The 144179-nt window shown below is 42.8% G+C and overlaps 1 protein-coding gene across 1 annotated transcript; it reads right to left on the minus strand.

The window, feature by feature from the left end:
- Positions 1–33746: 33746 nt before the first annotated feature.
- Positions 33747–99824, minus strand: LOC124795833 (facilitated trehalose transporter Tret1-like). Its single transcript, XM_047259916.1, has 5 exons — positions 99752–99824; positions 89258–89574; positions 52130–52531; positions 48923–49249; positions 33747–34100 (listed from the first exon to the last, which is right to left on the minus strand). Exons 1-5 carry the CDS (start codon positions 99822–99824, stop codon positions 33747–33749), a joined length of 1473 nt encoding a protein of 490 aa, XP_047115872.1.
- Between the last annotated feature and the right edge of the window lie 44355 nt (positions 99825–144179).

Consider the following 144179-nt stretch of genomic DNA (forward strand, 5'->3'; position numbering starts at 1 on the left):
ATTCCAAAGACACCCATCCTTGGTAATGGGAGGCACCGACAGGAAGCTACCATGATGAAGCTAGCTACATCTACATCATCTACATTTACATTTATACACCGCAAGCCACCCAACGGTGTGTGGCGGAGGGCACTTTACGTGCCACTGTCATTACCTCCCTTTCCTGTTCCAGTCGCGTATGGTTCGCGGGAAGAACGACTGTCTGAAAGCCTCCGTGCGCGCTCTAATCTCTAATTTTACATTCGTGATCTCCTCGGGAGGTATAAGTAGGGGGAAGCAATATATTCGATACCTCATCCAGAAACGCACCCTCTCGAAACCTGGCGAGCAAGCTACACCGCGATGCAGAGCGCCTCTCTTGCAGAGTCTGCCACTTGAGTTTGTTAAACATCTCCGTAACGCTATCACGGTTACCAAATAGCCCTGTGACGAAACGCGCCGCTCTTCTTTGGATCTCCTCTATCTCCTCCGTCAACCCGATCTGGTAGCATCTTGTCAAACCAACCAACATCAGACTAGAATAAAGCCAGTTTTTAAAAAATAAAGAAGAATCACTAGCCGCCCGGGGTGGCCGAGTGATTCTAGGCGCTTCAGTCTGGAATCGCGCGACCGCTACGGTCGCAGGTTCGAATCCTGCCTAGGGCATGGATGTGTGTGATATCCTTAGGATAGTTAGGTCTTAGTTCCAAGTACTAGGGAACTGATCACCTCAGAAATTAGGTTGCATAGTGTTCAGAGCCATCTGAACCATTTGAAGAAACACTATCTCACTATGAAATGATAATTAAATCGAAAGCCTTAGCTGACGACAGGTGTTGTTGTTATACATTAATGCGGACAGCTGAAAATGTGTGTCCCGACCGAAACTCGAACCTGGGATCTCCTACTTAAATGACAGACACTATGTCCATATTTTAAAATCTGAGTTTGTTCTGTATTATTCGTTGAATTCGTTCGGGGCGGACGTCCGATGACACCCATTCAGGTTGTTCGCTGATCCCGAACACGCTGAACTACCGTGTCGGCAATCTAGCTGAGCCACCGAGGGCACAGAGGATTGTGCGACTGCAGGGATTTATCCCTAGCGCTCTTCCCGTGAGACCCACATTCCCAACTGTCCACAACCTACATTCGTAGTGTTCCTAATAGATACTAGCCCATTCACTCATTACTCGCGCCAGACTAAGCTGACGAGTCCCATAAGAACTTAGTCTGGCGCGAGTAACGAGTGAATGGGCAGATATCTTTTAGGAATACTACGAATGTAGGTTGTGGTCATTTGGGAATGTGGGTCTCAGGGGAAGTGCGCTAGGGCTAAGTCCCTGCAGTCGCACAGTCCTCTGTGCCCTCGGGTGGCTCAGATGGATAGAGCGGCTGCCATGTCGGGGTCGAGTCCCGGTCGGGGCACACATTTTCAGCTGTCACCATTGTTGTATATCAACAACACCTCTCGACAGCTAAGGGTTTCGATTTAATTATCATTTCATTCTAGAGAAGATGCACGGTCATCAGTTTTGGCTATAGGTTCTTTCGGGAACAGATACCATATTCATACCACCTCATTATTTTTGTTACATGTCTCTAATTATCTTCAGTATTCTGGGCAGAGCTCTGCTGTATAGTAAACATTTTGTTTTAAATCGACTGTCCTAAGAAAAAACTCATCCAGCCAGCAGACTTCGTCTCATACACTGTGGTAACACTAGCTAGATGTATTACAAATCTTCTTAGATGCACGAAGATGCAACCTCGGCCTTATTTTTCACTTGGCAGTAGACATACGTGGAGGCGTGCACGTAGATAATCTACGTATGAAAGTGATCATGTCTTGAAGGCTAAAAATGTTTCGACGTGAGTATACAATCATTTATAAATCAGTGCTGTCAAATGGCTAAAAGTGCCTTGAAGCAGAAAACAGGAAGAGGAAGGAGAAGAAGACATGCTAACACCTAGGGTACTACCAATTTCTACGGCGTCTTGTACAATAGTCTCATTCTAATTACTGTACTTCTAGGGTTATCAGATATTGGCTTGTTAGCAGGAGAGGCAGCTGCCGTCGACCGTAAATTAAAGACTGTGCAGAATGCATAGGAGTATCCTTTCCTGTTTTTTTTTTTATGTATTGTTAAGGAGTAAGGCCTCCGCCACGGGGATGAAGGTGACATCACGAACCAACCAATCAGGGAATGCGGTTTTACCAGTAATGTCAATATGTGTTGTAACTTTAGGAATCACATCATAAAGTGACGTGATCACGTGACCATTTTAGAAGCATAAAGAATCCAGTATAACACTCGGAAGCTAATCCTCACATAAAATGTACCAGTGTAATGAACTATGAGCTGCAATTCCATGTTACCAGCCGGCCGGAGTGGCCGAGTGGTTCTAGGCGCTACGGTCTGGAACCGCGCGACCGCTACGTTCGCAGGTTCGAATCCTGCCTCGGGCACAGATGTGTGTGATGTCCTTAGGTTAGTTAGGTTTAAATAGTTCTAAGTTCTAGGCGACTGATGACCTAAGCAGTTAAGTCCCATAGTGCTCAGAGCGATACGAAGACAAAAAGAGCAACAACGCGTGCTCCCGAGAATGCGACTCTTTCAACTTCAACATCTGTGACTTGAAAGTCCGGACCAATCGTTCAGCGGCACCGTTTGACTGAGGCGAAAACGGCGCGGATGTCAGATGTTGAATACCATTGGCCTGGCAGAATGACTGAAATTCTGCCGACATGAATTGTGGGCCATTGTCGGAAACAATAATCTGCGGAAGACCTTCAATGCAAAAGATAGCAGACATCGCTTGGATGGTGGCAGAGGACGTCGTGGAAGACATCTGGACAACAAAAGGAAAATTACTGAAGGCATCTACCAGAACCAACCATCGAGCATTCCAGAATGAACCAGCAAAATCGATGTGCAAGCGTTGCCAAGGGGAAGTGGCTTTTGGCCATGCAAAGACTTTCCGCGGCGGTGCGGATTGTTGTTCGGCACACGCCATGCAAGAAGAACACATATTCGTAATCGCAGCATCGATTCCGAACCAAGTACAGTGCTGACGAGCAAGTTGTTTCGTTCGCACTATACCCCAATGTCCTTGGTGAAGAAGCAGTAAGACAGAGGACTGTAACGAACGTGGGACCACGACTCTGGACTGATCATTATCAGAACGCAACAACAAAACACCACGTCGAACAAAAAGTCTCTCCTTGTGAGCAAAAAATCGGCGAACCAACGGATCCTCGATCCGAGACTTTGACAAAGGCCATTGCGTAGCAACAAAACGCAAAACGGTAGCAAGGACAGGGTCAGCAGCTGTGGCTGTAGCTACACGACGAAAATCAATCGGAAACGATTCGACCACTTCATCGGTTTCCGAATCAATGAACATGCAAGCAAGTTCGGAGGAATCGAATGCTTTATCCTCAGCAACAGGCAAACGGGACAACGCATCGGCGTTTCCGTGCTTAGCAGTGGACCGATACAAGATATCGTAGCGGTACTGCGAGAGGAAAATAGACCAGCGAATGAATTTCTGCGCTGTACGCGGAGGTACAGGCTTGTTCGGATGAAAAAGCGACGTCAAAGGTTTGTGGTCTGTGATGATGGTAAAGTGACGACCATACAAGAAATCATGGAACTTAGCAACGCCGAACACGAGAGCCAAAGCTTCTTTCTCTATCTGTGAATAATTTCTTTCCGCAGACGAGAGCAATTTGGACGCAAAGGCAATAGGGCGATCATGCGAGCCAACTTTGTGCGCAAGCACAGCACCGATCCCGAAATCCGATGCATCTACCATTAACAAAAGGGGTTTCTGGGGATCGAATGGCGTAAGGCAAGTATTAGAAAGCAACGCCGATTTCAACTGGCGAAAGTCGTGTTCGCATTCCGTCGTCCAGACGAACGGAACACCTGTACGGCGTAAGCGATGAAGCGGAGCTGAAATCGAAAAGGCATTGCGCACATTCACTCACATCTTGTGATGCTAAATCGTGTAATGTTCTTGCGAACTTATCACGCAATGCGTGGGGAACATTGCGCGCTCGGAAAAATTTCGGTTGCACGTTTACTTTCAGTTCCAAACGTGCTTCATAGTTTTTAGCGCAACCAAGGCCCGGTGCAAAAATGACTGCAAATTCTTCACACAGACGAGAAACACTGTCTGAAGGCACAGTCTGGTTCACAGATAGGACCTGATTTACTATAGACATGTTAAACAACTGAAATAAATCTAAGCCAAACAAGTTCACTGCAGTAGAAGAACGAAGAACATAAAATGACACAAGTTTTGTTTGTCCCTTGTATGTTGCAAGAAGAGTGCACTGTCCTAACACAGGGATCTGGTGACCTGAATAACTTTTTAACTGAACATCTGCGGCACGCAACGGAGGTTTGCCCAGTTGTTTGTACGTGTCGTGATTGAGCAATGAAACTGCAGCTCTGGTATCGAGCTGGAATGGGATGACCTTGCCATTAAAGTCCAAATCTACAAAAAGTTTATCGTCCTGCTGACGACAAGAGCGACTGTTTTGTGCAATTTGAACAGACACTGGTACAGAATCACTTGCCAATTGACGTGATTTCCGGCGACGTTGGCGCACACATTTTGTGGGACGAACACAGTCACTGTTAGAGAAAGTGGCACTGGGCGGAGTGGAATTAACTACATGAATGTCCATGGGTGAAGGTCCACGAACCTGAGTATTCTTGGTTTGATTCCGGCGCGAAGCAAAGGGCCTGGAATGATTAAGAGTGTCTGATCTGAGCTTTTTCTGGCAAACACTTTGAACATGTCCTTTCTCAGTACAGAAAAAGCAAATAGCTTGGCGTGACGGGCAATTTTCACGCGAATGTCTAGTTGCACACCGCGGGCATGATTTCACTGCATTTGTGTGCTGGCGCGGCACACCTGGTTTATAGCGTGGCGGCAGCTGCACGGACGTGTGCGGGGGCAATTTACCGGGCCGCGCAGCGCGCCCGGCGGGCTGGTGAATGTTACACACCGCTGGCGAAGTTTCAAATGATTCCTGAGCAAAGTCAAGTGTGTCTTGTCTATCCAATATGTCTATCACTTGTTGAAGGGAGGGATTAGCTAGTTTCAAAATCTGTTCCCGTATGCGAACATCAGAAACGTTCTGTGCAATTGCATCGCGTACCATAGTATCTGAATAAGGAAGGCCACAGTCACATTCAAACGCACAATCCCTAGTAAGGCCTTGCAAAGTTGCAACCCACTCCCTATTAGTTTGACCGGCCGTACGTTTTGTACGAAAGAAAGTATACCTTTTTGCAACTACATTAACTGTTTCTTTGAAGTAGGCGTCCAATGCCGACAAAATTTCTTCGTAGGACAGAGTTGCTACGTCACGTCAGGGAAACAATTTCACTATCACACGGTAGGTGGACACACCTACACACGAAAGCAAAAACGGCTGCCGCTCATTACCTCGAATTCTGTAGGCGGCGAGATGGAATCCAAACTGGCGGGACCACTCAGTCCATGATTCGTGCGCTGGATCGTAGTGCCTAAAAGGCGGTGCAACTGCATGTTGTGGCTGCGGTAACGGTGTAGCGGCGGCTGCGGCATCGGTTTGAATGGCACGTTGATCCTGGACGAGCTGTCCAAGGGCATCCAATAACGCCTGCGTCTGCTGATTCTGCAAGCGATAAAATTCGGACAGTACATCTGGCGAAGCCATGACAAGTAAATGTAAGCAATTAGAAAGAACAAGACCCTTTCCGTGCCAACACCTTGTAGATAGAGGAGGCCGAAATGGAAGCTATCTAACGCAGACGGGCGTGAATTCTGGAACAGGATAAGTATTGAAGTCTAATAAGAAAAGTATGCAGCTCCTCGAATACGTAACTTTATTCGATCCTTGTGGTACATCGCTCTTGATAATACAAATAAGACTATCTTCAGATACGGTTAACGGCGCCTTGCTAGGTCGTAGCCATGGACTTAGCTGAAGGCTATTCTAACTGTCTCTCGGCAAATGAGAGAAGGCTTCGTCAGTGTAGTCGCTAGCAAAGTCGTCGTACAACTGGGCGAGTGCTAGTCCGTATGTCGAGACCTGCCTTGTGGTGGCGCTCGGTCTGCGATCACACAGTGGCGACACGCGGGTCCGACATGTACTAAATGGACCGCGGCCGATTTAAGCTACCACCTAGCAAGTGTGGTGTCTGGCGGTGACACCACAGCAAATATGTAGGATAGGCCAATTGACTTTTGTAATAATAGTGTAACGCGTACCACAATTTTCCTGGGGTTTTCTCCTGCCAGCTTAATCTGACTGCTAAAACTGCTCTAAATAACCATTTTCTGAAATAACAAATTTTTTATTTCTTATTCCTACTTACCGTAACAAACGTATAAATCAAATAAAGACTGGAAAACGTTGGCTCTCGCAGTGTCAAGAAACATAGAATAAAAATATCAAATGGGCAAACAAAAGAAAACTTAGTGTGTCCAATGTTCGACGCTTTTCTCGAAAAGTTACAACTGCGTGAACATTACGAAAAATAACAAATATTCTACTGATTCTAATTTTGTAAAACTCTCTTTAAAAATCTTGTAATCGTGTATCATGCCACTATTTGGGTGTTACGAAGAGTCAGTGTTAAGGGTGGAAGCTATAAGTTTGAAGAACTGTGTTCTTCGTGTTAATTTGTCTGTTTTCAAGGGTTACAAGCACATAAAGGCATTTTATGTAGACACAGGCTACAGATCAGCTTTCCATTTTTATTGTATAGTATGGATGAATTGCAGTTAATTTTTTAATTTATTACTGTTACCATAATTTCGTTCCTCTATATTATTACACAGAAATGGCAGGCTAATCTTTAATCTTTTAAAGAAAATCAAGCATTATACTTCACTGCTACGTCACTTGGTATAAATATTTCCGTACTAGGATTGGAGCCATTCTGTAATGAATGGATGTTCGGCGAGAAGCTACTATATAGATCAGTAGGAGGCAAGACCTGCACACTGGAGGTACAAGCTAACCTTTAGCCACAAAATAGGGCACAGGGTGATTATTGTCTCAGAAATGCTATAGTAGGTCTTATGCCATGTATCTTTCGCTCGTTTCCGTTGGCATCTTTATTAAATTAGCAATAATCGCTTTTCCCATTTTCTATAATAACGCAATATTTCATACCAATTCAAATTTTACGAAAAATTTACTCCTTCTTTAAAAAAGGTTTACTTAAACAAATTTTAGAACTGCTGCTATTGCTAATTGTTATTTCGATTTTTTACTCGGTTATTTGTAAAACTAGAAAAACGCCTGTTATAAATATGACCAAACAAATACCGAAAAACGTCGTTTATATAGAACTAAAATACCGGTATCGGTTTTAACCGGACGGCTTTTCCGATACCTACTCCTTTGGAACTACCAAACGTGCGCGTCCCAGCTAAGTCTTGTTTGGAGACAGTGAGCTCTCCCTTCACCCACCTACCTGTCCAATTGTTCGAGCCGGCCGCTATGGCCGAGCGGTTCTAGGCGCTTCAGTCTGGAACCGCGCGACCGCTACAGTCACAGGTTCGAATCCTGCCTCGGGCATGGATGTGTGTGATGTTCTTAGGTTAGTTGGGTTCAAGTAGTTCTGAGTTCTAGGGGACTGATGACTTCAGATGTTAAGTCCCATAATGCTCAGAGCCATTTGAACCATTTTTTGAACCAATTGTGGCCCCCCTCCCACCAACAACACAGGGAAACGCAAGTCTCTTGGCAGCTACAGAGATGTTCTTCAAGCTCTGCAGCAATGTAATTAGAAAAAAATTATTGGACAATGTGCTTACAATTTAGCGTTATGCAGACCGCATAGACTAGATATGATCAATGGTATCTCGACAATAATATAATATTGTCTACTGGTCGAATGGGATGCCGCATGTATACCAGTAAATGCCAATGGCATTGCACTAGCATACTACATGCAGCTAACCAGGGTACCACGGCGCAAAAACTACCCTCATTACCGCCATTTCTAGCCGGCCGGCGTGGCTGAGCGGTTAAAGGCGCTACAGTCTGGAACCGCACGACCGCTACGGTCGCGGGTTCGAATCCTGCCTCGGCCATGAATGTGTGTGATGTCCTTAGGTTGGTTAGATTTAAGTAGTTCTAAGTTCTAGGGGACTTATGACCACAGCAGTTGAGTCCCATAGTGCACAGAGCCATTTTGAACCGCTATTTCTTCTTGTCGTTTAATTTTGGTTAAGTGCTTACAAAGATCTGCGGTCAATGTAGCTCATTGATTATGGTAGCTGATACATAAACACAGGTTTATACACTGGAACGCCAAAGATACAGGTATACACATGCGTATTCAAACACAGAGATACGTAAACAGGCAGAATACGGCTTTACGATCGGCAACACCTATGTAAGACAACAAGTGTCTGGCGCAGTTGTTACATCGGTTACTGCTGATACAATCGCAGGCTGTCAAAGTTTATGTGAGTTTAATCGTGGTGTTATAGTCGGCGAACGAGCAATGGGACACAGCATCTCCGAGGTAGCGATGAAGTAGGCACTTTCCCCTACGACCATTTCACGATTGTACCGTGAACATCAGGAATCCGGTAAAACATCAAATATCCAACATCGCTGCGGCTGGAAAAACATCCTGCAAGAACGGGATCAACGACGACTGAAGAGAAACGCCGACCAGTGTGACCGAGCGGTTCTACGCGCTTCAGTCTGGAAACGCGACCGCTACGCTCGCAAGTTCGAATCCTGCATCGGGCATGGATGTGTGTGATGTCCTTAGGCTAGTTCGCTTTAGGTAGTTCTAAGTTCTAGGGGACTGATGACCTCAGATGTTAAGTCCCATAGTGCTCAAAGCTATTTGAATCATTTTTTGAAGAGACACGTTCAACGTGACGGAAGCGCAACCCTTCTGCAGATTGCTGCACATTTCAATGCTGGGGCATCTACAAGTGTCACTGTGCGAATCATTGAATGGAATATCAACTATATGAGCTTTCGGAGCCGAAGACCCGTTTGTTAACGCTTGATGACTGCACGACACAAAGCATTACGCCTCGCCTAGTCCGTCAAAACCGACATTCGTTTCTTGATGACTGTAAATATGTTGTCTGGTCGGATGAGACTCGTTTCAAATTGTATCGAGCTGACGGACGTGTATGGGCATACAGACAACCTCATAAATCCATGGACACTGCATGTCAGCAGGGAGTGTTCAAACTGATGAAGGCTCTGTAGTGGTTTGGGTAGTATGCAGTTAGAGTGATATGGGAACCCGTGATACGTCAAGACACGACTCTGACAGTTGACGCGTACGCAAGAATCCTGTCTGATAACCTGCATCCATTCATGTTCATTGTGCATTCCGACGGAGCTGGGCAATTCCAGCAGGCCAATGCGACACCCCACACATCCAGAATTACTACATAGTGGCTACAGGAACACTCTTCCGAGTTGATACACTTCTGCTGGTCACCAAACGGACGTGAACATTATTGAGCACATCTGGAATGCCTTGCATCGTGCTGTTCAGAAGAGATCTCCACCCTCTCGTATCCTTGCTGATTTATGTACAGCCCTACAGAATTCATGGCGTCAATTCCATCCAGCACTTCTTCAGGCATTAATTCAGTCCATGCCACGTCGTGTTGCAGCACTTTTGCGTGCCCGCGGGGGTTCTCCACGATATTTGGAGGGTGCAGCAGTTTCTTTGGCTCTTCAGTGTCTCTTCAGTGTACATGCACGAAGCAGTTGCGCTAGCTTTAGCCCACTGACTGGCTGTGCTACATGGACTACACATTTTTGTAACAACAAAACATGTAAATTACAAAGTGACTACTACCCGTTAATCAGTCGTCAAAAAAGGATGTGTTATGTTCCTATGCTTTTCACAAACATTGACATACGTTCATTAGGAAATACCGTGTGGATTTGTGTCGGGTTTCTCACTGCGAGGCTTAAGGTCTGCAAGCAATATTCTTCCTTTAGAACACAAACTATGATAAAATTGAGAGTTCAGATTACCTGACTATATACATGCATTATCGATGCAATAGTAATTAATCAAAAAAGACTAAAAGCAACTAACCACTGAGAAAACAATATTCTATCAATTCATCAATTAATTCACAATTTTACTACACTTTTTGGCGAAGTTGTTTCTTTCTCAGTACTTCACAAATTTTGCAAATGCCAGTTCCTTGCGCTATGAGGTTTCCTAAAACAGACAAAGCACCAATAATTTGCATGTATGCATCTGTAAGAGAAATGGTGAATCACTCCTATTTATGTTTGCCTCAATATTACCTGATGCAATGGGCATGAAGTTTTATTACTAACACGCTTTTTTATTTTGCATAATTGCCTTTCGTTCTTTATAATAGTACTGAGGCTAAGTTGCAGTGAACTGACAAGGAAATTTTCTTCTCTTTATCGAAGCACACACTGAACAAGCTAGCATTTTGTACCAGACGGGAACTGTAGCCTGTATATCTGCTTTTTGAAAGTTGGAGTTGATCCGTGAAACATGTAGTTGGTTGTGCACTATCCATGAAACGCACACAACATGCCGCATTTGGAACGTCGACTACAGTTGAAACGATCATACTTTTGTTATCCCCATATATCTTATTATAAGACTGACATTCAACGAATCCTCTCAGTAGCTTTGCTGGTTGGTTGGTTGATTTGGGTAGAGACCAAACAGTGAGGTTATCGGTCCCATCGGATTAGGGAAGGAAGGGGAAGGAAATCGGTCGTGCACTTGCTTGCGCGAAGCTATTTAGGGAAATCATGAAAATCCTAAATCAGGATGGCCGGTATTGGGTTTGAACCGTCGTCCTCCAGAACGCGAGTCCAATGTGCTAATCACTGCGCCACCTCGTTCAGTGAAAAATCTGGGCAGTTTCCTCCCAGACAACACGTTGTTTCATTTAGTTTGTTCACGGCTATTGATTAGATAGATGTCCCACTGAGGCATTACTGGAAACGGATAACACGTCTCTTATCCAGCGTTATCGATTAACAAACACAGGAAAAGCTGCTGGCAAATAACATGAGGAATGGGAACTGTCTATTAACACCTACCATACACGTGGCAGCTATGAGTTAAAACCCACCAGTCCATACTGGAACGACGTGCTACTCGTACCGACGTAACACCGATGCCGTGCGGGATTAGCCGAGCGGTCTAAGGCGCTGCAGTCATGGACTGTGCGGCTGGTCTCGGTGGAGGTTCGAGTCCTCCCTCGGGCATGGGTGTGTGTGTTTGTCCTTAGGATAATTTAGGTTAAACAGTGTGTAAGCTTAGGGACTGATGACCTTGGCAGTTGAGTCCCATAAGATTTCACACAAATTTGAACATTTTTTTGTAACACCGATGCAAAAAAGTGTTTACATATTTATCCTTAGAAATTACACAAAACTCAGTGCTGAAACTACGACCAACTTAGATGACGCATTTCTTAACACTACGGGTTAGTTCTTCCACCGAAAATTGTGTTGTAGGCTTCCCGTGATTTCTGTAAGTCGTTTAATATTAATGCCTGCCAATATCGTTCCTCTGAAAAGTAAACGGTCGGCTTTGCACTCGTTTTGCGACCAGTTCGAGGTTAGACTTTCTCTCTGTAATGACCACCTCCCCTTGTCCCATTAACATACTCCTCTTTCCAGGGCTCCTTATAGAAGAATTATCGTTACTCAGATAAAATGATAACCAGAGAAACTACAAGTAACACTTTTACATGTGCAATGGACTGCTAAAATCATTTCCTGTAATAACGGGTGGATGAAATAAAAGTGCAGCAGTTGACGGAGATCGAGAGTGGGTTTCAATTGTCGTAAGGCAGCGATACTTGGTAGATAGTCTAATGCTTTAACGTGAAATAGAATTATGGTGGAAAAAATGTAGTTCCAATTTTGACCACTGCGTGAAGATCTGGCGCTGTGAATGCAAGGAAGACGTAGAGAAATGTTTCCATATGTAATGCATTAGGAATGGAACGTAGGTAGAAAAGGTCAGACAAGCGAGACTGCATAATTAGATTTTATTACCTGCAGCTGACACAACTAGTCCAATGTCAGCGCCACAGAGGTCGAGGAGACGCTGTGCGGCACCAGATTTGCACCTGGTGGTCAAAAATGGAATTTTTTTTTCAGTTTAAAGCATTAAGACATTAGCATCTACCAAGTTTAATGCCCATACGATAATTGCAGCCCACACTGGACCCTGTCAATAGCAGCACTTTTTATAACCACCTGGTACTTTTTTCGTGCTGAAGGTGCTTGTACCGTGGTGTTGTTATGTTGTGGTCTTCAGTCCAGAGACTGGTTTGATGCAGCTCTCCATGTTACTCTATCTTGTGCAAGCTTCTTAATCTCCCAGTACCAACTGCAATCTACATCCTTCTGAATCTGTTTAGTGTATTCATCTCTTGGTCTCTCTCTACGATTTTTACCCTCCACGCTTCCTCCAATACTAAATTGGTGATCCCTTGATGTCTCAGAATATGCCCTACCAAATGATCTATTCTTCTAGTCAAGTTGTGCCACAAATTCCTCTCCAATTCAGTTCAACACCTCCTCACTAGTTATGTGATCTACCCATCTAACCTTCAGCATTCTTCTGTAACACCACATTTCGAAATCTTCTATTCTCTTCTTGTCCAAACTTCACTTCCATACAAGGCTACACTCCATACAAATACTTTTAGAAACGACTTTCTGACACTTAAATCTATACTCGATATTAACAAATTTCTTTTCTTCAGAAACGCTTTCCTTTCCATTGCCAGTCTACATTTTATATTTTCTCCACTTCGACCATCAGCTATTTTGCTCCCCAAGTAGCAAAACTCATTTACTACTTTAAGCGTCTCATTTCCTAATCTAATTCCCGCAGCATCACCCGATTTAATTCGACTACATTCCATTATTCTCATTTTCCTTTTGTTGATATTCATTTTATATCCTCCTTTCAAGACACTGTCCATTCCGTTCAGCTGCTCTGGTCCTTTGCTATCTCTGACATAATTACAATGTCATCGGCGAACCTCAAAGTTTTTACTTCTTCTCCATGGATTTTAATTCCTACTCCAATTTTTCTTTTGTTTGCTTCACTGCTTGCTCAGTATACAGATTGAATAACATCAGGCATAGGCTACTACCCTGTCTCACTCTCTACCCAACCATTGCTTCCCTTTCATACCCCTCGTCTTATAACTGCCATCTGGTTTCTGTACAAATTGTAAATAGCCTTTCGTTCCCTGTATTTTACCCCTGCCACCTTCAGAATTTGAAAGAGAATAGTCCAGTCAACGTTGTCAAAACCTTTCTCTAAGTCTACAAATGCTAGAAACGTAGGTTTGCCTTTCCTTAATCTATTTTCTAAGATACGTCTTAGGGTCAGTATTGCCTCACGTGTTCCAACACTTCTACGCAATCCAAACTGATCTTCCCCGACGTCGGCTTCTACCAGTTTTTTCATTCGTCTGTAAAGAATTCGTGTTAGTATTTTGCAGCCGTGGCTTATTAAACTGATAGCTCGGTAATTTTCACATCTGTCAACACCTGCTTTCTTTGGGATTGGAATTATTATACTATTCTTGAAGTCTTTTGGTATTTTGCCTGTCTCATACATCTTGTTCACCAGATGGTAGAGTTTTGACAGTGCTGGCTCTCCCAAGGCCGTCAGTAGTTCCAATGGAATGTTGTCTACTCCGGGGGCCTTGTTTCGACTCAGGTCTTTCAGTGCTCTGTCGAACTCTTCACGCAGTATCGTATCTCCCATTTTATCTTCATCTACATCCTCTTCCATTTCCATAATATTGTCCTCAAGTACATCGCCCTTGTATAGACCCTCTATATACTCCTTCCACCTTTCTGCTTTCCCTTTTTTGCTTATAACTGGGTTTCCTTCTGAGCTCTTGATATTCATGCAAGTGCTTCTCTTTTCTCCAAAGGTCGCCTTCATTTTCCTTTCAACGCTGGACGTCACGGTTCTACCTCATATTGCAGAGGAGTCATAATAAGGGGTGAAATGTGGTAAGAGGGGCTGTGACACGTCCTCCGTGACGTCGGGCAAAACTGTGGTGAAGTGTGATACCTTCATTAACCCACCTTACACATCACATGAAATTATGAGCCGTGGCCTTTCTTACGTGTGAACAGACGCTTTGCTGTTCGAAGCGTCGTCGAGCCCGAGGCTGACATAGCACGGCGTCACGTTTTTGCAACTTTAGATAGGATGTCTGTACGCACCTTGAGCCAGGTTCATAACTTATGTTTCACAGTGGGTGCAATTAGGGCGTTTCCGAAAAGTGATCTGTTAATTCTGTTGCGCAATTATACAGTATATGATCTGAAGTATCGAGACAGTAGTATGATATTTGTCTTCTGATCGAATGGGGTGCCGTGTAAACCAGTAAATGCCGAGAACGCCAATGTCACTGCTCCAACATAGAGCACGCACAAAGCGAGTGCTCTGGTTCACCGTGTGAACCGTAGATCGCATCACTGGTAGGCGAGTTACGTATCTGATTGTACTGCAGCGGTCACTCCAGCGCGCACCAGGTATTAACAGTGGTGCACCTTGACGTGTGCATGCACCATGGCCAGCGGATACCTCAGATCCTATCAGTCACTATGTTCCGGCGTAACGACAAGCGCCGGCGTGAAGGTGATGAACACAAGAGCGGAGAAGGCTGTGAGACGACGTCAGTCTATAGACCGCTGACTATCACACTATGACTGATCGCATCACGACACGAGCGGCCTCTATACCGAGAGAATACAAGCGCCGTTACTGCCAGCTTCGTGGAGAGTACAGACACAGTAGGGGACGCTAGTAGAGAGGCCTAGAAGAGCAGTGATATTAACTATAGCAGTGACTTATGAGAGAGTGTGAATGCTTACATGGACATTGTATATAGTGAAGGACTCCGACTGTTTGCATGTCGCCCATCGATTGCGACAACTCGCTGTAAATCCAAAGTTAAGTATTGTCAAACTCCTTTATTGTAATAAAAACTATTAATGTGATTTGCTTGAATTGTTGTGTAGCTATCCGAGATAGCAGCATCCTTAGACACCCTATAAGAGACGAGTGGGTTGAACTCCACACTCTATGCGGACCAGGTTCCACGTAATTGCACCCTGACAGTTCCATCATCATTTTTTTCCAACTGCCTCAGATCTGTTGGCGTAAAAGTATATTCTTACTAGCTAACCCGGCATTACTTCGCGTTCGCTAAATATGTGTAGGAATTGGATATACGTCATAACCTCGCTCTCTTCCCTCTCTCATCACATCTCCTACTCCCCTCTCTCTTTGATGGTCTCCTCCTCCTTCTCCTCCCTCTCTCAATGCATCAGTTCCTACCCCTCTCACTGTTTATCTTCTCCTCCCTCCTATATCTCTCTGCTTCTCATTTCCCACCCCTCTGTCCACCTCTTCCTACCCCCTCTCTAAAAGAAACTTCAATGGCAGTATTTTTTATAGTTCTAATCTGCAAACGGGCAGTACTCCAAAGTTTCGAACAATTCAGTTTTCGGAGTCGTAAAAGAGTATATATGGGACAAACTCTTTCTCGAATAGTTAATAGTTTTCATGCAACGCTGTCGTAGTTAAAACTGACTGCGGGAAGAGAACAAAAGGGCACACTTCTACAGTATAGCGTTTCACAGCTTATTCTTTCTAGTAGGAAATCTGTACATTGCCGTTTGGTAAATATAGAGCCAATGTCCGTCAGAATGTTTGTCACAGTATAGTGTAAAAATCTGAAGCAAATCGGTCAAGAACTTACTGAGATTTTTCACAATGATTCAACCATTCTTCTACAGCTCTTTAATAAGAGCAATCATGTTGATCCTAGCCACTGTGACATAACTATGGCAACACTTTCTCTGGAAACATTAAATTTTGTGGAAAAAATTGCCATGGGAAGTAAACATTACCGTCATATGAGAGGTATCAGAGAGTTCTTTGCAAAATGTTGGGTTTCACTTTTTAAAAAGGAGTATGTTACTGTCCTGATTGTTCCACCTTCGTCATTATTTTATTTTATTACTTGAAATTTAGTTTCACTGAATCACAAGTAAACTAAATTCTTTAAATTTTCTGAGAAGCTTGTTAAATATGGTTCTACAAGAACGGCTTATTAAAAATACTTACAGTTTTATTATAACAGAAAAGAAGAGTTTCTCGAAAATGTTAGCAGGTTGCTTTCTATTGCAGAACAGCCTAACGAACAGTATTTATAGTGAAGGAGAGAATGTAAGTTGCCTCTTTCTGTGTTACAACCTTAGGTTTAGACTACGGTCACGGTGCATTTCCATCCTGTCCGTGCCAGGGATGGTCCTCACCGGCCAACCTAGTAAATACACTATGTGATCAAAAGTATCCGAACACCACGAAAAACATACTTTTTTCGTATTAGGAGCAGCACTGTGCTGCCACCTACTGCCAGGTACTCCGTATTAGTAGTCGTTAGATATAGTCATAGAGCAGAATGAGGTGCTCCGGGAAACTCCCAGACTTCGAACGAGGTGATTGCGTGTCACTTGTGTGATACGTCTGTAAGCGAGATTTCCACATTCCTAAACATCCCTAGGACCACTGTTTTCGATGTGATTGTGAAGTGGAAACCTGAAGGGACACGTACAGCACGAAAGCGTACAAGCCGTCGTCGTCTATTGACTGACAGAGACCACCGACAGTAGAAGAGGGTCGTAATATGTAACATGCAGACATATATCCAGGTCATCACACAGGAATTCCAAACTGCATCAGGATCCACTGCAACTACTAGACAGGCGAGAATTGAGAAAACCTGGATTTCATCGTCGAGCGGCTGCTCATAAGCCACACATCACGCCGGTAAATGTCAAACGACACCTCGCTTGTGTAAGGAACCTAAACATTGGAAGAGCGAACAGTGGAAAAACGTTGTGTGGAGTGACGAATCACGGTACAGAATGTTGTGATCCGATGGCAAGGTGGTGGTACGGCGAATGACTGGTGAACTTCATCTGCCAGCGTATGTAGTCGCAACACTAAAATTCGAAGGTGGTGGTGTTATGGTGTGGTCGTGTTTTTTTCATGGAAGGGGCTTGCAGCTCTTGATTTTTTGCGTTGCACTATCACAGCACAGGCCTACATTGATATTTTAAGCAAATTCTTGGGTCCCATTGTTGAAGAGCAATTCTGGGATGGCAACTGCATCTTTCTATACGATCTAGCACCTGTTCACATTGCACGGCCTGTGGCGGAGTGGTTACACCACAACAGCATCCCTGTAATGCTCTGGTCTGCACAGAGTCCTGATCTGATTCCTATAGAACACCTTTGGGATGTTTTAGAACACCTACGTTGTGCCAGGATGGACTGACCGACATCCTCAGTGCAGCACTTCGTGAAGAATGGGCTGCCATTCCTCAAGAAACCTTCCAGCACCTGACTGAACGTATGCCTGCGAGAGTAGGATCTGTCATTACGCTAAGGGTGGCCCAGCACCATACTGAGTTCCAGCATTACCGATGGAAGGCATCACGTACTTGTAAGTCATTTTCAGCCATGTGTCCGGATACTTTTGATCACATAGTGTAGGTGTGCCGGAAGAAGTTCTGGTGTGAGCAGCAGATTTCTCTCAAAAGAAATCCACTTTTCCCGTCAGTGGTAAAATGCCGTATTGCCATTTTGTCAGTTCTTTGTAATGCGTTTCGCGTTATAGGCAACGCGTGACGAGACTGAAAAGCAAACGCCGAATTCAAACAGTCCGCTTTCGTTGTTCGTTCGCTGCTCGTGAATTGCCCGTGGCCTGGACGTTGCAGGCGCATCATCATTTACTTCTAAGCCAGTACTGAATCTCTAAATCCTCCGTATAGCACACACACACTCACACACACACACACACACACACACACACACACACACACAGACGTGAAGGGCGCGCGCGCGCCCTTATGAATTCAAGGGCTACATAACCTATTGAAGAATTCTGTGAAGAATCAGTTATGAAGTGAAGATAATTTCAATTAATTTTCAAGGTTGGTGTTCTCGTATTTATCGGTAGCTGTGAGGCAGCAGGAATATTTTAAAATAGCTATGCGTGAGACAGTTCAAGCCCAAGTTATTAACGAACAATGAAGGTTTTGTGACAGCTGCCAGTGACAGTGCTCGAAATTGCCCACTATTTGTTTCGTTATTCATTAACAAGAAAATAAGAAATTTAGAAAATCAGAGAGTGTTTTTGTTTTAGATCTCTAAACATGGCAATGAACAGACCCAAAATACTAACGGCAAGAAGACTTCAGTTTTCTAGTTAAAAAATGAAAAATATGGAAGGAAGCAGAAGTAATCATTATAATTAATAATATAACACTGTCATTCTACATCAGACTTCATTAGGCAGTTCAATCACTTCGTGATGTGTCCTCTTTGAACAGTATGCAACATAGGATGGCTGCAGGTTCTTCCATTTCTGCCTATTATATGTTTCCTGCTGCCAGTTCAATCCAGCTGGTTTCCTTAATTCTGTGTTCCATCTGTCCTGTGGTCTTTGTGGTCTTACCCTTGCTCTTTTTTGGAAAATTTTGCTACAATCTATTACTTGTTTTGACCATTTGCCATCCTTTCTTCAAGCGGTATGACTAGCCCTCTGCCATTTCATGATGTTCACTCTTTCCATTATGTCACTGGCCTTTGTTGACAGCCTGATATGAACAACTTTCCTTCTGTTTCTTTTTTGTGTATCCCATCATTGATCTTTCTATTCCTCTTTTAGTTTTCTTAACAATGAATTTGTTTATAGTCCTTGTCTCATAGCGACAAGGTATTATTGGCAGTGTTCATTGGTCAAAAACTGTTTTCTTCAGCTCTCCCGACATCTTAGACTTCAGAACTGAATAGTGTCTTCCATAAACTTACCAGCCTAATTTAATATAACTAAATATTTTTGACCTTAGGTTTTCTTTAATATTTACAAGTTGACACTGATAGACATACGTATTCTGTGACCCTCTGCAGATGCGTAATTCAAGAGATATATTTCCTTCGAGTGTCTATTTATTCTTCATTATGCTGGTTTTCACATAGTTCATTTTTAGAACTATGATAACACAAGATCATGATGACTGAATAGACATCTGAGGGGAATATATGTGTTGAAAGTACGCATCTGAACACGGTTTATCAAATCTGAAGCGATGTGCTACTATCGAATCTTACTTACTCGGAAAAATATATTTTTAAGCAACTGCTTTCTTTGGTACTATTTAGAAAAATACCGCGAACTGGACAATCATCATGTGTGGGAAATTTTTTAAAGGATCACCTTACCTGATAATATACTTCTGAAATCCTATACCAAGCTGATAGCTTATAATCCGGAATCTCTCTTTTTTATATTGTTTTATTATTGAAGCACAGAACCATAAATTAATTTGAGATAAGTACTGCTGTATTGCTTTCAACACTCCCTTGATAATTTATTAATCACATCACAAGTGATCGCATGAGTCTCTCTGGAGCGCTGTAAAGGATACACAGGGTGCTGTGGGAGAATAAATGCAGATACTCTTAGTGGTGACTGGGCTCTGTGTGCTGAACAACATTACATCAATAGTAACTTCATTTGCAGACCTATGGTCATAGCTATTGGGAGTAATATGTTTTTATGTTCGTTACTACCTACAAGTACATGTGCAAGAGCAAGCCATTAATGCTTATTTTCGTCTGAGCAGCAGTATGGGCACGTGCACACAAAACGGTTAGTCTATACCGACAGGTGTAGTCTACTTAGTGGTTAAGTTACGACGGTGTAGAAAACATCAGCTAGTAAGTTATGTGGCGTGTTTGCGGGAAAACGGTTAGACGTAGAGAAAAAGGAACTGACACACTGACGAGGGAATGTGTTAAGATACTATGATGACAACATCTGTACTTGCACCCTTAACGCCTTGTATAACTGATTTGTTGATGAGTTTAGAATAATAATTACGATGGAAATTAGCTGGCGTTGCACAAAGGGCGCTACAATAGTGAGTTCACTCGGGAGCGTGTGTCTGAGCTAATTTACGCACAGGAACGCACACTCAAGACAGTCGGGATTATGAGTTTTCGTACACACAAAAATATGTAACGTATTATATTGTATTATTAGTTGATAGTTGTTCGAGCCTTGAAGTTATCTACCTCCACTTCTTCTTTGAAGACCATTTATGGCGTCCAGCTTCCTTTGTTTAAATTTGTCACTTCTCTGATGTATTAAAGGCACCGATAACGCAGATAGATAGAGCAGGTGAAACAGAGAACTAATGAGTGATACTGACCTCGTACGATAAGAATGAATATATGTCACATTGTTAGTGAACTAAACAGAAATCCAAGTCCTTTCTCTATCGTAGACGGGAAAAGGCAGACAGTACAGAATCGATGAAACATCTTCTTCATCTTTTCTCACTAACTTTACAGGCTTCATTGCTGTGGGTGTACAGTGTTTTAATCTTTGGTGTAAACTACTTAGGCGAACGAATGGATAAAAATGGACATAAAAATAAAACATATACCCGCATAGTTAAACCAGCATAAATCCCAATACAACTGGCACGAGATGACCATTAGACCCACAACTGCTACGTCAGTTATGGCACTGGAATTACGCGCGCGTGTGTGTGTGTGTGTGTGTGTGTGTGTGTGTGTGTGTGTGTGTGTGTGTGTGTGTGAGTGTGAGTGTGAGTGTGAGTGGGTGAGTGAGTGTGTGCGAATCGGTTGTATGGAATCCGTGCAGTAAGATGGGCCGACGCGGAGACGTGGCAGTATGGCAGAAAACAGCTATCGTATTTGGACATGCCATGACCATAATGTGAACGAAATTGCTCAATTTGTTGGTGTGTCACATCGGTCTGTCAGAGATCTCTGCAAGGAATGATGTATCACTCGCGGTCATCTAACACGACTTGGGTGCAGTGGTTGTAAAGAGACCGACAGATACTCGTACCTAGGAGAACTGCCACACCCTTTCGATAACGGTCTATTTCGAATCCGACAGGAACTGCTGCTGTCAGTAAATAAATGTCCATGTCAATCAATTCCCGAGAGAAAATTAGGGAGGAAATTTCCTGCAATGAATATTACCTCACAAAAGTCCCTTACTCCTATACGTAAAATAAATTACACGTCTTCAATGGGCCAAACAACGCTAAAAGTGGACAGCAGCTGACTAGAGACGAATAGTGTAGTCCTATGAGGAGCTGTATATACTCCCGTCTGCAATTACATTTCAGTCTGAAAACATCCCCCAGGCTGTGGCTATGCCATGTCTCCGCAACGCCCTTTCTTGCAGGAGTGCTGGTAACGCTAGTCTGTGCCGTCGGGAAGGTAAGAGACGAGGTATTGGCAGAAGTTAAGACGTGAGGACAGGTTGTGAGTCGAGCTCAGTTAGTAGAGAACTTGCCAGCGAAAGGCAAAACTTCGAAGTTCAACTCTTGGTCCGGCAACCAGTTTCAATCTGCACAGGAAGCTTCGGATTGTTTATGTCTGATTGCTGTACATTTTCTCACCTTCACGTATCCGTCATTAACACCAAAGATGCAGCAGCATCAAAACTAAGGACAAACGCTGCTGTGAGCGCACTGAAAATGGATGGTTGTTCTCAAATCTGGTAAGTTTATGTCAGATTTATCGTTCACCAGGGCTCAATCTATGTAAGTTACTTGTAAGAAGCGAAATTGTAAATGTAAACTTTACGCTTTGTTATTGCATAATTTCAAACACGAGTTGAACGAAAAGCGATCAAGATTAGTTGGGAATAAAAGCTTTATAATCAAACTGCTGGACCATACCACACTATATAATAGCGATGTATATAAATATGACTTAGAATCGATTCCATATCAAACCTATTCTCCAATTTTAGCTTCAGATTTTTTCTTACTGTTGTAAAACTTGAAATTTTATCTCGATAAGAAGGAAATTGCTTCATGTAAAAGTTGCCAAAGTTTTGAGAGACCTGATTTTTTTGACGAATCGAACAAGAAACAGAATTAGTAATTTGGCTAGCCTAATGTGTTGTTGTGATTGGAGGATATATTAAGAAGTGGAGTATTTTTGATAAAAAAGATAATGTATGTCTGCTAGCTTGCAGCATAGTTAAAAACTACCATCCTGGACTCCACTCAAGTGTCATAATTAAAATTCAGTACAGTACATTCTACTGTGTTATGTAACTAGGGAAAAGTGCACGTTAGCTTGAGTTCAAGAATATAGCGGTCTTCAGCAACGCCTAAGGGAAATGTAAATTCTTCGTAAGAACTAGCACTTCCTGGCCAAATTTCGAAACTGAGGATTTGTGGAAATAGGCAGCAGACGCGGAAAAGCTCAAGAGATGTGAAAAACTCCTGAGATGTAGTTTGGTGAATTGTGCTTAAGAATGAGCAGATAGAGGTCCACCAGGCGACCTCAACGGCTCTGGGCGACTCCCACAGGTACAGCAGAAAGTTTTAATTGGCTGTTTGTGGAGTAGGCCATGGACGACGGGCGTGGTGACGTCGCAGGCTATATGCGCCGGCGCGAAGGCTCCGGCGAATAATTCAAGAGGACTGTTTAGCGGTATGAGTATCAGTAAAGCACTGACGCACGTCTTCAACTAGCAAGTAAACTCAGAAATTCTGCTATTCGAACTGGAAATAGGAAAGAATTTCAGATAATGTTACGATTGCAAAAGCTTTTAAGAACATTGTTCTTTACGTCCCTTCTGTAGAGCGGACTTTTCTAATATTTGGTGTTGCACCATTTGTCTTCCTGCTTACAAAGTGCCCTGCTTCAAGTTGTTAACAGGGATACTCTTTTTCTGTATTTTCAAGATTTTTTCCTTTTCGTCTATTCCTTGGAGTTATTTCCTCGCTTTACGAGCTTTTACATTCTTTCTCTGTGATTTATTCTGTTTACATCTCTGCTGTATCGATTTCTTCTCATGTTACTCTTCTTTTCCATGACATGGAACACCTTTACATTAGATGAAATTTTGAAATGAAACATTGTGTTCTATTGCCTTTTTACATATATTTCCGCCATATTTTCCTTTTGACCCAAGAACCACTGTTTTTGTTTATTACTCCTATAAGTATGAATTAAAATTAGTTTTCTTGAGTCTACTAATGCTCGTTTCCACATACCTCCCCCTGCAACAATGGCAAGAACTGATAACTCATCTTTTTCTTATTATATCAAATATTTTCACTTCATTATTTCTCGTGAATGTATTACCTTTTCCATACTTCAGCTCGCCTTTCACTGACGCACGGATACTTGTCGTAAAATGATCTATTATGTTCTGTACTTTTGTTCTTCATTCAGTCTGCAGCATAAAAGTTTTCCCGTTTACCTACTGTGAAGAGTAAATGTAATTGTTACCCAACATCTAACGTGGACGGAACTTCATAATTTTTCAAGCACTTAATTCGCGTAATTGTAATGCCTAATTGGTCCTTTCTTTGGATATCTTGCCACCTATCACTCAGCTAAGAAATGTTACAGACAGTGTGGCGTAAGTTATTAGATAACTCTTACTACTAATCTATCCAAGGTTGTGTCGTCACGTAAGAGATCTGTGTTCATAATAATTTCCGTGAATTTGGGTCGAGTCACGACGTAAACTGCATCTGCTTTGCAAATTCGTTATAGAAAAAATAGTTCTCTTTCATCAACTTTTTTTAATTGACCATTTGATTTACTGACACACCTACGATTTGAGTCAAACGGTTCTAAAAAGAAAAAAAAACTGAGGATGACTTTACTCAATTCATTCAACAAAAAATTTCGATTACCCCATTCAGTTTTACTCATAAGGAATTTAATCCTATAATTTCGTAAATACACGAAGGATGGGACTAGATTCTAATGGATACATTTTAAACATTCAATCCGAACGATTATTTGATAAAGCAAGTTAGATACGCATCAAATATGAAAATAAGCATGCTCCTCTCTTTAGAAGAAAATGTAACATTAAATATATTACCGTACCAGTACTGAGTAGTGATAGGGGATGACAGGGATATGGTCACAAAATACACGTGAAAAGGAAAGTAAATCTCCACTACTAATAATGATTACGATGCCTAACGCGTACGTAGCACAGAAGCAACTGGCACACCGTGAAAAATTCATTATCCACAATACGAAATAAAGACAAATAATTTACACATATTCGTATAAGTTTAATTCCGCTGTAGCTTCGGATTTTGGTGAAGTGGGTTCGTACCATGGGTTGTGCGGACACTTGGAGCACATTTTGGAAATTATTTCATTAAACATCAAACTTCCCGTAACAGAATAGTAATACACTTAACAATCATTAACTCTGTTGGCTTCTGTGTGAAGTGTCGAACCCGATCTCACTACCTGCCTCCAGTTCTTCCTGTCTTGTGCCGCTTCCTTCGTTTCAGTGATACCCAGCACTCTGCTGTCAGACATCACCTTGTCTTCCCGTTTGCTTGTTGGTCTTCCTGGTAGTCTGGAGCCTTCTGTCTTCGTTTCATATATCTGACGGACTAATCTGCCATGGTACATCCTAATAGCAGGCCTGCTCTTTGTAAACGTCACGCTTTGGCGCTGTTCACTACCAAGATCTGGTCGGCTAGCTTAACTAGTTATTCGTTGTGTCTTCAAATCCATCTCTGTGTTGCTTGGCCAAATTTTGACCCAGAGATTTTTCTGTAAATTTTATTTTAGAAGACTGAGAGTTCATGCACTTCTGTTTTGGTCATCCTTCATGTTTCGTCTCCGTATAGTAGTACGGATCTGGTTCTGTGTTGTAGACTTAAGCTTGGTTTTCTGGTCAAGAGTTTGAAGGACAGAAGTTTTTGGAAGGAAAAGTAAACTCTGTTTGTTTCCGTGGACTAGTTTGGTAATCGAATTATATTCTACTGCAGGAGTCATTTATATTTACACCAAGATATTTGGAGTTGGAAGTGCTGTTGAAAAAGTAGTTTTCTATGTGAAGGTTTGTCACTTCTCACAATAAAACAACATAAAGTTCAACTAAGCCATCAGTTACCAACAAATCTACCCATACTTATATCTCAATAACATCTTATACAATACGTAACAACAGAACAACATCTTAATGTAACAGAAGTTAAACATTTGTTCAATGGCATCAAATACGAAATATAATAAATACGAGAAACAAATCAATTTCTCCTTAGTACCTAATCTTAATCACAAACACAGTGTATAAATACAATTATGTCAGCTCTGCCTTACAGCGTGCACTGCCATACGCCACGTGTGCCATAAACAACAAACAACTATTTACACTGCACCCTTATACTTACGTCCAGGAAGTTGTTTAGAAGTTGTTACACTCAGTGTGCGGTTCATAAACACTTCTTAAGCGTTTTAATGCGATTCATGGAATATACATTTATGATTCAATGGCAATATAAGCGTTGAATGTAAGAGTGGCTGCTTTTCTTTTTATTATTATTTTTACTGAGCCATCGGTCTTCTGACTGGTTTGACGCGACCCGCCACGCCACAAATTCCTCACCTGTGCCAACCTCTTCACCTGAGAGTAGCACTTGCAACCCATGTCCCCAGTTATAATATCATCGAAGTTATTCCGTGATGTATTAACACATGTCCTATCATTCTGTCCCTTCTGCTTCTGAGTGTTTTCCATATATTTCTTTCCTCGCCGATTCTGTAGAGAACCTTGTCATTACTTACCTAATTTCGTCTGTAGCATCGCATCTGTTCCGGTTTTCCCACAGTCAGTCTTTAACTACCACACAATGTGGTGCCCCAAACGTACATCCATAGAAATTTCTTCTTCAAACTGAGATGTCTGTTTGACATTGGTAGATGTGACTTGTCCAGGAAAGCCCTTTCCGCCAATTCTAGTCTGCTTTATATGTCATCCTTTCTCCGTCCGACAAGGGTATTTTGCTGCCTACGTATCAGAATTGCTTAGCTTCATCTGTTCCGTGATCGTAAATTCTAACGTTAAGTCTCTGTTGTTCTTATTCCTACTACTTCTCATAATTTTGGTCTTTCTTGCATTTACTCTCAATCCATATCTTGTGTTCATTAGACTATTCATTCCATTAAGCGCCTCCTGTAATTCATCTTCACTTTCACTGAGAATAGCAATGTCACCAGCTAATCTTATCATTGATATCCTACCCGCCTGGATTTTAATTCTACTCTTGAACCTCACTTTTATTTCCTGCGAACCAGACCTTCGGTAAAGTTTGGAACGTAGGAGACAAGGTACTAGCATAAGTAAAGCCGTGAGGACGGGGTGTGAGTCATGCTCGGGGAGGTCAGCAGGATGAGTACTTGCCTGCGAAAGGCAAAGGTCCCGAGTTCGAGTCTCGGTCCGGCACACAGTTTTAATCTGCCAGGAAGTTTCATATAAAGCGCACACTCCGCTACAAGGTGAAAATCTCATTCTCGAAACATCCCCTTGGCTGTGGCTAAGCCATGGCAACGCAATATCCATTCTTTCAGAAGTGCTAGTTCTGCAGGTTCGCAGGAGAGCTTCTGTAAAGTTCGGAATGTAGGAGACGAGGTACTGGCAGAAATAAAGCTGTGAGGACGGGGCGTGAGTCGTGCTCAGGTATCTCAGTTTGTAGAGCATTTGCCCGCGAAAGGCAAAGGTCCCGAGTTCGGGTCTCTGTCCGGCACACAGTTTTAATCTGCCAGGAAGTTTCATATCAGCGCACACTCTGCTGCAGAGTGAAAATCTCATTCTGGAAACATGCCCCGGGCTGTGGCTAAGCCATGTCACCGCAATATCCTATCTTTCAGGAGTGCTAGTACTACAAGGTTCGCAGGAGAGATTCTGGAAAGTTCGGAAGGTAGGAGACGAGGTACTGGCAGAAGTAAAGTTGTGCAGACGGGGCGTAAGTCATGCTCGGGGAGCTCAGTTGGTAGAGCACTTGCCCGCGAAATGCAAAGAACCCGAGTTCGGGCCTCTGCCCGGCACACAGTTTTCATCTGCCAGGAAGTTTCATATGAGCACACACTCCGCTGCAGAGTGAAAATCTCATTCTGGAAATATCCCCCAGGCTGTGGATAAGCCATGACACCGCAATATCCATTCTTTCAGGAGTGCTAGTTATGGAACTTTCGCAGGAGAGCTTCTGTAAAATTCGGAAGGTATGAGATGAGGTACTGGCAGAAGTAAAGCTGTGAGGACGGGGCGTGAGTCGTGCTCAGGTAGCTCAGTTTGTAGAGCACATGCCCGCAAAAGGCAAAGGTCCCGAGTTCGGGTCTGTGCCCAGCACAGAGTTTTAATCTGCCAGGAAGTTTCATATCAGCGCACATTCCGCTGCAATGTGAAAATCTCATTCTGGAAACATCCCCCTGGCTGCGGCTAAGCCATGACACCGCAATATCCATTCTTTCAGGAGTGCTAGTTCTGCAAGTTTCGCAGGGCAGGTTCTGTAAAGTTCGGAAGGTAGGACTCGAGGTACTGGCAGAAGTAGGGCTGTGAGGACGGGGCGTGAGTCGTGCTCGGGTAGCTCAGCTTGTAAAGCACTTGCACGTGAAAGGCATAGGTAACGAGTTCGGGTCTGCGCCCGGCACACAGTTTTAATCTGTCAGGAAGTTTCATATCAGCGCACACTCCGCTGCAGAGTGAAAATCTCATTCTGGAAACATCCCCCAGGCTGTGGCTAAGCAACTTCTCCACAATATCCTATCTTTCAGGAGTGCTAGTTATACTGGGTTCGCAGGAGAGCTTCTGTAAAGTTCGGAAGGTAGGAGGTGAGGTACTAGCAGAAGTAAAGCTGTGAGGACGGGGCATAAGTCATGCTCGGGGACCTCAGTTTGTAGAGCACTTCCACGCGAAAGGCAAAGGTCCCGAGTTCGGGTCTCTGTCCTTCACACAGTTTTAATCTGCCAGGAAGTTTCATATCAGCGCACACTCCGCTGCAGAGTGAAAATCTCATTCTGGAAACATGTCCCGGCTGTGGCTGAGCCATCTCTCCGCAATTTCCTATCTTTCAGGAGTGCTAGTACTGCAAGGTTCGCAGGAGAGATTCTGGAAAGTTCGGAAGGTAGGAGACGAGGTACTGGCCAAAGTAAAGCTGTGAGGACGGGGCGTGAGTCGTGCTTGGGTGGCTCAGTTGGTAGAGCACTTGCCCGTGAAGGGCAAAGTACCCGAGTTCGAGTCTCGGAACGGCACCTAGTTTTAATCTGCCAGGACATTTCATATCAGTGTACACTCCGCTGCAGAGTGAAAATCTCACTCTGGATACATGCCCCAGGCTGTGGCTAAGCCACGTCTCCGCAATATCCTGTCTTTCAGGAGTGCTAGTTCTGCAAGATTAGCAGGGGAGCATCTGAAAAGTTCGGAAAGTACGAGATGGGGTACAGGCAGAATTAAAGCGTGAGTCGTGATCAGGTAGCTCAGTTTGTAGGGCACTAGCCCACAGAAGGCAAATGACCTGAGTTCGGGTCTCTGTCCGGCACACAGTTTTAATCTGCCAGGAAGTTTCATATCAGCGCACACTCCGCTGCAGAGTGAAAACCTCATTCTGGCAACATCCCCCAGGCTGTGCCTAAACCATGACACAACAATATCTAATCTTTCAGGAGTGCTAGCTCTGCAAGTTTCGCAGGAGAGCTTCTGTAAAGTTCGCAAGATAGGAGACGAGGTACTGACAGAAGTAAAGCTGTGAGGATGGGGCGTGAGTCGTGCTCAGGTAGCTCAGTTTGTAGAGCACATGCCCGCAAAAGGCAAAGGTCCCGAGTTCGGGTCTGTGCCCAGCACAGAGTTTTAATCTGCCAGGAAGTTTTATATCAGCGCACACTCCGCTGCAATGTGAAAATCTCATTCTGGAAACATCCCCCTGGCTGCGGCTAAGCCATGACACCGCAATATCCATTCTTTCAGGAGTGCTAGTTCTGCAAGCTTCGCAGGGCAGGTTCTGTAAAGTTCGGAAGGTAGGACACGAGGTACTGGCAGACATAATGCTGGGAGGACGGGGCGTGAGTCGTGCTCAGGTAGCTCAATTTGTTGAGCCCTTGCCCGGAAAATGCAAAGGTCCCGTGTTCGAGTCTCTGTCCGGCACACAGTTTTAATATGCCAGGAAGTTTCATATCAGCGCACACTCCACTGCAGAGTGAAAGTCTCATTCTGGAAATATCCCCCAGGCTGTGGCTAAGCCATGACACTGCAATATCCATTATTTCAAGAGTGCTAGTTCTGGACGTTTCGCATTAGTGCCTCTGTAATGTTCGGAAGGTGGGAGACGAGGTACTGAAAGAAGTAAAGCTGTGAGGACGGGGCGTGATTCGTGCTCAGGTAGCTCAGTTTGTATAGCACTTGCCCCACGAAAGGAAAAGGTCCCGAGGTCGGATCCCCGCTCGGCACACTGTTTTAATTTGTCAGAAAGTTTCAAATCAGCACACACTACGCTGCAGTGTGAAAATCTCATTCTGGAAACATCCCCCATGCTGTGGCCTAACCATGACTCCGAAATATACATTCTTTCAGGAGTACTAGTTCTGCAAATTTCGCAGGAGAGCTTCTGTAAAGTTCGGAAGGCAGGAGACGAGGTACTGGCAGAAGTAAATCTGTGAGGATGGGGCGTGAGTCGTGCACAGGTAGCTCAGTTTGTAGAGCACATTCACGCGAAAGGCAAAGGCTTCGAGTTCATGTCTCAGTCCGGCACACAGTTTTAATCCGCCAGGAAGTTTCATATCAGCGCACATTCCGCTGCAATGTGAAAATCTCATTCTGGAAACATCCTCCATGCTGTGGCTAAACCATGACTCCGCAATATACATTCTTCCAGGAGTGCTAGTTCTGCAAGTTTCGCCGGCGAGCTTCTGTAAAGTTCGGAAGGTAGGAGACGAGGTACTGGCAGAAGTAGGGCTGTGAGGATGGGGCGTGGGTCATGCTCAGGTAGCTCAGTTTGTAGAGCACTTGTCTGCGAAAGGCAAAGGTCCCGATTTCTGGTCTCTGTCCGGCACACAGTTTTAATCTGCCAGGAAGTTTCATATCAGCGCACACTCCACTGCAAGGGGAAAATCTCATTCTGGAAACATCTCCCCAGCTGTGGCTATGCCATGACACCGCAATAACCATTCATTCAGGAGTGCTAATTCTGCAAGTTTTGCAGGACTGCTTCTGTAAAGTACGGAAGGTAGGAGACGAGGTACTTTCAGAAGTAAAGCTGTGAGGATGGGGCGTGAGTCGTGCTCAGGTAGCTCAGTTTGTACAGCAATTGCCCATGAAACGCGAAGTTCCCGAGTTTGGGTCTCTGTTTGGCACACAGTTTTATCTGCCAGGAAGTTTCATATCAGCGCACACTCCGCTCCAGAGTGAAAATCCCATTCTGGAAACATCCCCCAAGCTCTTTCTAAGCCATGACACCGCAATATCCATTCATTCAGGAGTGCTAGTTCTGCAAGTTTCGCATTAGTGCCTCTGTAAAGTTCGGAAGGTAGGAGGTGAGGTAGTGGCAGAAGTAAAGCTGTGAAGACGGGACGTGAGTGCTGCTCGGGTAGCTCAGTTTGTAGAGCACTTGCACGCGAATGGCAAAGGTCACGAGTTTGGGTCTCCGCCGAGCACACAGTTTTAATCTGTCACGAAGTTTCATATCAGCGCACACTCCGCTGCAAAGTGAAAATCTCATTCTGGAAACATCCCCCAGGCTGCGGCTAAGCCATGACACCGCAATATCCTTTCTTTCAGGAGTGCTAGTTCTGCAAGTTTCGCAGGAGAGCTTCTGTAAAGTTCGGAAGGTAGGAGACGAGGTACTGGCAGATGTAAAGCTGTCAGGAAGGGGAGTGACTTGTGCTCAGGTAGTTCAGTTTGTAGAGCACTTGCCCGCGAAAGGCAAACGTCCCAAGTTCGTGTCTTTGTCGCGCAGACAGTTTAATCTGCCAGGAAGTTTCATATCAGCTCACACTGGGCTGCAATCTGAAAATCCCATTCTGGCAACATCCCCCAGGCTGTGGCTAAGCCATGACACCGCAATATCCATTCTTTCAGGAGTGCTAGTTCCGCAAGTTTCGCAGGAGAGCTTCTGTAAAGTTCGAAAGGTAGAAGACGAGGTACTGGCTGAAGTAAAGCTGTGAGGACAGGGCGTGAGTCGTGCTCAGGTAGCTCAGTTTGTAGAGCACTTGCCTGCGAAAGGCAAAGGTCCTGAGTTCGGGTCTCTGTCCGGCACACAGTTTTAATCTGCCAGGAAGTTTCATATCAGCGCACACTCCGCTGCAAAGTGAAAATCTCAATCTGAAACATCCCCCGGCCGTGGAAAAGCCACGTCTCTGCAATATCCTATCTTTCAGGAGTGCTAGTTCTGCAAGTTTCGCGGGAGAGCTTCTGTAAAGTTCGGAAAGTACGAGACGAGGTACTGGCAGAAGTAAAGCTGTGAAGACGGGGCGTGAGTCGTGCTCACGTATCTCAATTGGTAGAGTATTTGCCCGCGAAAGGCAATGGTCCCAAGTTCGGGTCTCTGTCCGGTACACAGTTTTAATCTGCCAGGAAGTTTCATATCAGCGCACACTCCGCTGCAGAGTGAAAATCTCATTCTGCATTATCCCCCAGGCTGTGGCTAAGCCATGACACCGCAATATCTATTCATTCAGGAGTGCTAGTTCTGCAAGTTTCGCATTAGTGCCTCTGCAATGTTCGGAAGGGGGGCGACGAGGTACTGAAAGAAGTAAAGCTGCAAGGACGGGGCGTGAGTCGTGCTCAGGTAGCTCAGTTTGTAGAGCACTTGCCCGTGAAATGCAAAGGCCTCGAGTTCGGGTCTCAGTCTGGCACACAGTTTTAATCTGCCAGGAAGTTTCATATCAGCGCACACTCCGCTGCAATGTGAAAATCTCATTCTGGAAACATCCCCCAGGCTGTGGCTAAGCCATGACACCGCAATATCCATTCTTTCAGAAGTGCTAGCTCTGCAAGTTTCGCAGGAGAGCTTCTGTTCAGTTCTCAAGGTAGGAGACGATGTACTGGCAGAAGTAGGGCTGTGAGGATGGGGCGTGGGTCATGCTCAGGTAGCTCAGTTTGTAGAGCACTTGCCCACGAAAGGCAAGGTCCCGAGTTCGGGTCTCCAGCCCGCACACAGTTTTAATCTGTCAGGAAGTTTCTTATCAGCGCACATTCCATGGGAGAGTGAAAATCTCATTCTGGTAACATTCCATTAGCTGTGGCTAAGCCATGACACCGCAATATCCATTCTTTCAGGAGTGCTAGTTCCGCTAGTTTCGCAGGAGAGCTTCTGTAAAGTTCGGAATGTATGAGGTGAGGTACTGGCAGAAGTAAAGCTGTGAGGACGGGGCGTGAGTCGTCCTCGGGTAGCTCAGTTGGTAGAGCACTTGCCTGCGAAAGGGAAAGGTCCCGTGTTCGAGTCTTGGTCCGGCACATAGTTTTAATCTGCTAGGAAGTTTCATTTCAGCGCACACTCTGCTGCAGATTGAAAATCTCATTCTGGAAATAGCTGAACCTTAACATTCAAATGGAAAGTAGAGTGGTAAATAACAGAAAGAGAGATTCTACTGCTTCATACAATATTTCAATGGTTGTCATACTAAAGGGGCTAATTATCAAAACGTACATTCTAGGTTATTCAGCATAAACTTTATTCTAACAAGCAGAATATAAATATGCCGTAACTTCACACTAACACTTGTATCATTGACTTCAGGAAAGCAAGTTATCACTTGGTAAAATCCAAAATAACTAATGAACATTTGCTTTTGAATAAATTTGAGCTGAAATGCTAATGGCGCTAATAAGTCCATCAAACAAGTTTTGCAGTGTTAGTATCTCTAGTAATCATTTTACTCTTTTGTCTCGGCACAGGTCACATTAAAAGTTATTGTACGCCTCAGGCCGTTGTTCCATCACACTTTTGAGATCTCTTTTCCTCTATGAATACTATCCTTTTGCATCAGTGACCTCATTGAATGTGGTCGTTTTGGAATCTTCACATCGCTGCCCTCTTTTCAGTACTCATTTCCCATCTCTCAGTTGCACCAAATGTCTATTTTTCTGAACAACACAAACGTTGGCGGCTTTAATCCACGAGGCAGAACTTCTGTTAGTGTCATTTGTAATAATGATCATACCAGCTGCTTGATGAAAATCCATAATATGTCTTTCATCTGAAAAACTTTAAGAGGTTGCTTATTGGATGTTTTGCTATGGTGTTCATTACATCATCAGGAAGAAAATGCTTCCTCACCTCCGCTCACGCTCTCCTTTAGCGTTACCAGATTTTCTGTTACTTCCCTTTGCTGAATTATTCATATAGCTTTCACTATCCATTGAACCGCCGATAAAGACACTCAAGAGTCAGGCTCCAAAATGGCAGGAGCTAGCGGAAGTGTATAATCCCTATGTACAGAACAGCAAAGTCGTTTGACACATTCTACACTTACCACATTGACATGAACAAGTCATAGCAGTACTCTCTCGTCCATCTGTTGGTCTTCGAAGCATCGACCATAATTGGAGAGTGACATTTTAGCATGTAAAAACCATCTTCACATTCCACCTAACGAACTAGAAAACACACTTCGTGCAAAATCGGCTCTTAGCCCTTTAGCACGATTACCCGTATCTTTTAATGTACTCAGATCTTAAAGAAATCTCAAAATCAAGCTAGAGTTGTGTTTTGATACATATTCTTACACATTCCTGCTAAACAGAACTGATTCTGTTTGCGTAGGTCATTTAAGATTCTTGTCTCAGGTTCGGTATCATACATATACATCTCATAAAAATTACTGCACAGCACTTATATCCTCGAGGCTCGTCTTCCGCGTTAAGGACTCACGAGGGAGCCCTTCCGCCTTAGCGCTCATCTCGGCAGTGATGTCCTCCAGAGAACGGCCCTTAGTCTCTGGGATGAAGAACCACGCAAAGATGACCCCGACAAAGCAAGATATGGAGAAGAACCAGAAGGGGACGTAGGTTCCGAAGGAGTCTTCGACCAGTTGGAACAGCTTGGTGGTGCCGAACGCCAGCACCGACAACAGGATGCCGACGCAGGAGTTGGAGACTCCTCTGACGGACGCGGGAGTCAGCTCGTTGCTCAACACCCACAATAATGCGTTGCCTCCCATGTCGTAGGAAATCTGCAACAAGGAAGCCGTTTGTACTTTATATGCACCTGAGTTTTTGTTTAATGCATGATGAAACTGAACTCGACTGATAAAATTCCGGAGCCTGTTCAGGGAAAGTTTCTGTGTTTTTTAGTGCTAGTGACCCGTGATCGTTGGTAATGTTTTACAGAGTAACTGCATATGTGTGATTTTATCTGTTTGTCACCACTATTACCTGATTTTCTGTGCAAATAACATCATAACAATGCGAAAACATGTGCAAAGCGCAGCAAAAGTTTAGGTTTGCCTACTTTTTCCTTAAGAATAATTGCCAGCGGTGGGAATGTAGATGTCGTTAATATATTTCGCACAAATTCATGCACTGATGTCTTACGGGGTATATATTTGAGGTAATTCCTCACTTTGACGAAAAGTGTTCGTTACACAAAAGAAAGTAATTAAAAATAGTTGGGAATATTAGCCACAGCTTCACAGTAGATGAACTCACTTATGAAATTTATTAAGAAATATTCAACTTTATTTGAGAGTAATGTAGATATCCACAGGTACAACACGATAAGGTAAACTGGTCTGCATTACCTTTTATGCATCTAGCTAAGGCACATAAAGGGGTGAAATGTGCAACTGCAAGACTCTTAGACGTTTAATTTCCATGGGTAGTTAGTTAGTTATATGTTCCATAGATCAGTCTCACGGTAACCAATATGATGTGGAACATGTCAAGGGCATAAGGAATGCACGCATGAATATTTTTTATTGCATTCCACATTTCCTTAAATGGCACAAAATTCACATACTATACCTACAGATTTATTTATTCCTATTCAGGAATTCATCTATGGTATAGAAGGATTTGTCAACGAGATAAGATTTGCATTTAGTTTTGAAATTGTTACTGCCGTGTGTCTGAAATTTTATTTCATCTGGTAATTTATCGAAAAGTTTTAGAGCAGCATAGTTCACGCATTTCTTTGCCAAAGATAGGTTAAGTAGAGATCAGTGTAAGTCTTTCCTTCATTTGGTGTGATAATCATGAATGTCACTTGTTTGAAACTGGTCCATGTTGTTGAGAACAGATTTCATCACCGAATAAATGTACTGTGAGGCTTTTGTAAGAATTCCTAACATTAAAGAGATGCCTACAAGATGTCTGGTTATGAGCCCCATGCATTATTCTAACCTCTTTCTTTTCAGCAGTGAATATTTTTTTCGTAAGTGTTGAGTTGCCCCAAAATATTATACCATATGACATCAGAGAGTGAAAGTATGCAAAGTATGTCAGCTTGCTAACTTCTATATCCTCAAAATTAGCAATTATTCTGATTGCAGAAATTGCTGAACCTAGTCGCTTTAGGAGATCCCAAATATGACTGTTCCTATTAAGGTTCTCATCTGTATGTCCACCGAAAAACAAATAGTATGCTCTACCCTGGCTACTGACTTCTGTTGATATGTTATATTTATTGATGGAGCTGTACTCCTTGCAGTAGAAATTTGGATGTAGTGTCTTTTTTAAAATTTCAGGGCAAGCCCACTCACAGAAAACCAATCAGTATCGTTTACATGACATTATTTGTATCATTTTCTATTGGATTAACTCTTTAATAGTAGTACTATCTATCCAAGTGGTTACTTATCCTCTCTTCTAACAAAGGTCCATACTGATATGATTTTCTTGCCAAAGTTGTTAATTTAATCTATAATATTCATATATTTTTGATTTTCTGGCAACTTTTCTCAGTATTTTACAATAATTTTTATAGTGTAAAATTACTTCTGAGTCTTTACTAATTCTTGCTGCCTCATGCAATTTTCTTTTCCTTTCTGAAGACACATTAATGCTTGTAGTGATACAAGGTTTCTTTGATAACTGTTTGGTGTTACATTTCGTGGTTTACATTTTAGTAATTTAGTAATTTTTTTATCAAGAAATATGTTGCATTTATCATTGACATTATATACATCTTCCCATTTAACATTTCTTAAACTTTCTCTGAAGTGCCACACAGATACCAGGTTGACCTGCCTTACATTTTTACTTAATGGTTTCTTCCCCAAACTGTACACCTTGCTAATATTTGTAAGTTAATCAGTTGTGCATCATGGTCTGATAATCCATGTACCACAGGGAAAGCATATGTTAGTTTGACATCCTCTTGCTGCACAAATAGATTATCAATTAGAGTGCTACTGTATTGAGCTATACATGTTGGGAAATTGGTCACGAATTCTAAGTTATATATCATTAATAACACTTCTAGTTCACTTTTCCTATCAGAACTGCTTAGAAAGTTTACATTGAAATAACCACAGATTAGTAACTACTTCTATTCGTGTGACAGACAGCATTGTATGGAATCAAATTTTTTATGAAAGCTCCCAATCTCCCAATGGGGACCTGTACACTATTGCTAATATCAGTACTACATTATCTAGTTCACAATCAAAAACTTGAGGTGTTTATCGACAGAAAATTTGCTTACTTCTACAGTTTTGTACTTATACTCTTATTTTGTTTAAATGGCAACTCCTCCTTTATCCATGCTAGATTTGCAAATGTAAGACTCTTATACTGGCAATTTCTATTTCCACAGTTACATGGTGTTCAGACAGACATAGCACATCAATCTCATTCTTATTTTTGAGATAATCTAAACACATAAACAGCTCATCTACTTTACTTTTAAGATTTTGAGACAAATAGCAGTGATTTTTTCAGATGCAGTCTGAAGAAGTTTTGCTTTAGCGCCAGTTACTATACTGTAACGAATTCTGGACTAGAAATAATTAGCCATTTATACCTGAAGAAAGCTTTAAATGATCGACATATGACTATATACATACTTTTCACTTTTAATACGTGCCATATTTTGTTTTGTTTTCAAGTTAAACATCGTTATCTTCACAGTGAATTAGATTTCCAGAACATGTAACTAACTACATCCTCGTCGACAGTTATTTTATTGTCATTGCACTTCAGAACTCAATAAAATTTCGAGTAAATTATCGATTTTAATCAATAGTATGTATAAATAGATACACATTCATAGATAAGGCCGTAATATACCACATGTGCATTGTCCAAAAAAAAAAATTCAAATTGCTTCAATTTCCCCGCTCCAACAGAAGTTGCAAGAGGTATGCGTTGATTATAACGGAATTTAGGAACTGCAAAACGTTTTTTGTGCTAGAGTATATAACGTATTAAATATACATGAGGCTGTTAGTTGTTTGACAAAAACACTTTATTTCGTTGAAAATAAGCTGATTAAGCTCCCTTGTGCAACATCAAGCAACCTTATGGTGAACACAATAACAGAATCTTCGAGTGACTCCAAACATACACAAAAAACGTACTCATAGTAAAAGAATACGTCTATCAACTGTACCATTTTCACTTTTATTCTTTTGTTTCGGAGCACCTTACCTATGACATGCATCAATACATACTTTTGTGCATGCTTCTTTCAGGTATGATACAAAAAATGACAGAAGTAATAGTGTAGTTAAATTTTCTGTCTAGAAATTAGTGTTCATCCATGACACATCGTTAAAAAAAAATAAAAAAGTTAAAGAAACGTTACAAAACTTTGGCAAAGACCAAATGCTACTAAACTGAAGTCGGTTATATTTAAAAAAAATTGAGTTGGAAGTGATCGTATACTCGTTAGATACAGAATAAAATAGACAAGCAGGAATCTGGAACCGTAGATGACGGAAATTTATCCCATGAACCATGGGCAGGGTGGCTTGCATGCCTCAATGATACGGGTAGTCTTATTAGATTAGATTAGTTTTTCGTTCCACAGATCCGTGCTGCGGAGATCCTCGTGGATTTGGAAAATGTCATTTTTTAAGCTGAAATTACAATACTATTAGTATGAATGTATACAATACATCATTTGTTTTTATTAAAAAATTCGTCAATGGAGTATAAGGAGTTGCCCACTAGCAAGTCTTTCTGGCTCCTCTTAAACTGATCTTTATTTGTAACTAAATTTTTTATGTTTGCTGGCAAATTATTGAAGATGAGTGTTACTGAGTAGTGGACCCCTTTTTGAACTAAAGTAAGTGCTTTTAAGTCCTTGTACAGATATTTTTTGTTCCTGATATTGTATGTATGCACTGAGCTGTTTTTTGGAAAAACAGATATATTATTTAGGACAAATTTCATTCAGGAGTAAATATACTGAGAGGCAGTAGTTAGTATACCCAGTTCTTTGAAGGGGTTTATTTACAGGACGTCTGTGAATTTACTCCACAAATAATACGTGTTACACGCTTTTGGACTCTGAAAACTTTTGTTTGACTTGAAGAGTTACCCCAAAATAAATATACGTCCGTAAATGCTTTATTTATCATGTCGACGCCCTAATTGGCTTTTGAACGTCTGTGGGTATCGAGATGAAATTGATGTAACGATATTGCCTCGCAGTTATTACTTTACTGAATGTTAAAGAGAATAAACGTAGGTGCAACCACAAGGAGTGTTTGGTGAGAGACCAGACAAACATGTGGTTCCTGAAAAGGACCAGCAGTCTTTTCAGTAGTTGTAGGGATTGGATGATTGATATGGCTTGTAATATTGGGACTGGATGATTGATATGGCTTGCAACATCACCAACATGCTCTTGCTGTGATGATACTGTGAAAGACTGAAAGCAAAGGGGTATTACAGTCGTAATGTTTCCCAAGGGCATGCAGCTGTATTGCATGGTTAATTAATGAAGAAAACATACCCCTGGGTAAAATATTTCGGAGGTAAAGTTGGATCTGTGGATGGCGACTGTTCAGAAGGATGTTCTCGGGAAAAACAGGAATGGTATTCTATGGGTGTGAACGTAGAATGTTAGGTACCTTAATTGAGTAGATTGGCAAGATAATTTTGAAAGGGAAATTGATAGGTATTTATAGTGGGAGGTAGTGAAGTGAAGCAGGAACACTACGCATTCTGGTTATATGAAAATAGGATTACGAATACAAAGTCAAGGAAGTCTAATGGAGGGGGGTCTAACAACGCAGGTAAGTTTGAAAGAATCTAAGGAATTTGCTATATTCAGCAGGAGCATTAGCCAACGATTGACTGAAAGATGGGAAAGGAATACAAAAGAAGACGAACAGGTACCATTGAAAGATGAAATGGTGCAGGCAGCAGAGGGTGAAATAGGCAAAAAGAAAAGCGCAGAGGAAATCCTTGTATAACGTAAGAGGTATTGATCTACTTGATGAAAAAATATATGTAGTTGCAACAAATAAAGGAGATACAGGCAATATAAACGTCTAAAATATGGGGTAGAACTGGTATGCAAAACTGCAAAGCAGGGGCAGTTAGTCAAGAAATGCAAAAAAGTGTAAGTATGTATAACTAGGGGCAAGATAGATGGCGCCTGTAGTGAAATTAAACAAAGCATTGTAGAAAAGAGAACAAATGTGAAAACTTCGCCGATAACAAACCAGCACCAATCAAAGAAGGGAAACTAAAACGTGGAAGGAATGTGTAGAAGGGCTATGCATAAGAAACTAACTATAGCCAAGTTATAGAAATAAAATAACAAGTGAATAAATAATGAGTTGGGAGATATACTGCAAGAAGCATTCGACAGAACTCTAATGGACCTAAGTCGAAACAAGGGCCCTGGAGAAGACGTTATTCTTCTAGAAATATTAAGATACTTGGGAGAACGCGCCATGACAAAAGCATTCCGTCTGATGTAGAAGATACGGGGTGGATAAAAATATGGGACCACCAAAAACAGAAAACATCACCAAGCTAATATGGTGTAGGAAAACAGTCGGCATTTAAAACAATTTCCATTCGTTTCTGAATGGATGAATACAGGTGTTATAAGGTTTTCAAGAGAATCGTATACCATTTTTCCTGCAAAATAGTGGCAAATTCAGATGACGATGATGGTGGTGGAGAACGATCACTCACCCTTGTCTCCAAAGTCGACCACAAAATCTCAGTAATATTGAATCTAAAGACTAAGGTGGCCACAAGAATTACGATAGTTCGTCCTCATACTCACAAAGGCAGTCCTGGACGATTCGAGCTGAATGAAAAGGGGGGGGGGGGGGGAGCTGTAGTCTTGGAGCACAGCTTCACCATTGGAGAACAAACGTTGTACCACGGTACGGACGTGAAGAGCCAAAATGGTCACAAGATCCTTGGCAGTAACGCGACTTTGCAGTGTACCCGTAAGGCTCATGGAATACCACGATATGGCTATCCAAATCATCACCGAACCTCCATCATGGTTCACTCTTGGAACGTTAACATAGCCAGAAGTTGGAAACAGTGTGAAATAAGATTCAATAGATAAAATGGCATTCGTCTATTGCTCGGCAGTTAAATTCTTATGCCTTTGGCACCACGTTTTCCTGTTATAGGCCTTTTTATCACTTATGAGTCAATGTGGAATTTCTGCCCGCCCTGCAAGTCACTACTTACGGAGCGGCTTTCGTGTTGTTTTGAGGCTGACTGGTTTCGCGAGTGCAACATTCTGATATGCATTAACTCATGCTGTTGCTGTCCTTTTAATTCTAGCCACAATACTCTTCAGTGGCTGCCTGTCACAATCAGTCAACACAAATTCTCGTCTGCGTTGAGTCTCAGCGGATAATGTTTTCCCGCTTTCCCTATATGCGGTATATATCTTCGGTACGAGATCTCTTGAAACGCCAAACACTTCGGCTACCCTGGTTGCGGAATCACTGATCGTACGTGCACGAACACTTTGCCCACGTTCGAATTAAATTGACTCCAATATAATGCAGTTAGTACACAGAAATTCGTTCTGACCAAGGATGCCACTATTACAATGAAATGACAATCCTTAGCTGCTTACAGGCGTTGACATACGTCAACGGGGACAGATGAAAATGTGTGCCCCGACCGGGCCTCGAACCCGGGATCTCCTGTTTACATGGCAGACGCTCTATCCATCTGAGCCACCGAGGACACAGAGGATAGTGCGACTGCAGGGATTTATCTCTGGCACGCCTCCTGCGACACCCACATTCCCAACGTATTTTCCCGCACTACAGTCGTAGTGCCCTCACCCAAGATACTCATTACTCGCGGCGCGTTGCCGATTCCCGTAAGAGTTCGTGCACTTTTTGTGCATCCGCACAGAAGAAGGAGATGGTCAAGTGGCCGGTGAGCCTTATCTATATATGTACTAAGATGGTATCTGTTCTTTAGGACACTGCACAAGGGCAGTTCTTGGTGAAATAGAACATCAAAACCTGCAGACTTGGAAGGCATCTGCATTTATGTTGAAGAACAACGAAACTTTGTCTCGAAATCAAAATCCAAGAAGATTCTGGTCGTATGTGAGATATGCTACCGTCAAGACATAATAAATGCCTTGTCTGCGCAGTAGTAATCGAAATACTCTAGACGACAGCGATACCAAAGCAGAGTTACTAAACATAGCCTTCTGAAATTTCTTCACCAAAGAAGACGAAGTACATACTCGTGAATCCGAATCAACAACAGCTGCTAACATGATTGACGTAGAAGTAGATATCCTCTGAGTAGTGAAGCAATTTAAATCACTTAACAAAAGCAAGTCTTCACGGTCCGACTGCATACCAGGTAGGGTCCTTTCAGGCCATGATGTTACAATAGCTCTATACTTAACAACCATACACGACCGTTCGCTCGGCGAAAGATCCGTGCGCGAAGACTGGAAAGTCACGCCAATATTCGAGAAAGGTTGCAGTAAAGATCCACTAAATTATAGGTCCATATTACTAACGTCGATATGCGACAAGACTTTGGAACACAAACTGTGTTCGAACGTTTTCTCGAAGCGAACGGTCTATTGACACACAGTCAACACGGATTTAGAAAACATCATTTTTGGAAACATATCTAGCTTTTTACTGAAATCAAGTGTTGAGTGCCATTGACAAGGGATTTCAAATTGTTTCAGAATTTTTAGATTTCCAGAAGGCTTTTGACATTGTACCACACAAGCGGCTTGTACTGGAATTGCGTGCTTACGAAATATCGTCTCTGTTCTGTGACTGGATTCGACATATCCTGTCAGAGAGGCCACAGCTCGTAGTAACTGGCGGAACGTCATCGAGTAAATCAGATGTGATTTATGTTGTTCCCCATGGTAGTGTTATATGCCATTTGCTGTTTCTTATCTATATAAACGATTTAGGAGACAATCTGAGCAGCCGTCTTAGGTTATTTCCAGATGATGCTGTCGTTTATCGTCTAGTAAAGTCATCAGAAAATCAAATCAAATTGTAAAACGATTTAGAAAAGACATTTGTACGGTGCGGAAATTGGCAGATCATCCACGAGTGCGACAAAGCAATCCGTTGAACTTCGGTTACATGATAAATCCATCAAATCCAAAGGCCGTAAACTCAATTAAATATCTGCGAATGACAATTATGAACAACTTCAATTGGAAGGAACACATAGAAACAGTTGTGGGGAAGGCTAACCAAAGACTGCGGTTTATTGGCAGGTCACTTAGAAAATTTAACAGAGCTACTAAAGAGACTGTCTAGACTACACTTGTCCATCCTCTTTTAGAATACTGCTGCGCGGTGTGGGATCCTTACCAGAGAGGAATGACGGAGAACATCGAGAAAGTTCAAAGAAGGGGAGCACGTTTTGTATTATCGCAAAATAGGGGCGAGAGTGTTACTGAAATGATACAGGGTTGGGGGTGGGCATCAGTAAAACAAAGGCGTTTCTCATTGCGGCAGAATCTTCTCACGAAATCTCAATCACCAACTTTCTCTTCCGATTGCGAAAATATTTTGTTGACGCTGATCTATATAGGGAGAAACGATCACAATAAAGTAAGGGGAAATCAAAGTCGCAAAGAATGATATAGGTGTTCGTTTTTTGCGCTCGCTGTACGAGATGGGAATAATAAAGAAATACTGTGAAGGTGGTTCGTTGAATCCTCTGTCAGGCACATAAATGTGATTTACAGAGTATCCATATAGACGTAGATGTAGATGAAACACTCATTTCTCGCAGTGTTTCATATTTTAGTCCAATGCCCGTATGTGGAAAAGGTATTACAATAAAGAAACCAAGATCAGCAGAAAAGGGTTACGTTGTTTAGAAATATTTTGGTATTGAGGAGTAGGAGTTGTTCTTTTAACAGGAAACATAGCAAGTTACTCCACAGATACAGATAAAGTCAAAGGAAAATTATTGGGAATAATGAACCCCAGAGGAGACAGTTCTTCACGCCATAACACGAAGGCAGAAAACCTTCTTGCGATCCTGAACACAAATGGCCAGACAAAGAATGTAAGAACGTCAACAATACTTAAATACTGTCTAAGATTTTCGAAACATAATTTTGCATTCTATCTTACTTTTCATCTTCAGAAAATAAATGAGTATCAATCACTGATGAGTAAAGGTGCCGGTTATCTAAGGGTATGGGGTAGTGAACAAACTGTGTTGCGCCTTAGAAACAGAGACTATGAATTTGTGGATCTATTCTAGGGTTGTATCGGTTATAACCAAAATGTTTCAGGTGGGGACGTGACACAACTAGTAATATTTGTGTTATGAGTCAGCCGTTCACACTTTCCAGAATGTCCTGAAAACTCGAGGATTCTGCAAGAGAGAGTAGTTGGAGTAGTGTACAGAAATAATCGCCCGTGACAGATGAATAAGCGTTTCAATGCCCCAATGTTCGAAGGTGAAACAGAGTGTTTTCGTGATAAAATGAAGAAGTTCTTGAGTAACGATTAAAAATGGAGACAGTATACAAAATAAGTGTTTCATGCCATGTAACACAACCTGAAACATTATTATAGCACCAGAAATGATGACAAGTTGTATCATGATTAATGCATGTAAAATCACTGCACAAAATAACTACTAGCGTTATATGAGACATAATGAAACGTGTCCCATAAAGAATGCAGCTCCTCAAATGCTAGAATGGAATGAATTCTGAAAGATGATTTGTACCTTTAGTTCTATAAAATACAATGTCACAAGTTCTAAATCTAAATGATCGTGAAAAGTGCCGAGGATTTCCTCATTGGGCCTATGGGAAACAAACATCAGACGATTTCATCAAGAAAATAATCATCACTGATGAGGCACACTTTCTGTTCAATAGTTTCTTGAAGAAGAAAATTACGGAATTTGGGGAGCAGAAGACCCTCGAGCCGTTGCACCCACAACGAGTGACTGTGTGATACGGTATTTCGTCTGAGGGCGTAACTGGGACCTACGTCTTTTGAAGATGGCAGGCAGGAAAGCATTAACTATGGAAGGCAAACACTACTGCAATATATTATGAGAGTTTTGGTACTTTTAACCGAATCGCATGAACGACGAAGGGGTTTCGTTTCAAGAAGATGACGCAAGCTGTTTCATTTGGACTGCAGGAATGGACTTGTAACGAGAGCATACATCATCACACGTAGCATACCCTGCAATAACGTGTAAACTACTTACTTCATCAATAAATTTCAGTGTTATCATGTACTCAAAAGTTGCATACTTTATGGGACACCGTTCAATAAACAAAGTTGCATTAAGGCAGCAAATAAAAAGGTATATCCTTTATTAACCCGAAGGTTGGTTTGAACACCAACTATTGTGCTAAGGAAGGTAGGATGTCATTCCTTCCACTGAACTTTGAAGTGACCTCCTCAGTCAGTTGTTTGGCTACCTACATTCTAACGTGGCCACCGAACCATGGCACGTCTCAGAATTTATCACAGTGACAAATCATGTGAGAAGTGAAAGAAGTGACTGGGGACAGATTAAGATCCTAAGACTGACTGGGAATCAAATCTTAGATGTTTTGGATCCGAACTGCAAACGATAGAACATGAAGTACGGAAGCATATATACGTAACATAAAAATAAACACACTGTAATTTGCATAATCTCTTCACTTTTCTGAAATACTTGTCAATATTGTGCATATTAGATCTGTTCTAAATTTAATTATCGAATTGAAGTTTGCCTGTGGATATGTGTCAGTTTTATTTATGGCGTTTAACGCGTTTCTTGACTGATAAAGTTTTGTCACATTACATAGCAAAATATTATGAGATTTAGTTATTTAATGTGTGCTTGATTTGTGGAAACAAGTGTCACCTATCTGATCAAAAACAACCGTACACCTATCTCATCTATGCTCAAAATCTGTTCTAGTTAAAAATAATCAATCTCATTCATTTAGATGTGAAATAAACGAGCTCTCATCCCATGAAAAACCGGGAATTGATTTTTTAAGACGGAGGAAAATTTTACAATGTTGGTAATTTTTTTATTGTTACAAATAAGGGCTGTCAACATAGAGTATGCCATAATTTTACGTAGAGCAGCCATAATGTTTACACAGATGTCCTTTTTTGTGCTTGGAGAACCTATCTGTTGACCTTTCTCTGTAATTCTGTGTTTCAAGTTAAATTGTCACAGGTAAATAAGAAACTCAAGCGCAAATCTTTATTATCTTCATGGATGTGAAAGACATATTCATAATTAAAATTTTCCCAAGCAACTTTATTTCGTTTACATTTCAGGTTAATTCGACATTAAGAAGTCACGTAAGTGTTTTAACACTGTGAACAGCTTTTTACATACGTGCAGTGAAGTGACTTTCGTTTCCTAGAAGCGCGAATTAAATCCAAAATAAAGACAGCATATTACTACTACTTCGTCTGTAAAATAAACCTCGGCACCTAATGTTTCCTGTAATTCAGGTTCTGTAAATTTACTTTGTTGGTTAAGTAAAACAGTAAAGTCAGTTCCATTCGCAAAAGACCTGGCGAGAACCTTCATATCCTCTGACTGATTGTTATTTTTGTACGGCGGCTGCTGTTAAACATGGAATGTCGAAACAAAAAGCTGACCATCGCTTATTCAACGGTGCCATCAGATACAATACTAGTACCGTATGGAGAAAGGCTGCCTGTTCCTATGTGTCGTAGAGTCTGATGAAGAGATGGAGGGTGAATGCAAACAGCCGCTCAGTCTTTCTAGCAAGCTCCAGATCATACACAAGAAACGATCTCTCCCAGCGGGACACGTTAAATATCTCAAGAAGAACTTAATGATTTAAATCCGTGGGATTTGCCAAAAAGCAAGGCCGAACTTCTTGGCTCCAGGCTTCCGCAGTGGAATCTCCTCGGAAAAATGTATATAGACGTCAATAAAGAGACTAAACGAGATTCTTTGAAATGGAAAACAATCTTATTGCATACAGTGATGTGCATCTTTGAGAATGGAGCATAGTTCCGACGACTGGAGACTTTCCACTGACTCATCTAAATTTAGCTTAAAATCTGTTTTGCCTCACAACGGAAACACACTCTCGTTTGTTCATGTAAAGTCACACTGTACATATAAAGACGAGATGTGAAAATTTAAAATTTGTCGTGGTAATGTAAATTATAAACTACATCAATGGCAGATATATGTCGATCTAAAGGTTATTGCTATCATAGTCGAATGCAGTTAGAATACACCAAATATTGCTGTCTGCTTTGCGAATGGGACAGTAGCGATAGGAAATTACACCATGTACAAAGTACCTGGCCTGAAACGAAAATGGTGAAGGCCAGAAAACGGAATATGCAGTACACTTTTATTTCCATCTTCACACATAAAGCTAGAACATTTGAAGAATTTAGAGATAGCTTTGAATCGAGGATAAGATTTCAAGTATTTTAAAAGAAAATTCCCACATTTCAGTGATGCTAAGATGATAAACAGACTATTCCTTGGACTGCAAATTCGAGAACTGTTTAAGGAAAAAGAAAGTAGTCTCCGAGGTCCTCAATCATGTCTACAGTTTCTTGGGAAATCAAATAGCTGAAAATTAGGGTGTAGATATTAATGAATTAATAAGGACGTAGGCCCACCAAGGGGCAGGTCGCAATATGTCGCTCAGGATCCAGTTTTTGGTCTCACATTTCGACTTCTTTCCAGCCATGTGGGACACTGTGAGTGAAGAGTACGGAGAGCCCTTCCATGAAGACATTTCAGCAATGGAAATAAGGTGTCAGGGCAAATGGAACTCATCTGTACTTACAGAGGGCTGTTGGAATGTTACGAGAGGGGCCGCAGAAGCAGATTACGAACGAAAATCACAAAAACAGAAGCGCTCAAGCGTATAATTATGTAGGTAAAACCCAAAAGAGAGACATTTCATACGTATTTATATATAAATAAATATCTTTGACCCAAGAGCTATCAAAAGTTCCTGGGCCCATATTCTTACTTTTTGGCCTCAATTTCGGTGGAATAGTCTATATTTGTAAAGAATGGAGGCAACTCTAAATTTTTTGAAGAACAGTGATTAGTGGGCATTAACACGTGGTGTGTTCCGTGAGGTATCTGAAACTCTGTGTATGAGTGACAGTGCATTATTCCTCAAGAGACGACACCACAGAAGGTAGTGATGTGTGGTACTGTGATCTAGAGAGAAGGCGACTCATCCCAAAGATGTTCATTGCGTTAACGTCTGGACTCTCGACAGGTGAGTCCATTTTAGGAATTTTACTGCAAAAAAACCGTTGCCTCACAGATGCTGCTTTATACCAGGGGGTGCATTGTTATTCTGATACAATCATCGTCTCCTAACTGTTCCTCTGCTGTACGCTGAACACAGTGTTGTATAATGTATTCATATCCTTCTCCATTTAGTTTTTTCACAATTACTAGAAAAACGCCAATGGCGTAACATCACCTCCTCCATACTTCACTACTGCCACTATACATGATGGCAGGTAGTCTTCTCCAGGCATATGCCAATACCAAACCCTTCTATCGGACTGCCACAGGGAATTTGCTGATTTAGAGCACCAGATCGCTCGTTTCCAGTCGTTCGCTGGCCATTGGCGTTGCATTTTATGCCACTTTAAATACCGCTTAGCACTGACTACCCAAATGAGTTAGTCGTGGGGAGCCGCTCGACCGTTGTACTCCGTTCTTCAAATGGTTCAAATAGCTCTGAGCACTATGGGACTTAACATCTGTGGTCATCAGTCCCCTAGAACTTAGAACTACTTAAACCTAACTAACCTAAGGACATCACACACATCCATGCCCGAGGCAGGATTCGAACCTGCGACCGTAGCAGTCGCGCGGTTCCGGACTGAGCGCCTAGAACCGCTGGACCACCGCGGCCAGCACTCCGTTCTTTTCAAGTCCCAACCCTCACGAGTGATTTCTTCCGCTAATTCCTGGAGATTTTTCTGGGACCATCTTCCACAATAGCCGACAGCGCCGTGACTTGTCCCTTCGCATTTCCATTTTCAATCACATCACCAATAATCGACTGGGTCAACACTGGACTTGTCTCTGATAGATTTATTCATTCAGGTAACATCCAATGGGTAGTCAACGTTCGATGTTACAGAACTCTGACCGCCCCAGTCTGCTGTCTACTACTTCTCTATAGCCAACACAACACTCTCTGCCTGTTTTTATACTGGCACCCTTTATATTGGCGGGTGTGCCTCTCCTGACATCTAGTGGTCAATTCTAGACGCCACAGGAGGGCCGGATACTTTTCATCAGATAGTGTATGTTCGTATGAATAAAAGAAAAATAAACACACTGCGTACTGCATTAGTCAGAATTATTCTCCACTGTTTTTTGAATACTTCGTAATACTGTGCATGTCAAATTTATTCAGATTTTGAATATCGAATTAAAGTTTCCTTCAGGACTTTGTGGCAGTTACACTCGACAGGCTACATAATATATAATTTTTAGATATTATTATATAACTCATACTTGATTTATGGAAACAAATATATACGAGAGTATTCGAGATGAGTAGACGAGAAGATTAATGTTTGCTTACGTAGTATAGAATGAGCGCTGTCAATGGTAGCCAGAAGAGGCTGTCGACGGTTCCTTTATTGCCGAATTTCATCAAGTAGAAGTACGTTCCCAGTGCTGCCACAGTTACAGCGCAGCCTCCGAAGGAGAAGAGTACGAGGGGTCTCCTGCCCACTCGATCCACGAGGAGGACTCCGAGGATGTTGAAGGCGACCTGGACGGCGCAGAGGATGATGGCCGACACGCTGGCGTCTAGTGAGCTGCCGGTGGTCTGGAAGATCTGCGTCGAGTACACGCCCATGGTGGCGCTGCCTCCGAACACCAGCACGATCACGTAAGTAATCGACAGCTGTCATAAGGAAAGAACAGTCTCAATTTATTGACAAGAGGACCAATTTAGCTGACAGATATTCAGCACGAACATAGAAGTTTTCAAGACACAAAGGAATTAAAGACATTAGCTGCCAGTGAGCATTGATTTATTTCAATGGGCAGGTTGAAAATTTGTGCCCGACTGGGATTCAGACCTGGAACTCACGCTTGTTTGGCAGATGGTCTGATCACTACGACATACGGACACAGTGGTCACCACAATCGGACGGGCTACTCTGGCACGCCTCCTGTCAGACGCAAATTCTCATCTGATAATACATACTAATGATGTAACACCCCTGCTCATTAGTCGCATTACATGTTGTATCTCACCAATTCCTGTTAGAGTTACAGCTTGGTGTGCACCTACACTGAAGATATCATTGGCTGTCTTCACCTAAACTATTTACATGTGACGTCTGTTCTTTCGGACATGTCCAAAAGAGCAGACACCAGCTTGATCCTGCAGCCAATATGAATCAAGACACCAAGGAATTAAAGACATCAGCATTGATTTACATGACTGGGGCAAATTAAAAAAAAATTGTCAGACTTATATTCAAACCCAGATCTTCTGATTACTAGGCACATGCGCGGACGACTGCACCATCTGGACACAATGGTTACCATAACCTGAAGGACCACTCTAGCCCACCTCCCGTCATACCCAAATTCTCAGCTTATACCACACACCATTGACGTAGTGCCCTGCTCAGTAGGCATTGACTTACAACAACGGGGCAAGTAGAAAAGTCTGAAAGAACAGACACAACATATATATAATTAAGGATAAGACAGCCGATGGTTCCTTCAGAGCAGGTGTACACGAAGCTCGAACTCTTACATGAATCGGCGAGAAACCGCGAGTAAAGAAGTGAATGAGCATGGACACTAAGTCAGTAGTGTGTCGTATCAGTTGAGAATTTAGATCTAACGGAAGGTCAGCTAGGGTAGTCCATGCATTTGTGGTGAGCACACGCAGCATACTACAATTATAAGAAGATGACCTTCGTTTTAACCAGTGTTCGGTCTCCATTTAATGCTTCAGGGCTGAGAGGCGTGATTTATATATAAACTACGATACGTCTCCGACTGCGGAAGAAGTTTCCGGAGGTAAAAACGCAGCTAACCATTGCCACTAAAGGCTTCCAACTATTACCCAAGACAAAAAACAGATGCCATTAACACATTGGTGAACAGAGCCGATAAAATTTGTGAGCCGATCAGATGAATGGCTTACAGTAGGCTTTCAAGTAAAATGGATATTCCAATTAGGTGGATCCAGCACTCAGATGCAGAATAGAGAAAATCGGGATCTATGAGGAACAACTGTCGCCAACTCGTAAAGTTTTCCTAACGATTATTAACAAAAATTTAGACCGCATCGGCAAAGTGTAAGCCAAATATTGCGTTGAAACTATCTTTACAACCACCAAGAAGGTAAAAGAATGATGAATAACCGCAAAAAAATGTACGGCATCCACTACCGACAGCAGAGGTGTGTAATCTTCCGTGCAACTGCGGACAAGCCGGCCGCTGTGGCCGAGCGGTTCTAGGCGCTTCAGTTCGGAACCACGCTGCTGCTACGGTTGCCGGTTTGAATCCTGCCTCGGGCATGGCTGTGTGTGATGTCCTTAGGTTAGTTAGGTTTAAGTAATTCTAGGTGTAGGGGACTGATGACCTCCGATGTTAAGTTCCATAGTGCTCAGAGCCATTTGAACCATTTGAAGTTGCGGACAAGTGTAAAGACAGGGCTGTGTTTACACTTGTCCATAGCTTCGTAAGGTCTGCGCCACACTCGAATTCTACCTCACCTCTTCCAGTCATCTATGGTCCAAACGACATGGTCACAAACGAAGAAGTGGCGCTGCAGGCGGTGCCGTTCTGTTAGTAAAGGCACTCGCGTCGATCGTCTGCTGCCATTGCGCATTAACGTCAAATTGCGCCACACTCTCCAAACGGATACGTTCCGTCATCTATTTCTGCGGTTGTTTCGCGCAGTGCTACTCGTATGTTAGCACTGACAACTCTACATAAACACCGCTCCTCTCTATCGTTAAGTGAAGGCCGTCGGCAACCACTTTGTCAGTGGTGAGAGGTAATGCCTGACATCTGGTCTTCTCAGCACACTCTTGACACTGTGGTTCTCTGAATTCAGAATTCCATAACGATTCCCGAAATGGAGTGTCCTATGTGTATAACTTCAACTACAATTCTACGTTCAAAGTCTGTTAATTCCAGTTGTGCGGCCATAACCACGTTGGAAACCATTTCACTGAATGTCTGAGTACCAATGACAGTTCCGTGAGTGCAGTGTCCGTTTATATCTCGTGTACATATCACCTTCTGTATATATGCATATAACTCACCTCAGCGTGGTTGTAATCGGAAAGAGAAAGGTGTTAAGTTAGATAAAGTGTGGACTTCAATTTAGCGTCAACAGAATGAGAATCTATTATTTTTATTACAGGATGACAGTCGATTATTTTTATTCGAGAACGAATGTGCCAGCCTGGGATAATCTAGCAATCGCCATGAAGCGACGAATAATGGTGACCTGTGTGCAGCTCTATGAATGCGGGACCCATCGAGTCCGTGATGAAATTGCCGTTTTACTTCCATGGTTCCCGCAGTCGGATTTGAAAAGTCAGAGAATACTCGTAGTCTTATGTATGGACCACCCCCTCTCAGACCGGAAGTTTTAACTGAAGTAAACACCGGCCGTGACCACCAATATTGCATGGACAAATAAAATGATTACGACTGCCTGAGAAGTAGGAGAAGACACTCGTGCAACCCGAGAACTAACGCCTCTAAAGATGATAATTGTTGACATAAAGCGGCTATGTTAACTTACAAAGAAGGCCCTCCGTGCGCCGGCGTTCCTCCGCAGTTCCAGGAAGGCGTCCGCGGCGCTGATCTCGTTCTTGGTGCGCTCTTCCAAGGCCCTCTGGATGGCCTCCAACTCGCCTATTACATCGTTATTCGAGCTTTTCCCACGCAATCGCATCAGGGCCTGCGCTGCCTCCTGCGAGCGGTGTTTGGCAACCAAGAAGTACGGACTCTCCGGCATCCACCAGAACGACGCCACAAACACGATGGGGCCGGCCATCATGAACTCCGTCACGCCGTCGAATGGTGCGTACGACGCCACAATCATCATCAGGAAGGCGCCTACACCGGCCATCAGCGGACCAAGCGAGACCAGTAACCCTCTGATGTGGTCCTGTGCTATCTCCACCACATAGAGAGGAAACACCTGTGGGAAAACCGTAAAACATTTTCAATTTTAGCTTTACATACATTCTCATATTTTGTCTCTTAAACAGATGTACATCATTTAATTTAATATTGAAATTCCAGAGAGAAATAGAAATTAATATTACTATTTCTCACTTTTCACGCTGTGGTCGACAACGACCGGAATAACGATGTCGTGACCTTATGAGGCATTCAATGCACAGAGAATCAAATCACAATCACATACACAAAATTTTGTGAGATATAGAAAACTTTTTACTTTATTATTAATCACAGGTGCCTATTATGATTTTAGTGTTCGGTAACATGGAGTGATCTGACAAACTAGTGACCTTAATCTGTATTCCTGGCTGAAAATAGGCAAAAATGTGACAATAATCCCTTCATAATTGATTCCCATTATTCTTTTAACACATCCTCTGATGATGGGGTCGTACGCCATAAGTGCAACGACCACATTGTAGTTAAATGAAGTAGGAGAAAATTTTTGCCCTGAAAACGGGTAACACAATTTTTTAACACAACGCAACAGAAACAGCCAGCACAGAATGGCCTTGTGGAGACAAACATAATGTTTAGGCGTGCCTCATATATTTCTAGATATATTGCCTGATGCATCGGAAAATGACCTGGGTAGGCTCGAAGTAAAAGACTGAATTCAAATCATTGGATTTATTAAAAATTACTTTTGGTTGAACAAAGTTTGAACTGAGTAACAAGCAATGTTCATAAATGCTGTTGTCCTTACGAAATGAAAACTTGGCAGTAATGTAACAGAGAAAATGATCCGTATAGGGCTTACCTCTATGGTAACAAGGGAAAGGATTTTATAAATCTGTGCGTGATCCAACATGTTGCAGCATAGATAAGCGTTGCTGAGGGAAAAGAACAAAAGAAAATGTAGCTGTTACTCATTCCCAGAGACTCGCGGGGCTGATAAACTTAATATTTCGTTAACCGATTTCCACAGGACAAGAACTGAGCGAGAGAAAAACGGATATGAGCTACAGTTACTGAAGCAAGAGAACGAGCATACTGGTCAACCTAAAACATGGTAGTGGAAAGAATTTAGTTTCGTGGCAAAAATTTCAGCAATTCTGAAAGATTTTGGTGCTAGGAATTGTGAATTCAAACAGTCTCCAATGACGGCCTGACTAGCAGTACGCCAGTAAGCAATGGTATTCCGTCTGATTGTCATTGTCTCGTAGTACAGCTGCACGGGGTGACCCCACCGGCCTATCGGATCTCCAACACGTGCAGATTACAGCTCGTCCTGACTTCAACTGCCTACCGTTCCTCCTCTACATTCAGGAGAGGGTGCACGTCTTACGTTCCGGCCAATCACGGGCCTAGCTTCCGGGCACAACACAACCGCGCAATCGGCTCGAGTCAAAAAGCGCGTCATATGGATCCCTAGCTCGTCAGTTTTAACGGACAATTTTTCTAGAAAGATCTACCCCGAATTTGTAGCAAAAAATGTAAACACCCGCCCTCGGATTTGGCGCGTAACACTGTTCCACCTACGCGCACCAAGTCACGGAAGCCAAGAACAGAGAGGGCTCAGGTCTTCTGCCGCAATTTAGTTCCTTGTTCTTCGATTTACCCATCCCCCCCCCCCAACCCGCCCCGCCACCCTTGCTATTGCCCAGTGCAATTCAAAGGTTCAGACCTCCGTTTCTAAGCTCACAGAAAGCAGATAGTTCATCTTAGCCTACAGTCAAATTAACAGAAATCATTTTGATGGCGCTAAGCCCCAATCATAAAGCATTTTTTGAAAGAATGCACCGCCCTGCCATTTGACTGTATACTTCTTGTGTACAGTCTAGGTTTCAGCTCTCACGCCATTATCGAATACAATGATCTTTGACACAATAATATGCTGTATTCCTGTAAGAAGTTAATTTTTTATTATTTGTATCATGTTAAGCAATTGTGTTGAACCGTGTTTTGTCATTCTGCGTAGTACACAGCAAATGATGTGAATGGTCTAAAATCATTGTACTCGATAATGGAGTGAAAGCCGAAATCTAGATTGTACACACGAAATACACAGAAACATAGTCATACGGCGGTTTATTCTTTCAAAAAATAATAAATAAGGAAAAATAAAATAAGAATAAGCAACAAAAGGAATTTCATGCAAGTCAGGGAGTATTCATGAAATAGAGGCTGCTGATCATAAAGGGAAAGTTAAGATTAAATAAAACACATAGTGCACAGTTAACTTCCTATAGGCACTAGTCCAAGTAGAATGTGGTAAAGATGGAATATAAAAACGATAAAAGACCGCAGCTAATTGATGGGTTAAAGTATAACGAAAGATGCTGTATTCCGGTAAGAAGTTAATTTTTTATTATTTGTATCATGTTAAGCAAATGTGTTGAACCGTGTTTTGTCATTCTGCGTAGTACACAGCAAACTTCTTGAATATACAGGGTGTATCAAAAAGAATCATCAGATTCCAAATGATTCAGCCTTACGTTACTGGCCTCCAAGGCCACGTGACCTGACTGTATGTAGTTATTTCATGTGGGGATTTACAAAAGACAATAAACATAAACGTACGTCTTTCATCAGGAAACAGCTTACACAGTTTTGAAATAGTTGAATGATAGTTTGGGTTGGTTTGGGGAACAGACCTAACAGCGAGGTCATCAGTCTCATCGGATTCGCGAAGGATGGGGAAGGAAGTCGGCCATGCCCTTTCAAAGAAACCATCCCGGCATTTGGATAATAGAAGATGCTTTATGTGCTCTCATACTGAATAAGGGAAAATTTTGCAACCTTCAATCCAAAGCAAGATTTTGGACTTTATTCTTAATTACACTGAATGTAATACACTTGTATCTTCCTCATTATTATAATTTTCAGGTGTTATTAACCAGACAGTAAAGAAAACACTTCTTGAATATACAGGGTGTATCAAAAAGAATCATCAGACTCCAAATGATTCAGCCTTACGTTACTGGGTCCAAGGCCACGGGACCTTACTGTATGTAGTTATTTCTTGTGGGGATTTACAAAAGACAATTTATGTACCTCCGTTACCAACAACAATGATTGAACTGAAACATCTCATAACAACAGCTGTGGAAGTTGTAAATCAAGACATGCTCGCTGCAGTGTGGGAACAATTAGAGTACCGTGTTGGCATATGCTGTGCATCTCAAGGAGCGCATGTTGAAGACCTATGTAATGGTATCAGAAAAAGCTTTTTGAGTTTCCCGTTGATCAAAAAACAAAATTCATTGTATATGTTTATTAGTTTCAGAAATACAAACGTGCCAAATAGGAGGATTCTTTTGATACATCCCGTATAACTGTAATTTTATTTTCTGTGACTCCTTATGAAAAATATTTCCAAATATGAAGTCTTGCAGTTAAGACTGTAAGAAAAACGTATGCACCCATTTCTGTTTCCTCTTGCAAAGCTGATGATGCTCTGTCACAGTTTCACAATGTTACGTCCTTATAAAGAGAAAAAGGGGACGCATACGTGGAATCTATAGTAGTAAATTCCCCATGTACTTTTTCTTCGCTTTTGTTACTGTACCGCGTTTGGTATAAAGAAGGGCATGCTGAACGTTACAAAAGTATGTCATAGGATAGCCGGGCTTCTTTCTTAAATCAGTCCGTCAAAATGTACCTCTGGGTTCAGAGTCTGCTTAAATATCGGGAGAAAAGGTGATTTCGTTTGATAACATAACGATCTCACAGTTAGCCAGCTGAAGCCATAACCATCTGTTCTTATCAAATTCTCCAAGTTCCTGGACGGTAATAAGTCTGGGAATTTGGTATTAAGTCCAGGGGACATTTCTTTGCTTGTCTAATGATATCCTTTCAATCATTTGTTGTCTAAATTTGCGAAATTTTCCTACCGGCTTCCACGAATAAACCAAACTCAGTATCATTAGGTTATTAAAAATGTGCTGGTACCAAAAACTTGTGATCAATGGTTGATATTTCACGCTTGGATAATGACATAACTTCATAAGAGACAGTGATATTTTACTGCTCCTGTTTTGACCGGTTACGGAGCCTGGATGTAAGGTCGTGTCAGTAAGTGCAGAGGTTACGCACCCTCACAAATGCCGCTCCAATCCTTAAGAAACAAATGAAGCTAATGCCTTTAGAATTTGCAGAACCATCTCTTTTCCGAGGTGTTATAGTCAGACCTGACTGAACATGACCCCGAAGGTACTCATTGTTCCGTCTGTAATCACTGATTTTCCAGAAGGAAAGAAATATTTTTTCTCTGTCTTTTTCTCTATGTTGGTTGTGCTATTGCAACTTGCAGCAGGGGGCGTCAGCATGAAGGCTTTCAGCTGGAACTCTCACACCATTCCTCGTAGTACGAGTTCACTGCTGGCCATAGTTACGCTGCTTTTGTGTAATACTTCTCTTCCAAAATGACCAACGCTGAACTTGATTCCTTGTGCTCTGGTCGTTTCATACGTCCCTCCAAACTGCATTCACATGACATGATTGGAAGAGTCCGACTCAGCGGTCTCCACCAGATTGGAGCTTTGCTTTGCTGTTTTGCTGTTGTGGTTTTCACTTAGACGACGGGATTCATACATTTGTGTTCTCTAGTCAATCCCGTACAAACCTTTTCATCTCTCTCTACTGCCCACGACATCCACTTGACTCTTTTTACTGTAGTCCTGTCCAAACTATCTACAACTCTCGACAGTTCCCTTCATTACAGAATTAACTATTGCTTGATCCTTCAAGATATGTCCTACCAGCCTGTCTCTAGTTTTTGTCAGTTTGCACTATTAACGTATTTTCTACCCGATTCGATTAAGTACTTTTTCATTTGTTATCCAGTGAACCTTTCTAACTTTAAGTATTCTACTGTAGCACCACATTTTTGAAATATCTATTTCTTCTTTTTTTCCTCTCTATCGGTTTCTCTTAAAGATTACGTTCTGAACTAATACTTTCAGAAAAAATTTCGTAACCTTCAAAACTGTATTAGATGTTACAATAGTTACCTTTTCAAGAAAAGCTTTTTAGCTAATGCCAGCCTGAACTTTATATCGTCTTCTCTTTGCCTCCACCAACTTTTGCTGTCCAAATAGTAGTACTCAGCTACTTTTAGTGTCTCGTTTTCTAATCTAATGCCCGCAGAGTTATCTACAACGAGTGCACTCCATTGTCCTGTTTTGTCCTTTGTCACATATCATCTTAAAACTTCTTTTCCGTTCGTGCTAATCTTGCTACTCCCTACAGCCTCCAGAATCTGGTTTTCATAATATGATTTTTGACTGCCCGTATAATTTATGCTCAGTAATGCTACTCCGAGCAGGGACCGTAATTACGTCTTTCTTCTAGTAATTATTCTAGTAAGAATTTCGCTTGTTCTTCTGTCATTTCACGATCATTACAGTAACTCTTCATTTCGTAGTTTATTTGAACATTTAGAATTTTAATGATCTCTGTAGCATAATATACCAGACTCTTATTGTGCAGTGTTGCAGTCGCTGCTTGAGAAAATATTTCTTGTCTGGCTGTAGGAAGGCAGGTAGCACAGTGTGGTGGCACAAGAGCGGCTGCACGTCTTCAGGCTCCTGTTGTAGGCTAGCAGCAGGCCCACTCGACAAAAGGCACTACGAGGGGGACACTGCAAGTCCCATAAGCCGATTACCCAAAAATTTCGGTTATTGGAGTAGGGGACAAAATAAGCGAATATATGTGTCGCCTTATTCGTAGATACTCAACCGTTTCTGACAAAACGTACATGCCCTTTAGCGAGTAAATGTGCCAAGCGATGTGTTGACACAATGGCTAGCGCTGAGGCGTGATAATTTAATGCCTCGTGTGCAAAACTCGTTTATTTATTTTACTTCTTTTTCATTTATCTACCCATGTCCATAGTCCATTACTACACGAAAGTTTTGCATTGTATATTGAAATAACGTTGTCCTTATTCATATGCTAATTGTACGTCAGGTGAATGAATTAAAAAATAAATAAATAAATGAGAAAATTATTTGACATTACTTACGGTGAAATTCCTGTAGTGCATTATGATTCGCAATCAACTGCAAGCACCAGTTATTGGCACAGTGATCCGCTTCGCTTGGTTTGCCGCGAAATTATTGCCAACGTGTGAAATATTCAGCAATGGTAACGACGTTTCCTACCCGAGTGAGATTCATACAAAGAAATGTCGCAGTGGGAAACCTGCCTTTGAGCAAAGCCCGTTTTATTCGGAAATGGTATGTTTCGAACGTTTCTACGATCGGTATCATCCAAGTAAGTGGACTAAAACTTCCTCAATAATAAACATAAGAATGAAGTATTATAATTAATAAGACAATTCATATTAAAATTAAATATAAGAATATGAGAATTTAGACATAAAAACTGACAGCCGACCAGCTGCCACAGAGACTAAATCCAAGTCGTTCACTTAAGGTGGCCAATAAAACTGACCGCCACTGACAACTCTAAGTCCGGCCATCTGCACAATCTGGCAACACTGTAAGATGCGGAAGTGTTAGGAGGAAGTGTTGTCTACTTCCGAGATGGTAACCAGTTGTGTGAGCCCGTGGTCTAGTGATAATCGTCGTGCATTCAAAGCTCATAGTCCCCTGTTCGCGTTCAACTGTTTTTTTTTTTTTATTTAAAATCACATTTCGGTCTAAAGTTATGAGTCTGACTGAACATCGAAGACAATTCGCTTAACATTCTACCCGCCAGCAATAACAAGTATTCCAGAAACAATTCCGCACGACAGCTCGTGGCTGCCGCGGGATCACAACAGCTTACGCTCGAGTGTTCCCTCGCGCTACAGCGGCTACCGGCCACCGGCCAGACACCACCCGCCGCCTGAAACCCGGCGCCGCCCAGGTGAACGCGTCGCGACGCTGTCAGTGTGTGCCTCAACTGTCATTTTCGAATTTGAAGTTCTAGTTATCATCTGGCAGTTAAGCAATGGATTTTGCAAACTTGAAAATCATGAACTACAGTTAAGCATTGTAAAATTGAGTCGTAAGTGGAAAAAGGTGCAACATCTGCAACACAACGTTTACTTTTGATATAACAGAGGGGTGAATGCAGAGGAGGCAGCTAGAAAGCTGCGTGGAGCGAGTGCTTTTGGGAAAAATACGCCAGAAAAAGATATTCTTGTTTCAACAAACATCGTTCTGGCATGAATGATTTTCCGTATTAAGGAAGTCTCGACTACCGATATATGTGATAGATTACCATTTTACCATCATGCGACATTTGCATTCAACAGGCAAAGTTCAGAAGTCTGGTGTAGGAGTACTGCATGATCTAATTCGAAACAACAAAAATCAACGGAGTGACTATTATTGACCGTCATCTGGTCGCTCATTGAGCATTCCTATGCGGTACTGTTACTGGTGACGTGTTATGATTCCTTTATCGTTAACTCCCTAAGCAGAAATGAAAGGCTGAGCCCCACCAAAAGACGTAAACTCGAGCAAAGAGTAGTGTGAACATAATATTTTAAATCTGATAGATCAAAAAGTGTGTTTTGGGCTACGAATTCTGCCCCAAGGGGTGTGTGCAACACAGCTGGAATTTGTTGCCAACAACTGAGACACCGTTCGGTCGCAGTGTAAGAAACATCACCTGTGCTACTGCATGATAACGCACACTGTTGATTTCAGAAACAAAACTATACAGGAGATTGATAGGAAAGTGGTCTCCCAGGCACGTGTATTGATAGAGAAGTCCTCTCTCGAGCACTTGTCCTTCTCGTCATGTATTCGTAAAATTTTACCTTTCCCGCTCTTGATTGATCAACCGTCAAGGCAATTCATTTCTAGTCGAAAATGCTCTTAAAACTACATTGGTTGAAAGACATTGTTAGCACCAGTAGGTTTCTACCGGCACAGAATTTGCAAACAACTTTAGCATTGTCAGATAGTTTTAGCTATCGTGGAAGAAAATTCTGCTGCTGATTAATTTCTCCCTGATGATTACTGTTGCATTTAGTAAACTAATGGAAAATGTAATTAAAATATTCACTGTACTAATACAAATTAAATTCAGCTTACTACAGAAACATCAAGACGGCAGTTTATCTTAATAAAGCATTAAGTGTCTGTAAGACGATTGAGGCTATTTAAACGCGAATTAGTAGTATATTACCGACTTTTGACTTCGAAAAGGTCTCTATTTACTTCATTTCCTGTATCATTCGCAAGTATTATGAAAATGTAGCACTTAATAGATAAAATTATGTGTTCACAACAACAAAAATTATGTCGGCAGAAAATAAAAGTGGCATTATGAATTTGGTAATACCGTAAGGTTTTCGCTCTGACACTAAGGGTTACTGAAAGTAGCCAGACGAATTTTGCTCGAGCGTCGTTTTACGATTCCCTTACTCAGTATGTATCTGCCTGCTTGTAGTTCCGCTACAAAAGAATTAATAATCTGGCCGACAGCGAGTCTCGAAAGGCGAACGAAAGCAGCTTTCACCTGGTAGCCAAGCATGTTACCTGGGAACTGGCTTTTCCTAAAGTGGGAAGACATCCTTTTGTGGTTGAATTGTTGGCAAATGTCAGTCGGAGGTGTGCCGTTAGTGTAAGCGTTTCGGTGTCTTGAATTTGTACCAATGATTTTTCTACAGGTTTTTTCTGTCCCAAATAGAGAGTTGAAGTCTCCCATTAGTATTTTCTCGTCATCATAGTGAATTTTGCTCATGGTATTTTCGATTGTGTTCCAGAATTTTTCGACACTTTCGGTGTTTTTCTTATTTTCGATGTTGGTGGGGGCATGTGCATTGATGAGGTTTTTTTTTTTTTTTTTTTTTTTTTTTACTGGGGCTCTGAATGAGCATAGTCGTAAGTCGATTGTTGATGGTCCGACCGTGGTGACCGAGCGGTTCTAGGTGCTACAGTCAGGAACCGCGTGACCGCTACGACCGCAAGTTCGAATCCTGCATCGGTCATGGATGTGTGTGATGTGCTTAGGTTAGTTAGGTTTAAGTAGTTATAAGTTCTAGGGGACTGATGACGTCAGAAGTTAAGTCCCATAGTGCTCAGAGCCATTTGAACCATTATTAGCTGTAGCCTCTTGGTATGTGTGGAACAAAAGATCTTCAAAGTATCCTTCCACACGGCGACTTTGCAGAGGCAAAACGGAGGACTTGGAATTAAAGACGTGCTTTTAAACTAATACATGCCACTAAGACAGGCATCGGGAAACTTCTGTTCCTCTCGTCAGATCCTGGGGATAGGAACGCTCCTGTTAATGGAGCACGCCAGCATAGATTACGTCCCAAAGTACTATGGCGATTGGAGCTGTATAAGACTTCCACCAGCACAAACCAAAACTAGAACCGTTTATGATTATATTACCAGACATCGACTTCACAAACCAATTCCGGTAAATTAACCCACAAAAAACTGGAGGAACATCTGGAGAAATATAAACAATAAAATTATACCAACTAGAGTCAGTGCCGTATGGTGCGACGTTGTAAACGAAACCATACCTACAGCGGAACGATTATGGAAAATCAAATTGAGACCATCTCCATACTGCGACAAATGTCGGCTTGTAGAAACTGTAGCGCACACCTTCTTATGTGAAAATAGAATCAGAATTTGGAACTGGACTAGGAAGAAATTAGCACTATCAACAGAACCGTAGATAGTCATATACCGATAACTGAAGCTTTACAACCTTTCTGGAAATGTTACCCGTCCGCAAAGAATAACAGTTATTCGTGGCTTCTGGGACAGTTGTGTGTTTTACGTCGTAACAAACAAACCTTAGAACTTAGAAGAGCACATGTTCTATATTGCTGGAGAACGTTTTAAGCTGAAGAAGAATAACAAATATAAGGAATGGTTTAAAATTTTTTATCTGTTGCTTTATGTGGACTACAAAGAGGTGGACAGTTTTATTGATTAGAAGCAAAATACTATTCTTTCACTTTTTTTATTCCTGGAATATTCTTTTACGTTGGTTCTAAAATCAAAACTGTTCTAATTTGTCAAAACCCCTCCGGCTCCGTAATTTCTTTCATTTGTTGAAAAATATATGGCTCCCTTACAGACTTCATATGCATTCAGTGCATAATAACTTAAATTGTGAATATATTCCTGAATGAATGTTTGTTCTGTATTTTTCCGTCACCCTTTTCACTGTTATAAGTTATGTTCTACAAGGAACGCACGCCATTGGAGGCGGCAATCTTTAATTTATTTTACCTTAATTACTACTTCAATTTTGTTCTACAATTTAAAGGAATACATGGGAATAATGCAGCTGCTCAGTGACAGGTAGGGGGAGGCATTGTGGCCAGGCCTCGGATCTTCGACCCCTGCCATCTTTGCCTCTGCCTACCTGGTGCTGAAAGTCTTCTCAAACTAAAAAAAAAATTAATAACAATAGTGCAGTGATCAGCACGTTATTCAAGTAAGCAGGAGGTCTAGGTTCGAAGCCCAGTCGCTCACAAATTTTCATCTGCCGTCGTTGCTGTGTCTCAACGCGCTGTGACAGTGTGGACGTCGGGCCTTCGATATTTAACATGCGATTGTTTTTTGAGGCAATAGAGGTGATTTGCGAACATTTGTCTTGCCATCAATGTAACGGGACTTCAATGGCATCCAACCCTTAGTCATTGCCTTGTGCCGGCGCTGACCCATGTCATATATATGCGAATCAGATTGTAGTTCATATTTAGTCGAATAACGAATGGTCAGTATACAAGTATGCCGGCCGGGGTGGTCGAGCGGTTCTAGGCGCTACAGTCTGGAACCACGCGACCGCTACGGTCGCAGGTGCGAATCCTGTCTCGGGCACGGATGTGTCTGATGTCCTTAGGTTAGTTAGGTTTGAGTAGTTGTAAGTTCTAGCGGACTGATGACTTCAGAAGTTAAGTCTCATAGTGCTCAAAGCCATTTGAACCATTTTTGAAGTATACAAGTATTTACGAACAGTAGAAGCAGGATTTCAGCAAACTGATCACTTAACCAAGTGCAACATAGAGTACCTGTGCAATGAGTCATTCCAGCTGCATAGCCGAGGGTAATATTTGTTAAGCAGTTCATTGCAGAATTAATATAATACCCGCTCGATGATCTCTGTAGTCATACTGTATCATTAGCAGTCCGCGAATGGAGTACTACGTTCGTTAAATCGGATTACTCAAGCTGAGGCCAAATAAAGACAAGCGACGACGTCACATCACTATCTTTACTTAAGTAGGTAGTCAGCGCTAAATTATGTGCGTTACCATTAACGTTACAGAAAGCAGTTTGACAGCATAACACCACTACAACTACTGACAACCTGAATCATTATCATCACGCAGTTGTAACATGCAGTGATTACAAATTGCTGATGTTTGTCAAGAATAGCGGAAAGCGCCTCTGAAGTTCCATTTGCATTATGCCTAGGACGGGGAGAATCCTAAATAACAGTAATAGGTCACCCAGCGAAGAGAAGAGTCCACGTATTGTCTCAAGTTCTTGCAGTGTGATATTAAGGCAGTTCCAGATGGTTTCACACTAACGGGTTCTTTTGGCTATCGGAATACTCATATGGGAATTATAAAAGTGTAATTGCTAGAACGCTCAACTACCTTAATAATACCTCATTATGGATTGAATACGACTCGGAAAGCGACTTTAATTTGACGTTTCCATCTCCTGACGTCTTACTGAATGAAGTCTGAAGTGCACGCACAGTTGTGTTGCCTGCCGCAAGGATTCTGTGAAGTGCTGTGGCAGCTGGCAGTCATTGCTGAATACAGACATGTACAAATATCCTCACTGCTCTAGTGGAACTCGTCTTTGTTGCATTTTTTCCATATCGTAATTAGCACAATAACATAAGGCTTGTTCTGCTGAAGAACTCGATGCCCACAAGTCCTTAATTAAGAATTTCCTAGCGGGAGCAATGCATGAAAGGAAACAGACTGTTGGACAGAAGAATGGACAGCTCCCTGCTTTTTGTGTTTCCGATAGCGCCTACGATAAGAATCTGGTGTCATATTATGCTTCAGAACCCTAAACTGTTTATTTTTTTACTTCATACTAAAACAAAAGTTATGAAATGAGAAGAGGAAATGACTTATATGCTTCTCAGGGACTTTAGTTATTCGTGTTTATTTTCTCACTTCATACTAAAACAAGGGCGTTAATATGAGAAGAGGAAATTAAATATACGCTTCCAAGACATAATATTTCCTTGTGTGCTACTGCTGCATACATTAAAGCACTGCAGTTAATTTTTGTGTGTTGGATAAATTTTGATATCACCTCACATTCCTCTGTGAGAAGTTTCCTATTTTCTTGGGATTCAAATAGAGTGGACATTTCATCACTGGTTAATATTCTGATGACTAATGACATGATAGCCGTTGCAATTGCTCCATCGCACCTGTGAGTAGAGTCTCACGTTGGTTGCTATAAGAACACGCTGGCAGTGATATCCGCTCACTGCAGTCAGAGCCAAAGCGATTTCTTTCTGTTTATGGCGAAGCGTCTGCTGCAGTGTCCACGCTCAGCTAACATAAACAAATCGCGGCGGCATTGGGCACTGCTAATCGCTGCACTTGTCGCGAGCCTCAACAGCAAGAGCGCACTGTCTGTGCTAATGATACTATGGAGTTAATACATCTTACTTGACGTAATATGCAGGACGTGGGTTGGGTAAAAATTCAGTTTGTAACTTTCCATCGCATTAAAATACTTTACAGTCCTATTTGATGCACTATTCATTGTTGGTTGTCTCTCTAATGTTAACTGCATTGATTCAGACTGTGCGTGAACGCGAAAACACACACACACACAGTCATTGACTGCAATGTGGATGACAACTACTGTGTACTGAACAACACATGCACCAGTCAATTCCTCAGTTAGCGTCGAGTAGATGAGATTTTTCAATTACCTTGCATTGCAAGAATTGTAAGGAGGAGACTGAAAATAAATAGACTTGTATGCTAAAGAGCTGCGACAAAGCAAAGCTTGACCGATTATCAGACAATTGTCCACGTGGGTTTTGTGGACGAATACATTTTTAGTAACCAACCCACTCACGATCATTACATAAGATTTCTCGAAGGCGTAGGGGAATTGATTTCGTTAAGTCGTCGACAGTGTAGCGTGATGGTTTACTTCCCACCATACGTTTTCTACATTCGTCCAAAGGTCGCTTGCATTTGTAGGTCCACATAGCAATGACGTTGTTACCTCTGCCCACATATTCTCTACCTGGTTGATGTTCGGTGATCGTGGAACAAACGGCAACAGCTTTATCCTCTTTTGGCCCTGAAAGCAATCTCGCACTGCTCTGCTATGATGGATGGGGCTCTGTCCCTGTAAATAAACTGTTATCTCGATAGTTAATTTATTTATATTTAAATAACGTATTTGTAATAAGCACGTTGGATTATTATTTTCCACAGTGTTTAAGAATTCAGGCCCTGTCATAGATAAGAGATCTAGATTCAACAGTCCGATGAAGAATGTGGTTTACCCAGTCAATCATATGATGAGAGTCGTAGTCGGATATCACCATTAAGACTGACCGGCTGAATCCGATTAGAACGATCTGGTATCGAAATGAAATTACAAAAATCGGATAATTTGAACGTCCGTATTGCAACAATCCTGCGCACATAAATACCTATGATGGAGTAACAGGCAGCAACTGTCTAAGAAAAAGTGAGAAATATGTCTACTAGCAGCAATGTAACGTAATTATAACCCAGATTTATGTGATGGAAATACTGAATCGAACAATATCTATTTCAGTGGTGGGAAGATACACCATATCGGATTTGCGATGACATAATGACAATAATAATAATAATAATAATCCCGTGTGGCGGATAGGGGAAACCCTCCCCTATATGGGTGGTACCGAGTAAATCAAATACTTGGGCTTCTCAATCCGTTGAACCCAAAATAAAGATACGTCAGAGTGAAAATCACCGCTACTCTGATCACCATCTGTTAGCTCAATGAGCTTGGCTGAAAATATTTGCTTCCAGAGGGTTCAACACCCTCTGGTCCTGTCCGGTCCTGGTATCACCCAAGCCAAACCAATGAAACACAAGCAAACATGAACTATGCAAGCAAAGTCAACTTTACCCACGTGGTACACAACCCGGCTGTCGACAGGCGGCAGTTGGATTTTCGGATTTTGGGGAGTCCAGGTTAGCACGGCATAGAATACGGAAGATCTCTGGTAAATTTCCCTACAAGCGGAGAACATGCATTTGAAAACTAAACATCGATATATTGATCCAAACTCGAAAACTAAATAATCTCACAAAAGAAATCGACCGACAAAAAGTTCTCATCCTTGCTCTTCAAGAACCACGACTAATTGACTATGAAGCCTTGCATTACGGAAACCATTACATCTTCAAGAGTAAAATACAACAAAAGGTAGCGAAAGGCGTACCAATCTTCGGCATTGCATTTCTCGAACACAGATCTACAGTCAACTCTGTCAAAGAAATCACTCCCATCAACAATCAAAAGGTTCAAATGGCTCTGAGCACTATTGGACTTAACAGCGGAGGTCATGAGTCCCCTAGAACTTAGAACTACTTGAACCTAACTAACCTAAGGACGTCACACACATCCATGCCCGAGGCAGGATTCGAACCTACGACCGTAGCAGTCGCGCGGTCCCGGACTGCAGAGCCTAGAACCGCTCGGTCACCACGGTCGGACCATCAACAATCGACTTATAACTATGCTCATTCAGAGCCCCAGTAAAAAATATACACTCATCAATGCACATGCCCCCACCAACATCGAAAATAAGAAAAACACCGAAAATGTCGAAAAATTCTGGAACACAATCGAAAATACCATGAGCAAAATTCACCATGATGACGTGAAAATACTAATGGGAGACTTCAACTCTCTATTTGGGACAGAAAAAACCTGTAGAAAAATCATTGGTACAAATTCAAGACACCGAAACGCTTACACTAACGGCACACGTCCGACTGACATTTGCCAACAATTCAACCACAAAAGGATGCCTTCCCACTTTAGGAAAAGCCAGTTCCTAGGTAACATGCTTGGCTACCAGGTGAAAGCTGCTTTCGTTCGCCTTTCGAGACTCGCTGAAAGCCAGATTATTAATCCTTTTGTAGCGGAGCTACAAGCTGGCAGATACATACTCAGTAAGAGAATCGTAAAACGAAGCTCGAGCAAAATTCGTCTTGCTACTTTCAGTAACCCTTAGTGTCAGAGCGAAAACCTTACGGTAAAGCCAAATTCATAATGCCACTTTTGTTTTCTGCCGACATATTTTTTGTTGTAGTGAATACATAATTTTATCTATTAACTGCTACATTTTCATAATACTTGCGAATGTTTTATTAAGATAAACTGCCGTCGTGATGTTTCTGTAGTAAGCTGAATTTAATTTGTATTAGTACAGTGAATATTTTAATTGCATTTTCCATTAGTTTACTAAATGCAACAGTAATCATCAGGGAGAAATTAATCAGCAGCAGAATTTTCTTTCAAGATATCTAAAACTATCTGACAATGCTGAAGTTGTTTGCAAATTCTGCGCCGGTAGAAACCTACTGGTGCTAACAATGTCTTTCAACCAATGTAGTTTTACGGATATTTTCGACTAGAAATGAATTGCCTTGACGGTTGATCGATCAAGAGCGGGAAAGGTAAAATTTTACGAATACATGACGAGAAGGACAAGTGCTCGAGAGAGGACTTCTCTATCAATACACGTGCCTGAGAGACGACTTTCCTATCAATCTCATGGATAGCTTTGTTTCTGAAATCAACAGAGTGCGTTATCATGCAGTAGCACAGGTGATGTCTCTTACACTGCGACCGAACGGTGTCTCAGTTCTTGGCAACATTTTCCAGCTGTGTTGCACACACCCCTTGGGGCAGAATTCGTAGCCCAAAACACACTTTTTGATCTATCAGATTTAAAATATTATGTTCACACTACTCTTTGCTCGAGTTTACGTCTTTTGGTGGGGCTCAGCCTTTCATTTCTGCTTAGGGAGTTAACGATAAAGGAATCATAACACGTCACCAGTAACAGTACCGCATAGGAATGCTCAATGAGCGACCTGATGACGGTCAATAATAGTCATTCCGTTGATTTTTGTTGTTTCGAATTAGAGCATGCAGCACTCCTACACCAGACTTCTGAACTTTGCCTGTTGAATGCAAATGTCGCATGATGGTAAAATGGTAATCTATCACATATATCAGTAGTCGAGACTTCCTTAATACGGAAAATCATTCATGCCAGAACGATGTTTGTTGAAACAAGAATATCTTTTTCTGGCGTATTTTTCACAAAAGCACTCGCTCCACACAGCTTTCTAGCTGCCTCCTCTGCATTCACCCCTCTGTTATATCAAAAGTAAACGTTGTGTTGCAGATGTTGCACCTTTTTCCACTTACGACTCAATTTTACAATGCTTAACTGTAGTTCATGATTTTCAAGTTTGCAAAATCCATTGCTTAACTGCCAGATGATAACTAGAACTTCAAATTCGAAAATGACAGTTGAGGCACACACTGACAGCGTCGCGACGCGTTCACCTGGACGGCGCCGGGTTTCAGGCGGCGGGTGGTGTCTGGCCGGTGGCCGGTAGCCGCTGTAGCGCGAGGGAACACTCGAGCGTAAGCTGTTATGATCCCGCGGCAGCCACGAGCTGTCGTGCGGAATTGTTTCTGGAATACTTGTTATTGCTGGCGGGTAGAATGTTAAGCGAATTATCTTCGATGTTCAGTCAGACTCATAACTTTAGACCGAAATGTGATTTTAAATAAATAAAAGAAACAGTTGGTCGCGAACAGGGAACTATGAGCTTTGAATGCACGACGATTGCCACTAGACCACGGGCTCACACAGCTGGTTAACATCTCGGAAGTAGACAACACTTGCTCCTAACACTTCCGCATCTTACAGTGTTGCCTGATTGTGCAGATGGCCGGACTTAGAGTTGTCGGTGGCGGTCAGTTTTATTGGCCACCTTAAGTGAACGACTCGGACTTAGTCTCTGTGGCGGCTGGCCGGCGGTCAGTTTTTATGTCTAAGACTGTACGTCATTTATTTTGAAATCCAGTTATAAACAGTACAAAGAAATATAACGTCCTTCTGTTTTCTAAGTTCATAAGAAACATTCGTATAGTAACATTCCACGGACATAGGTTGATAAATGATAAGAAAAAAGAACTCCATTTTCGAACATGAGGTGTAAAAATGAAAAACTGCAACTCTGGCCACCATTTTGTCTCTAACTACCATGCGGTAAAAGACACATAAAGTCCCTTGAAAACATTGACCGTCACTTTCTCAGAAGTGGTCGAGTACCCACAGATAATCCAAGATGTGTTCTCTTATTTCGACTCCACTTCCACTGAGCAAAATTTCTGGCCATTCAGGTTGCGGCACAGAGGGGATCTTCCCGTAAGTACACCACATCAGAGTCAGCACAAGAAGCTTGCAGACTGTCAGATGTCAGTAGGCTGTCACAGTCTTCTCCTCCTTGCTGGACGTTGGTAGGCTGAGCTCTTTGAGAACATCTGAGAATGAGTTTCTGGTTTGGGGAAATATTTATGAGAGTGAGCTGGCCAGCATCCCTCCACAGCAGCACCCCAACCACGGAAAAGGCAGCAAGTCATAGCAGGCAGACATCGCCACTGGCTGTTGATGACTTCACTCGTTCTATTGTTGTTGTTTAGTCAGTTTCTGCACTCTTCAGAGGCACTGGTTAGCTTCTTCCACTTTGTCTGCTTCTTGAATGAGTGTTCTTGGAGTCTGAATAAGTCTTCTTACTTCAAAGTGCGTGGTCATCACAATGACAGATCTCTGTCCAGTTTAGGTCGTTTTGCTGCACTGTAAGCAGATGGTTCAATGCCTCGGGACACGTGGTCACTCATCACTCTTCCATTCTTGCATTACCAGGGAAGGTATCCTAACTTTTACCCTGCTATGCCAAATACATTGTTTTGCTGTGTGATAATATTTCTAAGCGTCAGTATCAGCGATTGTAATCATAATAATTAGTGACAGCCTCCACGATGTGAAAATTCAGTTTTAATCAAGTTCACTGCTAGTGATGAAAGTTCCAACACAATGTAGGTTGCGTGTAGCTAATGTTAAACTGATGTATACTATATGTTTGGATACACGAATGATTAGCATTTAAGCGCAACACAACAAAATGGGACGAATGCTATTCTTCTTTGTAAGGAAAGATTACACAACAGGTATCCGGTTCTTAGATCGCACTTTCATGTTGCCTGTTTGTAAAAAAATCGTGTTATGCGAAATGTCTACTTGCAAGTGTCGGAAAGTGACGACAGAATTCCGATCTATCGAGATTGCCGTTTATGGTACTGTGATGGCATTGCTGGTCTTGATCTGGAGTTCACAGCTGTCTTGTTAATAAGGAATCGATGAGTTCAGTTGGGCCATACTCAGTGTCAAGCAGGATTTTATTAGCCCTGCGCCACTCGTGCATGAGAGGAGAGATACATTGTTCGCTCGAGCCTGCAGGATCGTAGAGCCACGTCGCGTACCTTGAGTCAGGACCTGGGTTTGTCTGCAGCAAGAAACATACACACGGACAGACTGGATACCCTCTTGTCATTATGGCGACCAATGATGCGGCTTCCCTCAACACAGCAGCAGACAATGGTGAGTTTAACAGCACGAGACATAGCAGTGGTACCACGTCATGTTTCCGGATGAGTCTCAGTACTGCGTATGGCATCGGGAAAGATACGGGGTGATCAAAAAGTCAGTATAAATTTGAAAACTTAATAAACCACGGAATAATGTAGATAGAGAGGTAAAAATTAACACTCGTGCTTGGAATGACATGGGGTTTGATTGGAACCAAAAAAATGCAAAGTTCACAAAATGTCCGACAGATGGCGCTGGACAGCAAAACGTCAGTGACTGCGCATGACAATCGTGTATAAAAGGAGCTGTAATGAGAGAGAGAATCAGATGCGCCAGCAGTCGCAGCATGTTGACGTTACCTGAAAAGGCGCTTTTACTGAAGCTGTATTATCAGAATGGGGAATGCGCTAGTTCAGCGTTACGATCCTATCGCCATAGGAAGGGGATTAGAACGGATAAAGGTCCGTTGGCAAATGCAGCTGTGGCGAGAATGATTTCGAAGTTCGAAGCCACGGATTGTTTAGACGATAGACCCCGTAGTGGCCGACGGAGCACAAGGCGTAATGTTGCTGAGACAGTTCAGGAAGAAATGGACACTAGCGGGTTCGTCTATGCACGGGGAAGTCAGCACTCGTGCAGTCGCACGTCGCACCCGCATTCCATACACTACTGTTTGGTTGGCACTGAGGCACGCCCTCCGATGGGATCCGTACAAAATCCATCGGCATCATGAACTGTTACCTGTCCATTTAGTGAAGCGGAGGACTTTTGCGGTGTGGGCGCTTCAAAAGATGGCGGAAGATGATTGGTTGAGTAAAGTGTTGTGGACCGACGAAGCTGATTTCACGCTCCGAGGGTCTGTCAACGCCGACAACTACAGAACTTCGGCTACCGAAAATCCTAGAACTGTCGTGGAAACTCCATTGTACGACGAGAAAGTCACAGTATGGGTTGGATTTAGCATATCTACCGTTATCGGGCCATTTTTCTTCGAGGAAATGCGTGATTCTGGTTTTGTAACTGCTACTGTGACGGGTGAGAGGTTCGCCGATATGTTACAGAATCCCATCATCCCCAGCCTGGCTGATTAACACCTGCTGGAACATACGATGTTTATGCAGGATGGCACTCCACCCCATATTGCTAGACACGTGAAAGATCTCTTGCGCTCGTCGTTTGGTGATGACCGTTTGCTAAGCCGCCACTTTCGTCATGCTTGGCCTCCCAGGTTCCCAGACCTTTATTGGCTTTGAGGTTACCTGAAGTCGCAAGTGTGTCGTGATCGACCGACATCCCTAGGGATGCTGAAAGACAACATCCGACGCAAATGCCTCACCATTACTCTGGACATGCTTTACAGTGCTGTTCACAACATTATTCCTCGACTACAGATATTGTTGAGGAATGATGGTGGACATATTGAGCATTTCCTGTAAAGAACATCATCTGTGCCTTGTCTTACTTTGTTATGATAATTATTGCTATTCTGATCAGATGAAGCGCCATCTGTCGCACATTTTTTGAAGTTTTGTATTTTTCTGGTTCTAATAAAACCCCGTGTCATTCCAAGTATGTGTGTCAATTTGTACCTCTCTATCTACATTATTCTGTGAGTTATTCAGTTTTCAAATTTATACAGACTTCTTGATCACCCTGTATATCGAGGTTCACGGGCTCCTTGGAGAATGAACATTCCCATATTCCACTCATCAGTGTCATACTGCTGTTGCAGCACCTACAACTCTAGTACACAACACGAGCTCATCGGTAAAGTTTTCTTTTTTTTTTCATATCAAGTGCCGCAGCGACGAATGTATTAAGAGAGGGTTTCATTTTCCGACTTGACTATATTAAGATCACATTTACTTATTTCACACCATCACGTGATTTCGGCAAATCGTAATTTGTATACTAGGCGTTTCGTTTCTGACGTGGCTGGTGAGTGTACCCTGTGTTGAGTCTAACATTCGGGAGGACAACGGGAAGTCGTCTTGACTTACCTCGAACAGATGCTGTTCGACTGTCACTTTGGTGAACACGTTCCCATAATCTCTCAGCCATGGAAAACATCCCGTCATGGGTTGGCGAGGGGTGGCAACCCATTACTTGCCAGCAGACATGACAATGAGTCCAACCAACATAGAATGACATACGTGTATGTTTCATCCAAGGACTTGATCTCCATCCGCATTAAAACCGCTGTTACTATCAGAGCTGGCATTTCTGTGTACTAAATTTGGCATAGTGCGTAACTCCATATCACCTAGAACTAAATCATGTCTTGTTTCTTCTGTACGGTGTATAGATAATAAGTAAAATTTCGTCAACTGCTATCGTTATTAGTCTTACATTTTTAATGGCCAACATTATACAATGTATGTAGCTTACTGGGCACTGCATAAACGTTTAGAAATAATCACACGTAGCATTGTAAGGCGTTTTAGAGCAGACTAAACACATTACATATCATTTTCTCATGTTTTCATGTATTTAAAAATCGTTCCTCTTCCTATGCGTATGCACACAATGATTAATATTACGCGTGGGAGTTAGAGGCGTTGGATGAAGGGGTTTCGGAATAAGCTCCTGATCTGGTCTTTGAGAGCTATTTTTCCTCGTCGGCGGTCTAGATTCGATCCGAGCGATTAACAGTTTTGTTTAAGGTGGGAGGTATTTGTTATCCATGCCAGCTAGCGATTAGAGGCTCACGGTTATCTGCACACTACTGAAGGCACGACCTTTGTGAGACCCTAGACATCGTCGAAAGTGCCGCTGTCGTCTCGTCATCTGGGCGACACCTATGGCAGCGGTCTGCGCATAATGAGCCTGCTCTGCAGCGTACAGCCAGAACTGTGTTTACCTGAATACCGACTATATCTTCTCCCACTTCCATTTATCCGCTTCCTACTAAGGAGGGGAACATGACAAATGCCGTAACCCGATTTCCCAGAAACTTCGTTCAATGGAAGACGGGGGAAAACATGCAAACACGTGTTACAGCTTATCCGTAGCTACTTAACTGTTTCTGAGAAAACGACGGTCAGAGTGTTCGAGGCACTTTATATGCCTTTTAGCAAGCAGCTGTTTGACCCGAAGGCCTGGCGCAGGGCTAGCGTTGCCACTTCACACTACTTTATGTGTCTTTTACCGGGTGATATTCTGACCGGAGCTGGTGCCACATGGTTAGCGTCATGGTTCCTTACTTTTGCAACCCGTGTTCCAAAGCTGAATAATATTTTTATTTTCGGTTTTCGTTTATTTAACCATGTTCGCAGAAGACTAAAGCACAAATGTTTTCTAATGTATTCTGAAATAACCCTGTCCTTATTCGTCTACTAACTATGTCTGATGAATGAATTTTAAAAAAATGACAAAAAAATTTGAAATTATTTCAGTGAATTTCCTATAATTTAACTTGATCCAAAATAAATTGCAAGCGCCAGTTTTCGATGATGTGATCTGTTATGCGTGATTTGCCGCGAAATTACTGGCTACGTGTGAAATCTTCAGCAGTGTTAATGGCGTTTCTCTCCCGAGTGAGATTCATACAAAGAAATGTCACCGTGGCAAACCTGCCTTCACGCAATGCTTCTGGTGTCCGGAGTTTGTATGTTTCGAATGTTTCTACGATCAGTATCATCCACAGGAATGCACCAAATCTTCCTGAAGAATAAATAAACATGAGAAAAATGTAAGAAAAGATATAAGAATTTTTATGTCTGCCTGGAGTGGCAAATATAAGTTGGAAATGGTAGCAGGACGTGACTGGGGTGTGACGCAAGATCTTATGGCTGAGAAAAGATTAGTCTCAAAGTAAGGCGCCAGCGGTCAGAAAGAATACTTATCTTTATTCTCCACACTGAAGCAGGTACCGTCCATTGCTCTCATAGCAAGTAGCTACGTAATTAAGTTCACAATATAGTACACAAATCCATAGTGCAATCCAAATCATAACTAAGTTCTAAGCCCAAGGTTGTTATATAATTTCTATACTCGTCTTCAGCCGGAGATAACGCCATGAACCTCAGGTGGCCGCGACGTGAACTATTAACTATCCAGTCAAGAACCTAGGGAACTTAGTTAGACGGTAATTACCAATGCATTGTTATAGTGAACAGATGACACAGTGTTATTGTGTGTACATTCTTGCTTGTTAGTTACACGATTACGTAACGACTATAAGGCTTACATACTTAGAACGTATACTGCTAACGAAACTTCAATGCAACATTTTTGTTTAGTTGAAAAGACATTCTTTGTTTACAATACTTTCTGTGACATTACAGATGACTTAGTATTTGGTTTGTTTGACACTATTAATGAGTGAGACGCTTAATGTTATTGCTTTTGCGCTGTATCTGTTTTACATCTGCACAGTTTTTCTGCATTATTCTGGGAAGTAAAACGTGTTTTAGTAGTAATTTTTGTGGTATACCTACAATGAGACAGCCTTTTTCGAAAAACAAGAATTCGTCACAATACAGTACTTTCTTGGTCATGGTAATGTATGTAATAACTACGATATCTATACACACTACATATCTATACACATTTGCAGAACTTTGTTTATGGACGACGACAACTACGATACTTTGCACGTTTTTACTGTTAAGTAATGACAGAAATTATCTTACAGCAAGACGCGCAGTTTAGCGCTATAGGACACGCATTTGAGTGACTAAATTTTGTACTTAAAACATTTTTTTCAAAGATTTTTGAATTACAAAGATACAAAGAAGGTTTTCGGTGATACATTTCATTCCATTGCTGCAATATGTAACAACTGAGGGTATAGTTACATTAATCCTCAGGGGGTACACATTTACTTGGTGTACTAAGCGTGTGGCAAGCGCTAGGTGCCGTAGCTAATATGATATTTGCTTATACAACTTTACACTTCGGTATTTCTCTATGACTGAATTACACAGCTATCTGATCATTTAACAGAGAAACAAACATTTTTTTAACTACGTCAATGACACATGTTTACACAGTTAGATAACTTCACAATTATGAAATTGTATTGTGTCTGTACTTTGTGAACTGTTCATATTGTTTTGGAACCATTGTGATACCATTGGTAAGTGATCATCATTTTTGAAGTATGTTTGAGGTAGATGACTTTATTGAAATGAGCAGAGAGCATTTTTTAAAGGATTTGAGATTATTCAAGAAAGCTATGACATTTTTGAGATTTGACAGGTGTTATGATATTAGTATGACAACAATGTGTATTATGCTGTTGAGGTATGTTTATGATCAATAAGATAATGCTATATGAGCAATTTGATTATGCTATGTATTTATTATGATGAAATAATGAAGAAGTGTCGACAAATATCTATGTGTGTAAGAAGGTGAGGAATAATGAGTAGTGGTTAGGGACACTGGTTTGTGAAAAAGGATGATGGAAACCAAAAATTGTACTTTATGATTTACTAAATGTGTGTGCATACGTGAATGTGAGTACCACTATGCTGACAGAAATTTTAGACACTGGTATTTATGAGATTTAGTTTCTACACACTTATAACATAAATTTTCAACCTGTGAAATTTTTTATATGAGACTGTCACTGTAGTGGAAACTGCCATCATAAATATTCTGGTAAGGAAGGTAGGTGACCTTGATGTAATGTGTTGAGGGCACCCAGCTGCGCGACAGTCACCTGGGTAAAAAGCCATTGGTGTGGGCCTTTCAGAGGCACAGGTGCAGAAAAAAGAGGCCATTAACCTCGCTACTGACATTTATTTATAGAAAGCATCGCCAATATGACAAGCTTGTACTTGAAGACATATGATTACAGATTGGAGCCATAATTTCTGATATTTACTGAAATGCCTAATGAAGTAATCAGAAATATTTTATGTCTACACACCTGATTGTGACTGCTGTCTTTCTGGTTGAGAGATTTTTTTACTGCCTTATGAAATGCCATGTGGCTAGTGAATGACGTTTCATGCCTTGCTGTACATATATATTTGCTCATTTGATTTAATATCTAGTTTCTACCTGCATTGCAGCATTGATTAAAATAAAATTTAATAGATGCACTAGTAGAAATGTTTTCTGTCTACAGATTCAGTTAATAATAATTTTATGATCTACTTTCTTAAAAAAGGGAGCACAAATACGCATTTCCCCTTAACAGGAATTGCATACATAAATTTTTCATCTTGGTAACTTGTTTGGTATAGTAAGTTATTGTGATGCATCACTCTAGTGTTACGATGTGACATATGTATTAGACATTTCCTATCTTTACTGTAACATTTTTTCTGCTTGAGCTTTGTCATGTTTAGGTATAAGTTATTGCTTTTGCTGATGGTGTTTGTCAGGCATTGTCCGACTGAATTTTATGTTGTATTAAGCCAGATTCACTAATGATTTATTTTTCTTGTTGCTACACATTACCTTATATTATTTGTAATGTTGCATTTGCTTTGCTAAATTAGATATACTGCTGCTTGCTTTGCCAATTTGTATTTTTTTGTCATTGCTGTTTGTGTTAATTGTTTTGTGCTGCTGTATTACCTCGTTCTATAGTATATGTATCTGAGCCCTGTAGACTTAAGTTAGCTTAAGAGGGAGGAATCTGTATAAGAAACTAACCATGAAGAATAGCGAAAGAATGCATTGAGAAGTTATAACAAAATGGGTTGGCCGAAAAATTAGTGTACAATGAAGAATAATTATTTTGAAAGAGGATATGAACAAAAAAGTAGGGTTTAGGGACAACAGATTTAGGTAGGATTATCTTGGAAAGAAATGATGAGATAAGATAATTGAAAATAAATAATGAGGGAAGAAATATGTGAACATATAAATACAGAAAGCATGCTTAGACAGGCTTTCTTTGGGAACAAATGTTGAAATAAGACGAAATATCTGTGGAATGAAGTTTTGGGTTGGACTGCAGTACCAAATGTTACACTGAAAACAAACCCTGTCCTGTCATTTGTATTGTTCTGCTATGTGTTTTTGTACCCTTGTGTATTTGTGTTCTTCCTGTCTTTATGTGTTCATCTGATAAGAGTTATGTTGTAGAATTTTCTAATACTAAGCTACATTCACTATGATGAGGAATACTGTCATCCTCAAATATAATTTTCATTAATAATATGTTATTTACTTTGCAAAGATGTTTAGGCAATATTTATTCTGTTCTGTTTTAGTGTTTATTTATTTATTTATGTCATAATTCCTGTAACACTGATGTGTATGCTTATTTTTATACTTTTGTAAAGCCTGTATTACTACAAATGTTTCATGTATTATTATATTACTTAATGATGTATTTTGTACCTTTGTAATTGTATTCTCATGTCATAAATTTGTAGTTCTATAGACATCAGTTCTTCAAATTAAGTTTCATTTTACTGCACATGTTTCTGTTGGTCATAGTATATGCACAATGCGTAAGTAGTTTAAAAAATAAAAAATAAAATAAATGGACTGTTAGTGCTCGTACATTTGTTGATAATTCAGCAAGGTAATGATTGACAGCACTGCTGGTTCTAAGGACATTCCAAAAAGGTAGTGAGTGCACAAATGGTGGTTCATGGACTTGCTATATTGTCAGCAAGACTCTTTGATGATGATTGTGCACCCGCACAGGTGCAGTGGATGGCTGCTGGCCATCTCTACTAGGACTACAGTGGGTCTGCACCTTTGGTGGCCCACGAATAACATTATCTCCACAAGGACTACTCTGGGTTTGCACCTTTGGTGGCCCACCAGTATCACTATCTCCACAAGAAATACTGTGGGTCTGCTCTGTGATGACCTACCTACCAATATTTACAAAACTTTGACTGACTGTGCTGTGGGTTTGCTCTGTTGTGGCCCCTTACGTGTCTACATATCGAATGTCAGCACTCTCTTTCCACTGGAAAGACAACACGACTTCTTCAAGATTACATGGAAATCCACTACTTCTGTGGCATTTTCTTTTACTCATCATACTTCGTACTATTGTGATGAATGATCAGGACTGTCTTTATGGAATGTGGGACAATTTTTGCTTTTGATCAATAGTGTATCAATAATTGTGTGCATTTGATGTATTTACTGGCGTTAATAAAGAAAATTAGCAAATCAGTATTGTCCACTCCCCAAAACAATTTGTAAATTTTTTTTGTGGGGAGCATGAGGGTTTTTATGTTGGTAACGCCACGTAGTGTTCTGTATGAAAATCTCTGAGTGCGCTGTGTGCAGCCTGTGGCTGGTTGGACTCATTGTTGGAATATTCGCTTGTGTAGTGTTGGGCAGTTGGATGTGAACAGCGCGTAGCTTTGTGCAGTTGGAGGTGAGCCGTCAGCAGTGGTGGATGTGAAGAGAGAGATACCGGAGTTTTGAGAAGTTAATATAAGCAGACGATTTGGACGTGTGTCCGCCAGAAAAAGGAAATTTGTAAAGATGGATATCATCGATTTATATATATATATATATATATATATATATATATATATATATATTATTACTTTTGAACATTATTAAGGTAAGTACATTGTTGGTTCTCTATCAAAATCTTTCATTTGCTAACTATGGCTCTCAGTGGTTAGTGCCTTCAGTAGTTAGAATCATACATTTAGCTGGCGTTATTGGCGCTCGCTGTATTGCAGTAGTTCGAGTAAGTGATTCATGAAAGGTATAGGTTATTGTTAGTCAGGGCCACTCTTTTGTAGGAATTATTGAAAGTCATATTTGGTTCCGCTAAAAATATTGTGTGTCAGTTTGGAGATGATCAGAATAAGTAAAAAGAAAACTGTCTGAGTACGTTCAGTTCTGCTCAGCTGTTTGAAAATCAAATAACGTAGAAGTTTTCCAGCTCTGTCATTCATAATTTTTCTAAGGTGACGTCTCAACGTGAACGACAATCTTTCTTCAGTAGTAAGATGGCCACAGAACCTTTGACATTATCTGAATTCTGAAGTGTTCCGAGTAATGTTACTACCCCATCGTAAATCAATAAGTTATGAGTTCCGCAAACAGTGGTCTCCAGTCTTCTCGACCGTATTAGAATACTGTGCAGAGAGCGGTAAAGAACATGGATATAAGTTTCAATGAGCGCCTCAACTGGGTAGAAAATACTATCGCCACACGCTGGTGCCCATGCATAAAATAAAAACATTCGCAAACTCTTTCTCTACAGCTGTAGTCCATCTTTGCGGCAAGGTACCCTGTATCCAGTGTATACTTAAATTCTCTGTCTCTTTTAATAACATGAAACAATTCCTGCTGTAAAGTTCTTAAAGTTTCCCCCAAAAATTAACGTGTGTGGTCAGTTTCCCCTCTGTAACCAAACGTTCCCATCGTCTCGCGATTACGTTGCTTGCTATTTTTAGTTCCTTGTCAGCCATGTCACTTTCTTTTACCCTATCTTCGTAAAGGGTTTTATGACGTTCCTCTCTCTCCCTCTCTTTTTTCTCTAGCTTTTCTCTCATGCTTACTACTGCTAGCCATCATAGCTTAAATTACCACTCTGTAAATTGTCTCCATTGCTGTGCTCGTAAACCATGTAAACTCTCCTTATTTTGTCTGTCTTTCTGCTCTATAGAAATTACTAAATGTTTTATAATCTTGTATACTAAATGTAATTGATGCTTATCTAATGAACCTGATGTAAAATATGCAGAATATCTGGTCTGGTGCAAGAGACTCCTGGTGAACCTAATATTGCCAGGATGCATAAATAAATGAAAATCTGGCGACGAGTTGTCGAAGGTTCAAAGCTGGCTAATGAACATGTATAAAATGTAAGATACAGAAGAGCGATTTTTTTTCTGTTTCATCTTTTCACCGTAATAATACTCCTTCTCAACAAAGCAAAATCCACTACGTACCATAACACAACAATGCCATGTTTCCAAAATTATTTTATGACTCAGGAACCCGAATTTGGAACAACCTTCTTCAAAATATTAGAGAAATTAAAATCCTGTCAAACTTCAAAACAGAGTTAATGAGCCACCTAATATCACAATAGCTATTTCTTCTTGTGGCCCACTCCCGACAAACATCCGCCCCCACCACTTTTCTCGCCACTTGTCTACAGAGTTCCCTACTGAAATTCTCGTCTTTCATCTCAGGCATTGTTACATTCACTTCCTATTTCATTACCCCTTCCACTTTTCTAATACCAAACAAAGCTTCAAACGTGCTAAACTAATCTATGTCATTCTTAACACCATCATTACTTTATTACTATTATTATTGTTACATTTATTGTTACTACGGAAAATTATTTGTTTTTACTAATGATGAAGATTATTAGTATTTAGTTCATTATTTAATAACTAATTAATGTCATTCTTAATTCATCTATTATGTTATCATTGTTATTAGTGCTACTATTATTATCACCAGTTATTATTTTTGTATTAATGCCAATTATTATTAATTTGATTATAATGTAATATTTCTTGTATATGTTGCATCTGGTCGATTTAAGAAAGGATCTTAACGCTTTAATCAGGTCAGGCTAGACAAGCAATAAATAAATAAATAATACTGCAGTACGCTCTAAAAGACTTCGCCTATCAACATCGTCACAGGATTGTCTTCCACTCTCTGCAGGAAATCGTCATGTTTGCATGTTTGTAACAGAACGTCGTAGAACTGCCCTCATTTTTCTTGTGACCTTCCCCCCTCCCCTCCGCCCTCCCCCCCCCCCCCCCCCCCCTCCAGTGTCCGCTGTGAATAGCCTCTAGCAGTTTTACAACAACTATTAGGAAACAGTTCGAACAACATGACGTGTTCACTCTAAATGTTTCACATAACTCCAGCGATTGAGCTGCTGCATGTATCATCCAATCCGCTGTTGTACCATATACGTCACTTTCCGATGCCCGTGCCTTGTGCTGGACCTTCAGTCGCTTTAAGAATTTCCATTCACAAACAATATTAGAGCTCTCTTTCACAGGTACTCCAGGGTCCCGTATGCATGAAATGCCACTGGTTTGATCAAAGTTCTTTGCATCACATGTCTGGCCTTTCTCCATGGTCTAAGTGAAGTAAGCAGTTGACTGAATCTATAGGAAGCTCTGGGCTATCTTCGATTGTTTCTTTCACTTTCACATGGAATAAGACGTCTGTGAAAATCGTAAGTAGATTCTTAATTCGTCTGCAGTAAGTTTGCTTCTAAACATCAACAGTTAGGTTGTACCAGTTGCACAACCTTAATGTATGCAAATGACATGATGTTTCATTCACACATAAGAAGACCGATCTTACTCGGTCACAATGTTCTCGCTCACTTATACCAGGGTTTGCTTCTATAAGAAAAACATGACACAGTCCGTCAAGAGTTAGCCTTAATTTGGTTTACATTGGAGTGTTCAACAATGTCTATAAAGGACAAATAAACAAATCCGTAGCCTGCTATGTATTATTTGAAATATCCATTTGTTTGTACGGCATGTAAAATGTAACATCCACTCGAAAGCATCCAGAAAGAATTAAATCTCTGTTGATCTATCATGGACTAGGGCCATCAGCTAGTTAAGTAATTGGCAATATTAATGAAATTAAGTGCGATATATCAGTGGGTTCAAACCGTTTCACAAGTGCTTCACTCGAAGACCTGATAGCAACTCCAAGTCTTCGAGCGAAGGACTTGTGAAACGGGTTGAATTTACAAAAACCAGGGATATATGGTATTGTATGGCTTTACCGTTTATTTCTAGAGATGCATATGGGCCCTGAAGATAAATTTTTGTTTTTTCGAAAACATATAAATTTTACGATCACCACTCTCAACGTGCATCTCACCGTAATGTAAACAATATGTGTATTTCCTCTATAGCATCTTCCTCCATTATCAGCTTGCTTTAAACACTTGCTCTCTCACTGTAATAGCAGATACTTTAGAGTCCAAGTGCTAACAGTGACACACTTTCCCGGAACATTAGTGACTGTGCTAACAACGGGACACAGAACTGTAGTAATCTGCATCTACATATTAGTGATTACTCTGCTATTCGCAATAAAGTTCCTAGCAGAGGGTTCAATGAACCACCTTCAAGCTGGCTCTGCACTGTTCCACTCTGGAACGGCGAGCGGGAAAAACGACCACTTACATTTTTCTGTGCGAGCCCTTATTTCACTTATTTTGTCGTGATGATCATTTATCCCTATGTAGGTGGGCGGCAATAGAATGTTTTCGCAATAGGAGGAGAAAACTGGTGATTCCAATTTCATGAGAAGATCCCATCGCAACGAAAAACGGCTTTGTTTTAATGATTTCCACTCCAATTCAGGTATCATGTCTGTGGGACTGTCTCCTCTATTTCGCGATAATGCAAAACGAGCTGCTCTTCTTTGAACTATTTCGATGTCTTGCGTCAGCCCACCTGATGTGGATCCCACACCGCACACCAATACTCCATAACAGAGCGGACAAGCGTGGTGTAAGCAGTCGCTTTAGTAGACCTGTTGCACCTTCTAAGTCTTCTGCCAATATATCGCAGTCTTTGGTTTGCTCTACCCACAACATTATCTATGTGGTCTTTCAAATTTAGGTTATTTGTAATTGTAATCCCTAAGTATTTAGTTGAATTTACAGCCTTCAGATTTGTGTGACTTATCGCGTAATCAAAATTTAGCGAATTTCCTTCAATACTCATGTGAATAACTTCACACATTTCTTTATCCAAGGTCAATTGCCACTTTTCGCACCATACAGATATCTTATCTAAATCATTTTGCGATTCGTTTTGGTCATCTGATGACTTTAAAGTGGGTAAATGACAGCACCATCTACAAACAATCTAAGACGGCTATTCAGATTGTCTCCTATGTCGTTATGTACATCGGGAACAACAGAGGGCCTGTAACACTATCTTGGGGAACACCGGATATTACTTCGATTTTACTCTATGACTTTGCGCCAATTACTACGATCTGTGACGTTTCTGACAGGAAATCACGAATCCAGTCGCACAACTGAGCCGTTACTCCATAGGCACACAGTTTGGTTAGAAGCGCTTGTACTGAACGATGTCGAGAGCCTTCTGGAAATCTACAAATAAGTGCATTTACACCGTATTTCACCGTCCGCGGAAAATTAAAGCTTTCTTGCAGAGCAGCGACATTGCTAGTGTTCCTACGATAAGTAAGCATAAGGTTTTAGCTATAATCTATAAAAAATAAATTACGATAAGTAAGCATAAGGTTTTAGCTATAATCTACAAAAAATAAATTCAAGTAATGTACCTTTTTTTAGGTACATGTTTTTGATTCTGGTGCACACAGAAAACCTGCTCTACAGTAGCATGTCACACCACTAGAGCAACCAAGACAAAAAAGCGCAGCACATTGGTGAAGCTGAGAATCGTGCTGTGTTCCGTTTTCTGCATTTGAAGGGGAACAACACCGCAACTGTTCATGCTGAGCGGGTAGTAATGTTTAGCAACAACGCACAGTCATACGGCAGAGTCGTCAGGTAGCGCAGAAACTTCAGATGTGGTCCGACATCTCTTAATAGCGAAGAAATAAGTAGGAGACCTTTGTCTGCGCAGAACCGTGAATCGTAAGAGGAACAGACGTCTTAAGGTCGAGGTCCGGCGTATCGCAATCGCCGCACTGGCGTGAAAAGTTAAAACCACTGATAGAACAGTTTTCAGTATCTTGCTCGACATGTAGAACATGAAAGTAGTCCCCGTCCGTTGGATTCCGCGGCCACTTATATCATTCAAACTGCCGACCGAACCGAGCCAGAAGAGGAAGTATTGCAGCTATGTCAGGCCAACCTCATTGACGTCTCTAGTCACCTAATTACAATGGTTGAGTGCTGAGTTAATAGTCATAGTAAATGTTGGCAGTTAAAATATGGACTCACCAGCGCCGATAAAGTGAAGATGATGCTGTTTCTTGGGACTGCCATAGTGTGGGGCTGAGGTATCGTAAGGGGCAAGCTGTCGCATACGCTCGCTACCGAAATTTTGCAACGAGATTACAGGAATTTATCAACAGGAAACGTCTTGGGAGTCTCCCAAGTGGGTGATTGCGTGATTGTATGGCATTGATGGCTGGGAGTCCCTACCTAGGGAAGTTCGGCCGCCGAATTGCAAGTCTTTTGAGTTGACGCCAAATTGGCGCACTGCGTGTCAGTGGACGAGCAGAGATTGTCTGTGACCAATCTGAGAATCGAACACAGGCCAGCTGCACGGTAGTCATAAGCGCATATCACTCAGCTAGTTGGGTAACCAAAGCGGGTGTTTTTTCTACTGTAACGCCCCACTTATTCTTCACAGGACACAGTCGCGCATGCTGCTTGTTTCGGTCATCAAACTTTTCCTCACAACCTGCGTGATTCCGAGTTCGCCTCCATAGCTGAGTGGTCAGTGCAGAAGGCTGGCATGCGGAAGGCCCAGGTTCGAGTCCTGGTACTGCCTAGAACATTTTCGAAGTGGGGGGACTATTACAAGGTGCTCTGATCCTCATGATGCCCACTGAGAAGCTACTTGATTGAGATGTAGCGACTCCAAAGTCTGGAAAGGTGGGAAAACGGTCTAGACATCGGCATGCGGCATGGTGATCAAATTCACCTCCATACCGCATCTGTATGCAGCTGCCATGTCAGGAGATGACCCGGCGGCCGCTCGACGTCCCTCGAGCTACAGAGTCTGAACTAGCAACTCGTTTTGTATTTTTCCGATATGGCACCCGGTGACTTCTTCCTCTCTCCTCGGTTGAGGAAACCATTAAGTGGTACGCATTTCCAGAATGGCGACGTTTGCTAACAAGCCCAAATGCGTATTTCTGCAACCAAAGATCCGCCAGTCTCCCATCGCTAGGAAAAATGTGTCGTAGTGAAGGAGTGAGTACGTAGAGAGTGACTAACTGCATCACCAAGTTTGCCGCTTACAGCTACATTCCTTTCGAGGTGACTACATTTCGTTAACTGATTATTATTGATCATATTTTACGCACCGCAATAAAAAAATGCTCTTAACATTGCACAAAAGAGGAAAATAGGTCCAATGCAGAGCTATGGATGTAAAAGAAAGGAAATAGCTTTTCGATTTATCTGGCAGATTCAAAGACATTTAAATCAAAAGATCTTGACATATTGCGCTTTTTTGCTTGTTAGTATTACTATCCATGTCATGTCATTTATCGTTTAGCCGAGCGGTCGAAGGCGCTGCAGTCATGGACTGGGCGGCTGGTCCCAGCGGAGGTTCGAGTCCTCCCTCGGGCATGGGTGTGTGTGTTTGTCCTCAGGATAATTTAGGTTAAGTAGTGTGTAAGCTTAGGGACTGATGACCTTATCAGTTAAGTCACATAAGATTTCACACACATTTGAACAATTCATTTATTGTGTCAAGTAAAGTAACGTGATACTTGAGGTCATCCCACCACGAAAAATTTCCAGCCTCCAGAAGTTTTGTCTCAGAATTTTTTTTACTCATTATATGTATGCTCTTCAGCTATATGATACAATACTCGTATGTCGTTTACTGTGTTTGGCGAATGTTCTGGATGACAATTATTTAAGTATATGAAAAGAACGTAAATTAGTTACAAACATGCGGACGTCACTACAGATACTCGTATTTGGGTTACGACATGTTCGATATGCTTGCCATTATTGCCGATGGTATGGCACAAACGAATAGCGAAATTCTGCAGGACCCACTAAAGTGTCCGAACACTGATGCTGTTGAAGACCTCCTGAATGGCTGTTTCCAGCTCAGCAGTGGTTTTGAGGTTATTGCTGTACACCTTGTCTTTAATATAGCCCATCGAGGCCCACGCCAGTGACCTGTGGGTATCAGAGAGCCAGAATGCGGTCTCCAAAGTGCTCCTCCAGGACATTAAACACTCTCCTGCTTCGATGGGGTCGAGCTCCGTCTTGCATGAACTACTTATTGTCAAAATCAGAGTCAGTTTGTGTAATGGGGATGAAATCATTTTCCAGAACCTTCACGTACCGTTTGCTAATGACCGTGCGATCAACGTATATCGCACCGAGTATTCCGTGGCTGGACATTGCACAGCAGACAGTCACCCGCTGAGGGTGAAGAGACTCCTCGATCGCGAAATGCGGATTCTCATTCACCCAAATCCGCTAATTTTGCTTATTGACGAACCCACACAAATACAAGTGGGCTTTATCGCTAAGCCAAACAACAATGCGCATATTAAGTCCCATCATGCCCCGATCAACAATGCAGTTTCAATGTGCTAACGCAAACCCTTCAGAAGTTATGACGATTTTATTCCCTATGTTTCAATAATTGTCCCTCTGTATATATGTAAATTGTTGCAGCAAACGGAGCTCACTGCACTGGAGAAGTAGGCTTAAGTCGTACAAATGCGCGAATATATCAAGACGCTCTAATACAGAATGTACCTAGAGACTGGAAACACTTTCAATTATTTATTGCACAAGAACTAATCATTGTACAGATGTCATACATATTGCATTTTGAAGAGAAACTCTGAAAGCATTTTTTTTCTTTTTTTTTACAAACATTCCATATGCGAACTATGAGTGACTCGTCAGACGTCAATACGGTAATCGAATTCTTGCCATACCCGTCCCAGCTTGGCATCGTTGACGGTTGCAGTTGCTTCCCGTATTTTGTTCCGGATCTCTGCTACATCTCATGGTAGAGGCGGTTCATACACTAGTAGACTAGATCTTTAATGTGTCCCCACAAAAAAAAAAAAAAAAAAAAAATGCGGAGTGAGATCTGATGACTGGAAAGGCCATTTCATGAAACAGCTGTCCCCTTGAGTAGCACTGACCTATTTTGTGACAAGCACTGACTATCAGCAAATTACCAAACTACCTTGTGGCGGTACATACGAAAAAATGCTTTATGGGTTTCTCTTCAAACTGGCATATGTATGATATGTGTACAATGTTTGGTTCTTGTGCAATAGATAATTGGAAGTCTTCCCGGACTTTGTGTACACCCTGCACAAATATTCTTGAAGCTGCCAGGTAACCCGAAATGTTAGGTCCTTTCTTTTTGATCCGTAGCTCGGCCCAGCACCTATTCGCATTTTTTGTGCTATGACAGGAGCATTCTTCATTTTGCTTCCCACCGTTTACTGTACCATAATTTTGACATTAGACAGCCATAGCCCGGTAACCGATGTAGATTTTTGTTTACTCTGGGGACGACTGATGCGATATACGTTATTTACTGTCTTTCGAACCATGTCGGTTATATCGTGGCAACGGATAAGAGTATCCCAGAATAACAGGAAGATCGATAACTACACGTATTTGCCTTCATTCTTACAAAATTTGAGCCGATACGCACAACTCTGAAATTTAGGAGTGGTGCGCTAGGGAAACTCACAGAAAGCTATGTTTTCTGTAATCAAAATCCGAATGAAACAGAGTTTTCTTTTTGATCATAAAGATGCGTTTTATACTTATTTGAAGCACTTTAAACCACTATGGGAGCCACAGCGCGCATTCAGTTCTGTAAGAATTATTTTGACGTGCTAAATTTATCTCAACTTTGAACCATCGTATCTCGGCATTGCGTAACGATAATTGGGAAAAAAATTTGTTTTGAGTTTTTTCATCTTAGTGCAAAGTATTAACCGATTCTTACAAGTTAGATGTGCAGAATTGGCGTGCTTTGAAAAGCTCATAGAAAAACAAGTGTTTTATCATGTATGTTGACGTAAAACCCAAACAGTGCACGTACAAATGATGCCATTAGTTGAGCATTAATTTCAGCCAATTACGAGCTTCTGTAAACGGAAATAATCGATTCCCACAATCTACCTTAGTGCCAGCTCCTGTTCGTCTTCAGACCTTGCTTACTATATTGTAACACCCCTACAATAAGAGAGATGTTCGAATGGGTATACAGATAGTCGTTGGTCCAGGCTAAACAGAAAACTTTTTAGCTCATGTCCCTAGCTCAAAGAGGAACCAAGCACTGAGACCTCACCCCATAAACAGTAAACCTGCGCGCGGCATTCTCAGACATATTTGTTAACGATGTTGGATTTCGGTGAGGAGTCTATATCCCCCATTATGACGACGTCACTAATCAAATCCAATGGATGACATCGGTAGGATGAGTGTGTGTTTTGTACTCACGGGGACGATGAAGCCGATCGCAACGCCGGAGAGGATGTTGCTGGCGAGCAGCTCCCAGAAGGAGGAGGCGAAGCGCTGCCAGACGGCGGTGACGAGGAAGGGCAGGGCGCAGGCGAGCAGCATCCTGCGCCGGCCCACCACGTCCACCAGCACGCCGGCCAGCAGCGACGGTGGCGCCGCCACCAGCCCGACGGTCGACGCCAGCCACGAGCCCTCGTCCGCCGTGATGACGATGTGCGACGTGTTCTGCTGCAGCCGTGGCACGAGCGGCGAACTCCAGCCGATGCACACCCCGACCACCAGGTACACCAGCGACGCTGTACATACACAGACACTACCGTACTCAACAGACGTCACTTCCTATGCTCATAAATTTATCCATCTTGAGATGGTCGACTTTGACGATTACTGTAGGGAAGCTGACAGAGTGTATAAAGGCAAGTGCTCATGTAGAAAACCTCAGACTGATTTCCAAAGAACGGACGAAGAGAATGCCCTAACGCACTGGTGCTGCTAATTATGTTCACCATAATTATACACCGACAACCTTGAAAAATGCCACCACCGTGTGAATGGCGGCGGTAGAGGCCAAGGGGTCCCACCATAGTCAGCCAGTCGGTGTGGCCGAGTGGTTCTAGGCGCTACAGACTGGAACTGTGCGACCGCTACAGTCGGAGGTTCGAATCCTGCCTCAGGCATGGATGTATGTGATGTCCTTAGGTAGGTTAGGTTTAAGTAGTTCTAAGGTGTAGGGGACTGATGACCTCAGATGTTAAGTCCCATAGTTCAAAAATGGTTCAAATAGCTCTGAGCACTATGGGACTTAACATCTATGGTCGTCAGTCCCCTAGAACTTAGAACTACTTAAACCTAACTAACCTATGGACATCACACACATCCATGCCCGAGGCAGGATTCGAACCTGCGACTGTAGCAGTCACACAGTACCAGACTGAAGCGCCTAGAAACGCACGTTGAGTCTCATAGTGCTAAGAGCCATTTGAGCCCATCATAGTCACAACAACTATGGAGCCAACTCGTTTGCTAAGAAGCATGCTATTGTCCATATCCAACATTTGCGGCTGATATGTTCAAGAGGCAGGGAGCTCCACATTACTGAACAAATCTAAAGATACTCTCACTAGCGTGTCTGGCCTTGGACTCCTATGCACCGTCTTTCACGTGTACCAACAAATTTTTTAAATATTTTTACGCAATATTATGACTGGCCATTTCTTCGCACCAAACAGTACATGCCGGCAATAGCAGAAAATGCGTACGTGGCTACGCAATTGCGGTGTTCCTTCAAGCGCACAAAATCCCTCCAACACAGTGCATCGATATAAAATGAAAATCACACTGCACAGTGTCCTTCTATGTCCTGATAACTCTGCCATTTCAGTTCCATCTCTGTGACATCAATGACAAATTCACTAATGGCGCATTTTCGTGCCCAGCAATTAGCCTCACATCAGAAGTCCTCTGAAATTGGAAAACTGCTGATAAACCTAAGCCATTGTTTTTGGCAAACTGTTTTCTTCTAAAACTGTAAGGTGTTTGTATTAAAAATACTCTCTGCAAAATACGAGAAAGCGTTACTCTCGAGCTGCTTGAGTCGCCTCCTGCCCTCATTTGACCACTGGGCAGGCTGTGGTTGTAAAAGACTAGCCCTGGAGCCCCAGCTCCCATCAAAAAAGACACCTGAGATTCTAGCCTGGACTAATGGCACAAAATGCAACTTATACCATTACAATCAGTTCCCTACCTGTACGAAACCCAGCGCTCTGTGATTTCCTATGCACACGGAAATCACACAGAGAACATGAGAGTCCAGCACCATGTTAACTGGAAAGAAACGAAGCTAGAAAGACCTCTGTATGAGCAGTCATTGTGAACTGACATACGTTAATAAAAACATTACTATTTGATTACATTCTGTTATCACCCTCCAATGACATCACTTGATAATGATAATGATGATGTTTAGATTTTGGGCGCTCAGCTGTGCAGTTATCAGCGCCCGTACAAATTCCCAACCTTTGCTCAGCCCAATCTCGCCACTTTTCATGAATGATGATGAAATTGTGAAGACAACACAGGCACCCAGTCATCTCGAGGCAGGTGAAAATCCCTGAACACGCCAGGAATCGAACCCAGGACCCCGTGCTCGGGAAGCGAGAACGCGGCCGCGAGACAACGAGCTGCCGACAATCACACTTGATTTCTTGGCACAGGGTCATCGAACCACCGTCACAGTAATACTCTATTATTCCAGTATCTAACAGCACACAGGAAAGACAAACACTGTATCTTTCTGTGCGATCTCTGGTCGACCTTATTTTATTGTGAAGGTCGTTTCTTCCTATGTACATCGGTGCCAACAATATTTTTCGCATTTGGAGGAGAAAGTTGGTGACTGAAATTTCGTGAGAAGATTCCGCCATCACAAAAAACGCCTTTGTCTTCATGATGTCCTTTGCAAAACCTGTATCCTGTCAGTGACACTCTCGTATTTCTCGATAATACAATACATGCTGCTCTTTCAGAACTTTCTTGATATACTCCATTATTCCTATCTGGTAATAATCCAACACTGCACAGCAGCACTCCAAAAGAGGACGGACAGGCGCACTGTAGTCAGTCTCTTTAGTGAAGCTATCGTATCTTCTAAGTGTTCTGCCAATAGAAAGCAGTCTTAGGCTCGCCTTCCCAGCAACATTTTCTTTCTGTTCTTTCCAATTGAAGTTGTTTGTAAGTGTAATTCCTAAATCTAAGTTACTCATGTTGGTAGCTGTTCTTGATTTGAATTCTGGAAAATTCACTTCGTCTTCTTTAGTGAAGGAATTTCTATATGCTGTGTTTAGTATTACTGTCTTACCAGCACCCTCGTCGATAATATTTCCATTCCTATCGCGCAGAGAAGGCATTGATTGTGTCTTGCCGCTAGCATTCGTACTTTACATACTACCAGAACCTCTTTCGATTCTCTGTCAGGCTTCAAGACAAGGTTTCGTTGTGGAAACTGTTACAAGCATCTTGGATTGAAGCCCACGCTAAATTTCGAGACTCTGTAAAAGATCGCCGATCTTGGAACTGTGGAGTTTGTTTGAATTTGGCATGCCTTTTACAGTGTTCCTGCAACGGTGTTCTGACCTGTTTTGTGTACCAAGGGTGATCACTTCAGTCGAATTTATTTGGTATAAATCTCTCAGTTGCTGTCGATACTATTCCTCTGAATTCAACCCACATCTGGTCTACCCTTACCGGTACATTGCTAATTTGGAAGCAGTGGAGATTTTCTCTCAGGAAGAATACAAGTGAATTTTTATTTGCCTCTTTGCGCAGGTATATTTTTCGTTTATTTTAGGAGGATTTGGGAGTTAAAATATTCAGTCTCACTACGACAACCCTGTATTCACTTATCCCTGTCTCCATTTAGATACTCGTTATTAGCTCAGGATTACTTGTTGCTAGGAGGTCAAGTGTGTTTCCACAAACCGTGTGGGCTCATGAGCTGACTGATCGAAATAATTTTCAGAGAATGTGTTTAGCACAATTTCGGACGATGCTTTATGTGTACCTCTGTATTTAAACATGTGTTTTTGCCGACATATCGAGTGCAAATTGAACTCACCACAAACTTCAATTGTTTGACTCGGGTAGGTGTTTGAAATTCAACTCAAATTTCCTTTGAACATTTCAGCATGTAAACCTCCCCCCAGTCTCGCACCAAACTATATTATTCGCATACGCTGTAGGTGAAGTTATATTTTAATTATTTTTGCATAATATATATCTTTCCTCCTTGTCATGAGACTCATTGTTGTCCATTTCCATTACTGTGAAAATTATTAAATGATAACATCTCCTTTCTTAAAAGCTGGAACTTATTAATTAAATGACTCAATTTATAAACATTTATGAACATCAAACACTGTGTGCCATTGTGCCACTCATCTCGGGCCTCGCTACCGAGCAACCTCTCTCTCTCGCCTCTCACACCCGACTTTCACCCACAGACTCCAACACTCAACTACTGCTTACCCATTCCCACATTGTTGACTGCACTGCAGTCTTTGCTTAAACCACGTATGATCTCTGCATAGTGCATAATCGATACTACGTAAGGGTACTGTACCCTTACATATCCCCACCAAAACAATACTTTAATATGAAAAAATGTAATAGTGATATTAGATTTGAATATTACAGTAGAAAAATATATAGAAAGACAAAGAAGAAAAAAATGTAAAATTACATTATTTAGTCAAAACTATTTGCTTATTTATGGAGAACCTCATGTCATTAAGAATAATTCTCATTTGTGTGAGGAAAATCGTGTTTAAGAAATTCAAGTATCACTTAATCACAGTACATTAATCAAATTATATCATTAAATCACTCACTAATTAGCAACAAGATAAGTCAGGTTAATCGCAAATGCTTGTGCACACTGCAACATGAAACACAATGCTGTAAGATCCCAAATAAATAGTATAGCTAACTGTGATACACGAATAACAAATGTCTATTAGCTTGTTCATGATTTTTTTTGTAATGTATTAAATACTAATGATCAGGTAGTCAATGTACTGAATGAATAGAAACATAGGCCTAACTGGATGAAAAGTGATCAAAAAATAAACAAAGTAATAAACAGACATCTCTACTACTACACAATATTCACAGGAAAATATACTATTACTACCCCACATAAATTAACACTCCAAGTGGCAGCACATTTGGAAAATGCGATTCTGTTATATTTATGGCACACAGTTTACAGGGTTACTCATACAAGAAATTTGACAAAAGGCACACACCTTGGAAAGTAATCTATAAACAAATAATCACCTTGGAAAATACATTTTTTTACGTAGCACTTCATATCTAATTACTCTGCTTTAGATCCCTGCCTATATGTTGAGTCGTAAATCACACGCAAACACGCTGTTTCACTACGCACTGAGCTGTGGCATCGATGCCGCCGGGGGTATACCACCACAATAACAATAACACTTTCACTGTTTACTCTGTTTTTTCACTTCCCAATATGATGCGATGCAAAACACACGTATTCGTAGCTTTCGATGAATGAGAGGGCTGTGGCATCCAAGCCGCTGGGGACTGTAGACTCGTTGTCTCTGTAAATTGGTGGAATTGTAGTAACAGCGTCATAACAGCGACTCTCGCGCCGTGAAGCTTGTTGTTGTTGATCAGCTGGCCGCTGACGTCAGCATCCCATGGTTCCGCGTCCCACACAGCTCGCCAACCTGACAGAATAGCGCAGCGCTGGAACAGGTGACAGTCGCGCTGCGTGCTAGGTCCTTGTAGGGGTTGGTACATCCTCTACTGCAGTTGTAACATGTGACGACCGCGCTGCGCACCCATCGCTTCACGTCGATGGCTCCACATCGGCTCGCCAATATAAAACACAAAACGGAATTACAGTAGTGGGGAAACAAAATACACTGCGCGCGCACGTCAATCAGTCCGTAGTAAACCATAACACTCGCTCCACGCGTTCCTATTATTCCTTATAAACGTGTCTCTGACTCAAGCACTGCACAATTTTTACGTGACGGCATAAAATGCTTAAAACCGATTGCATCTAGCTCACAGTAGCTACCTACTACTGTCCACTATAACTAACTCACAATAGCTACTGACTATTGTCCATTTATTTTCACACATGCAAAATGATATGTACACAAATAACACAGTATTCATTTTTTCTACATAGCATCTCTTAGCTTGCAACACTTCTTATAGATGATACGGTTTAATGTTTTCTACATGTTGTAGGCTATGATACTGACCGGACTGTACCATTTCAGTTTCAACCGAATTATGGTGAACAAGTTTTCTAATTTTGAATGGTCCTCTGTAGTAGTGATGAAACTTTTTTATCTCTTCATTTGCACTTGATGATTTCGTATGAGTTCGAATAAGTACTAAATCACCGACTTTGTACGTAATGGGCTTCACTCGTCTCCAACGCGATTTTAAAGCGCTCCTCTTGCGTAATTTCCTTTTCTTGCGGAAAGGAAATGTATTCATGAAAGATACTGTCAGGTTTCTTTCCAAAGAGAACTGTACATGGCGGCAATCCTGTTGAATCATGCGACAAACTATTAATTACTGTTTCAAAATCTGTCAATCGTTCTATCACTCTTTTATGTTTCTTCCCACGCTTTAGTTTTTTGATAGAGATCGCAAGATTTTAGAATTGATTGTACTTTTCGTGCCATGTTATCGAAGATGACGTTCTCTTGCAATTTTAGTACACATTTACGTGGCCCAAAATGAGCATAGCTCACGTGAACGTATTTTATTAATTCATCCACTACATGTTTGGGTATAAATAGCCTCTAATGATCAGAATTCAAGTTGCTTCACCTGTAAAGGATACCATCTTGTTTTAAATAATATTGACGTATCTTGCCACTACTCTCGGCATTCGGATCATCATATTTTTCTTTAACCATTCTCAATATTTCGTCTGCGTCCTGTTCCTGTTTGATGTTGCGCAGAATCGCGTATATGACGCTCGCCTTCGACTCCTCGCATAAAATGAATCCTTATATCTTTCTGGCGTGGATGCGCAACATTAACTGAGTCTTGTCCTTCTGATAGTCTTGACAGCGCATCCGGTACGACATTCTGCTTTCTTGGTATGTACTGAATCTCAAAACTGTATTGCTTAAGCATTAACGACTACCGGGTTAACCTATTGTGCATCAATTTGGAATTCATCAAGAATGATAATGCTTTGTGATCTGTCACTACGACAGTATGCCTTCCAAATAGATAAAAACGAAACTTTTCGAAGCTCCGAACGATGGCAAGTGCTTCTCTTTCCGTAACGGTATATTTTCGCTCCCAGCTTGTGAGTGCGCGGCTTCAATTAATTGATATAACTCTGCGCCAAGCGCATAATCACATGAATCGGTGCCAAGGTAAAACTTTTCACTTAAATCAGGGTGGTGAAGGATAAATGTTTCACACAGTTGGTTTTTTATTGAATCAAACGCTTCCTGATGTTCATGAGTCCATTTCCATATAGCATCCTTTTTCAGCAAGTCCATTAAGACAGGAGAAGATAGGCAGCATCCAGAAAGAAAACGACGATAAAAATTAAAGAAACTTAAGCTGCTTACGGCACTTAGGTGACAGAAAATTTCTTACTGTGTCCTTTTTTGTTGGATCCGGTTCAATCCCTTGCGACGAAATAATTTGCCCAAGGAATTTGATTTGCGACTTGACGAACTCCGATTTTTCCAGGTTAACAGTCACTCCAGCTTTCCTAAATGCTTCAAGTATCCGATGAATAATTTCCAAATGTTCTTCCCATTAAGCTGTGCTAATCAAGATATCGTCAACATAAAGCGTTAAATATTTCAACAAATCTTCGCCTAAAACTTTATTCAGTGCTCTCATAAAAGCCGCTGAAGAAATAGAGAGCAAAAGGCATTCTCTGAAATTGGTAACTTCTACCATTACAAAGAAATGCTGTATACTTTCCACTATTCTCTTCTAGTATTAACTGCCGGTAACTACTAGTCAAATCAAGGCTACATAGATATTTGACTCCTTTGAATCTTTGTAACAAAAACTCCAGGTTTTCTGACTGATCACGCTGTGGTAAAATTATGCGATTTATTGCACGGGCGTCAAGAACAGTGCGAACTGTGCCATCCTTCTTTGCTACAGCATGTATTGGGTTTGAATATTCGGTATCTGAGCCCTCAATTATTTGATTATTCAACATCCTCTGTATTTCCTTGTTAACAGCTTCCCTTTTTGCCAATGCTATTGCGTATGAGTTACTGCGAAATGATTCATGGTCCTTTACTTTAATTTTACAAACATATCCTTTAATTAATCCTGGTATCTTTGAAAATATATCGACGTAGCATCTCAGTAGTTCCCTCAGTTCTTCTCGTTCAGCTTCAGTCAAGTCCACTAACGCTCGAATCTCGGTTTGAATACGATTTAGAGTATCCTCCTCGTTCCTGTCCTGCAGCTTAGCGCAGTTCTCTGAATTGTTTAAAGTGACAGCTTCATATTCTCCTCTATAACGCATCATCCTTATTTTCACGCTCGCAGCGCCCTTATTATACATAATAAACCCTTTGAACACAATTCTTTTTTCTTTATTATCTCTCTACGTCCGCAGACAATTCTCCTCAAAATTAATACAGCATGACATCTCTGACAACCAATCAACTCCGAGAACTAGCCCAACATTGAGAGAACCAACAATTAACATACTCTGCTCATATTCGTCCCCTTGAATACAAAATCTTAGTAATGCTAGTCCTTTAATTGGTTTGCTTCGGTTTCCAACTGCACTGACAGTACGTACGCCGTTAACAGGAAATGTGGGAATAGCGACAAGATTGTTTAATTGAGAAAACAGATTTTCAGAAATAGCGCTTGCCTCGCTAGCTGAATCAATTAATGCATTCATAACAATACCACATACTTCGACTTCCTCAAATGGCATCAGAATTTCTTTATTCGTTTCTTCATTTTCTCGACACAAATCTTCGTTGACATCATTTACATGTTCACACTTTATGGCATTTATCATAATATCCGACCCTTGTCCCTGTGACAGAGTTCCGGAGCGGGTTGTCTCCGAAACTTTGCTTAGTTGCACTGTTCAGAATCTCGCTGATTGGAATCGCGGCTTCTTGCACGTTCTGGCGATCGATACTGTCCCCTGTCTCTGTCATTGTGTGGCCGGTTCGGCGGATGATTTGACCTGAATCCGTCTTGTACATTGTATTCGTTTCTCCTGTGTCTATCGTCGTTTCGGCGATCAAATACTTTCGGTCATTCGTACCTTAGGATTCCTTCCCGCGCTGGGCCGTTATGACGATTCGGGTAATTGTTATTACTGTGTCGCTCACGTTCGGCATTGAGCAATTCCATTCGCAATTAGCAAACACACTTGCTCCATTGTTAACTGTGGTGTGAGTGCTAACTTCTCATGCATCAAAAATGGTAATTTCTGGATTAATATAAGCATTAGCTCTTCTTCTTTAACTGGATCGTCCAAGTATGCATTGTCGTTCCAGTACCTTTGCATAAACTCACACATTGTACCGTGATGTCTTGCATAATTTGGCGGTGTGAGAATTTTTGATTTTATGTCCCACTGTTTTTCTTTCGACCAAAATTTAAAAAAAAATGGTGTTTCAAATTCTTCATACTTGGTGTAATTGTCGGATACACTTATACTCCAAATATGTGCCTCACCCTTCATGTGACTGACGCAAGTATCAATTTTAGCACGTTCCGTATAATGCCTCGGAAACGCATGTTTGAATTGTCTAATGAACGCAACTGCGTAGATGCATTATTTCGGTTCATATTCGTGAAGTTTTCAACCGCTCAGTCCATTGTCAACAATTACTTGCGGCAAACGAACAATATTGTTATCTGGTTCACGTAATACTGCATTAATTTCATCGCGCAAAATTTCTTTATTAATTCCATTTGGCACTGTCGTTGTTCGTTATCTTTTGTCGTATCTCATGTACCTCAACATTTAGTTCATCACATCGCGTTTGTACGCCGTTAACCAGCTTAATTATCGACTCTTTGTTGGCTTTACAAGAACTTTTAATTTTGACGATTTCGTCATCTTGAGCCTTAACTTTGTCATTAAGTCTGCAAATAAAATCTTCCGTTTGCATACACCATCCGTTAACTTGAATTTTAAGATCTGATATTTCGCTGCAAATGGCCTCATGTTTGTCTTGACATTCTTTTCGGAGCTCATCTTGATTTTGTTCAAATGAGCTGGTGAGTTCCGTTCGCAAGTTGCTAATCGCATTAGTTAGTCTGATAATCATTTTTGATTTGCTGATGAAACTTTCTTGTTTCCTCATAAAATTTTGTTATTTCCTGAAGCACATTTTTATTTTCCTTGTGAAACGCTCTTGTTTCTACACGCACCTGACTATTTTCTTCAGGAAAAGCTTTTAGTTCTACACGCGCCTGTCTATTTTCTTTATGAAAGGCTTTTATTTCTACACGCGCCTGTCTATTTTCCTCATGAACATTTTTGATTACTTCTAACAATTGAGATATGCAGTCTTTACTGACAATAGCAGTTTCTGTTTGCTGGATAACCATCGGTGTTGAACTTCTGTTAGGCAAATCAAAACTAAGAATACCACTGTCCTCTGTCGAATTAATTGTAGTGTTTTCCATCACATTAATCTGTTCTCCGTCAACCACGTTATTAAATTGTCCTCCCTCGTCTTTAGTAACACTACCGTTTTGTTCTGAATTAGCCATATTAACACTGTTCACAACAGTCACTGTTCGTTATAACTTATGCTTGCTCTAAATTGAAAAGTTCACTCGCAACTTAAAAGTCAGTAACACTATTGATTATTCCTATTCCTGTTCATTCCTACACAACGTTGAGTTCACTTAATTTCGAAGCGCTGCTGTGCTGAAATGCTGCGGACTCACCGTTTGCAGTGTTGTCTTGTCCGTTATTTCCGAAGATTGCTGTGGAATCGATGTCCGACACACGCGTCGCCATATGTAAACTCCCCTAGTTTCGCACCGAACTATATTATTCGCATACGCTGTAGGTGAAGTTATATTTTAATTATTTTAGCATAATATATATCTTTCCTTCTTGTCATGAGACTCATTGTTTTCCACTTCCGTTATTGCGAAAACTACTAAATGATAACATCTCCTGTCTTAAACGCTGGAATTTATTAACTAAATCTCTCAATTTATGAACATTTATGAACATCAAACACTGTGTGCCATTCTGCCACTCATCTCCGGCCTCGCTACTGAGCAACCTCTCTCTCTAGCCTCTCACACCCGACTTCCGCCCACAGACTCCAGCACTCGACTACTGCTTACCCACTCGCACATTGTTGACTGCACTGCAGTCTTTGCTTAAACTATGTATGATCTCTGCATAGTGCATAATCGATACTACGTCAGGGTATTGTACCCTTACAAGCAGTTTATCATCTGAGTTGGAAGGTGGGTAAAAGGATCCAATTACTATTGTATTCCGGTTGCTAAGAATGACCTCTACCCATACTAACTCATAGGAACAGCCGATTTCAATTTCGCTACAAGATAAACTACTTCTAACAGCAATAAACACGCCACCGTTTTTACAAATATCTGCATAGATACATTAGTCCAAAATATTTTATTTTGGACTAATGGATCTGTGCAGATATTTGTAAAAACGACAATGACATATCATTCCATATTAATGTAATACTGCCGCCTTCTGAAGAAGATAGATTTAAATATGTCGAAACCTAGGTAAAGATTACTTTATCCATTGCAACTGGTCGGCTGTTTTTAATCTTATTATTTATAGCTACTCTTTTCAAGAGCAGTTTGGGACGATATTGGTTTGCTGGTGATTTATGACATTATTCAGTGTGGACAGCTAATTAACATAAGCTACATATATTGTATATAGCAATACAGTTCAGCATAACATTTTCGGCCAACAAGAGAGAAGGGAGTACGTGTAACATCTTAAGGAGTGTAATTAAATATTACTAGAATTTATTTCATTCACACAGAATTTGTTTATATTGGACCACAACTAAACTAACTGAAGGTACTTAGTAAGTCGTTCTCAAGCAGTTTACATCTTCCCACAAGACATTAAAAGCTAAACAGGGAGACGGCAACAGTCGTGTTGTTTCAGTAATTGCCTCAGGGCCGTTTCCCTGCTTGTAACTTATTACTTTTAGTCATACTGAACGTTGACAGATGGACGTTTGCTGGAGTGCTGTTAAGCATGCCATTACCAGTCACTATCTATCGGCTGCACCAGACGTCGCATGGTGTCCTTAATCAGCCCTGTACGAAAGCAGCAACTGTGAGTAGCAACTGTTGTGTACACGACTGCATCCATATCAGGTGGGCCACGTGTCTACTGGCTACGCCTCTGAATGATAGTCGTTGCTTCTATAAGAAAGGGTAGGAATACAGAAGTCAGAAGCTGTCCCACAGGTTTCTTATTGTTATGGCGTAGCCATATTTCAGATATAAATATTCAGTGCACTTGGTAAGTTATGATCCAACAGACTCACAGCAGTACATGTCACCATATGACTTGACTGGTGTATAGGCAGAAGTCATATGGTGACATATACTGCTGTGAGTCTGTTGGATCATAACTTACCCAAGCGTACTGAGTTAGCTGTTTACAGGTGAAACCTGAATATGCAAGAACAATAAAAGCCAATGTGGCTCCAACTGATTGCTGTGTTTCTATCCTTCCTTCTGATAGTCTACATTTGGTGTTTCCAACAGTTATTATGGAATCAAAGTTGGTTAATAATTGCTTCTCTTCAGAACCAAAGTATCGCGCGACCTTCCAGCACAAGACAAACTGCCTCATATCGGATGTGGTAACAACAGGCTCTTCAATAAGATAACATTATCTAAGTCACCTTCCTCTCCTGCTCTTCTGCACAAATGTCCCTCAACGTGTCCTACGTTTCTATGGTGATTTAGGATTCTTATTCTCATCAATAGAATTATTTCTTACGGATTTACGTGGCTTTTGCGTAACGCCCTCTTTTCCGACGTACCCTGCAGAAGTTCTTCATTGAACACCATTAGTGACATATAACTGGGATATACCTGCTTGTATTAGATTTTATTCTCCTGTGGCTCACACACTGTTCGCTCTTACAAACTACACTCCTGGAAATTGAAATAAGAACACCGTGAATTCATTGTCCCAGGAAGGGGAAACTATATTGACACATTCCTGGGGTCAGATACATCACATGATCACACTGACAGAACCACAGGCACATAGACACAGGCAACAGAGCATGCACAATGTCGGCACTAGTACAATGTATGTCCACCTTTCGCAGCAATGCAGGCTGCTATTCTCCCATGGAGACGATCGTAGAGATGCTGGATGTAGTCCTGTGGAACGGCTTGCCATGCCATTTCCACCTGGCGCCACAGTTGGACCAGCGTTCGTGCTGTACGTGCAGACCGCGTGAGACGACGCTTCATCCAGTCCCAAACATGCTCAATGGGGGACAGATCCGGAGATCTTGCTGGCCAGGGTAGTTGACTTACACCTTCTAGAGCACGTTGGGTGGCACGGGATACATGCGGACGTGCATTGTCCTGTTGGAACAGCAAGTTCCCTTGCCGGTCTAGGAATGGTAGAACGATGGGTTCGATGACGGTTTGGATGTACCGTGCACTATTCAGTGTCCCCTCGACGATCACCAGTGGTGTACGGTCAGTGTAGGAGATCGCTCCCCACACCATGATGCCGGGTGTTGGCCCTGTGTGCCTTGGTCGTATGCAGTCCTGATTGTGGCGCTCACCTGCACGGCGCCAAACACGCATACGACCATCATTGGCACCAAGGCAGAAGCGACTCTCATCGCTGAAGACGACACGTCTCCATTCGTCCCTCCATTCACGCCTGTCGCGACACCACTGGAGGCGGGCTGCACGATGTTGGGGCGTGAGCGGAAGACGGCCTAACGGTGTGCGGGACCGTAGCCCAGCTTCATGGAGACGGTTGCGAATGGTCCTCGCCGATACCCCAGGAGCAACAGTGTCCCTAATTTGCTGGGAAGTGGCGGTGCGGTCCCCTACGGCACTGCGTAGGATCCTACGGTCTTGGCGTGCATCCGTGCGTCGCTGCGGTCCGGTCCCAGGTCGACGGGCACGTGCACCTTCCGCCGACCACTGGCGACAACATCGACGTACTGTGGAGACCTCACGCCCCACGTGTTGAGCAATTCGGCGGTACGTCCACCCGGCCTCCCGCATGCCCACTATACGCCCTCGCTCAAAGTCCGTCAACTGCACATACGGTTCACGTCCACGCTGTCGGGCATGCTACCAGTGTTAAAGACTGCGATGGAGCTCCGTATGCCACGGCAAACTGGCTGACACTGACGGCGGCGGTGCACAAATGCTGCGCAGCTAGCGCCATTCGACGGCCAACACCACGGTTCCTGGTGTGTCCGCTGTGCCGTGCGTGTGATCATTGCTTGTACAGCCCTCTCGCAGTGTCCGGAGCAAGTATGGTGGGTCTGACACACCGGTGTCAATGTGTTCTTTTTTCCATTTCCAGGAGTGTATGTTCGAGGTTTTGTAATAATATTTTGACTATTATGTCGAATGAAATAAAGTTAGTTAATAAGGTTTTTATTTGTTTCCGGGCACATTTCTGTGATCCTGCTTTACTCTGAAATTCGCACGTCGCAGCACCATAGCACGTCGGTAGTCGTACCAAAACTAAAACACACTGAAAAAGTGGAGATGAAGATAGTCAACACTTAAAAAGTTACCTAAGGCGCCATTTATTCGCCGGCCGCGGTGGTCTAGCGGTTCTGGCGCTGCAGTCCGGAATCGCGGGACTGCTACGGTCGCAGGTTCGAATCCTGCCTCGGGCATGGGTGTGTGTGATGTCCTTAGGTTAGTTAGGTTTAAGTAGTTCTAAGTTCTAGGGGACTTATGACCTAAGATGTTGAGTCCCATAGTGCTCAGAGCCATTTGAACCATTTTTGAGCCATTTATTCACAGTCGCAGTGTTTCTATGAAGCCCTGGTCACCCAAATCCTCGCCATCTCCATCGCCTCTTGTAAGAAAACGTCAAAAATACTATCGGCAGTACTGTACAGAAGCTCTTAGCTCTTCACGTCATTACCAAATGTTGGTCACAGGATGGCAAATGCCTACAATGAGCCAGCTATAACAATGCTTGACAGAGAAAGGGTGTTGTTAGTTTCCTGATCGCATGAGCAACCTAAGCATATGGTAGTGTCACATAGTTCTCGGAAATGTTATTGCAGGTGCTTTTAACTCCGTTAGTAACCGAACACAATGGCTAGCTATCCTTATAAAAATGTTTAATTTGCATCACTGTGCTAAAGGAATGTGCCGTGGAGACAGTACATCTTCCGATGGTCTACTAGTTTTGATTCCGTAACCAGTGATCCAATGATTATCATGTAAAAGAGCCACATATAGAAAATACAACAAGCAGATTTTACTTCGAATTTTGCTTTAAAGGAATGTTCATAAAATGTATCTGTCAACTCTGCATATTTTTTATATCTCAAGAATAATGTAGTGCGTAGTGGTCCTTCTCCCTTTAAATGTCCGTCCAGTACGTTATCCCATGGAAAAACCAGGAAGTCGACTGCCAAAAAAAGGGATTTCAGAAACGAATAAATGACCTCAACTTGTGTCCTCTCAAGGAATACGTGTGGAAGTTCTTTCAATTGATTCAGCTAGCTCCGACAGTGTTACTTCGTAATGTATTGGATATTTAGGTTCGAAAGGAACCTACTATCAGAGCATAATTTACCGAAAATCACAGAGAAATTTAATCGGGCTTACATCTGCTGTGTTGGTAGTCGAACTTTGTCGAGATTATCATCAGCTTATCACGAAGATATGTCTGCTATTAAGCAGTTATTTCAAGAGCTACTTGAAATTGCAGGAACCTATCTCACTTGTTTTTCGATAATAAGATATCATACGACTACTGACGATAAGCCACTACTGTCTTCATGTTGAAAGCAGGAAAGGGAAATGTGGCCATAACAAATGCAACTGGAAATTCTGAGAAAGAAAGAAGGATAACATAAAGCTTACTGTTTATTATTTGACTAACAGCAAAGAGGTAATAAGTAGATCATTGTGGTAAGAAGCAAAAGTAAGGACAATTAGGTAAATTGACAAAATGCATAAAAATAAATACGTTATGGAAGAAGGTCAAAAAGCTTAACTAATCATAGAGCAGCTGCAGCTTGTGCTTTGAAATGTGTGGTGGAAACAACAGCCCTCTAAGGAACTTCAGCGAAAGTCCACCTGTCAGTCTTCCTTTTGGTTCAAATGGTTCAAATGGCTCTGAGCACTATGGGACTTAACATCTATGGTCATCAGTCCCCTAGAACTTAGAACTACTTAAACCTAACTAACCTAAGGACATCACACAACACCCAGCCATCACGAGGCAGAGAAAATCCCTGACCCCGCCGGGAATCGAACCCGGGAAGTCTTCCGTTTGTCTCAAAGCAATAGGGTACAGGAAAGAGACCCTGAGGTGATTAATGACATAGTGTGTGTATTATTACACTCTTTTGTTTTACTGTGTAATGGAAATACGCAAATTACACACATCAAAAGAAGTTTTGCATCACCCCATTTTCCAGAACTCTCGAAAATAGACGTTGACTGTGGTTTTTGTATCACAGACACAGTCCCTCTGACTGTTCAGAGATTTGATTAAAACCATTCAAAGATGTAAACAACCATGCGTGAGTAGCGCCCATTAGACGGAGGGTGTCCGACAGCCGATCAGTTCCCGTCATTCCACCAGGAAGTAGGTACACGGCTCGTATTGTCTGTAGCTCTACCATGCCTAGACGGTCAATACCCGCGATTCAATCGCGTCCGCATTGTTACTTCGTGCCAGGAGGGGCTCTCAAGAAGGGAAGCGTCCGGGCGTCTCGGAGCGAAACGAAGCGATGTTGTTCGGACATGAAGGAGATACAGAGAGACAGGAACTGTCGATTACATGCCTCCCTCAGGCTGCCCAAGGGCAACTACTGCAGTGGATGACCGCCACCTACGGATTATGGCTCGTAGGAACACTGACAGCAAGGCCACCATGTTGAAAATTGCTTTTCGTGTAGCCACAGGACGTCGTGTTACGACTCAAACTGTGCACAGTAAGCTGCATGATGCGCAACTTCACTCCCGACGTCCACGGCTAGGTCCATCTTTGCAACCTCGACACCATGCAACGCGGTACAGATGGGCCCAACAACATGGCGAATGGACCGATCAGGATTGCCATCACGTCCTCTTCACCGATGAGTGTTGCATATGCCTTCAACCCGACAATTGTCGGAGACGTGTTTGGAGACAACCCGGTCAGGCTGAACGCCTTAGACACACCATCCAGCGAGTGCAGCAAGGTGGAGGTTCCCTGCTGTTTTGGGGTGGCATTATGTGGGCCTATGTACGCCGCTGGTGGTCATGGAAAGCGCCGTAACGGCTGTACGATACGTGAATGCCATCCTCCGACCGATAGTGCAACCATACTGGTAGCATATTGGCGAGGCATCCGTCTTCTTGGCCGACAATTCGCGCCTCCATCGTGCACATCTTGTGAATGACTTCTTTCAGGATAACGGCATCACTCGAATAAAGTGGCTACCATGTTCTCATGTTCTCCACACATGAATCCTATGGTGTATGCCTGGGATAGATTGAAAAGGGCTGTTTATGGACGACGTGATCCACAAACCACTCTGAGGGATCCACCCCGAATCGCTGTTGAGGAGTGGAACAATCTGGACCAGTAGTGCTTCGATGAACTTGTGGATAGTATTCCACGACGAATACAGGCACGCATCAATGCAAGAGGACGTGCTACTGGGTAATAGAGGTACCGGTGTGTAGAGCAATCTGGACCACCACCTCTGAAGATCTCGCTGTATGGTGGTACAACAAGCAATGTGTGGTTTTCATGAGCAATAAAAAGGGCGGAAATGATTCTTATATTGATCTCTACCGAATTTGTTGTACAGGTTCCGGAACATTGGGAACCGAGGAGATGCAAAACTTTTTTTGATGTGTGTACTTCAGAAAGTTTTACTAAGTAACATCAGTCTGTTTAGGTATGGCCGAAAATAGAATTTTTTAGAATGTAAAACAGTAATTCTAGCGTACTGTCATTATATGCCTGCTGTTAATGCATGTTAACTTTCTGCTATCTTATGACGGCAGATGTTATTATATCTCCAGCTCTATAAATAAAAGATTTAGTTAAGGTAAATTAATTTCCAAGTAATGTAAAAAATGACCACTAAACAATTATCTTCACGCACTGTGCTTAAAGAAAGTAGCGCTGCACAAAACAGCTTCCCATACTGGAGCTAAGAAATTTATTATTACATAAGCAGGCTCCCAACATGAGGCACTAAGTATTTAACACTTACCAGAGCCGTCTGCTAACAGAATACCCATAAAATGTGGTTAATGCAGTAGTTTGTTCAGACTTAATGTTCACACCTCCAGTCCATTTATTACAGCAAATGTTTTGAAATAATTATGACTGGTGCATATTAGTTTTATTGGATCGCTTACTTTCAGAAAGACTGCCAAACTTTTGCGAATTCGATACACCGCATTCTTACTCGTATAAACTGGACCGATTTCTTTCGAACTGATCTACCGAAAAGCGGTACACTATTTTCTGTAATTGTATGTATAAGATTTTCCAGGTTTTCTCTCTAAAATGAATACCAGCTTCTGGGGTTTAATCTGTAAATACCGCTGTGTTCGGTTATGTATACGTTTCAGCTCAACTTTCTCCAGTAAACAGGCTGTTGTCGTATGAATTGGTACAATGGTGATGGCAACCGTAAAGAAAAAATAGTTTAAAAGTAAATATGGCAAATAATTTATGAAAATTCGAAAAGCAGGTAGCCATTTAAAGCTGCTAAAATTTATGCTGTTTCTGAATCTCAGAAGATAAGAGCATCTCATAATTAATTTGACGTTACGTCACAAGCATGTCGAAGTTCCAGTTTCATCTATTTGTGAAAAAGAACAACGCATTATCTGAACAACAACTTTGAATACAGTTCTTTAGAGCAGACTGTGGTACATGCATTTACTTCGGAATCAGTAACCTACTATAGTCCTATATACATAGGTTGAAAAATCATTTACTGTGTATGTTTGGTGATGTTACACACTTCGAAGCAACTGCTTTCAAATACAAACGCTTCATGTTTACACTGGGTCTCAATATCACTTTAATATATTTGTTATTTGAAAACACATACAAATCGTTTTTGGGATACGATATTGCATTTTCGCGCTATATGTGTCACTTTACGAACGTGCATAATTGTATGGTTTCTGTCGTGATCTCATTGATACCAGTTTAAATGTTATAACGACGCAGGAAATAAGTGCCATCTGTGATCTGTCTATCTTTCTCCGGCTCACGATGCAGCACTTTCGTACTGATACATCCACGGAGCTAAACAAGAACCGCTCAATTCTTGGAAAGCAGATAAACACCAAATTACCACAAAATAACGATTATGAACCTAGAATTTTGTTAATATCTAAACAATCTGTAGTCTTTGAAAATTCAGCGTGCAGAGATATATTGGAGCCATAACGTAGCTGTAAAGACGGAGCTCTGCAGTGACCGTGCGATGTGTTAACTTCGTAGTTCAAAATTGGAGCCGTAGTTGCGTATGTACACTGAAGCGCCAAAGAAACTGGTATAGGCATGCATATTCAAAAACAGAAATATGTACGAGGATTGTTCGGAAACTAAAGTCAGATCATTCGTGAAATGGAAATCATAGCGAAAATAAAAAACGTTTTGTGTACAACAGTTAGCTACACCTTCCAACTCATTCTCTACACAATCGTCGCTCTGACTCGAGCTTTGTCGTAGCATTGTATCAACTTCCCAACCTCCTCACAGAAGGCTCCGCCTGTGCTTGCTACCAACTATCTACGTTCATCTGCAGCTTATTGTCTATGCCAAAACACCGTCTGCATATCCAGCGTTTCATGTGACAAGAGAAGGAAGTCTGTTACGTTCTCACTGTACGGTCAGAATTGAAAAGAGTGACGTGACGCGGTCGTTGGTCGTATTAGAGACACTGTCCAACACATCTACGCAAAGCTTCATCGGATTGTCACTGTGGTTTCCATTTCGCAATCTATCGGGCCTTACTTTCTGAAAAGCCCCCGCAAATAGGCAGAATTCGCCTCTGCGGTCGGCAACGCCTATATAAGAAAATAAGTGTCTGGCGCACTTGTTAGATCTGTTACTGCTGTTTCAATGGAACCTTATCAGCATTTAAGTGAGCTTAAACGTGATGTTATAGACGGCATACGAGCGATGGACACAACACCTCCGAGGTGGCGATGAAGTGGGGTTTTTCCCGTACGACCATTCACGAATGTACCCTGAATATCAGGAATCCTGTAAAACATCAAATCGCAGACATCACTGCGACCGGATAAAGATCCTGCAACAATGGGACCAACAACGCCTAAGGAGACTTGTTCAACGTGACAGAAGTGGAACCCTTCTGCAAATTGCTGCAGATTTCAGTGCTGGGCCATCAACAAGTGTCAGCGTGCCAACTATTCAATGAAGCATCATCGATATGGCCTTTCGCAGACGAAGACCCACTTACGTACCGATGACTGCATGACACAAAGTTTTACGCCTTGCCTGGGCCTGTAAACACTGACATTGAACTGTTGATGACTGGAAACATGTTACCGGGTCGGAAGAGTCATGTTTCAAATAGTACCTAGCGGATGGACGTGTACGGATATGGAGACAACCTCACGAATCCATGGACGCTGCATGTTCAAGCTGGTAGAGGCTCTGTAGTGGTATGGGGAGTGTGTAGTTGCAGTGATGTAGGACTCTTAAAAGGTCTAGATACGACTCTGACAGGGCCACGTACGTAAGCATCCTATCTGATGACCTGCATCCATTCACTTCAGTTGTGTATGAGACAATCTTGGGCAATTACTGCTGGACATTGCGAGACCCCACACGTCCTGAATTGCTACAGAGTGGCTACAGATACTCTCTTCTGAGTTCTAACACTTCCGCTGCCCACTGAACACCCCAGACATGAATATTTTTGGTCATACCTCGGATGCGTTGCAGCGTGGTGTTGAGAAGGTATCTCCGCGTGCTCTTACGGGTTTATGGACAGCCCTTCAGGATTCATGGTGTAAATTCCCTCCAGCGCTACTTCGGACATTCGGACATTATTCGAGTCCATGCCACCTCGTGTTGCGGCATTTCTGTTTGCTCGAAGGGGCCCTACACGATATTAGGTACGTGTACCGGTTTCCTTGGCTCTTCAGTGTATTTGCAGTAAGCACCTATTGTATGTCACTGTTAAAGCTATGCTGGCAGAAATTGCAGTATCATGAAGGAATCGTTAGAAATACAAGAAATTCTATCCCTATTTTACCATTACATTCGTTGCCATTACATATCATAAAACTCGAGACGTAAAATAAGGCTCGATATCTGTTTAGACACGTGAGTCAATTTCCAGTTTGTATATAGTTTTATGTAGATCACACTTTCTTGTCTTATGGGTGCTATCTCTTAGTTTATTGGAAAGAATTTCTTCACAAGTTCAAGATCGCTAAATATTACATATTTCTCGATGACCGGTTTCGACAAGCTTGCATCATCTGATCTGCAAACGTAATAAAGGCTGAATGACATTAAAAGGAGATTTTTATAATACTGTGACAGAGCTGTTGTTCCAGAGATTGGGCAGCATGCAGTTAAATTTTTTTCCCCTTCTTTATTACCTGTATATATGAGGCTCCTTCCCAGGTACCTGACTGTATGTTTGTGTGGTGCACACAAGATATTTCTTAGATCAGTCGAGTGTCCATCCTGTCCTTGTAATGATAGATTGGGTGATTATAATTAAACTTTCCCTATTTAACCCATTGTAACCAAGAAACTAATTACCATAAGAGTACCAAGCTTGGTATCAATAATGTCAAGGACATGGGGAAGAGAAATAATGCAGAATCAATTCAACTGAAAAACTTTTAATGTAGTGCTACGGTACTTCACGCCATTACATACCGGTACGATTACTGCTACAAAATGGGCTCAGTATGGCGCCCATCAATGTGCAGAAGAGTCTGAAAGCACAGCATATCATTCTGCACACGAGAACGAAGTTCGTCTGCAGGTATGCTGGCTACCTCTCTTGATATGCTGGGCTTCAGTTCGGCATATGTGTGACTGTTCCTGTGGTAAATCCTGTACTTCAGGTACCCCCACAAGCAGAAATCACAAGGAGTGAGGTTAGGTGATCATGCCGGCCAATCATTTGGAAACGATCGGCTGATAGTTCGATCGTTTCCAAATTTGTTGCAGGGAAGCAGGTGAACACGAACGACTTGCGGTGGGGTCCCATTTGACGTGAAGTTGTTGAGTTCAATGCGTGTCTCTCCTGTAGGCCGGGTATGACATGCTGACGAAGCATAACGCAGTAACGCTGGCCAGTCACAATGCACGTGTTTGGTCCTTGAGGGCCAACCTGTTCATAAAATAAGGGCCAATGACGAACGTATCCGTGAAGCCACACCATTCGGTGACACTTTCACCATACAGAGAAACTTCATGCACAGTGACTGGAGATGAAGATCCCTACACTCGGCAGTTGCGTGTGTTCACCCCACCCGTCAAAGAATAATGAGTTTCGTCTATCCATAGGATGATACAGGGCCAGGCCTCTTTAATTTCAGTCCTTGCGAGAACGTGAAGAGTGAAGTCAACAAGTCGTTGTGCATCCTGTGGTGCAAGCTGCTGTACGATATGGATCTTGTACGGATACTATTTGAGATTGGTTCGAAGCATCTTCTGTACAGTGGACCATGAGACGTTCAATTGTTGTGACACAGCCAGCACACTGCCTGACGATCGGGAAATGTGCGCAGCGTTATCTGCCATAGCGACAGTAATTTCATCATCCACCTGCGGTGCAATCGGTCGTCGGCCTCTTCCAGCAGCGACGGCCAGTTCTCCGGTTAATTGGAACATCTTGATCATGCTCCGCACAGCTGGTGGAGAAAGAGGGCCCTTCCGTAATCCTTTCAGCCGGCGGTATTCTCGATGTGCAGCTGCAGCACTACTGTTGTTTTGATTACAGAGCTTCACCAATAATGCCCTGCCCCTTTTGTCCAAGCTCCTGTTGACATTTCAAAACGTGCACTGCAACAGGTCAGGTGTGTGAGACTATGAATCACGGTGACTGATCATAGCACCTGGAGGCCGTAGTTGGAACTGGACGGTGACGCTGTGACGCATGGAAAACATGCACCCCATACTCTCGACATTAATGCTACCGAGTCTGGTACTCGTATGGTAATTAGTTTCTATGTTAAAACGTGTTAAATAGGGAAAGTTTAATTATAACCACGAGGTATTATGTAAGATCAAAAGGAAAGGCCCCCCATAGTTGAAAATAATGAAATTTTAATGATGAAGTAACCATATATTCACAAGTGTGTTCCATAGTTTGAAACAACAGAACAAAGCTGTGGACTTCATTTAATACTAGGTACTGAAGCTGGTTAAAACCAAAATGGATAAGAGATTTTCGAATAAAATTTAAGTGTATATCGAATGGATAGACTAACGGGAAATGGCTGTTGTGTATTTATCGCAGTACACAAAGAACTCACATTCACCGAAATCGAAACTGAAGCTTTATGCGTTTCTGTTTGGGCAAGCCTTAGTTTTAAGGGTTGATATAATATTGTAACTGATCTTTCTATCGAACACTGGGTTCATCCCCAGAAATAATCGTAAACTCTAGGGAGAACCTTAGTTCCTTGGTGCATACTTTACCAATTTTACTGTCGTCGTCAGAGGAGCCTATAATCATTAAATAATCTATTAGCAAAATTACAGTCCTGTAAGTGAGGAGCGCGACAACAATTACCGATGCTTGTCTCAAAACTATCTACAACAGATAGTTCGAAAGCCCACATATATAGTGTATACAACCTATTTAATAGCAACACCTTTGAGAACGAAGACGTTGAAACGTATCACAGCTGTTGTGATAGCTGTAACAACAATTACTTTGTAACTTAGGGCAGCTATAGAAGTAGAGAGATTTATATGTTTAATACACCTTGAGGAATTTGGACGCGGACATGTAGAAGAAATGTGGCTCAAGTTTAAATGTTCAGTTGGCCATACACGAATAGATGTGTGCCCTTTTACTTAAGTTTTCCTTGAGACATCTGAGTCTCATATTTGTCTACGATAATCATAGACATGTATCCAGAAGAGCAGTACATGACCGTTCTTGACATAAATGACGAAAGAGATATATCTAAAGAAACAGCCTCTGCATCATAAGTGTAAAACAACGAATACGTTATATATAGTCACATGCTAAATGATCCATTTTAGCTCTCCAATGAGAAATGCACCTGGTCTCGAATAACTATTGTTGCAGAATCTTACTGAAAGGTTTCTCACGACATGCAAAGAAGTGCCGGCCTCCAGGCTGTCGTAGACGATCGCAAGGAAGGTTCGCCATTTTGCGCACCAAGCACACTGTGACGTCTTCACATCTTTGCCTCGGATCCGGAAACAAGTAATAGACTCCCTGCAACATGTTGTATCACCAGGACCATTGTTCGGACACTACCAGCTGCGGTGTTGGGGAATGACCGTCCTATGCATAGGCTACCATTACAACAAAAGTGATAGCGTTTGAAGTGGCGCCATGACCGATTAGCATGAACTGCTGATGAATGGCTTCGCTTGGTATTCAGAAATGAATCGCAATTACGCACTAGTTCGGATACCATCGTTGGTGAGTATGGCGGCGACCTGGGAGAAGTCACATCCTTCCACTCTTTCTTAGAGCCACAGGTGTGTTACTCCTGGAGTTACACGTAACTTGCGCTTAGTGCACAATAAAGTGATCGTCCCTTGTGGTGTTCACACGGAGTCGACCTGAACTTGGACGAAGGGCATCCTTTTCATACGTTCCCGTGCAGTCCAACATCGGGCCGTTGTCACATCCGAATGCCTCACAAATGTAGATGTTGCTTATGACTTGAGGAAACGGCTGGTGGTGACTGAGGGGACTCTGACAGCACAACTTGCGCTTTACCTATCACGCGATAGCATCGTAGTGCCATTTGTCAACAGTAGGCACGTGTCTCTCAGAACTCTCTCCCTGACATTGAGGTATTTGTGTTGCTAGCGAGATCGTCAGATCTCTCCCTGATAGATATTGAACCAGCTTGGAAGACAGCTCCGTTACAGTGCAAGTATCCAAGATAATAAGGGCCAGTAACAACACTTGTAGGCCTGTTTGCCTCGGAACAGCCTACAACTATTAACGACATCCCTCCCATCCGAATCGTGCCTATTTCCAGGTCAGAGGAACTGCAAAGTTGTAGTGGTAAGTGAAATCATATTGCCAAGTTCTTTATGAATCTGATTCGATTTTATAATCACCGAAACAACAACAATACCCTTTCAAATCTTGAGGTTTCATTCCCTTTTCTCTTCTCCTTGTGATCGATTGTGTATTATTAGGGGGCAGTTACAACCAACCCAGATTATAAGAACTCTATGTCGACTGAAGTTTGCGATACCAGCCTAATTCAATAAGGACTTCGATCTTATCTCATTTTTCGGCAATGACCGTTGTATTTGTAGTTAGAAACTACAGGATTCAAGTCCATTGGACTAATATGTTATACTAAAGTATTTACAAAATTTCTATACTGTTCCAAATTATTTCGAAACTTATTGAACATCCTTGAAGATAAAGGTTTTTGGTCATAAAAATTAGTTGTCCAGTAGATTTCACTTTAAATGAGCTATAAAAAATGCCACGTGGATAAAATATTTCTCCAATCATAATTTACGTAATACGGCATGAAAATTTATTGTTTACAGAACAGAAAATTGTAATTATGCTGTGAAACTGTGCATAACGTCTTTTATATATACAAAGAGCCAAAGTTACCAAATTCATTTTTATTTATTTAATTGGTGACGATTTTCGGGTTCTCTGAACTCATTTTCAAATCATCCTGCAGGACGCAAAGTTAAAATTATAATTTATCCAATAAACAGTTACAAAAATTGAGTGTATATTATAAGTTACAGACAATATCGTACCGGAGTATGCATACTAGACAGACAAAACAGTACTTTCCGTAACATCGTGCAAACCGTGTTAAGACTGTAGATACACGTGTATCGAAGTCATGTTTTTCCATAAACAGTGGCAGGACAAACATACAGCTGATAATCTACCTCTTACGCTGCCACAAGAAAACCTGTGGTGGGGGCACACTATCAGGATGCAAGAAATTTCTTTGTTACAATTTCCCGTCATCAAGGATGAAACAGTTAATATAGTGATAGTATAGGTTTATCACACTTCAGCTCTTCCAGATTTTCCGCAAACGGCAGTACATTTAAAATTTCCTTAAATTTTCTCCAAAAATCAGCAGGACATTAAAAGCAGTGAACAGTAAACAACAGCTGTGCCACGTATGGCGTGTGCAAACGAAAGTCGTATGTCACAACCACACGAACATCGTTCATTGAGACCCGTGAAACTCTGAGGTAAGGAACCTAATGCCGTGAACTGAAAAATCGGTATGTATCTGTTGAACCCATTATAGGTCCTATCATTTGGTGCAGTGGAAGAGACGAGCTACTGTTTTGATTTCTGTTTTGTATAAGAAATATCATTTAAAATGTTCTTAAAGTTAGATAATCTCTTCGGTTTGCTTCTATTTAAGTGTCTTGAAGTAACTCGAAATATAATGATGTTCTCTCAGTGTCATACTATTAGGTTTCCCTCCACGTTATTTTATGGATCACAAGGAACGATTGTAAGTGCACTGTCATATCGCTGGTTTAGTTGTGGAGTATCTTTGCGGGCAGCCGCGTCTGGGAGTCAAGCGCGGGACACTGTACTGTTACGTTGTGTAGTGTGTAGCTCTGCATGTGGGAGGGCTTTTTTTAGTATTCAGGTTGAAGTGTTGCTGCAAGTGCTGTTTCAGTAAAGTGATTAAATATGGAAGTAATTCAGAGGAAAGTGCGTCAAGGTGTAATTAAAAATGAGCAGTGCCGCCGATAATTTATTTGTGTATCCTCTCGTTGCGTGTCGCACAGTATCTATCATCCGCGCCATGTTCGGTCTCCCAGAATGAACTGATGTGAATCAGTAGAAATTAGTTACCATAAAAGAGTGCAGTCAAGTGCCAGTGTCTTGTAGCGAGCGTGAGGACGTGCGTTCGATCATCGCGTTTCTGTATTATCAACAATCAGCCGCGTCGCGACGGTTACGCGCACGCTCGTACAAGTGAGAACTGAGAACTGAAAAATGAACTTTACGAAGTGTTATATCATTACTAGTGTCAAGGAGGACTGGTACCAAATATCTGTATGTGTGATGAGCGTAAGAAATTTCGTTCGATCATTCGGCTTCCGCAACAATCTCCCGCGTCGTGTCGGTTACGCGTACGCTCGTCTTGAATGATATTGTGGAAAGATAATCATCAAGATTGTTAATTTGGATAACCATTTACGACTTAGAATGTAAACAGTGCAATCTGTGATTCCTTATCGTGTCAGAATATACATGTTCATACCAGACGTAGGACAGTGTTGTGCTTGACGTTGAGTGGCTCCCCTAAACCCGCTCGCATATTTCGATAGATAATTTCAGGCAAGCCAGCAGCAATGTGGAGTAGGACAATACGACCGCCGCGGGATTATCAGGTACGTGGTGTGGACAGGGCGCACAGTCACGAAACGAGAAGTCAGTTTAATGCACCCCACCTATTCGTACTGCCGGGCGGGTTACACGATGTTGTGTCCCGGTAGCAAACAAATTTTGTTTGTATACGCCGATGTTGTTTACTGTTCATTGCTTTTAAATGTCCTGGTGTTTTCGGAAAAATATTACAGACGTTTTAAATGTCTTGCTGTTTCTGGAAACTAGAGAAAGCTTAAGCGTTGTAGTTGACTTTCACTGTTATTGTGTTTTACCTTTGATGATTGGTAATTGTAACAAAAGAATTCCCTGCATCCTGATAAGGTGACCCCTTCCTCAGGTTTCCCTGTGGCAGCATAGGTGGTAGACTATTAGTTGTATGTTTCTCCTGCCAGTGTTCACAGAAAAACTTATCTTGTGATATACATATATGTACAATCTTAACATGCATTGCACGTTATTACGGAACATACTGTTTTCTCTGTCTGTTACGTATGCCCTGGGAGGATATGCTCTGTATACTGTAATATTCACTCCGTGCTGCAACAATTTATTGGATTAACTGTAATTTTAACTTTCCGTCCCACAGGATGACTTGAACCGGGGTTCACATAACCCGAAAATTGTCATCAATTACATAAGAAAACTGAATTTTGCAACTTTGGTTGTTTCTATTTCGAAACTGGTTAGCACAAGTTGGTATCCGATTATAAACCCAGCACGCTGGAAATCCACTCAGATACATCACAGATACCCAATATTTAGTAAACACTAAATATAAACTACCCTGTACATGTGTAATATTTTAGAATACCAAAATTTCTATTTTGCAACTTTATAAAATAACTTCTATTATTCCTTTTACTTTTACAAGAGCGAAAAGAGTTAAGTTTTGAATAAAATTGTTTACAATATAAAAACAAATATTATGCCAGTCTCCAGTTCGAAACACTGAATTTTCTAAAAGCTATAGGAAGCGGTATTGTTACACAGTGAAGAGACAAAGAAACTTGTATAACTGCCTAATATCGTGTAGGGCCCCTGGGAGCACGCAGAAGTGCCGCAACACAACATGGCATGGGCTCGTCTAATGTCTGAAGTAGTGCTGGAGGGAACTGACATTATGAGTCGTCCAGGGCTGTCCATAAATCCATAAGAGTATGAGGGTGTACTCTGAACAGCGCGTTGCAAGGCATCCCAGGTACAACAATAATGTTAACGTCTGGGGAGTTCAGTGGCTAGTGGAAGTGTTTAAACTCGGAAGAGTGTTCCTGAACCCGCTCTGTAGCAATTCTGGGCATGTGGGGTGTCACATTGTCCTGCTGGAATTACCCAAGTCCGCCGGAATGCACAATGGATATGAATGGATGCATGTGATCAAACAGGATGCTTACGTACGTGTTACCTGTCATATCTAGACGTATCAGGGGTCCCATATCACCCCAATTACACACGCCCTACATCATTACAGAGCCTCTACCAGCTTGAACTGTCCCCCACTGACATGAAGCGTCCATGGAATGGATTCATGAGGTTTCCTCTATACCCGTATACCTCCATCCACTCGATACAATTTGAAACGAGACTCGTCCGACCAGGCCACATGTTTCCAATCATCAACAGTCCAATGTCGGTGTTGACGGTCCCAGATGGGGCGTAAAGCTTTATGTCGTGCAGTAATCAAGGGTACACGAGCGGGCCTTCGGCTCCGAAAGACCATATCGATGATGTTTAATAGAATGGTTTGCAGTCCGACACTTGTTGATAGCCAAGCACTGAAATCTGCAACAATTTGCGGAAGAGTTGCACTACTCTCACGTTCAACTGTTCTCTTCAATGGTCGTTTGTCCCGTTGTTGCAGGATCTTTTTCCGGCCACAGCGCTGTCGGAGATTTGATGTTTTAGCGGATTCCTGAAATTCACGGTAGGCTCGTGAAATGATCGTACGGGAAAATCCCCACTTCATCGCTACCTCGGAGATGCTGTGTCCCATCGCTCGCGCGCCGACTAGAAAACCACATTCAAACTCACTAAAATCTTGATAAACCGCTATTGTAGCAGGAGTAACAGACCCAACAAGTGCGCCAGACACTGGTTGTCTTATATAGGCGTTGCCGACCGCATTGCCGTGTTCTACGTGTTTACGTATCTCTGTATTTGACTATGCTTGTCTGTACCAGTTTCTTTGGAATATCGTTGGATATGCATCGACGCATATTGTAAAAATGGATGTATGTAAATGTGTGTGCATGTTCCACATGTCCTCTTAAACCACTAGGCCAATTTTAGCCAAACTTCGTAAGTATATCCCTTACTGTCAGGCAAAAATCGCTGTAAATTAACAACCAAGTCATAAAAAATGCGATGGGTGCAAAACTGTCGCAGCTCACATGACGTTTAAACTTATTACCTCTGTCCTACAATATTCGCAATAAATTTTGCAAACAATACCCATACATGCCGCTAAATTCACTTACAAAAGTTATGTCATGATATTACACATACACTATGTGATCAAAAGTATCCGGACACCTGGCTGAAAATGAAGATATGAAGCTCGTGCGCCCTCCATCGGTAATGCTGGAATGGGCCACCGTCAGCCTTGATGCAAGCTTCCACTCGTGCAGGCATAGCTGCTGAAAGGTTTCCTGGGGAATGGCAGACCATTCTTCACGGAGTGCTGCACTGAGAGGTATCGATGTCGGTCGCTGAGGCCTGGCACGAAGATGGCGTTCCAGAACATCTCAAAGATGTTCTATAGCATTTAGGTCAGAAATCTGTGCAGGACAATCCATTACAGGGATGCTATTGTTGTGTAACCACTCCGCCACAGGCCGTGCATTATGAACAAGTGTTCGATCGTGTTAAAAGATGCAATCGCATTCACGATTTTCTCTTCAACAGTGGGAAGCAAGAAGGTGCTTAAAACATCTATGTAGGTCTGTGCTGTGATAGTGTCACGCGAAACAGCAACAGGTGCAAGCCTCCTCCATGAAAAACACGACCACACCATAACACCACCGCCTCTGAATTTTGCTGTTGGGACTACACACGCTGGCTGATGACGTTCACCGGGCATTCGCCATATCCACACCCTGCCATCAGATCGCCACATTGTGTACCATGATTCGCCACTGTCCTACGTTTACACTCTGTGCACCAAGTGAGGCGTCGTTCGGCATTTACCGGCGTAATGTGTGGCTTATGAGCAGACGCTCCACCATGACATCCAAGTTTTCTCACTTCCCGCCTAACTGTCGTAGTACTTGCAGTGGATCCTGGTGCTGTTTGGAATTCCTGTGTGATGGTCTGGATAGATGTCTGCCTGTTACACATTACGACCCTCTTCAACTGTCGGCGGTCTCAGTTAGTCAACAGACGAGGTCGGCCTGTAAGGTTCTTTGCTGTACGTGTCCCTTCAAGTTTCCAATTCACAATCAAATCGGAAACAGTGGACCTAGGAATGTTTAGGGGTGTGGAAATCTCGCGTAAAGACGTATGACAGAAGTGACACCCAATCACCTGACCACGTTCGAAGCCCGTGAGTTCCGCGGAGCGCCCTGTTCTACTCTCTCACAATGTCTAATGACTATTGAGGTCGCCGATATGGAGTACCTCGCAGTAGGTGACAGCACAATGCACATAATATGCAAAACGTTTGTTTTTAGGGGTGTTCGGATATTTTCGATAACATAGTGTAGTTCAGGAGATGTGACACGATAAACACTGAAGCGTGTGAGAAAATGCTGCAACAGGCATGATATTTTAGTACGTTCTTTACCACTAAAAAACTCCTACAGTAGAATCAGCTTAAGAAAATTCCTGGTAATTGGGAGTACCTTGGACAGCTTTCACCTGCGAAGCGCAAGCGACTGTATGGTAGAACAAAGTCCATCTGTTGAGTTGTGAAGAGGCGTCGCCATGGAAACGTCCACAAAATCGCTTTTTAGACACGCGAAGTAGCTTCGCCAGTGTACGATAACTGCCGGGGATATTTGTACGACTGTTTCATTAGTTCAAAGGTGTTGTCACGAATACAAGGAAGTTTTCGATAATACTATACGAACACAATTCGGTTTATGCTTTCGTTTGTAATGCACTCACGGAATAAAATCGCAGCACGAAGTAATAATTAATGTAGACAATTGAAATTTCGGGAATACATTTGTCTAGGCAACATATTTGGGTGATAACATTGCAAGACCATAGGTTCGTGTAAGAGCGAGATAAGGCATTGGAAGTGTGAAATTCTGGTACATTAATAACGTATGTAGCTGCCAGGAAGTTGAAAGAAAGCATGCAAACGTGCATGCATTGTGTCTTACAGGTGTCATATTCCAGTTCCATGTCTGCTGCACTTGATCGGGTAATACAGGGACGATTACTGCTGTTTGTAGGTGACAAAGGAGTTGTAGTCCAGTGATGCCCCATTTGTGTTCGTTTGGAGACTGATCTGGTGATCGAGCAGGCTATTCTGTAGAGCTTGCTGGGTTACAACAGCGGTATGTGGCGAGCGTTAGGCTGTTGGAAAACACCCCCTGGATTGCTGTTGGTGTATGGCAGTGTAACAGAACAAATCACCCGGCTGACGTACAGTTTTGCAGTCAGAGTGCTTGGGATAGTCACGAAGTGCTCCTGCTTTCATACGAAATTGCACCCTGGACCATATGTCCAGGTGTAGATCCAGTGTGTCTAACATGCATACAGGTTGATTGCAGATCCTCAACTGGCCTCTTTCTAACCAACCCATGACCATCACTGGTACCGGGGCACAGCTAGCTTTCATGAGAAAACATAGCTGATCTCCATCCCGACCTCCAATGAGCCTTCGTTTGAGACCACTGAAGTCGCAAATGGTGGGGGTTTGGCGGCGGTGGTGGAGGGGGGGGGGGGGGGTTCAGTGAAGTGCACACTACATGACGTGTGGCTCTAAGCTCTCCTTGAAGTAACAGATTTGTAACAGGTCGTTGTGTCACTTTGGTGCCAACTGCTGCTCAAATTACTGCTGCGGATGCATTACGATGCGCCAGTGTTGTACGCCAGACTCGATGGTTTTCTCTCTTGGTAATGCCACATGGCCGTCGGGAGCCAGTCCTCTTGCCACTGTACATTCTCGTGACCACCCCTGCCAGGATTACATGGAGTGGCTGATTTCTTGCCAAGTCTTTCTGCAATATCGCAGGAGGAACATTCATCTTCTTATAGCCTTATTACACGACCTCGTTCAGATTCAGTGAGCAGCTGATAATGACACCTTTGTCGCCGTTAAGGTGTTCTTGACTAACTCCTACTCGCCATGTCCAGTCCCAAAGGTAAGTAATGCTCACGACCGTTACACCAAACCTGATCTGTATCCTTATTGGGCGCTAGTCTTATTTGGAAGTACAATGAGTTCCCAGGCAATGCTAGATTTGTCAGCTAATATGTCAGTTTTTGTCGGTCAGACCGCTTATGTTCTGTGTATATAGACTGTGTTCTGTCACTATGAGAAATTGAGCGTGTAAACCTTTCTCTTCTGTGCTAAAACTTTGTTTTGGTGTGTGGTCCGAGCAGGTTGTTAGTAATCTTGTTATGATGAAAGAACGAAATAAAGGATGTTAAAGTTAAAAGTCAACTAATTGTTTTAACCATATATTACCAAAAGTCCGAATGAAATGTATATTAATCAAGATTGTAATTGGACGCCATCCGCTTGATGCTGATGACAAAATCAAGATAACTCCTCGTATAGCATTTTCTCTCGGAAAATAAAAAAAAGCAATGTAATATTAGTGACGTTCACTAGAAATGCATGCATGAATTATTAGTACCCTCCCCAAGAGGGTTGTCGCACAGTGTAATAGCCAATCCTTCCTCATTGTAGTGTGAGAGATATACTTAAATAATCAGCTTATTTAGAGTAAATAAATCTCAATGCTGCTTAAGTCGTAGCTTAACATCGCGGCTGCATGGAAAAAAATGTGCTCCTGAACTTCATCTCACATTACGTTAGTGTGAGAGAGAAATAAGGCCGGATGAAGAACTGTATTAGGGTTTATCATCCTGAGGACGATAAAGTTATTAGAGACAAAGAAGTGCAGGATGACTGATTTCCCAGGGGCATTCAAACAACCCATTCGTCCTTGACCTTACTTCAGTTAGAGGAAACCTACATTCCCATCATCAGATGGAGATATCAACCAAGGTACTCCAGAATACGACGTAAATATCTTAGTGACTGCACCACATCACTCGGTGTAACCGATGTGAAAAAAAAAAATTCTTGGCAAATTACAATTTCGTGCGCGCCAGGATTCCAACCCAAAATCTAGCCTATCAAGGGATATCCTCTTACCTACTGATCTATCCAGGGACGTTGGATCATTGCCATTGACAGCTGGAGCTATGAATTCGTACCCCGGTTTGGCACAGAGTTTTAATCAGTTAGGAAGTTCCGAGAAAGTGCTCCTTCCATTGCAGAGTGAGAGATTCATCCTACAAACAGATAAAGAGTAGAAAATGGCAACTATTAGGCAGCCTTGTAAACCAGTGTTACGCAGTTTCTGGAAGCAGTCGGGTTACAGTCCTGTTCCGATATTTACCAGAATGGTAGTCGAAATAACTGTCGCAACAACTGAGGCGGAAGGCACTGGAAAGGAGAATAAAACTAGGCTAATATGCTTAATAGCATATTCATCCACGGATCGAACTACATGAGAGAGCACACAAATTAAGTTGAAAAGTGACTGTATTATATATAACTGTCATAGAAATTGTTTTCGAAATGTCATCAGTTCGAAGGCTCTGCATATGACTACATGGGAGAGCTTCCTTACCTGCTAGGGCAGCTGGTAACTGCAGGGGAACGCGACACCCCAGCATTCTGAACGTCGCACTCGTATAATGGCTTACATTTCACTTCCTTTTAAGTGTAGCTGTATCGCTACGTCATTTAAAGTCGACGATAAGGCAGGAAAGAGGGGAGTTTCCTTACATCATGCATCGCGTTATCACTCATTGTCCTTTGTTTTGAATGGAAGAACGAAGGCCAGAAGAGTACTATGACCAGGACACATCTGGGTCAGCGTGAGAATTTCAGAGATAAGAAAGGAACACAGTAGCTCTGGTACAATGCGATAGCGCTCGAATGGACAACTGTTCTACGCTCAACAATATGTTTACGCCTCCATTTCCTATAGTGATGCCAGTGTTAAACAGTTGTGAATGAAAGCAACCTTACTTGATAGCTTCAAACAAAAATAGTTTACTAATTTACGTAAATAATGCTGAGTCAGATTATACAAATTTCTCACGTGCTTTCCTGCAATTCCACTACTGTGCGGCTTGTCTGAATGTAATCTTCTCACTTTTCAAGCGGCGTCATTTCGAATAAAATTCTCTAATTTTCGATGGCTATCTCCACCGTCGACGTCAAGAGCAAAACCACCAACTTTCTGACCTGGCACGGTTTTCCGCTTATATAGGTACGACTGCAGCCCCTGGGGCCAATTAGACAGGTCCGAAACAACGCGTCCGCGGAGGGTGAGTTATGAAGTTCATAAAAACTCCGGCCCACCATGGGACAGAGCGACATTAAGTCTCTGTATGTTCATCTTTTCAAAGATGGCTGCGGGCCTCGGTTGTTCGATACAGGATGTCAAATGAAACACCTTTCAGCCATCTAGTTTCCAAACTCATTTTATTTGGCTACCGGTTTCGACGATTTATTACGTCATCTTCAGGCCCCTGGCCGACGTGTAGGAGGATTCCGCCTCGGTTATGGTCAAAACAGGGGCCAGGAATACTCGTATTAGTAGATTTCTGCTTTCTATAAGATCACTTCAACGATCTTCAGTCTGCAGATGATGGTTGAGGTAATCGCTATAGCAAGCAGAAATCTGCTAATACCAGCATTCCTGGCCCCTGTTTTGACCAGAACCAATGTGGAATATTCTACGCGTCGGCTAGGGGCTTGAATCACCGAAACTGTTAGCCAAATAAAATAAGTTTGGAAGCCAGACGACTGAATGGTATTTCATTTGACGTCCAGAGTGACGTTAGGTGGTACGAGAGGGCTGCGCCACGTTTGAAACTATGACCCCGCCTCCCTACAAGCGTCAGGCATCTGCATTTTCGACATCCAGAGCCTACCCCCGCGTCTTTCTACGTGTATACTCCTAGCCTCTGTTAAAATTATCTCTGTACTTTCCAGTTTCAGCCGCCTCATTCATAACGGGTCCCAATAAGTTGACTTATGAGCCAAGACTCTGGTGTTTTCGTTTTTAAGGCAATGCTCAGCTATAGGCGACTTGTCAAGCTGCCTTTGTATAATATTTTGTTTTGCTCGGTACAGGGCTCTGCAACTGTGCGAATATGTAGATGCTGTCGCAAGACGACATAACTCTTTGTGTGTTCGATGTGTGTGGTGTTACTTGCGAATGCAGCAGCATTTATACAGGTCGGACGATTCGCACGGTTGCAGAGATTGTACCGAGCACAGGCAGCATATTAAACAAAGGGAGCTTGAAAAACTGGCCATACCTGAGCATTGCCTGAAAAACGGAGACAAAACACAGTTTGAAAACACGAGAGTCGTAACGTATTGGGATTCCGTTATAAAGGAGCCATATTAGATTAGAATGAAGAACAACAGTTTTAATAGACACAATGGATACACACTTAGTAGGACGTGGGAAGAAGGGGGGGGGGGGTTGCTTTGGATGTCGAAAGAAAGCAAAGACGGATGCTTGACGCTTGGAGGGAGGTGGGAGCGGCGGTTTCAAACGTGCGCCCTCTCGCGCCACAAGACGTCACTCGGTGTGAGTTGCCCAATTCATCCTCCGCGCACGCGTCGTTTCGGCCTTATCTGATTGGTGCCAGAGCCTGCAGTCGTGCCTATATAATCGGAATACCGTGTCCATTCCCGGCTGTCGGAGGTCTTACGCCTGACGATGATGGCCGAGACAGACACTGAAAGTTCAAAACTTTTGCTCGAATTGACTCGGCTTGAAAACCGAAATTTAACTAAGTACTGTCATTGATGATCTGTTCTCTCCTTTGCTATTTTTAACTGTCTTCTACTGTTTGTTCTATGTCTTTCGGCTGAAGAGCAGCGCATATGCTGCTGCCAGCCCGCCCCGATGGGGAATTGAAATACAATAAAGAAAAAAAAAGTGATGATCTGTATTATACGCCATAAAGAAGATTTCGTCTAATTTGGACCATGTCTGCAACAACAGTACTCATAATTATTACAAAGAAGATTCATAATTGATGCCACGTTACTGGGGAAAACTTACAATAGTACGTCATATGTGTCAAAAATCGTACACAGAGTGAAAGAATTTAGAATTTTACTTAGTATATTGTCTTTTGTGAACTGTTTTGCACAAGTGATCCAACGAAAAAACATTTAAACTTTGCTTACTGTGGTCAGAGCAGAAAGGATGCCTAAAATTGGACGCTCTCTTCAACGAATGGAGTAGCATCTTTACTACTCTAAGTACATGAGATACAAAGGTGTGGTACAAAATTCCATGTAGGGGATGTGTGCTAAATGTGACATTCATATACAGTATTTCGTCATCTCTCCATTTCTTGTTCAACGTCGTGAGTGGTAGACTCTTCCAGCTACGAAATTCCATAAAAATCTTCAAGGCTAAAGACAATGTAATTATGTAAAGTATTGTACCAACATTTCAGCCACTATTGACAGTGGCGTTCTTCTATAAACGAATGTCAGATTATTTAACAACAGAAGTGTAGAAAGGGAATCGTTCTCATTTCTCGATTGTAATTTAAGATTTTATAAAAATTAACTTCAGTCACAAACTATCGTCTGTCTAAAATTCATTAGCAAATACAGAACAGAGTGACATCAGAATACATACATAAATACGTATCCAGCGATCACCGGCCCTGCAGAGCACGGCTTCCACAAACTGCCTCCATTCCTTTCTGTTTTCTGCTCGGTTCTTTTAGAAGTCTTCAGTTCACAGAGCTGCCTGGTCATTCACCAAGTCGTCCATCTAGCGCCCAAGGGGCGTCTGGTGTCTGGTTTCCCCTCAGGTGCCTTCTTCACATTTCTTCCTTCTGGTATACGGGCTGGCCCGCCCACTGGATTCATCTCTTCAGCTTCTGCAGTATTGTTGGCTGTTACAGCAAGCGATAGATATCCTCGTTCTTCCACCACCCCCATATTTTGCTTTATCTACGACCGGTACCATATCTTCCTCATTACTGTTCTTTCAAATATTAATAGTTTTCCTTTTTCTCGTTTTGCCATGATCCAGGTCTCTGAACCGCACGTTTTCTGCGTGTACAGCTATGTTATAGATTCACATCTTAGCGTTCGCTAAGCTGTGTCTCGCTGAGGGATTACACTAATTTCATTCCCGCTGATAGTCTCTTCTTGATGTCCATTCCTATGTTGTGGTCACTGGTAAACCAAGGTCCCAAGTATTTGAAGTAGTGAACTTTCTTGAACCTCATGCTATCTATTTATAGAAATGCTCGCTGCTGTTGCCTCCTTCCTTAATTGGATGAGCTCCTTTTTTTCTTGATTCGCCTTTAGCCCAATTTTCTATGCGCAGTTGTCCATTTTTTGGCTCATTCATTCAACTCGCATTCCATTCGCTTAATAGTACACTACTGGCCATTAAAATTGCTACACCATGAAGACGACGTGCTACAGACGCGGAATTTAACCGACAGGAAGAAGATGCTGTGATATGCAAATGATTAGTTTTTCAGAGCATTCACACAAAGTAGGAGCCGGTGGCAACACCGACAACGTGCTGACATGAGGAAGGTTTCCAACCGATTTCTCATACACAAATAGCAGTTGACCGGCATTGCCTGGTGAAAAGTTGTTGTGATGCCTCGTATAAGGAGGAGAAATGTGTACCATCACGTTTCGACTTTGATAGAGGTCGGATTGTAGCCTATCGCGATTGCGGTTTATCGTATCACGACATTGCTGCTCGCGTTGGTCGAGATCCAATGACTGTTAGCAGAATATGCAATATGTAGATTCGGGAGGGTAATACGGAACGCCGTGCTGGATCTCAACGGCCTCGTATCACTAGCAGTCGAGATGACAGACATCTTATCCGCATGGCTGTAACGGATGGTGCAGCCACATCTCGATCCCTGAGTCAACAGATGGGGACGTTTGCAAGACGACAACCATCTGTACGAACAGTTCGATGACGTTTGCAGCATCATGGACTCGGAGATCATGGCTGCGGTTACCCTTGAGGCAGCATCACAGATAGGAGCGCCTGTGATGGTGTACTTAACGACGAACCTGGGTGCACGAATGGCAAAACGTCATTTTCTCGGATGAATCCAGGTTCTGTTTAATGCATCATGATGGTCGCATCCGTGTTTGGCGACATCGCGGTGAACGCCTATTGGAAGCGTGTATTCGTCATCGCCATACTGGCGTATCACCCGGCGGTATGGTATAGGTTGCCACTGGTTACACGTCTCGGTCACCTCTTGTTCGCATTGACGGCACTTTGAACAGTGGACGTTACATTTCAGATGTGTTACGACCCGTGGCTCTACCCTTCATTCGATCCCTGCAAAACCCTACATTTCAGCAGGATAATGCAGGTCCGCATGTTGCAGGTCCTGTACGGGCGTTTCCGGATACAGAAAATCTTCGACTGCTGCCCTGGCCAGCACATTCTCCAGGTCTCTCACCAACTGAAACCGTCTGGTCAGTGGTTGCCGAGCAACTGGCTCATCACAATACGCCAGTCACTACTCTTGATGAACTGTGGTAGCGTGTTGTTGAAGCTGCATGAACAGCTGTTCCTGTACACATATTCCAAGCTGTGTTTGACTTAATGGCCAGGCGCATCAATGCCGTTATTACGGCCAGAGGTGGTTGTTCTGGGAACTGATTTCTCAGGATCTATGCACCCAAATTGCGTGAAAATGCAATCACATGTCAGTTCTAGTATAATATATTTGTCCAGTGAATACCCGTTTATCATCTGCATCTCTTCTTTGTGTAGCAATTTTAATGGCCAGTAGTGTATTATATCATCTGCTTATGGGAGACGACTGAAATTACCATCCATCTTTACTCCTACCTGCTCTTGTTGCCTACATCCCCTTATTATTTTCTCTAGGATAATGTTGAACAGATGAGAGAGCATCCCCTTGGCAGAGAGCTGTCTCAACCTAGAAAGTATTTTATGTGACCTCTCGGAAATCACAAACACTGATAGCTCCAGATTTCAACAATCGGAGTTGTGGACTCTGTCATATGCAAGGATGGTCGTTTCAGGATATTGTTGAGTTTCTCGGTGCTTGTGAAATCAGAAATGCTCCATTAACAACTACCATCTTTACTCATTGAGATTCTCCGACAATGGCTGCTGGTGCCGACTCGATAGCGTACTTCGACCCCCCCCCCCCCCATGCAGTCGTCACTATATCAGTAAGCACAAATCGGAGAGCCTGGCTCGCAGCAGGTGATGACCGCATGGTGGCTGTGCACTGCGTCAAAGAAGAAGAAGAGCGGGAAAGAAGACTTTGTGAGGCTAGACTGATGTCAAGTCCGGCAAACCGCAGGCCTCGCTGTAAAACAGCTGGCCGCTTCCGTGGATGGTGAGGCCAGTGGCGCGCGGGGGCGCTGATCTCGAACCTTGACTCCTGGAGGCACCCAGAGGCCGGTTAGAGTCATCTGGGAGGCGACCCCGGCAGGATGGTGCTGTTTCTTGCTTCGACAGTATCAGGTCTAGCAGTGGGCCATAGACCAGCAGCTAAGGGAGTTAGTGGGTGGACATAGACGAGGTTGGCGGCTCACTTCAGGCCGTCGGTTGGTGTCGACTACGTCTCAGTGTCGGTAGCTGTCAAAGACAAAATACAACTGGCTCTGGATGCCAAGAACTTATGAGAGATTTGCCTATCTTTGTTATGACCAGGCCGCATCTCACGTAGCGACTGAGGAAGTGCAGCGTTAGGCATGAGCTAATTCAGCTTACCCCTGTGGCATAATGACGTGTTTCCTCAACAGTAGTCTGACCCTGGCGGGGAAATTACACAGGCATGTAGCTAGTCCACCTGAAGAGGGGTTGCGAAATCTGTCTGGGGGGATGCTAACACAATACGTAGCTTAGCAGCCGCAATTGTTGACCAAGGATTTCCTTATCCTTAGTCTAACAAATCAAATAACCTAATCACAACATAATAACGTCCCCGCCCCCGCCCCCCTCCCCCCCCCCCCCCCGCCTTCACGACTATAGCATTAGGTACCTGGCGTAGTATTAACATCCTTTTCATATAACTTGCCGGCCGGTGTGGCCGTGCGGTTCTAGGCGCTGCAGTCTGGAACCGCGTGACCGCTACGGTCGCAGGTTCGAATCCTGCCTCGGGCATGGATGTGTGTGATGTCCTTAGGTTAGTTAGGTTTAAGTAGTTCTAAGTTCTAGGGGACTGATGACCTCAGATGTTAAGCCCCATAGTGCTCAGAGCCATTTGAACCATTTCATATAATTTGTTTTCGTTTTTTCGACATCAGTCCTCTGACTGGTTAGTTAGTTAGTTAGTTCCGTGTTCCATTGATCAATAGCACGAAAAACCGTTATGATGTGGAACGTGTCTAATGCACAAGAAATGCGCACAGGAAACAAGTTTTTTCTTTTCTTTTTTGTTTCCGTTATGGTGTTACACCTAAATATTTCTGTTATCGATCCCATTCCCTTAAATGGCACAAAATGCAAATATTATATCTCCAGATTTATTTACTCATATTGAAGAGTTCATCTATGGTATAGGAGGAGTTGTCAAGGAGGTATGACTTCAATTTGTTTTTGAAACTACTACTGATGTCTGTCAGACATTTTATTTCATCTGGTGGTAGAGCACTTGCCCACGAAAGGCAAAGGTCCCGAGTTAGAGTCTCAGTCGGGCACACAGTTTTAATCTGCCAGGAAGTTTCATATCAGCGCACACTCCGCTGCAGAGTGAAAATCTCATTCTGGAATCATCCCCCAGGCTGTGGCTAAGCCATGTCTCCGCAATATCCTTTCTTTCAGGAGTGCTAGTTCTGCAAGGTTCGCAGGAGAGCTTCTGTAAAGTTTGGAAGGTAGGAGACGAGGTACTGGCAGAAGTAAAGCTGTGAGTGCCGGCCGTGAGTCGTGCTTCGGTAGCTCAGTTGGTAGAGCACTTGCCCGCGAAAGGCGAAGGTCCCGATTTCGAGTCTCGGTCGGACACACAGTTTTAATCTGCCAGGAAGTTTCATGTGTCGATGATGTTTATCCGAAATCAGTCTGCGTTCGGCAGGGCAGCAGTGCGCACCGCGCTCGGCCGTCCACGCCGCTGCGCGCGCGGAGTGTTTTGTTTACTTCCTCGTCACCGCGCTTCTCAGTCGAACAAGCTGTAATGGCCAACTCTTACAGGAAGAACACTCTTAAGTTCACCTTCTCAAACGAATACGCACGACCCAAAGCACTGGCCGTCGAACGCTTCCTACGAGAAGACGTGAAGATCCCCCGTGACGAGCTCATCGGTATACACCTATCGATCATTACCAGCGTCGTTTATGTTAAGATGACTTCCTACGCTGCCTGCAACGAGATTATTCAAAGGACGCGACATGGACTAAAATTTCGGCACTCCGACGGAAACGTCGGGTCTGTGGATGTCAACCATGCAGGACTTGGCCTTCGGACGATCCGTGTATTCGAACTGCCTTTCGAGGTGAATGAAGATGAAGTAATCGCGGCGCTAAGCCCGTTAGGAAAAGTCCAGAGCCACGTTGCCGAGACATGGGCACAGTTTACGACGTATCCCGTGCTTAATGGTGTGAGACAAGTCCGAATCGATCTCAAACGGCACGTTCCATCGTACATTTCTATCGGCGGCTGCCGTGCGGTGGTCATTTACGACGGACAACCTCGAACATGTTCCGGTTGTGGCAAAGAAGGCCACGTCCGTAATGAATGCCTGCAACGCCGCATCACACAACTAAGGCCCGACGATACGAACACCGACAGAACCAGGACCACCCTTCCAGTCACCTATGCGGCGACACTGCACGTCCAGCCCACACAAGACGCCGTTCCTAAGCGTCTCTCTGGTCCGATACACCCGGAGGCGTCCCAGCACCTTGACACCGGCGATGCCACCCGTGAACATGTCCAACAGCCGGACACACCCATGCTAGAAGATCACAAGGATACCAATGAGAGTGTTCTGGAGAATGACGACCGCATCATAGCACCCACGGCTTTTTTACCGGAACGACGTGAATCTCTTCCTTCCTCAGACACCGAAACTCATTACCGAAAGCAGAAGTCGCCCAAACGACGAAACAAACGCCGCAAGACATCAGAATCGACCATTGAGCCCGCTCCGCAGGACGACGAGATGGCACATCACTCTGACGGAGAACACGATAACACTTTCTCCTCTGCCACGGAGACGCGTCATCCACAAGACGGTGAACCGTCCAACAGAGATCGTGCGCAAGCCCCGCGCCCAGAAGCCGTGGAACATAGCACGCCTGTTGTCACCGATGCAATTGAGCCGACTCGGCCAGCGCTGCCACCTCTCGCCGATGTCAAACCTGTCGGACATTTTTCATGGGCGGATGACACGGATTTCCCACCTCCATCTGATGCGGAAATGACATCTGTTCCTCCGTTAGACCGACACTAAAATGGGGGAAGTTTCTACGGCGACTCCTGCGACTTCTATGGACTTCCAGCATCCACCACAACAATCTTCACCAGCTACGAATCTATCGGAAGCACGGATCTCCCATCAGGCGTACCGAATAGCTACTATCAATACAAATAATATCGGCTCCCACGCTAAACTTCAACTGCTCCGTGACACGCTAAGAGCAGCGGACATCGACATCGCCCTGTTACAAGAACTGAGGACAGCAACTTGGACTGGGTGTTATGGATATGAGACGTACGACGCCTCTGCAGCTATGGAACACACAGGCGCAGCCATCCTCCTCCGAGAAGGGACTGCAGTTTCCGATGTCGCATACCTCCCAACAACGCGAGGGGTGGCCATAACAGTTGAAGGACTCAAAATCATAAATCTCTACGCCCCATCGGGCACTGATAAACGGAGGGATCGCTCCCAGTTCTACGCAGAAGATATCACGCCTTTATTCCTCGGCCGATACGATCATCTCATCGTAGGTGGAGATTTCAACTGTGTTCTCGAGCGCACAGACCAACACCCCCATTTCACCACATGTCCGGAACTTCGCTTCCTCGTCCGCCGCCTTCGTCTCCTCGACACTTGGCGATTGGTACACGGCGACCGCCCGCGGTACACACACATCACGAGCCACTCCGCCAGCCGACTTGATAGAACATACATCTCTAACGCTCTAAAATCAGTTCTCCTCGACGCGGAACGTTGGCCGTCTGCCTTTTCGGATCATGACATCTACATCTGTACCATGAACCTACGTCGACAATCTATATGGCGCAGTGCAGGACCTTGGAAACTCAATGTCGCGCTACTGTGGGACCCTGAACGTCGACAACAGGTCACCGACACGTGGCACACCTGTGTTCAACGCATTATGCGTTACGAGACCACACTGCAGTGGTGGTTGCTGTGCGCCAAACTGGCCATCCGGCGCACATTGACGCACTATGGCAGAGCCAAAGCCAGGTGGAATCACCATACAACTGATTTCTACTATAGCGCTCTACGTGAACTCATGGATCAACCTCCATCCCCGGATCGTCTAAAAGAAGCTCAACGCACCAAGGCAAAGATTTTAACCTTGACCAGATGCCGTCTAGAGGGAGCTATTGTACGCGCACGCAGCCAGGCTAGGATTAACGGTGAAGAACCTTCTATGCATCATATTATTCAAAATGTTCGTCGATGCCGACAGGCTTTAATGACAACTTTAGACTTACCTGATGGACGACGGCTGACTTCGCAAGCTACCATTGCGGATGCATTCACAACGCACTATAGACTTTTCTATCAGGAAGTACCTGCCGGTGCAGAGGCCATTGCTGAGGTTGCCCAGGAGACACTTGGTACTCTAAACGCAGTAGCTGCAACCCTCCTGACTTCTGAAGTGACCACCGACAACGTCCAAGGCGCTGTGGCCAAAGGGTCTCTGAATCGATCTCCCGGCCCGGATGGTTTACCTCTCGAATTTTACACAACCTCCCAAGATTTGATGATGCCACGATGGAGGGACATGTACTGGGATCTTTTGTCCCGCGCGGCGAACCCGTCACCAATGTTCATGGAAGGCTTACTTGTACCAGTCCCGAAACCCGCAGGAGAAACACTACTCGGCAGTTAATGGCCGATCACGTTACTCAATTCCGACTTCAAGATTTTGACACGCCTTCTAGCAGTGCGACTCAAACATGTCTTACGAGACATTGTTTCCCACGAACAAACATCTTTAGGCGGCGATCGTAATATACAGACAGCCCTCAGTGAATATCGAGATGTGATCGCTGTGGCAACACACTCGCGACTGCCAGGCGCTTTAGTCTCCATCGACTTCAAACAAGCGTTTGACCGCGTCAATCATGCATTCCTCAACGCAGTGATGGACCGAATGGCAATTCCCCCGACGTTCACGCAAGTGATTATGCGGCTCCTTCGTGGAGCAACGTCCAGACTTCTCGTCAACGGCAGACTTACAGAATCTATACGGATTGAACGCTCAGTACGGCATGGTTGCCCTTTGTCGACTGTGCTTTATGCCATTGCGATGGAACCACTCATTTGCGGATTACGGCGACGTTTGACGGGTATTCCACTCCGGGATCCTACACTCCTGGAAATGGAAAAAAGAATACATTCACACCGGTGTGTCAGACCCACCATACTTGCTCCGGACACTGCGAGAGGGCTGTACAAGCAATGATCACACGCACGGCACAGCGGACACACCAGGAACCGCGGTGTTGGCCGTCGAATGGCGCTAGCTGCGCAGCATTTGTGCACCGCCGCCGTCAGTGTCAGCCAGTTTGCCGTGGCATACGGAGCTCCATCGCAGTCTTTAACACTGGTAGCATGCCGCGACAGCGTGGACGTGAACCGTACGTGCAGTTGACGGACTTTGAGCGAGGGCGTATAGTGGGCATGCGGGAGGCCGGGTGGACGTACCGCCGAATTGCTCAACACGTGGGGCGTGAGGTCTCCACAGTACATCGATGTTGTCGCCAGTGGTCGGCGGAAGGTGCACGTGCCCGTCGACCTGGGACCGGACCGCAGCGACGCACGGATGCACGCCAAGACCGTAGGATCCTACGCAGTGCCATAGGGGACCGCACCGCCACTTCCCAGCAAATTAGGGACACTGTTGCTCCTGGGGTATCGGCGAGGACCATTCGCAACCGTCTCCAAGAAGCTGGGCTACGGTCCCGCACACCGTTAGGCCGTCTTCCGCTCACGCCCCAACATCGTGCAGCCCGCCTCCAGTGGTGTCGCGACAGGCGTGAATGGAGGGACGAATGGAGACGTGTCGTCTTCAGCGATGAGTGTCGCTTCTGCCTTGGTGCCAATGATGGTCGTATGCGTGTTTGGCGCCGTGCAGGTGAGCGCCACAATCAGGACTGCATACGACCGAGGCACACAGGGCCAACACCCGGCATCATGGTGTGGGGAGCGATCTCCTACAATGGCCGTACACCACTGGTGATCGTCGAGGGGACACTGAATAGTGCACGGTGCATCCAAACCGTCATCGAACCCATCGTTCTACCATTCCTAGACCGGCAAGGGAACTGGCTGTTCCAACAGGACAATGCACGTCCGCATGTATGCCGTACCACCCAACGTGCTCTAGAAGGTGTAAGTCAACTACTCTGGCCAGCAAGATCTCCGGATCTGTCCCCCATTGAGCATGTTTGGGACTGGATGAAGCGTCGTCTCACGCGGTCTGCACGTCCAGCACGAACGCTGGTCCAACTGAGGCGCCAGGTGGAAATGGCATGGCAAGCCGTTCCACAGGACTACATCCAGCATCTCTACGATCGTCTCCATGGGAGAATAGCAGGTTGCATTGCTGCGAAACGTGGATATACACTGTACTAGTGCCGACATTGTGCATGCTCTGTTGCCTGTGTCTATGTGCCTGTGGTTCTGTCAGTGTGATCATGTGATGTATCTGACCCCAGGAATGTGTCAATAAAGTTTCCCCTTCCTGGGACAATGAATTCACGGTGTTCTTATTTCAATTTCCAGGAGTGTATGTTCCGCTGCCGAGCTTACGCGGACGACTTGGTCCTCGTCGTACGTTCAGCGGCCGCCGTACAAGCTGCGATGCAGTGGATTACCCGTTACAGTGCAGGGGCAGGCAGCGCTATGAATGTGGCAAAATCATGCGCCATGAAGATCGGCCGCGGCCTTCCCGCAGACAGCGTAGTACCATTTCAACTGGTGGACACCCTTCGTTGTCTCGGGTTGGTGTACACGTGAGACATTCGCCGCACCTCGGCGATCAGTTTTCGGGCGCTGCTGCAACGCATCCGGGCCAACATACAAAATCACATACTACGCTCGCTGACTATGTGCCAGAGAGTCACGTTCGTCAATACCCATCTGGCAGCCCGGATACCCTATATAGCGCAGATTCTGGCCATCACTGCGACAATGGCGGCCAGATTACAGGCGGCTTTCGGCTATTTCATCCGTTCTGGACACATCTTCAAAGTCCAGTATGAAGCTCTCACCTTACCGAAGCGGGATGGTGGCCTCGATCTGGTTAATGTGAGAGCCAGGACTACGGCACTTTTCACCAATACTATACTCCGGTTATGGAAAAGCCAAATTGCTAGTTTTACTGGAATGTTGACCACCGAGCTCGCAACTGTTTCGAGACGCCCACCGACGTCTTTGGCACACATCCCACCTCCGATGTCACATATCGGCCGTTTCTTTTTGGAGTGCAGCTACATATGCACCGAGCTCCCCACGACCAGGAAGACGACCACCCGCGACATCTACCGCCTTCTCCGAAAGTCTCCACCCCGCAACCCCGTCGAAACACGTCACCCCCAGGTTTCATGGCCTACAGTTTGGAAAACGATCCACCAACCATATCACACCACTGACACCACCTCTATGTGGTACCTTCTCGTCAACGGCAAGTATACTACAAGACAGAAACTGCATCGCATCGCACTGGTGGACTCACCCCTGTGCCTCAAGTGCAATGTCGAAGATACAGATTTACATCGTTTTGAGTGTGGGCCAGCAGCAGCTGTCTGGACCCTCGTACAGAAGATTGTGGCTTTCTACCTCCGAGTACCACCACATCACGTTTCTCCTACCATGATGATATATCCCGACACGACCTACTTTCCATCGGCTAAGTGGCACGCCATCACATGGATCAGTGGCATGGCTGTCAACTACCTCTTCCGGGACGACATCGTCGATCCGGCGGACTTTTGGACACGCCTCCAAGTACATCACCACACCCTTCTCCGACATCGACACTATCGGGCCACTTTCGCGAACTATTTACAGAGTATTTTCACCAACCCGCCTCAAAGCTGGAATCTCAACGAACCGTGCCAGCCAAGACTGGACGATCCTACGTTCCCCTTCAATGATCATTGATAGAATGCATTTTGTTCTGATGGCGCGCCAAAGTGGAGCATGGCGCGGAAAGTATTCCTATTTTATTTCACTTCTCTTTTCTCCTCCTCTTCTAAGTTTTTTTTTCTCCTTACACATGTTTATCCCTTTCACACATAGCTCTCTATCTGCAGCCTCTTTGTTTTTCTTTCTCCTGTGCTCCCCCCCCCCCCCCAAAAAAAAGGGTTGCTGCTGATGGTGAGACTGTATACTCATTTATGTTAACAAATAATAAAAATAGAAATGATTAAAAAAATAAGGCCGTTGCGGAAATATTGCTACCTTTTATGTTTTCCGTTTTCAAAGGATATTGTGTTATTTTATGAAGAACGTCGTCTTTTATTTTCATACACAAGAGGTTTTTTATTTGTTTTCTTATAAGCTGCAGAAACAAAAAAAAACAAAAAAAGTAAACAAAAAAAGAAAAAAAAGATGGTAGAGCACTTGCACGCGAAATAAAGAAATTACTACATAAAAAAAGGTGGTAGAGCACTTGCCCACAAAGGCAAAGGTAAAAAAAAAAAAGTTGGTAGAGCACTTGCCCGCGAAAGGCGAAGGTCCCGAGTTCGAGTCTCGGTCGGGCACACAGTTTTAATCTGCCAGGAAGTTTCATGTGTCGATGATGTTTATCCGAAAGTCTGATGGTACGCCGACTGTCTCACAATCTCGGCACACCACATAGACAGTTGTTTTATTGTCACTTCCCCCAATGATCTTAGAAATTCCGATGTAATGTTGTCTGTTATTGTGCCTTATTTTATCTTAAGTGATCCAAAGCTCACTTAAATTCTGATTTAAATACAGGATCTCCTATATCTTCCGTGTCGACTCCTGTTTCTTCCTCTATCACTTCATGAGACAGGTTCCCCCAATCATACAGGCCTTCAATGTGGTCCTTGCACCTATTCGCTCTCTCGTCTCCATTTAACAGTGGAATATCCTCTCCACTCTTGGAGTAACCGCTCTTGCTTTTAATTTTTTGTATGCTGGGTCAGTCATTCCGACAATCATTTCTTTTTCTATTTCTTCATATTTTTCATGCAGTCATTTCGTATTAGCTTCCCTGCACTTCCTATTCGTTTCATTCATAGGTGACTGGTATTTCTGTACTTACCAGAACATTTCTGTACTTCTTTCTTTCGTCTGTCAGCTGAAATATTTCTTCTGTTACCCATGGGTATCAATGCTTTCTTCGCAGTTAGCTTCCTAGTACGTGCGCGCTTCTTTCCCGCTTCTGTGACTGCCCTATTTAGAGATGTCCATTTCTCTTCAACTGAACTTCCTACTAAGCTACCCATTATCGGAGTATCTGTAGCCTCAGATAACTCAATTGGACCTCTTCATTCCTTAGGGCTTCCATATACCATTCCTTTCCACAATAATTTTTCTTGACTAGTCCTTTACACTTCAGCTTACTCTTCATCACTACTAAATTGTGAGCTGAATAAATATAACTGCTCTTGGGTACTCTTTAAAATCCAATGTCTGAGTTCGGAATCGCTGCCTGACCATGATGTGATCTAACTAAAACCTTCCCTAACTCCGGGTTTTTCCAAATATACCTCTTACTCTTCTGATTCTTAATCAGAGTATCCGCAACTATGAGCTGAAATTTACTTCAGAACTCATTTAGCCTTTCTCCTCTCTCATTCCTACTACAAAGCACTATTCATTCTCTTACAACTCATTCCAGTCCCCCAATACTATCAGATTTATGTACTAAAATTACCTGTTCACTGTTGTCATATAATTTTTGTATTTTTTGTGTAGACTACCGAGTGGAGCAGAAAAAACTTCACGAGGCGGAGGGAGCGGCAATTCTTCACACATGATAGAACTATCAACGCATAGTTTCTCGGAGAAGAACATTCCTACGACTAGAGAAGAACCGGTACTAAGAGTGGAAAAGGCGTGGATCAATTCGTCATTGCAGTAACATGCCAACTCAGGGGAGGGTTGAGAAAGACGCTACAAAGGAAATTGTCTGTATTTGAGATCACGGAGAACTGCACAAAGTCGTTATGGAAGTGCCAACAATCAGGACCATTTTTCTCGCCCTGAGCAAAGAAGTAGTGAATTACATGTCCACAAATCCACTTCACGGAATTCGCCTTCGTTTGTGAGAAGTATACCGAGTTAAGAAGGAGGAGCAGGTGAGGAGGTATACGATGAGTCGTACGGATAATGAAGGCCAGCATCCGTCGTACCGAGAACCGTACACCTATCACTGATCCGCATACCAGATGATGCTCATCTGGGAGCATGTGTGCTAAGTGTGGGATACGTGATACCAAATACACATTTACATATTGTGTCCGTTGCAGAAGATCGAGGGCTCGCAAACGATGATCCAGAAGCCCAGTTCGTAATTGAGACTGTAGTCGCCGGCACTTTAGTGGAAATGTGCACCCCAGATCACACGCGCAATCGAGTCCTAGGCACCGGATAGGAAGTAGCAGCTACATACAACGGAGCAGATCTGTCCTCAGGAAGTCTCACACCTACAGCCATAGCGCTCGATTCGTGGACGTTAAGACAACTACAACAAGCTTCGCCGTAGGTGGTAAACCATGCCAATGACTCCCTGCCGGCCATTGGTGGCCGAGCGGTTCTAGGCGCTTCAGTCTGGAACCACGCGACCGCTACGGTCGCAGGTTCGAATCCTGCCTCGGGCATGAATGTGGGTGATGTCCTTAGGTTAGTTGGTTTAAGTAGTTAAGTCCCATAGTGCTCAGAGCCATTTGAGCCATTTTTTTTTTTTACACTCCCTGACCTCAGCACCGCTACTAAGAATGAAGACTAGATCGTCCGCATGAATAGTGCAGCAGAACGTAAGGCCACTGAGAGACAGACCTTGAACCATGGGTGTGCGAAGTAAGTAGCACAAACCAGGAGAATTGTCTGGAGGCATAAATTTTACGTATTCCATACTGAATTGGCATTTTAGTGACATCTGATGCCAATGACGGGAGCAAATGGCTATGTGAGTAATATGTTTACAACCATCGTAAATACTGTACGCAAATTTCAAATGAAATAAAAAAAGGATGAAACATGATGATCTGCATGTCTCGTGTTACGGCACTCCTTGTGTACCTTAGATCGCACATTGATGCATTGTTGAGAATTATACCACAGTTCTTCAGCCTAGACTGCTTACGACAGACTTGATCTCATGGAACGCAAAGAATCGTGTCCTCATGTAGATTTGATTCAACGAAAGCAGAAAACTGGAAGTCTAGTCACCTGCGTTGTTAGTTGCAACGAACAGAAGACATGCTTTGTTCGTGCTGCACATTTTCCTGAGTTTGGTTGAGGTAAACTCACGCTGCACAGTTTTTCATCGGCACGCCAGTGTAGAACTGTGCACAGAACCAACTTAGTGAAAAACCGTGAAATACGCACGTTTACTTACATATAAAAGCCGACTTAGGAATTTTCCTTTGTGCGAGACAAAGTGTACAAGATTGTGTCCCCATGTAAAGTTCTAAATTCGCATATCTTACTGTTTGCGTCGTTTCTGCGTAATGATTCACTGATTGTATCAATACCCGTTTGTATAGTTATCTATTGTGAAATTTCTAAATTCGTGAGTGCCGCAGTAAACTCGTTCTGTTGTCGTTGATACTAGGCTTAAACTTAATTGTACTTTTTTAAAATTTTGGCAAAATTAAGCCTATCCACGTTCGAAACAATCGTTCTCTAATAATTTCACTGTGTATTTACGCTAACAATAGGTTATTCTGAAAAAATTTCGGACGCTTACTAAACTAGACTTTCTTATCCTACCGGTACGAGTGTTTTGGATACGTAATTTACTTCGCAGCAAATCAGCGTTTGTGGTTCACAGTTCTGCCAAAGAACATTACGCCCTTGAACTTCATTGTATATCAACGCAAATCAATTCGCGTTCTTGAGAATTTTTGAAAGCTGCCATTGTCCTTTGCATAATCTACGAGCAATTTGTAGCAAACGGTATTTGTGATTTAATTACAATAGCAGATTTTCTAACAACCATATTATGTTATATCTAGTTTTCCTTCAAAGAGCAGAAGAGCTATATGTTATCTGCATTTGTCGTTAATTAACTTCGTTTTTGAGTTTGCTAGGAACTATAATTAACCACAAAATTTGTAATTTTTACCATAGGTCTTTGCGTTGCCTTAATAAAAATCTCTTTTTGTTCATTTGCTCAAGTCTTATAGGGAATTAGCAACTTGTTAACTCAAGAAATTAAAAAGTAATCAGCGGGCTTCATTTAGAATTATTTGTTCACTGCCTTGTAATACATTGCACCAGCCAAAATGCAGTCCCACTTTGAATGCTGTTCTGGAACACGGGATGAGTTGGCTGACGTTCGAAAGCCCTGACTAGTGTTAAACGATTCGCAGCTGCTGTGAGTCGGTGTGTTGGAAGAGCTCGTGAGAGTCGTGTATGTGTGGAACCAATACCAGTTGTACCTATAGTCTATTCGTCTCCCGTGGATCCTGTCGCCTCTGCAGAAAGTACAGGATCTGTCGTTATTCATCCACTTAACTACGGGTGGCGTGTCAGTGTGAGATCTAGGCGTAGTATACAAGCTGGATGGGGACCAGGGAGCTCTCAGTGTGTTGTACGGTCCCCTACCCAACAACTTTTAGGTGCTGTCTTTCACTGAAACTGAAACTGAGCCTGTGGAACTCACGTCACCTGTTTTGGGAAAACTTGTTTTCTACGGTGTCAAATGGTTCAAATGGCTCTGAGCACTATGCGACTTAACTTCTGAGGTCATCAGTCGCCTAGAACTTAGAACTAATTAAACCTAGCTAACCTAAGGACATCACACACATCCACGCCCGAGGCAGGATTCGAACCTGCGACCGCAGCGGTCACGCGGTTCCAGACTGAAGCGCCTTTAACCGCACGGCCACACCGGCCGGCTCTACGGTGTCAAGAGGAGGTGAATGCACAAGGGGAGGGGGTCAAACGTACGGCGAATGATGGTTCCACTCAGGGAAGTGGCAGCAAAAGACAGGAAAGGGCTCTACGGTGTCAAGAGGAGGTGAATGCACAAGGGGAGGGGGTCAAACGTACGGCGAATGATGGTTCCACTCAGGGAAGTGGCAGCAAAAGACAGGAAAGGGCACCCGGCGCATTCAGTGTGTATGACTCATTCAGCATATTGAAAAGGCTATTCCAACAGCCATTGAGGGAACAGAGTGGAACTGACTGCTGATTTTCGAACACGTTGGAACAAATATTTCCTGTCGTTTGGGCTCCAAGATAATTCTTTCACCCTTCCAGCGCGTTTCAGAGAAAGTTGAGAGGACCTGGCTTTCGTATGGACTTTCGACGAAACTCACAATTTGTTGCATTGTCCTCAGAACTGATCGTGGCGCTTTGGTTCTGAGTCGAGTGGAAGAACTGAATCAGAGACTTTGCAGGTTCTGTGACAAAGTAGGATGCGACTTCCGGGACTTGCACAATAGGGTTGATAACTGAAGGGTTCTCCTAAATGGTTCAGGTGTACCCTACACACCGCTGCTTCTCAGCTAGCTCACTGCATGTAGGGTGCTCGTAAGGGATTTTTAGATTAGGCGATTCTTCATCCAATCTAGATAACGATAGCTGTAGGAAACCCGGAAGTATCAGTGTAAGATCGAAAGAAATGTCTGTCATGGGATAGAGTACTAAAATCTTAATGATAAAATGCCAAGGTATTCGCAACAAAGTGCCAGAATTCGAAACGCTCATCGAAAGCAGGATAAGCAAATGGGAAATGGAGGTAGTGTATTTGTCGCAGTAGACAAGAAACTCAGATCCACCTAGATAGAAATTGAAGCTGTATATGAGATTGTTTGGGCAAGGCTCAGTATCAGGAGGGGGGGGGGGCATAGAATGATACTTCGGACATTCTATCGCCCACCAGACTCATCTCCTGATGTAAGTTAAAACCTTAGAGAAAACCTCAATTCATTTAGATATAAGTTCTCCAATGAAACTGTAGTTTTCGGTGGAGACTTTAATCGTCCAACAGGTAACTTGGAAAATAACAGTTGTTTTGGTGGTTGGAGTGATAGGACATCCTGTGAAACTATATTAAATGCCTTCTCTGGAAATTCTTGAAGAGAATGATCTCCTCAATGCCAAACGGCATGGATATCTAAAACACTGGTCATATGAAACCCTACTCGCACTTTTATCACAAGACACACACCGAGCAAGGTGGGGCAGTGGTTAGCACTAGAGATGGGCGATCCGCTCCTGAACTAATTCATAGAGTTGAATCTTTCAAAGGAGTGAACAATCATTGATTCAGAAAAAAAGAACGGTAGCTCCAAACGTTTCCCACAGCAGAGAGAGGGAGAGAGAGAGAGAGAGAGAGAGAGAGAGAGAGAGAGAGAGTGGGAGCAGACCAGTGGGGCCACTGCTGGTCAGAGCACACTGTACGCCACACAACACAGCCAGCGCCGGCCTCTACCCTGCTTCTGCCTTGGCTGCCTGCATTGTGCAGTGCCCCATTGGATTTTGTGTTTCACACATGCCGTGCCGCTTCTGTGCTTCCTCTGCCACGTGCAGTGTCTGGCGCACCTTAACTTAGCATCGCACTCCGTCAGCGATCGTTTCAGTCGCACGTCCTGCCCTCTGGGCAGTTGATGCGAGCAACAGGACAGAGAGCCTCCTAGCGGAGAACATAAGAACTACTTGCAACAACCTGCTCGCAAGAGAACGGATGATTTGTCTCCGAGCGGGTGAGTGGTGGCCGTTCACAGGTCCCCTCACCCTCGGAACTCGCCCGCTCAACGCTCAATCCACCGTTCTCGACTCTAGCCAGAGCGTTGAGCAAAGCAACTCAGGTGTCACTCTGGTCTCTGTGGTCTTAGCTCGCGCAGTAATACAGCTCGTGGCTCGACCTCTGCATCGGAGTTCGTCTCTACTGGATATTGTTCTTCGTAGTAATA

Source organism: Schistocerca piceifrons, chromosome 4 (assembly GCF_021461385.2).
Source record: "Schistocerca piceifrons isolate TAMUIC-IGC-003096 chromosome 4, iqSchPice1.1, whole genome shotgun sequence".
In the NCBI taxonomy this organism is placed as follows: domain Eukaryota; kingdom Metazoa; phylum Arthropoda; class Insecta; order Orthoptera; family Acrididae; genus Schistocerca; species Schistocerca piceifrons.

Coding starts and splice junctions, on each gene's coding strand:
- LOC124795833 (XM_047259916.1), bottom strand. CDS start 99,824: ATGGCGACGCGTGTGTCGGACATCGATTCCACAGCAATCTTCGGAAAT. Junction 52,532..89,257: donor CGATCGGCTTCATCGTCCCC/GTGAGTACAAAA, acceptor GTTTTCCCACAG/GTGTTTCCTCTCTATGTGGT. Junction 34,101..48,922: donor CAGCGCTCATTCTATACTAC/GTAAGCAAACAT, acceptor TCCTTGTTGCAG/ATTTCCTACGACATGGGAGG.